We start from the raw sequence: 144179 nt of genomic DNA on the forward strand, positions 1-144179 counted from the left end.
TTTCCTTGGATAGCCTGTTCCAACACTTGACCATTTTTACACTGAAATTTTTCCAGATATCCACCCTGAACCTCCTGTGGTGCAACTTGAAGCCATTACCTCTCATCCTGTTGCTAGTTACATGATAGAAGAAGCTGACCTCCACCTTGCCACAACATCCTTTCAGGTATTTGTAGACAGCAATTATGTCTCCTGAGCCTTCTCCAGACTGAATAATCCCTGTTCCCTCAACCACTCCTAATAAGACTGCACCCCAGACTCCTCACCAGCTTTGCTGCACCTCTCTTTATGTGCTCCAGGACCTCAATGTCTTTCTTGTTGTGAGGGACCTGAAACTTAATACAGTACTTGAGATGTGGCGTCACCAGTGTCAATACAAAGAAACAATCACCCGTCTGGTCCTGCTGACTGTACTATTGCTGATACAAGCCAGCATGCTGTTGGCCTCCTTCCCCTGCTTTTCTCAAGTAGGAAGTAGAAGGTGGATGTAAGCAAGGTGATTTTAGTGTGCTTTTAGTTCTCACTGCTCTAGTCTGTTATTAATTGGCAATAAATTGCATTAATCTCTCTTATGTTGAGTTTCTAGCTGTTGAGTGATCTTCCTGTCCTTATCTCAATTTATGGCCTTTATTCTTATTTTTCTTTCTGTCCTTTTTGGAGGAGGAGTGAGTGATAATGTTGTGATGCTAGGCTACATTCTGATGTGAAAGTAAAACAAAAGTTTTTAAAGACGATGAAGAAATTTGCATTTTCTATTACACTCTTCAGGGATTTTAGACATTAAAGCAGATTAGAAAAAATTTATTAGAAAATTTCCCATGGTGAGAAGGAGTACTCAAGGAGACATTCAGATTTAATTTATTTATTTATTTATTTATTTTTAATGAAGAAATGATTTTTCTTTCATGTCATACAAACTAGTGTCTTGAATGTATGTGCCCTGAGGATTCGTAGAATCATGGTATCATAAAATCACCAAGGTTGGAAAAGACCTCCCAGATCATGCAGTCCACCATCATAGCTGAATTTCAGGAAAAAAGACATAAAGAAAGTGAAAGTGACCAGTTGCCAAGTGTCAACAGTTTACAGGCTGGTTCGGCCTGGTTCCGTGACTAGTGGGGCAGAGGGATCTGCAGATTCGCGCCTCTGGAAACAGGAAAACAGGGGACCCAAAATAATTGAAAACAGCGACAACAATCTGAGGTGAAACCAGCTAATTTACTAAATACAGTGTCAGCAAAATATAACAAGAGAGAGGGAGTGTGTGTGAAAGGTGGATAGGCCTCACCACAACACTGAGGTGAGAAGTGCAGTCCAGTTGAGCCGATGAAGAAAAGCAGACGGAGAAGAGCAGACGGAGAAGCACAGGTGAAGAAGAGCAGGCGGAGAAGAGAACATCAAGTGACCTTGCTGGGAGTTACATCTCCTTGCTGACCGCAAAGCCCCCTGGGGAATGTAGTTGTTGTTCTCCTCCAGACAGGCACCTGGAACTTGAGCATCCACAGTCAAACCCCCAGTGCATTACATGATGTTATGATGTGGAATACTGATAAACAAAAATCATAAAATCATGACACCAAGTAAGGAAAAAAATTGTCCAATCTTTTCTGTCTTCATACCATTAATACAACACAGGGATCAACTGGGTGCAGAGATTTTCACTGACGTGTGTTAAGATTTGCAACTTTTAATCCACAACATTACAAATACTGTGCTAAAGAACTGTAATTCTACTGAGATGTAGCCTTTGCAAGAATGCACCTTTAATATGCAGCTTCAGAAAGTCTTATCCCTCAGTCAGTTGTTACTCTGCCTGGCAGTGCTTTGTACACAGTTGGACTTCAGTCTCCTAAGGATTATGTACTGCTTTTAACTCATGGAACCACATAGATCAAATGAATTCAAAAGTATTGTAAATGTAATACTAAGAATCACACTTTCAACATATAAATATTGATAAAGCATTGTAAATGTAATACTAAAGATCATATTTCAATACATAAATATTGATGTAGCTGTATTTTTGGAGTTACTCTACACTTCATTAGGGATTTAGGCAGAGGTTCCCTTCACTTATTCCCTACATCCTCTGCAGGATTTATCTTTGAATTGCTCATTGTTCTTAAGTGGCCACACTGTCATATGTGACATTTATAAATGAAGTAATTTTATATATTTATATAGTACATAGTCATAACACCCATGTTATATAGCAGTTTTTTTTCCACATAAGAAATAAATGTCTCCCTCATGTTACTTCTACGTTTCCCAACAAAACAGGAGTAATATAGTTCAAGATTGACTGTCAATATAATTAATTTTTACTATGCAGATGAGGATGCTAGCGTTATGTCAATGTGATCATTTGTAATTGTAATAAGTAAATAAGTAAACACTGGGACTTATCTTAAATTTATAAACACATACCATCATGATTTTTTTTAGACAAGTATAATTCTCGTTAGCATAGCTATAAGAAATTAAGCAATTCTATTTCATGAAGACAAAGCAAAGATTTCTGCCAACGTAAAGGACTTGTATTAGTGTATAATAGTGTAATTGTGTATTAGATTTATTATTATTATTATTATTATTATTATTATTATTATTATTATTATTATTATTATTATTATTATTTGGAAAATCAAATGAGTAGCAACAATTTTAGGTAATCTAATTTTAATATTTTGAAATTTTTCTAAATGAGTTCCCTTGTCTTGTTATCTGAAGTCTTGATACAGCAAGGTAATTTATGATGTATTCCAGAGAATTTTTCATCTCCAAAAGAATCTGCAAAGTTGGTCTAGAATGAGCAATGCAGTCCCTCACCACATGATATTTTATTACAGAGTCTCTAAAGGAAAAAGTGAAGCAGAATTAAGCTTCCAGATAAACTGAGGAAAATTGCTTTGAAAGTTTCACCAAAACTGACACAGTCTGTAAAATATTTTGCTTTCAGTACATTTGTGCTTGTTTGTTGTTATTTTTATTTTATTTATTTTTTTATTCCCCCTGGTACCTTAAAGCTCATAATGAAACCTTTAAACAATCCTGAGATGATTAAATGCTGAAGTAACTTCTTAAGACTGACTGAGGCCAATGATAAAATTATACTTGACTGTAATATAGCTGATTTACTAACTCTGCTAACATTCCACATTATGCATGTAAGAAACATCTCTACCCATTTATGCTGTCTCCTTCATACCAGTGTTTTATAAACAGACAGAGGACACAAGTAAAGACTGGATGCAACTGGGATTCATTATCAGAGGAAAAGGTAGCAAAAAATTACTTGTTAAATGTCTGAGCTTGACACTTTTGGGGAAAAGAAAAAAAAAAAAATGTGGCATAAATAGCAAAGTAAACTTGGTTTAAATAATAGAATGAAAACTTAGGTAAGTATGAAAGATAACTCATCTTGTTCAGATAACTCTATGGCAGAATATATTTTTGATCCATGGTTTATAAAATCTCATCTGGACATTATTTTAATTGTTTTTAACACAATACTGAAAAATAAAAACAAAAGTGCTATTGCCAAAATCATTACATATGATCTTCATTGAATCTGTATTTTCTTTCTTTCTTTTTTTTTTTTTTTACCAGCTGTTAAGCACCATTTTTTTTTTCATGTAACTGTATACTAGAAGATGTATTTTCTTAATGATTGTTGCTGTTATTTCAGTTTTTTATTTCATTCTAAGTATCTCCAAATTAAAAACACTTGTACACTAACATTTTTAGCAAGCAGTATATCCAAGTTCTACTCTATTGTGATTGATTTTTATTTTTCTTATGATCTTGTACTTTCACTAAAATCCCAACCTTGAATCCTGAAATCAAAGAGATCTATGAAAAGGTTATGTAGAAATGAAGTAGCTCCAATTACAGAGAAAGCAAAATTTGTATTAACATTTGTTATAAAATGTTATATACACGTATATATATACACATATATAAATATATGTCTTGGCATGTGCTTTTACTTTAAAGAAACACAATTTACAGAATCACAGAATCACAGAATGACCTGGGTTGGAGGGGACCTCAAGGATCATGTAGTTCCAACCCCCCTGCCTAGCAGGGCCACCAAACATACACCTTTACTAGATCAGGTTGCCCAGAGCCTCGTCCAACCTGGTCTTGAACACCTCCAAGGACGGGGCATCCACAACATCCCTGGGCAGCCTGTTCCAGGACCTAACCACCCTCCTAGTAAAAAACTTCCCCCTAACATCCAACCTAAATCTTCCCTCTTTTAACTTAAAACCATTTCCCCGTGTCCTGCTATTATCAGCCCTTATGAAGAGTTTACTCCCCTCCTGGGAGTAAGTTCCCTTCAGATATTGAAAGGCTGCAATGAGGTCGCCCCGCAACCTTCTCTTCTCCAGGCTATTATCATGATAGAAATTTTTACAGTAATTCCTGCGGTTACCTCACTTACCTTAAATGTGTTTTCATTAATATTTTTGTATTTCAAAAATATAGATTCTTCAAAGTAGATTTTACAAAACCTGTCTTTCTATACACTGCATGTTTAAGTCAGATAATATTTAAAGTTATTTTTTTAATTTTCTTTTTATTCATTTTTCCCTGTAGGTAGACTTTTAACTTCTCTCTAGAGATTAAGAGTAGTTGTATAAGATACTAATATAGCAGACTGATTTTAAAGGCCTTTGGATTTATTTATTTATTTATTCATTCATTACTTATGGAATTTGTATTTCACCCACTTGGGTTGTGACGCTGTTGAAAAAGCATCAAGGTCTGCAGATGTTCTGAGGTATGACAAAATGTCTTGTTGGCTCTTAGTACAGTGCTGTAACCACCAGTGCAACAAAATGCTTGTAGTTCTCTAACATAACCTATCCTGTACTTTGTGTTCTTTGGTTTCTTTGTGTTGCAGCTATACTGGAACGCTGCATATTATACCTAATATTGCGTACCCTTTTTTTCCTTTCTACTTTTCTTCCCTTAGATCCTGACCTAATTCAATTTTTTAATTTCTCCAAGGAGTGCAATTAAATATTTTCATATATACTATCATGAAAAGTTGTCTATAATGTCTTTTTAAAAATATATATTTAATTAACATTATATGTGAGATCTTAGTGTACTTTTCCTCCATCCTGGATTTGGAAGTTTGTGATTAAGGTTTTAACTCTGACAGTAGTTATACGAGTGATATTGAGTGATATGCTGCTCTTCAATCACTTTCTTTGTGCCGTGTTTACTTTTTGCAGTACAGAATAATGACACATATTTCATCTTTAAATTGCTTATTTTCTTTCAGTAGTGACACAGTCACACTTAAGTACTGTAAAAAGATGTCAAGCTGACAAAATTGTTTCCTTTACAGTACTACATAATAATTTTAATTGCCTTTATCCTATCCTACCTTAGGAACTGTTACTACTCAGTAATGCTAAATGTCAAGTGCATTTCCATCTTTCTTCACTGTAACAAGTAGAAAAGGTGTTCTATTATTCTATCTCATATTTGAGCTTTCAGTCATGCTATTTTTACAAATTTGTACCAGTAAAAATATAGAGAGACAGTCACAGACAATTCAATATCCTATTCAATTCTGAATTTATTATGAATTTATTATAGGTACCACTGTCTTGTACAGAGACTGATTTTTCCTTCATAGTGTCTGGTATAAGCTTTATATTTAGGAGAAACAAACAAACAAACAACAACAAGAAAAACAACAAACAAAACAAAACAAAAAAAAACACAATGTCACAATGCCATTACCACACCAAGCTTTTAGTTGTTGCTTCATGGTACTGTGCAGAGCTAAAGACATCTAAGTTTTTAGCTTCATGGGCTGCCCTGACAGTGAGGAAAACTGAGGGGTACAAGGAGCTGGGAGGGGACAGAACCTGGACAGCTAACCTACCTTGGCAAAAGGGATACTCCATACCATATGAAAGTGTGCAAGAATAATTTGAAAATGGTGAGTAGTTGGCTGGGTGGACAGCTGCTACTTAGGAACTTGTAAGGAGGGGGATGAAAGGGGAAGCAAAAATCATGTTATCAGAAGTAACTGAAAAAAAAAGAAAAAAAGGAACTTGACCATGGGGCATTTGCTTGTTTTCATGATGTGCACTGAAGAAACAAGAGGCCTCAAAGAGAGAGAAGCATAAGCAAGATATATGACAAAGTTCATTAGAGTAAAGTACCTGATAAGAAAAGATACAAAACTAAACAGAACAGAGCTGTTTTCATAACAATAAACTCACATCTTTTTATGACAGATAAAATAGATTCTTGGAGAAAATCAACATGTTATAAAAGAAATCTCAAATATTCAAGTGTGGTGAATCAAATCATATGTATGTTAATTGTTCCATAAGTAGCAGAGTAAACAGACTAAAGTTATATGAATAATTTATACATATTGTCTTCGAAAAGCATTTTACTTTTAAATGAATAAAAACTGATAAACCTATGAAGGAAAATTTCTTAGAGAACAACTTATGTCTGGTTCAGAACAAGGGAAAAAGACACTCGGGATTGCAGTCTATCTTTTGACTGCTATCTGTCGGTCCTTTTCTACTTGTGGTCAGGTGAGCTCCTGAACTTCTGTCCTCATGTCAATGGTGAAAGAGTGCAGTAAGACTGTATTTGTACTTATGATGTGTTTTTTTCCTGGTGAAGACTACTACTGTACATGGAAATGATATGTACAATGTCAGAAGAGAATTCACCTGAGACAGGAAATCCTCTGCCAGTGATTTTCAGCCAGGTTATGGTTCATTTATAGCATCTGAGTGAGTGGCACAGTGGGATCATAAATATACTTGAGAATCAGGAACGATATTTCCCTGAAATTTTTCCATTACTAAAGTAACTGAACTACTATGCATTTTGTGATATATTACACTACTAAATAACAGAACAAAAATACATGTGGAATGACATCTTGTCTATTTATAGGCATTATTTATATTTACTGTACATATAAATTTATTTTTTTCAAAAATCTTGATATTTTTTGACTTCATCCTCATACAGACTATGCCTTCTAAAAATAGCCCCTTGATTTCACAGTATCTGACTATATAATTTTTCTTTTCTCCTTTTCTTTTCTTTTCTTTTCTTTTCTTTTCTTTTCTTTTCTTTTCTTTTCTTTTCTTTTCTTTTCTTTTCTTTTCTTTTCTTTCCTTTCCTTTCCTTTCCTTTCCTTTCCTTTCCTTTCCTTTCCTTTCCTTTCCTTTCCTTTCCTTTCCTTTCCTTTCCTTTCCTTTCCTTTCCTTTCCTTTCCTTTCCTTTCCTTTCCTTTCCTTTCCTTTCCTTTCCTTTCCTTTCCTTTCCTTTCCTTTCCTTTCCTTTCCTTTCCTTTCCTTTCTTTTTTCTTTTCTTTCCTTTTTTTTTTTTTTTTTTTTTTGGGGGGGGGGGGGGGTTGGAGGGGGTTATAGCTTTAAACTACAGAAAAGAGGTGTGGAAGGATTAAATTCATATTCTCACTCAAATTCCTCCAGTGGAATGTTACATATTTCAGCTAGTTTCTACTAAGACTAAAACTCTGTTCTTTGATTTTATGAATATAAATTAGTGGTGCTAGTTTAGTATTTCAAGTCATTAACGTGTGTTAAGAACTATCTGCAGTTAATTTTCTTTATTATTGTTAATGCTGACTCTAACATTGAAAAAGAACCAGAATTTTTTCTTCCTTCTTGATGCTGTTTTCTACAATACTATATTATATATGTCTCTGAAAAACTTTCAGATTAACAGATTTCCAGGCTTGATCGAAAGCTTTATTAGATGCAACTGAAATATATATATGTATATTCATTAGTTATGATATATGAGATGACATGATAATGATTAATAGTCTGTGAAACTATATGGATGGATACTTATGAGATGTTCATGAAGTAGATATAAATATGTCAAAAATATTTTACTGCAATCACTTTTTTTTTTTTTTTTTTTTTCCCTATTTAGAGCTTTGTGTTAGCATTTTTAACATCTGTCTTCCCCAAAGTAGAGATTTGGGTTTAGTTGGGATTTACAGCAGCATAATGAGAAAAGTTTCCAGAAGTCTTTTTAATCCACTAAAAGAAGCTCTATAAAATGATAGAATCACACATTGCAGAAGCTTTTTAACAGTAAAGTTAAAGTTGAACTTGTGTTTTTTTACCTTGCAGAACAGTTTTGTTTGTTACTATTTAGAGCTGCAAACAGATATCAAATCAAGGTAATAAATATCTAATGAATAACTCACCCTTCTAAATAAAAAAAATATATATATATATAAAAAAAAAATAGATAAAAGAGGAAATGGAAACAGGAACGTTCTACAAACATTGTTCTAATCTCCTGTAATTTGTCAAGTTCTGCCTCAGAAGTTCTAAGCAACTTCAGCTGCTGCTGAGGTCAATGGGATTTGTGAGTACCTGTGACCTTTTCAGGGAGCACAGAGAACCTGGTGCTCTTAAAAATCTTGCTCATCTAGGACTCCAAAGAAGTCAACTCAAAGCATCTGTCTACATTGTATGCTGTGCCACAGTGCAGCAAAATATGACCTACCTGTAAAAGACTAATCAGAGCACTGGAAGCTGTTTAGTGGAAAAGAATTGAGATCTTAATTCCCTGAAATACTCCTGCTTGTCACTAGCTGAATCTACAGTGCTTCTACTGAAGCCAAGGAAAACTGGCACTACTGCTACTGGCAAATGACTGCAGTGGTAGGATAGTTCTCATGAGGCAGATAAGTCATTACAGTGAATTTCAGAGATTGGAAGGAGGTCACACCTTGCTGCTTTGGGCTAGCCAAACAAGTCCACTGAGAACTACTCTTTCTCATCCTCTTTTACTGGTGTTCCCTGAGAGATTATTGTTAGAGACTTATAGAGGAGTGACTGCCACTAGGAGTCTAGGAAGACGTTCTCTTGTTAGAAGGTAAATATGTAGCTAGTGAAATAATGGGAGAGAGCAGTAAAATTAGAAAAGCCTAGAGGCCAACTGCTATCAGTACAATAATTCATATGGTCCTCTGCTTACTTACAGTTTTGTGAAGAGAAAGACAGTAAGCAGTGTACAGCATACTGCATTATTTTCTCAACAGAAGATGCTTTCAACTAACTGCTCTACAGAAACAATGTATTTTTTTGAGATCTATGTGCAGCTTCATCCAAGGGTCAACCCTATTGCTTCCTGGAAGACCCTAGATCAAACTATATTATTTAAGTAGTAAATTATACCATGTAAAAGTACTAAAACTGTGATGCATAGCTTTAACTTACATTGCTGGAACTCACTGTCTCACTTAGCTACGGATGCTAAGGTTCAAGTGTACTAAACAAAGTGATATAGGTAATTAACAAAGCAAGATTATAAAAGGATGTCTGTTGACTAAGAGAAATTGCAATAAAGACTGGATTTAGTATGAAGAATTACAGTTATGCTTTCTCTTTTTCTCTCTTTAAAAATATACCAATTCTTAATAATGCTTATGACAATTTTTTGTTTATAAAAGTAAGAATTTTCCAGTGTTAAATTCTTTTACATATCTACAAAATTCCAAGATTTTAGCACTAGATCTCGTAATATCACTTTCAGAAAACCCAAAGGAGATAAGAAGCTGAAGTTATAATTTGACTTTGAATAATCGCATCAATTCTTGAGATTGTGTGGCAGCAATGTTATGGCTTTCCATAGAGTTGGAAAGGACCTCAGGGATCATGAATCTCCAACCTCCCTGCCACATGCAGGCCACCAACCTCCACATTTAATACTAGACCAGGTTGCCCAGCACCCCATCCAACCTGGCCTTGAACACCTCCAGGGATGGGGCATCCACAACCTCTCTGGGCAGCCTGTTACAGCACCTCAACACTCTCTCTGTAAAGAACTTCCCCTTGACATCCAACCTAAATCTTCCCTCCTTCAACTTAAAACAATTTCCCCTTGTCCTCCTGTTATCAACCCTCTCAAAGAGTTGATTCCCCTCCTGTTTGTAGGCTCCCTTTAGGTATTGAAAGGCTGCAATGAGGTCACCCCGCAGCCTTCTTTTCTCCAGGCTGAACATGCCCAGCTCCCTCGGCCTGTCTTCATAAGGGAGGTGCTTCATCCCCCGGATCATCTTTGTGGCTCTCCTCTGGATCCTCTCCAACAGCTCCCTGTCTTTCTTGTACTGGGGGCTCCAGACCTGGACACAGTATTCCAGATGGGGCCTCACAAGAGTAGAGTAGAGGGGACACTCACCTCTCTGTCCCCACTGGCCACCCCTATTTTGATAAAGCCCAAGATACCATTTGCTTTCCGAGCCGCAAGGACACATTGCAGGCTCAAGTTTTTCATCTATCAAGACCCCCAGGTCCTTCTCCACAGGGCTGCTCTCAAGGACTGCTCCTTCCAGTCTGCAGGGATGCCTGGGATTCCTCTGGCCCAAGTGCAAAACTCTGCATTTTGCCGTGTTGAACCTCATCAGGTTCACCTGGGCCCACCTTTCTAGCCTGTTGAGGTCCCTCTGAATGGCATCCCTTCCTTCCACCGTGTCAACAACACCACTCAGTTTGGTGTCGTCAGCAAACTTGCTGGGGGTGCACTCAATTCCGTCATCGATGTCATTGATAAAGATGTTAAAGAGCACCGGTCCCAAGACAGACCCCTGGGGGACGCCACTCGTTACCGTCTTCCACCTGGACATAGAGCCATTGATGACCACCCTCTGTCTGTGGCCTTTCAACCAGTTTCTTATCCATCGAGTGGTCCACCCATCAAATCCACATCCCTCCAGTTTGGAGAGAAGGATGTGGTGGGGGACCATGTCAAAGGCCTTGCTCAAGTCCAGGTAAATGACATCAGTCGCCTTCCCCTTGTCCATCGATGCCGTCACTCCATCATAGAAGGCCACCAGATTGGTCAAGTATGACCTTCCTCTGGTGAAGCCATGCTGGCTGTCTCGGATCACATGCTCATTCCTCATGTGATCAAGCATGTCATCCAGGATGATTTATTCCATGATCTTCACAGGCACAGAGGTGAGACTCACTGGCCTATAGTTCCCGGGGTCCTCTTACTCCCTTTCTTGTAAATGGGAGTGACGTGACCCTTCCTCCACTCATCCAAACCTCACCTGACAGCCATGACTTTTCAAATATGATGGAGAGTGGCTCGGCAACCACCTCAGCCAGCTCCTTCAGAACCCTGGGATGCACGCCATTGGCCCCATAGACTTGTACACATTCAGTTTCATGAGGCGGTCTCAGACTTGCTCCACCCTTACAGTGGGGGGGATTTACTGCCCCAGTCCCCACCTCGAGGTTTAGGAATGCAGGGCTCAGGGATGTGAGAAGTACTGGAATCCTGGCCTCCACTGAAGACCGAGGCAAAGAACTCATTCAGTACCTCGGTCTTCTCTTTGTCCATTGAAGCCAGTTCTCCTTTTACATTTACCAAAGGAGGTACACTCACTTTGGCCTGTCTCTTCTGGCTAATGTACCTGTAGAAAGTCTTCCTATTGTTTTTCATGTCCCCTCGCCAAGTTCAGTTCTGCCTGCACCTTGGCTTTCCTGATCCCACGTCTGCAAGTCTGGACAGTATCCCTGTATTTTTCCCAGGTGACACGCCCTTATTTCCAGAGCTTGTACGCACCTTTCTTTGCCTTCAGCACACCCAGCAGGTCCTTACTGAACCACGCCAGCTTCATACCTTCTCTGCCCACTTTGTTATTCAGAATGATGGAGAGCTCTTGCGCTCTCAGGAAGGCATCCTTGAAGAGTAGCCAACTCTCCTCAACATCTTTGTTTTTAAAGACAGCATCCCAGAGGATCTCGGCCAACAATTCCTTGAACAGCTTAAAGTTCACTCTTCCAAAATTCAGGATCCTGATGCCACTCTTCACCAGGCCCACATCCCTCAAGATCATGAACTTGACCAGAGCGTGGTCACTGCAACCCAGGCTGCCTCCAACCTTAACACCTTTAATGATTTCCTCCGCATTGGTGAGCAGCAGGTCCAGCAACGCTTCACCTCTGGTCTGTCAGTTCAATACCTGGACCAGAACATTATCATCAATGCATTCTAGGAGCCTCCTGGACCTCTTGCAGCTCACCATGTTGTCTTTCCAAGAGATATCGGGATGGTTGAAGTCCTCCATCAGGACAAGAGCCTGTGAGCATGATGCCTCCCACATCTGAAGCAAGAAAGCCTCGTCAACAGCCTCCCCTTGATCAGGTGGCCTGTAGTATACTCCTATCACCAACTGGCCTTTGTTAGACCCATCCCTAATTCTAACCCACAGGCTCTCAACCTGATCCTGTTTCTCAGAGGGAGCTCTTCATAGTCTATCCACTCTTTGACATAGAGGGCAATTCCCCCACCCTTCCTACCTTGCCCATCCCTTCTAAAGAGCTGATATGCCACAGTGGTGGTATTCATAGCAATGGGGAACATAGGGGAATCATAGCAACAAGCTCATAACTATCCAAGCGCATCACAGTTTTAAACTCATCCTGCTTATTTCCCAGGCTGTGTGCATTGGTATAAAGGCACTTCAGCTGGGCTTTCCATGTCACTGCCTTTACAGAGGATCTAGGATCCCCTAGAACAGCAGCATCCCCAGCATCCCCCTGCCCTAGTCCATCCCTTTGTACTCCACCATCTTTGCCCATCAAGTTTGGTACAAGCCCTCAAACTTCCCGCTCAACCCCAGTGGCCTTGATTTTGTCCCCTTCCCTCTTCATACCTAGTTTAAAGACCTTTCAATGAGTCCCACCAGTTCCTCGGCTAAGATTCTCTTACCCCACAGAGACAGGCTACTTCCATTTGCAGCCATCATGACAGGCACCAAGTAAGTTGCTCTGTGGTCAAAAAAACAAAATTCCTGTGTTTGCACCAACTTTAAAGCCATTTATTTATGATGTGGGTTTTTTCGATCCCCTCAGTATCCTGCCCTGCCACTGAAGGTATAGAAGAAAACACCACCTGCACACCTCGACTACCTGCCCCAGTCCCCTGAAGTCTTTCTTGATAGCTCTGAGACTTCTTTCAGCAACTTCGTCATTGCCAGCCTGGACTATCAATTATGGGTAATAATCAGAAGGGCGAATCAGACCAGGAAGTCTCCTAGAAATGTCCCTGACCTGTGCCCCAGGGAGGCAGCACACCTCCCTACGGGTAGGGTCAGGCTGACATATAGGGCCTTCCGTTCCTCTCAGCAGGGAGTTGCCTATGACAATCACCCTTCTGTCCTTCTGGGTGGAGGCAGTCTTGAGGCGCGGGGTCGACCGCTTCACCCGAGGCAACCTCACAGGTGGACCTCCCTCCACACCCCCACTCACCTCTCCCTCGAGTTCCAGGGCCTCAAACCTATTGTGCAGATGCACCTGGGGAGCCGAGGATGGTCAGGACGGGGGATGTCCACTTAGTTGAGCCAGTACCCGTTTCCACTCCTCCTCCTTTCTCAAATTGTTGCTATGGGGAAAGAGAGGACAGGGGGGTCACTGCAGCACTGTCATCCTGCCGTTTCCCCTCTCCCACCTGTTTACGAGGCAGCAGGGAGTGACATGCTCCATATGGAGCCTCAGCTGTGCACCAAGATCTCAGGGCTGATAGGGACTGGCATCACCAATCAATCTCCTTCTCACACTCCTTTATGGTCCTCAGTCTCTCTGCCTCCTCATTCAGGTCATCCACAAGGTTGAGTAAGTCATGTAGTTGGTCACATCTTATACAACTACCACCTCCATCACCTGGCTCTGCAAAAGCCAGGCCCTGGCACTCATGACAGCCAGTGACCTGAATACTAACATCTTGTGTTGGGGCCTCAGTCTGTGTCTCCACCCTTGTGGAGTGATAAGAACCATCCTTGCTGGGGAGGCCTGTGTAGGAGTGGCTTATTGTTTCTCCGTGTTAAATCAGCCCATGTGATTCTCACACCCCAACTCCTCCTCTCCCTCCCTGAGGCTTTTTCTAGGTGAGGGGGTGGGTGCAGAGCCGTTGTCCTGGCAACACCCCCGCTGCATCAGCTGCTCTCGCGAGAACTGCCTGGCCGAGAGTTGTCCGGCTGCTCTGCTGTCTTGGGGATCCCCGAATGAGGGAACTGACCAAGACCCCTCTGTACCTCGCAGTCAGTCTCTGTGCTTCTGGCTGGAGCAGCTCCGAAGTAGCGAAACTCAGCCATCAAGGGCTTCTTCTGAGGTTTGCGCTCGTTTATATCTCTCTTTATTCAAACACTATTACCTTTGCCTTTTTGATTTTACTCTCTCACTGGAAAATGATACTTAACTAATCAGTGACATCACTGTTTTACAGTCATGTTAATTTGGGAATTTTACTAATCATTCTTGCTTTGTCTTTATGTTACACCTGTGGAAGCAATAAAACTTGTGACTCATGTCTTTTACTCCTAATCACTGATTAACTATACACTGTAGTGTCCTGTCTCATAAACTAATATTATTACGTATTGGCATGTCAGAACTGTGAGACAAAGGTAAATAAAATCAGTTAGGTTGTTGCAGAGTAAAAAAAAAAAAAAAAAAAAAAAAAAGTCTTTAGCTGACTCGTATTTATAGACCTGTATCACTCTATTGATTAGTAAGGTAGACTTTCAAAAATATATGAGTGTTTTCTCAAATAATAGCCACAGGCTTAGACAACATGACAGGGACTAAGTTGCAGATGATTTTCATGGAAAAACAGATTAAAATATTTTATCAATGAATAAACTCATTGAACTTGTTTTTCTTGCCATCTAGAATCTATTCATCCAGATTCTGATGGTTAAAAAGACATTTATCAAACACGATCTGCCTTCTTCCACTGTGCTTGCACAGAGTTGACTACTTAGGATTCCACTGGTTTTACTGTTCCACAGAAAAATGAATTCAAGTAAATATGGGGAAGAAAAGATTAGAATCTAAAATAACTTTTTATGAGAAATATAGAGAGTAAAAACAAGTGTTCTTGCTTTTCAGATTGAGCTTTAAACTATCTGTATAAGAGTAAGGCTGGACTTCTGTAGGAATGTTTTTGATCAAAGGGGGTTATGAGTTGACAGAGAATATAACAGAACTTATTCCCCCTGATTTGTTTCCCTACTTATATTAAGGTCACAGCTTACAAGCTTCAGGTAAGTATGAAGCAGTTTATTTAATGTGGTTGATGGAGACAGTGGAGCTTGCTTGTGTCTGTCCTCAGAAAATAACCCCTCAAATGTCTGAGGTACAGGATGTATTTTTAGAGCCTAAACGCTTTTTTTTTTTTTTTTTTTTTTTAAACAGACAACCTAAGAGCATATTGGAAGCGAGTGGAAGGTGTCCATGTGTCACAAAATTCCAAAATTTAAAATGAAGCTACTAATTTTATTAAATGTAAACTACTAAATTAAAATTTAAAACTGTCATTTTCTAGACTTACAGATCTTCACTGAATTACAATATTGTAGTAAATTCATTTATTTCATCAGCAGCCTAAAATTGTTACCAAGCATAGTCAGACAAAATGGAAAACTATTGCTCAAAGACTTTCTCTTTTTTTTTTTTTTTTTTTTTTTTTTTGGAAGAAAATAATCTATCTTTTAATTGGAAGTATACATTTATTGGGAATGAGAAAACCAGGAAAAGGAAAAATTTATGTGACAGCTAGGGAATTTCATTTGACATCAGGTCTGTGCTGTATATACCACTGATTACAATCACTAATACATAAATTGAACAATTCATGAGTAAGTGACTATTCCTCAGTGCTAATTGATTCAGTTTGCTGGCTGGTTGTCTGTCTCTATCAAATGTTCTTCTAACACTATCTGTTAGTTATTACAATCAGGCAATTTCATTGCTAGTATCCTGGATTTAATATAACTTAAGTCAGTATGAATCAAACTATACCTCCATAGTCTTTTTCAGAAACTGTTATAATATCCTCACTCTAATGTTTCTGTTGTTTTGTTTGTTTGTTTTTGTTGTTTGTCATTGTTGTTTTTAACGTTTTGGATTATAATAATGGTAATAATGGTGATAGAATTCAGGAACACCTCTGTTTAGACCTCTAAAAGTAGACACTTCAGAGTGTATTAAATTTGTTTTGTTTTAAACACTTATTTAACTGCAAAGAAAAAGATGATTAATCAAATACTACACTTCTAATGTCTAAACTGAAATTAAGTCATGATTTTTTTGAAGACCAGTTTCTCCAAACAGGATCTTGCTATTGGATACAACTATTGAACCAGAGATGTATCAGCCCTTCGCAAAATGATTTAAAGTGTATCACCTTCTACGTATATATAATATTTTTTACCAGGACTATCTCAGAAAATTGAATGTTATCAGCTTGAATCAGTTCTTTTGTCTGTACAATAATATAGGTACATGAGATGGTGAATTTTGATGCCTATGTTCATATTTATTATTTAAAATCTTTGTTTTAATTAATTATTTTCAATATTTAAAAGTATTTTTTTCTTTGTTTTAGGTGTAATTTGCTTTAATAACTCTGCAATAAACATTTTAGATATTTCTGAAAGTGGATACATTTTGGTGATATTGTTTGCATAATTTAATTTCATTCAGAAGTCCTAGGGTCCATAATTTATATTTTCTCTGTGATCTTTTTTTTTTAAATTATTATTATTTATTTATTTATTTATTTATTTTAAATTTCCCCTCTGGTCAGTGTGATGTAGTGTGCAAAATGTTCCCATAAAATTTTGTCAAATATTCTGGAGTATGCATGTCAGTAACTAATAATAACAATGTGAAGCTTAACATGAGCCAGAGGTGTGCCCAGGTGTCCCAGAAGGCCAATGGCATGCTGGCTTGGATCAGAAGCAGTGCAATCAGGAGGAGCAAGGAGGAGAGTGTTCCTGTGTACTTTGCACTGGTGAGACAACATCTCAAGTACTGTGTTAAGTCTTGGGCCCCTCACTACAAGAAAGACATTGAGGCCCTGAAGCCTGACCAGAGAAGGGCAACAAAGCTGTTTAGGGGTCTCGAGTACAAGTCTTATGAGAATCGGCTGAGAGAACTGGGGTTATTTTGTCTGGAGAAGAGGAGGCTCAGGGGAGACCTTATCACTCTCTACAACTACCTGGAGGGAGGTTGTGGTGAGGTGGGAGTCAGCCTCTTCTCCCAGGCCTAGAGGAAATGGCCTCAAGTTGAGCCTGGGCAAATTAAGTTTGGATGTGAGGAAAATATTCCCTGAGAGAGTGGTCAGGTGCTGGAACATGCTGTCCAGAGGGGTGGTGGAGTCACCATCCCTGGAGGTGTTCAAGAAACTTTTAAATGGTTTACTGACTGTCACGGAATCAACTAGATCAGTTTATGCCCGTGACAGGGGGCAGTAGGCCCCTGCCCTCCCCACCCCCCACCTGGGCCCACAAAATGGGAAGGAAGGGGGGAAAGGAAAAAAACAGCGGCAACAATCTATGGAGGTAAACTTATTTTACTAACTATGATATCGGAATACAAAATAATACAATATAATACAATCTAATTGAAATTGAGACTAATAAATCAAATAAGATATGAGAGAGAGTTCCCGAGACCGAGTCAAACCTGAAAAAGCTTGGAACGGCTAGGAAAGCACCCTCCAGCACCCACTGCCAGGCAGTAAGAGACCGCCCCACCCGGAAGGGTCAGATCCCATGACTTCCGTAATGTATAGGGATAGGTACGTAGAATTAGAGCATTAACACTTTAATTCCAGTACATGATGTTTTGATGTGGAATATTGAAAATCAAATAAGCAAAAACCAAAACCATGACACTGACGGACATGGTTTTGTGGGAAATATTGGTGATAGGTGAACGGTTGCACAGGGTGATCTTAGAGGTCTTTTCTAACTTTGGTGACTCTGTGATTCTATTATTCTATATTAGAAACATGAATCTAACCTAAAGATAAAATTGACATGTGACAGTGTGCTCACGACATGATAATGTCTTCATTAATTATCTTAAGGTTCTACCTAGCTTTAAAGTTGAAGCTAACAGGCTGGATAAAGCACTCCCAGGCCTTGTCTTCACTGTTCCAAATTGAAAAGAACTTAATGGAGGCTAGATTTATGCCAGACAGTGTCTTAATGTCATGCTGTTAATTAACTACACAATTAGTTTATTCTATTAAGATTAGAGTCTTCTGAAGCACTGAAACACTCAAGTGGGTTAGCAAGTCACTTACATTCACTCAGGTCAATTAGGTCTTAAATGGCATCAGAGAAACCAGATCTAGTCAGGTTTCAGCCACTGACATGTTAGGATATCTGATTCAGGATGACTACCAGGACCTCCAGATATATCTCTGCAGAGCTACTTTCCAGAAGATCAGCCCCCAGTTATACTTGTACATGAGGATTTTCCTTCCCAGTTGCAGGACACTTACTTGTCTGTGTTGAATTTCAAGATGTTGCTCTCTGCTCAACTCTTCAGACTGTTGAGATCCTTCTGAAAAGCAGCACAGCACTCTGGGGTATCAGCCACTCCTCCCTGTTTTGTATCATTAGCAAACATGAGAAGAAACTCTCTCTCTTCATCCAAATAATTGATGGATACTGGGCTCAGTACTGAACTCCAGGGGACACAGCTATCTGTAGGTCTCCAATTAGATTCTGTGCCACTGATCATAACCCTCTGAAATCTTCCATTCAGACAGTTCTCAAACCAGATCATGGTACACTCAGCCAGCCCACACTTCATAATGTTGCCTGTTTAAGTATCCAAAATTTAGCATACTCTTTAAGGAAGTGCAAAAAATAAATATTTCTCTTAAAAATAAACATATAAGTTCCCTGATATGATCAAATTGATGTGATGGGTTGGAGAAAGCATCTAACTAGACACAAGAAACAAGATTTCCACATTCCCTGGGTGCACAGTTTGATCTGCTGCTTAGATACTCAGAAAAAAGTCAGTTCCTCATTCACTGAAAAGACTTGATCATATGGAAGCTCTCATAATCACTTGAATGGGTATGAAACTTAGCATTGATTTTGTTAGAAAAAGGTTATTGGCAGTTTTGACTCATTAAATATTGATGCTTAATAAATAAACAAAAAGAATGAGTAAATTAATAAAACCAATTGCAACAACAACAACAAACAACCACAAGTAATTCATTAACAATCATATTCTATACACCTCTGGGTAGACTAAGGATGACTTTATAGATATGATAAGATTTTGATTTTTGTTGTTGTATAAAGTAAGCATTACATTCCGCTATTATAAATCTATACCTTGATGTGTGTTGCTGGACATTTTTTTTTTTTTTTCCTGATAATTTTGAATTAATTTCTGTTTTCACTCTCCCTCTTTACCTTCTTTAATGTGTCTGTGAACATGTACATGCTTTTGCACATGTCTGTTATTCATCTTTTATATGAGAATATGTTATTGAATATAAGCACTGAAACTGGTCTCACTTTTTTGCTCAGTTGTGTTTTTACTCACAGGACAATGGAATTAAATTTTTGGAAAGACATCCTTGCATATTGGTTTGCATATGCAGTGTGCTGAGCAATCCTAGGCACAAAGAGGTCTAACCTGTGGGAGTCTGAATCATTTATAACTGGATGATTCTTAACTGAACTGAAATAGTCATTTTCCTCAAAAAATGTTTTATATTTGCTGGGCTATATTACCAGACATTGAAGCATTCTTCCTGATTCAGTGTCAGACTTAAAAGATACAATCTGAGCATTGTTACAGGTATTAAAGGACTTAGATATGTAAAGCACTTTCTCACATTTCTTAATCATTATTCTATATTTTGATACTCTATACTGATGAAAGTGCAGACAAAGTAAGTTGTAATTTTATTTCAGTACATCTGTTGAGCCTGACCAGATTTCCAGGAACACTCATATGAAGATGGCTTTTGTCAGTCTTTTCTCAGTTTTGAGTTAGTTGTCCTTATTTTGACTGGGATATGGTTAATCTTTTTCACAGTAGCTAGTATAGTGCCATGTTTTGGATTTAGGAGGAATATAATGTTGATGATAAAACAGTGTTTTAGTTGATGCTGACTGGTGCTTACACATGGTCAAGAATTTTCTGCTTATTTTACTACCCTGCTACTGGGAGGGTTGGAGATGCACAAAGAATCTGGGAGAGAACAGAGTCAGAAAAGCTGACCCAAGCTGACCTAATAAATATTCCATGCCATATGATATTGTGTTCAATAACACAACTGGGAGAGCTGGCGTAGCGGGGCTACCATTCCTAAGGGCTGATGAACATAAGTCAGCTGAATTGTGCATCACTTCCTTTGTGTTCTTTTTGTTTTGTTTCGTTTTAGTTTGTTTCTTTCCCTCCCTTGTCTTTCCTATTAAACTGTTGTGAGAATCTTTCTTTGTTTTTTTTTGGCTCAAAGCTTGCTTCCTGAGGTATTTCTTGTGATTAGACTATGATTGATTTATTGAGGAAGCAAGTGATGGGTGCTACCATGTGACAATCAACATCACTTTGGGGACACTTGAAAGCACCTTCCTTCAGAGCTGCTTGCCTCCAGAAGAGAGTGCTCAGGAGTGTTTACTGGCAGAAGATTTGGCCTGTGACTAAATAGCTCCAGATTGGTGTGGGAAAATTGAGGAATGATACCATCGTGTCCTATGAAAAACAGGATGCAGGTGGGCATCCCCGCTCCCTCTTATCTGTTGGCAAGGCCCGGAAGATGGAAACAAAGGAGTTTCTGCTGAGATCCCAGAGCCAGAAGCTGCCACTCATTGTTGTGGTCATCGTCATCCTCAACAGAAAACAATGCCCGACAACCCACCACTACTGAAGATCAGTGATGGAACTATGAATAGTGCTGGATCCATGGTGGTGACTATCTCCCTCTGGCTTCCTACAAAGACTCCTTGCTTCTTCTTTCTTATCTTTTCTATTGCCCTCCTTCCCTTCCCCATTACCCTAATTCATAATAGTGTCCATCCTTCCCTTCCCCATCTCCCTGATTAAAGTTTGTAATAAATTGGTTGGACCAACATTTGAACTGTTGTTTCTTAATCTCATGCCAGGTATACAGATATCAAAGTACCTTCTCTCCTTCCTATAAATTGGAGTGAGACAACTGTCTTTATCTCAATCCATGAGTTCTAGTTTCTCCTAGTTTTCTGGCCCATCCTACTGTAAGGGTGAGTGAGTGAATGGCTGTGTGGTGTGTGTAGCTGCCTGCTACAGCAGATACGTGAACATCAGCAGGTACAACCTTTTCCTCATGGAGGATTTCAATTATACCTCTTTGCTTTATATGCACTTCCATGCCAGATTCCATTTTAGAAGACTGACCTCTGCTGCCTTTGTTCACATGGCACCAAAATGCTCTAGTGCCATACTAACAATATCCCCCTCTTAGGATGTGGGCCAGTATAGGAGCATTCCTGTCATAAAGCCCTCATGTGTGTGAATATATATAAAAATATATATGGTGCATGATTTGTGATCTGAGTTTTTAATGAAATCAAAAGAATGACTCCCAATGTCTGCAGCATCCAGCTCCCTTTGACACCGTTGGAAAAAACAAACAAACAAACAAACAAACAAAAAAACAATCACTTCAATATCATTATTTTATGATTGTGAAAACACTTGGAATATACGGACTACTTCTCCATCTACAGAGATCCCATGTATCTGATGTACACAAAAATGTTATAGCACAAGGATTCTGATGAAATAGATTTATTACATTCATAGCAGTTATCTAGAAGAAAACTTTCAAATCATTATCTTTGGGATGGATGTGCATAATTAGAAGACAAAAAAAAAAAAAGCATTTAGAATCAGTATATTAAAAATCAAACAGCAAGTGCATAGATCAGGGACACAGTTTTATTCAGAAAATAATTAATAAAACAAGCCAATAAGGAAGTTAATATTAATGGTGATGTATTTAAAGTCTCAGCAACTACACTTTGGGAAAAACAAACAAACAAACAAACAAAAGCGCACACACACACAAAAACCCAAACAACTAATGAAATATTACAATCTGTTGTTCTGTGACTAGATCACGAAAAAGTTAATATTTTACTCTACGAAGATGAATCGGCAACGCTTTTTTTTTTTTTTTTTTTTGATTGAGAGCAACTATCTATGCTATAAATTTATTGTAAAGATGAAACTAGGTGAAAAAAACAAGAATACTCTTCCCAAATAAATCATAAATAAAAACATATTCTGGTAAGCAGACTTTTAGATCGCTATATTGACTGTCAGAAATGAGATGCATCTTGATTAGATATATGTGATAACTGACTAATTGCTAATTGCCCTCATCTCACCACAATAAAATAAATAATTGGTACTGAAGTCATTCCTACAGTGTTTGATCACATTATCCAGTTTTCAAACTCAACATTATATCCCAAGTTTCTGGTCCCCTTATTTTTTCAAGTAAAAGATCTTAGCTGAAATGCATTTAGAAACAAAGATATAGTGTAAGGAGAAAGTATTTAGGAAAGACAATGAAGAGGGACAGAGAAGGAAGTATTTTGAGAGATTCATAGTGGAACTGGAGTTTGAAGGTATTAACTCACATGTCTAGATTTGAAATCCTCAGAAATATCACAGAATCCTACTTTGCACATAAAGTTGCTGATTTTTAATTAATGGGACTTACATTTATGTTTTGAGTATACTGTGTATGTAATGTCATGGTAAATCAGTGAGATATAGGTAGCATACTGAACATCTAGAGCCTCTGCATTATTTACATTAAGTAAGTAATATTTTTCTCACAATTTATTCGTATTTATTGTTGTAGTGTTTGTTCATGGTTGAAAAGATAACTCCATGACCCCAAAAAGAGGAAATAAGAGATTAGTGTTATTCAGATGAGCTCTGGTAATAAGCAAACAAACAAACAAACAAACAAAAAGGAGATTCTTTAACAGTTCAATGACAGATGAATGACTGTATATCAATTTTTAATGACTACCTGATTCAGGAAGCATATGAAAACTGTAATTCTGTAGAATTTAGAACAAAGAATTGTCTCCATAGGATATTAGTAATAAAATATCTGCTGCTCAGGAATGAGGCAGAGATGATGTCTCATACTCATCAGAATACAATGCTGTCAACACGGACATGGAATCTTCTGTTTTTCAATTCCATTACTATAAAACTTAACATTCCAGTTATTCCAGTAATAAAACCATACTAGCCTGGAAAATCTGTCCTATACCTTATCACAAACCTGCTGTTTGTGTATGTCTCAGTGTAACAGAATATGTAATAAAAGTTTTAAGTACTTTTGAAATTGTGATAACCACAGTGAGAAAAAAACATTGATGACAGATTAAAAGCCTATTCTCTGAGCAATAGAGATTGATCTCTTCCATTGCCTTAAGAGAGAACAAGGCTTTCATTAACTTGAGGCAGAATTTTACACATAAAATAATCAGAACAATTTGACTACTTACCTAATTAAGCAATACAACAGTAGTGCAAAAATGAGGGAAGAGCCATCTCTTGATGGAATTCTGAATATCTGGAAACTTTTTTTTTTTTTTTTTTTTTTTAATACATGCTAATATTTTCACTTTAATATTGTTTTTTTATTTATAATGAAGATGTTGTTACTCACATGTAAAATTCAATTATGTAAATATTAAGCAGAGGGGAACACCAGTGTGGATGAACAGGGAGCTTTTCCTGAGGCTCCATGGAAGAAGGGACGGGCAACGTGGAGAGAGTACAGAGAAGTTGTCAGAATGTGCAGGGAGAAAATTAGAAAGGCAAAAGCCCAGCTGAACTCAGCTGTTGGGGTAAAAGAGAACAAAAAGCCTCTTTACAAATATATTAACAGTAAGAGAAGGCTAAGGAGATTCTCCATCTTTTACTGGATGAAATGGGGAATGTGACCACTAAGGATAAGGAAAAAGCTGAGGTTCTCAATGCCTTCTTTATGTCTCTCTTTAAAAGTCAAACCAGTTATCCTCACAGTACTCTCTCCCCTGACCTGGAAGTCTTGGATGGGAAGCAGAATAAATCTCCCAGTGTTCAGGTGGAAAATGTTAGAGACCTACTGCTCCACTTGAACTGCCACAAATCCATGGTGTCAGATCGGATCCACCCAAGGGTGCTGAGGGGGCTGGTGAAAGTGATAGCCAAGTGGCTTTCCATCATCTATCAGCATTACGTTCAACCAGAGAGGTCCCAGAGTGATCAATGACATCGATGACGGAATTGAGTGCACCCCCAGCAAGTTTGCTGACGACACCAAACTGAGTGGTGTTGTTGACACGGTGGAAGGAAGGGATGCCATTCAGAGGGACCTCAACAGGCTAGAAAGGTGGGCCCAGGTGAACCTAATGAGGTTCAACACAGCAAAATGCAGTTTTGCACTTGGGCCGGAGGAATCCCAGGCATTCATACAGACTGGAAGGAGCAGTCCTTGAGAGTAGCCTTGCAGAGAAGGACCTGGGGGTTCTGATGGATGCTTAACATCAGCAGTGTGTTCTTGCAGCTTGGAAAGCAAATGGTATCCTGGGCTCTATCAGAAGAGGGGTGGCCAGCAGGGACAAGGTGATTGTCCCTCTCTACTCAGCTCTCGTGAGGCCCCATCTGGAGTACTGTGTCCACATCTGGAGCCCCAAAAACAGGAAAGACAGAGAGCTGCTAGAGATGGTCCGGAGAAGGGCAACAAAGACTATCAGAGAGCTGGAGCACCTTCCCTACAAAGACAGGCTGACAGTTCCCCAAGTGTCAGTGTTGGGGCGTGTCCTCTTCAATATCCTTATGGATGACCTGGATTAAGGTACTGAGTGTACATTCAGTAAATTTGCAGATGACACCAAGTTGGCAAGACTCAACCTGCCTGGTGGTAGGAGGGTCCTACAGAGGGATCTGGACAGGCTAGATCGCTGGGTCAATGCCAATGGGATGAAGTTCAATGAGATCATGTGCCAGGTACAGCACAGTGGAAGACTGTGTGGAAGAAACGGACCTGGGGCAGTGGCATTGGTCAAGAAGGCCAATGGCTTCCTGGCTTGTATCAGAAATAGTGTTGCCAGTAGAAGCAGAGAAGTGATCATCCCTCTGTATTCAGCACTGGTGAGGCCACAGCTCTAATACTGCATTCAGTTTTGGGCTCCTCACTACAAGAAAGATATTGAGGCCCCGGAGAGTGTCCAGAGAAGAGCAACAAAGCAGAGGGGTCTGGAGCACAGGTCTTATGAAGAGCGGCTGAGGGAGCTGAGTCTGGAGAAGAGAAGGCTCAGGGGAGAACTTATCTCTCTTGACAACTACCTGAAGGGAGGTAGTGGGAGTGGGGGGAGTCAGCCTCTTCTCCCATGTAGCTAGCAATAGGTCTAGTGGGAATGGTCTCAGGTTGTGCCAAGGGAGATTCAGGATTGAAATTAGGAAAAAATTATTTGAAAGAGTGGTCAGGTGGTGGAACAGGCTGCTCAGGGAGGTGGTGGAGTTACTATTCCTGGAGGTATTCAAGAAAATTTTAGATGTTGTACTGAGGGACATGGTTTAGTAGGAAATATTGGTCATGTGTGGACAATTGGATTGGATGATCTTAGGTCTTTCCCAACCTTGGTGATTCTAAGCTATTAAGTATGTAACAATACAAAAATAACAGCTTAAGGGCAAGAAGTTAGGTCTAATATTTCAGTAAAGTACAGTTTATTTTTGAAACTGAAGTGAAATAACTATGTATCAAAGATACAAAGGTTAGAAGTGTACTTTAAGAGTGTTATAGAGTTTGACATTGAATGTACAGGAACACAGTTTTATATCTGATTCATCTTTCTCTACTGTGTCAAGAAAGGATTAAAAACACTAGACAGTTTGACACTGCTAAACTCAATTTACAAAGGAGACCAAGAAAAGAATAGGCTAGCACATAAAAACTTGCGTTCGTACACATGCATATAGACACACTGTTACAGTTAAAAGAGAGATTCCTAAATCACCATATCAGTGAGTCAGCACAGCCCAGACTGTATCAAAAGGATATTTGCTCAGAAGTTTCTTTGTAAGTCTTTGAATAGGGCTTGCCAACAACAACTTTGGTGTTGACATCTATTTATCCATGGGCAATACTATGGTTTGTCACACACTATTCTTGTTTTCAAAGCCAGGTCAGCCACAGCTCAATGCACTGTTATTCAAATGATGATCAAGATAAGTTTGTGATGCTTTTCTGACCCATCACTGTATTGATTTGTAATGCAAAGGAAGTAGCTCCACATACCAAATCTTCTGTGCTACATACATGCCTCCAGATGCTGTATCTCAATTCTCCAGTAAGAAATAGCAGTGCAGAGATCAGATGCATTTTGTTCAGATTGTTGTTTATGCATGCTTTCTGTAAAATCTGTGAGAAGTGTACACAGTACACAGAATAAGTACTATGGAATAACCTATATCCAAGGTTTTTCATACATTCTCTTTCCAATGCCAGTTAGTGAGGATATTTGCAAATTGTACAGTGGAAATGTACTATGGCTTATAACAAATCTTGGAACAAGTTTGAAAAAGTGTTACGTGGCATAGCAATTATATAAATGATCAGTTCCAGTAATGGTTTCAATGTAAACAATCTCTACCACTTTAAACTGATAAGCACAGAGATAGATTCTGCTTACATACATACATGAAAAATAAGAAATGTATGGAAGTGACAGAGATCAGCGAGATTGAGATGTGACAGTCAACACTAGGACATTTTTACTAAAGACACTCCATATGGTAGATCCATTCAAACCATTCCTCAAAGACTTGATCTAGAATGAAGAACAGAGAGCTGCTCAAGTCGGGATGCTCCATAGAATGTTCAGTCATCATAAATTTATGGACGTAGATATAAATTTAAATCAGTTTTAAGCTATGTAATCTCATAGTACATGAAAGTAATATTAAACAGTTGCCTAACATTTTCGAAGGGACTTTTTTTGTTGTTGTTGTTGTAAGCTGAGCTTATCTATTTCCAGCAGACTGAGTCAGGCTTGTAAGAGAAGATAGAAAATTCTTTGCTCTTATAAAGACCATTCTCTGTGAATTGATTCCAATGCTATTGCTGTAGACAGCAGCTTTCCTTTCCACCAGATACTGAAGAAATTACTCAGATACCATACAATGCCTGGATTATTTTTTTCTAGTTGAGAAAGTACTCTAAATGTCAATTTACAACTATATTCTACAGAGATTAGAAGCAAACTGAGAATGCTCATCTACACTGAAGATGTATTGTTCATCAGTTAAAAGCCTATGTTATACAAGTTACATGCTACGATTATACTGTGAATACAGAGACATCACTCTTGAATGAAAGGTGGAAAAGAATCTGTGTGCTAAAGGCTAAACAGGTTTGTTTGTTTGTTTGTTTGCTTGAGGGAAAAAAAAGAAGCTCATAGCAACAACAGAGAAGAAGCTTGTATTAGAAATTGCAAAGCTTTTACTGTCTAAGTTTCTTTCAAAATTTGTTATGATATATGAGATGCTATTTATGTTCTCTGTGTTGCATTTAATTTAACAGGAAACAGTATAATAGACTTTGCTGCAAAGTTATCTTGAAGATACATAAAAAAAAAAAAAAACTAAAAACAGAAATCTGGTTTATCCTCCAACAAGGAATTAAAACTAAAATAAGGGTGAAAAGGAAAACAACAACACTATAGTTTTGTATAATATTGTCTCAGCATTTTTCTTTCCTCCTCAGTCCCTCGCACCTGTTTCTCCTGCATATTCATAAATCTGCTGCTCTAGCAAGGTGTTGTTTATCCTTTGAAAATCTGTTGAGATCACTTATTTAGCAAGTTAATGAAGTTAGAAAGAAGTATTTTAAAAGTATTTTGATTCATTTGATACTATATCTCAGGTTGGTTTTCATATAGATACAAAGAGTAGGCTAAACATGCACTTTTTTTTTTTTTTTTCTTCCCCTCCCCCCTAGTAATATTCAACTGGGAACTGGCTGTAGTTGAAGCTTTTTTTTGAGAAATGTTCAGTCTACAAGGAATCAATAGGGTCATGGAGAAACCCTTGAGACATTAAGCTTCCTAGGGAATTGAAGGGAGAGCAGAGTGATTCTATAATCCAAGCACTACAGTGGCTAAAAGACAACAGAGTGCTTGATCAGCCTTTCATGCTGGGACAAGCTGCAGGAGCAGGTGTTTCAGGGTCTCAGAGCTGCAAAAGCCAGATTTCTTAAAACCTCACTTGCTGAATCTGCTTTTTCTATCATAAGATTAATTACTTCAAATAAACCAAGAAAAGCACAATGTATGCTACACCATAAAACACATTGCAGCTTATTTGAAAGTTAATAATACAGATTAAAAAAAAACAAAAACAAAAACAAAAAAAAACCACAGAATTTTCATTATTATAATTTAATGATATATTTCCATTGTCAGTAAAATTAGGAAGCAGAAGCTATCTTTGCTACCTTGCAAATCAGAGTGAAAGCACTGCTGTCTGACTCTCGCCCCATGAGATACAATACAAAGTACAGATGCAGAGCGAGGTCCAAAGTGCGTATATCCCAGTTCTCTCAAGAGCTTTTACAAGATCCTTTACCTTCATCTGTCCTTTTTACTGTAAAAAACTTGGTATATGCAATTCAGCTATTTGTGTTTTGTTATCAAAATTTCTGGATTTGTCCTCTTCTTTGTAGAGAAAAGAATTTCTCACACAAGTATCAATATGTGAGAACCCTACCTTCCAGTTTCTGGATCTAAAGCTTGTACAGTTATGTGATAAAACTGCATCTTCATAACTGCAAAATAGTTCAGAAGGAGAATTGCAGAAGGAAAACTCAAATAGTTCCTGATTGCTGACTGCTCCTATGCCCACCATAAGGAGAACAATCAACCTTTACAAGCTCCACAGGGTCACAGGAACTAAGGAGCACAGTGGTATATGAACCCAAATTAAAAGCAAGTGAAAGAGACATTACCAAAGGAGAAACCAGGGAAATGAATGGATTTAGGTGATTTGGGGAGGAACAATACATTATAAGAAAGAGGTAAGGGGATAAAAAATACTGGCTGTGGGTAAATAATTTTCTAGTTGTTTGTTTTCTAGTTGTCTGGCCATGCTCTGTGCCTAATCAGCCCAGTCTGTTCAATCTTCTCATTCAGTTCCTAACTCTTTTCCTGGATGAGGCACTCCCTATTTAGTGCACGTGTCCTTGTATGTGTGAGCACAAGCCAATGAAATGTGCATTGGAGGGTCTGTATGTCTGTGCTGCCAGCAGCTGAAATGAGTATGGGTCTGAGTGCCAGCCACTGTGCTGGAACTGTGAGCTGGAGGGCCCATATGCCAGTTCCGGGAACTGGAGAGACCAAAGTGAGTGAAGATGAGTGCTAGCTGCTGGTATGGGATCAGAGGCCTATGTGTCTGTTGTGCCAACATCAGAATGATGTGTGGGATTGTGTGGGAATGTTAGTGAGTGTATGAATGAGGAGAGGTCAATGCAAATTAGCTTGTAAGTGTGTCTGAAAGCTCAGGACTATGGGTGGTTGTGAACAGGAGAGTCCCAGAGAGTCAGAGTTCTTTCTGGCTGTATGAATGTGAGCAGTTAACAGTCTTTACCAGCAACTTCAGTGGAGATATAGCCTCAAGGGGCTTATATGTTCAATTGCCAGCACCTGAGAAGACGTGGATCCAAGCTGCTGTTACACAACAATTTTTCAGTTTTCCCTTTCATAAATCTGCTCTCCCAGAGGCACACTCAAGTATTGCCCGTGGCTGAGCTCCAGCCAGTGGTGGATCCCTTTTGCAGCTTTTGGGTTATTCTTACCTAGGCCAGCCCTGCAACTCTGCTCTGCTACCAAAACCTTTCCACACAATCCTAATACAATATATATAAATATAAATAATCCTAGTGATGGACTTTCATCTAGCTCAGCCACAGAGATAAACAGGATGGGTATGTTAGTACTGTCTATTAGTCTATGTTGAATGCTCCATATAGCTGCCTGCAATCTTTATGGCTGGTTATATGTATATGTATATATATGTGGCATACATGTGTTGTCTACTTGCCTATACTTATTGCATCTGTATCTTCAGTTTTACTTCTTTTGGACCTCAAAATCTGGAGATGCAGTAACTTCTCTTAGACTGTCAAATCCCATGGGATAATATTTCTTCCTCTAATATTCAGCATTTATCAAAGCTGATTCCTACCCTTACCATATTTCACAGAATTTCTGGTGCCTAATTTATAGTTATGTTACCACAACCACTGCCAGCATTATGAAAATACTATTTTTTTTTTTTTTTAAGTAGATGCTTTGCAAAAGATAAGCAGGTCTTTTAAAATCATTTTAATTGCTGTTTCTCAACACAAAATTGAATTGAAACTTTTTCCAATATCATTTGTGTTTGATTCACATTATTTTATTGATTATTTTTTCACTACTAAATTTTCGTTTTCTCAGTAGTTTCCTTTGGACAAGTGTAAGAAGTAAATTGAACTGGACAGTCTTTACTTTCTTCTGCATATTAAAAGGTGCCTGTAAATCTTCTTTCATGGAAACTAAAGGCAGGAAACTGTACAAAAATACCACCTTCAGCTGAATCAAAAAAAAAAAAAAAAAATGCAACAACTTTCTAAAGGAAGTAACAGGCACTCAGTTTCAGTGACCTGAGTCAGACAATTCAATGACCTGAGAGCATCTTAACAGATGCTAGGTTGGCATCAAGACCTCTGTATAGAACAGATGGAGTTTTCTTTCCATCAGGTGCTCTAAGTAGATTGCATCCAACTAGCAACCTCACTATGAAAGATGTAACAAATAGAGCACCACATTTTGAATGAGTGTATGTGTTCTCATGGGCAACTTGTTCCTGCATATGTGCAGGTTGTGGGGAATTGAATGGGTGTAGAGCAAGAGCACTCCTGTCTCCCAGAAAAGTTTTATGAAAATAGAGGAATGCACACTCATAAGAAAAGGGCATATACTTGTAACCAACATGCCATGTGGGAATTTTGTGTATGCATGTAACTAAATGTGAGGAGTGGCTTGAAATGTTTTGGGACTTGTTATAAGAAGGTATTTAGGAGTGTGTGGTAGTTTACAGAAGTTTTGTAGGCTATACGGTACAGTTGATACTAACTCTGAATGCAAAGTGCACTGATTAGCAGCTGAACGTCATTAAAAAATCAATGAACTACTTCAGTGCCTGATTTGACTTAAACCATGTGCAACAGTTTGTCCCTGTGATGCATTCTGGCAAGCTTGCCGTGGATCTTGGCCTAGTCAGAACAATGTGTCTCAATTTGACAGCAGCTATTAAGAAGAGTTCACAGTGGCAAATTTTTAATGAAGGAAGAATTGCAGATGATCCCAAAGCAATGTTAGTAGACTGCAAACATTAAATCATTGCAATTTCAACTTAGCAATCTCTTTTGTATCTGTCTGAAAGGCAGCCTTCCATAAAGCAACCCTACTACAAACACAGTTGGTGCTCCAGTTCATGTCTACAATGTTGATTTCTGTCTGTTGCTGTCTTTTAAATCAGTAGGAAGTTACAAGGTCCTCTCATTGTGCAGTTCAGAAAAATAAATAGAGCACCAGTCTTAGTGAGAAAGAAATATTGCACCACACACACACATCTTTACACTTTTTAAATATTTCCTGCTAGTCTTCCCATTCCTACCTTTCCTTCAACAATATTACTACCAGATTTTGTATCGTATGTGTCATTTTGATTTCATACATGTATTTTGCTTTGTGTCCTCAACAGCTAACCTGTAGTTAACTTCCAGGCAAGCAAAAAGGCTTCCTGTAACATAGGCTTATAGAATTTTAGTGTTTATTGGCAAACCTATTTTATATGTGTTGCTATTACCTGCTGAAGAAATCCATATTTAAAGTAAATCTTATCAGAGTTATTTATTAACAGTTGTTTCATAATCAGCCTCTTTTTCTTGCAGATTTTGCTCTTGCTAAAGTACAGCTCTTATTGTGCTAGAAAATGTGAGTGTACAGTATATTCTTGTAGATTGTGTCTCAGCAGAGATTTCCTATAGGCAGTAGCATGGAATGCTCTGTGTATTCAGGAAGAGTAGGAGACAAGTGTTTTATGATTGTTGCCAACTTCTCCATTACAAAAATATTTGAATTTTTTCTTGCCAGATTCAGAGATGCGGCAGAGAAGACTATGACTGTAGCAACATATAAGCCACTAGGTGAAATTCACATATTTTTAGCAAAATAACCTATGTTCGGTGAAGATTCCTAAGGGAGTTGCATAGACACCTTCAAATTCTGAAAACAAATTGCTAGTCTTATTGTAAGTATTTAATTTATATGTAGGTGTACAGATATAGGTCAAATTTTACCTCTGAGACAAACAAGAAAATTCAAAATGCAATGCTATATAAAGCTAGAACAAAACAATTAGAAATCTCCAATTCCAGTTATCTGTTAATTGAGTTACCTCTAGGCAGAAAAGAAAGTTCAGACAAGTTCAGGGAGACATGTTCAGTATTCAGATCTCTTCCTCCTTTTGGATAAATCAGGTTTATAACAAGCTAAATAATAACTGCTGTTTTGATAAATACTATAATGATCCAAAGTTCAAAACTAACTGAAAATTCTACAACTTGATATAGTTATTAAGAAATTTCTATTTTATTCATTTCATCTGTTACTTCCCTATTCTAGAAATCCCTTTGCCTCAAATAATAACTTACCACTTAACAGTATAAATAAGATTGACTAAAACTCAATGAATTAAGAAAGATGTATAACGCTTTATTCTGTTCAAAATGTGACTTCCCTGCATCCCCAAACTGAATGCATGGTTATGTTCATGAAAGGCAATATAGCAATGTGACTGCTTGATCAGTGTATCAGAGAGAACTTTTTGTGTGCTATGATTGTAAATCAAGTTGGCGACAGAGGTACAGATGCAATGACTTTTCATTATTTTTCAGTTGCATCATCCCAACAGTATGATTAGTATAAATTCTTGCAGAAACCTTTATCTCCCTGCTCCCCAAAATACCGTGAACTAGTTTGATTACCTAACTTTGATTCAGATACAAAAAAATTGTTTACTCTCTACAAAGTCCAAGAGCCGCAAGGTATGCATTATTTAATTTCTGAGTGACAGTGCTAAACAGAATACTATGAAACAAGAAGCAAAAATCTAACTGCTATACTGATGGGAACAATTATTTAGTGTTTTAAAGTCAAAGGTCAATAGGTTTTCTATGCATTCAAGAATTTTCCTTTTGGGTAATTTCTTATGAATTCTGTTTGAAAACAAGAAGATGAAACAAATAATTTATTATTATTATTATTATTATTATTATTATTTTAAGATTAAATTGCAGTAGAATTTTACATTAGGGAAGAAAATTCATAAACTATATTCATTAAAAACAAACAAACAACAACAACAAAAACTCTCCACATCACTCGCAAGAATACTTGAACACTATGTATCCTTTTAGAAATGTTTATCTATAATACTACGGGTGTCATTTATCATAATGTGATGTGTCCTCCAAATAACAATGAATCTCTGCAGAAAAAAAAAAAAAAAAAAAAAAAAAAGAGGATGCATTATGTATTGATGACACATTAGGAGGCCCTGTCTCCGAGCTGTCAGGAAAAATAATAAAACAGCTAATACAGTACACTTTCAGAAATGCTGGCTCTGAGTACAAATGTTAAGGACACTTCAGCTTAATAACTAAAAGAACTATATTTTCACTAACATAGAAAATTGAAGAAAATAATCATCTGCTCAATTTTGTTTATAGCAGAAAAAAATATATATTTATGTTGAAGTAAACTACAGTGGACTTCCTTTTATGCAAAGTTAAAATCAGTAAATGTACTAGTTAATAATTCCATAATTTTAATAGACATTCAAAACTGATTCAACAATTTAAAATACATTACAGAAAGAGTCATCTGATGTCTGTCAATTCTTACTATGTCCTTTGGCTTCCATTAGCAGACTTGAGAACATCAGGTCTGAAATGTTTGATTATTTCCTCCAACTTACAAATTGGAGGAAATTTCCCCCAATATACAAAGTCTATTTATATTTCACAACGTATGTTCCCTTCTGAGCTGGAAACATTTCTTTATTTAAATCTTGGTTTCTTATTAACACAGTTCATGTAAGCTCCTGACTCTCAGCTGACAGATGGAAAATTCTTATAACTAATTGAAGATTCCCTTATTTTGTAATGTTATAAGCAATTGGTGATTGGTGCTTCATTTTATGCATTTTTTTCCCCATTTTCCAGATGTTAAGCTGGATTTTGAATCAGCTTTCGCTGATCTGTATGTTGAATGAAAAGTTGTAATTACTGTGATTATTGAAAATTTTTCTGGTGTGTCAGATTCATAAACATAAAACACAGAAGTGCTATCAATTTCCTTGTTTCTCACTTTCTTGTTTTCTCTTTCCAAAAGGAAATGGTTTAAAATAACAAAAACTAGACATTTCAAAGTAGCTTCAGATGGTGGTATTGTAGATAACAACGTCAGCATGCATGGAAGAGATATGTTGGCAAGTCAGATATTCTATTCTTAGAAAAATGATAAAATCTGCTAAAAATGTTCTGGTAATATTCATAATATTCTGAGGAAGTGGAAATTTCCATCAACTAGATGAACTTTTGTGGACATACAGAAATCACACAACTAGATCAAACCATTGAACAAATAACCCAATACCAAAGAAATGCGTATTTTCAAAATAGCATTCTTCTTGAATCCTGAATAGTTTATTGTTGTGTTTTGTTTTTTGTTTTTTGTTTTTTATCATTTGTTCTCTAAAAACAAATTTATCACTTATCTATATTAGTATGGCGAGGCTACTTTTATTTTATTTCTGTGGTTAAGAAGAGATGCTTGATACACAAATGCTTTATCTCAGAGTAGCAAATGACTCTGTGGTCAGTTCTTTGAATGTTGCTTTCCTCTTGAAGGACTATTAATTGATAATGAAAATGGGTAAACAGAATATTTTTTGAGACTAAGCAGTGGCAAGTCTTTTTCTTCAAAAGGACATTTGATGTAGAAATTTCCTGGTATACCTATAAGCCTAGTCTATATGTCTGTTTCACTTTATCTGTCAGAAATATGCAACAAGTAATGGAACTTTGTAGTGGTACAATATTTCACAGGATTGTAACTACTTTTAATGTATCTTGATATTATTCATTGTTATTCAGGACCAACTGGATGCACAAACAGTCTGACAAATTAAAAATAAAAATAATAATAAATAAAAATAAAAATAAAAATAAAAATAAAAATAAAAATAAAAATAAAAATAAAAATAAAAATAAAAATAAAAATAAAAATAAAAATCCTTCAGCTCTCCATAAGAAGAGTAACAACAAGGATACCTATGTTTGCACTATGCACTATACACTTGTGCAAGATTATTAATAAATAAATATGATGTTACTGTATCGTGAGAGTAAGAATGACCATCAAAACTTAAATGTTAGTGAGGGCTGGCAGAGAGGTTCAGGATGCAAGAGGAAAATGTCTGTAATGGGGTGCACTGATAAGAGTCTATGATTGATTTAGGATTCAGTCCCATGGGAGAGCCCTGAAGTTAGTGGTAAGTTCATGGGAGCTATGGGGCCATTATTAATGTAGAAATAATTTCTAAGTCATAAATGTTGCCTAGGAACAATGTCTGAATATCCAGCCTGAAAAGCTCTTCTAAAGCACTATTGAAAGAGCAGATATATTAGCCTGATGGCATAACTTTTATGTGGCATCATTTCAGTTGTCATAACTGATCTAAAACATTTGAAACTGGATGCAAAATTTAAAGTTCTTAAGTGGCCAAAGACATACCAATTCTGGCAGATGTTTGCTATTTATCATAGCAAGTAGAGAATGTCACAGTGAATTAACAGCAACTATAATTTATTTTATTTGCAAAAGCAATATTTATCCAATGTAGCCTGTAATTTCCAGTTGCAGTGGATAATGTTGCCTTCAGCTTTTTCTTCAGTAGTCTATTTTCTTCAATACTGTATTAGTCTTTAGACAGCTTTAAAAAATCCAAGTAAGCAAACAAGTAAACAAAGCTCAAACAAGAGAAAATACTTTCTCCATGTTGTTTGTTTCCTTTTTGACTATGTTTTCACTGAATTTCTGATCTTTCAAGCTGAACCACCACTACAGATTCTTTAGCAAAGTATAATTTCACAATTGTATCAGTAGGAAAACAGATTTACATTGATAAGAATTTACCTCATTTTTACTCATGTTTTTGACACTGCAAGCTTAGAAAGTTTAATAACTTATTGGAAATTGCTATATCCTTCAGAAACATTAAAACTCACTTTATCACGGGCTGCTATATTCAACATTTTTTGAGTCTGCAGTGTTCTACAGCTCAATGAACCTAGTGTGTGTCATATTGTATTGAATTGTGCTGTACTATATTTTATTGTATTTTATTTTTAAATGCAGACTGTGCATACATTTATCTCAGTTACCACAGAGTAACTAGAAATGACAGCCATTATCTTGATGGTATACTGTTGGACCATTTACCTAACTCAAACTTATGCACCTGTGTTCAGATGGGAAAGGTGCAAGGAAAATAATAAGGTGCAAGGAAAATAAGGAGAAAACGTAATAGGAATCATTTTGTAGAAAGATTATGAGGAATTCCTGTATTTACAACAACAATTTAAGAACTTCATTTATATATCATAATTTTCAATTTAGTAAACTTCAGGAAAAAAATAAATAAATATATCTTCATCCCTTCTCCCCCAAGAAGAAGCAACATTCATAGGAAAAGAAGAATATATGTTAAAAACGTATGTATCAACAAATGTTATTACAAATGTCCTTGAAGATAATAGTTACTCTTGTTATTTGTTGCCCCATTATGTCCTCCTTAGCTATAAAAGTCTTCACCAGTGGTTGCAGGCCCACCGTTTTCAGAGTTAAATGGAGGTAGAGAGGAAGATAATATTTGAGAGTATATAACATGGAAAGTCAAACCATAATTCTGCCCTATCATGAATCTCAATAATGCTATACTATCATGAATTATACATATCCCATCTGATTCCAGGCAAGATGCAGAGTTTTTGCCTGTCAGGAAAAAATACCATGGTTCTGAGCCAAGATGTATTCTACAAAGACAGAAACTCTTTACCAGCATGGGAAAATTCTGGGTTTAGCATACTCAAAATAAAGATATGTTTTATGATTAAGGAAAGTAGTTGTTTATTATAATGCAGTTCTAGGAAAGGTACAAAGGAACTTGAAAACAGTGATTTGTGTCAAAAGTGTCTTATCATAAATGATTATTTTGATATCTTCTTTCACTTCAATGTGTGTTACTTTTTGAAACTGAATGGAGCATTTTGATTGCTGAGTTTGAAATTATTTTCGTATGTGAAATATAGTTAGTGCTATCCAGAAGATCAATATTAAACAAAATCAGTCATCTTTTACCTAAATACATTTTTCTGATGATCAATGATACATCTGGGAAATTCTAAGAAACTTCACTTTCATTACAACACTCAAAGGAAAAAGAATTAAAAACCACAAGTTGGTTTTCATGAAAATAGAAAAGCTGATTTTTGCTTGTTTTAAATTTATTTAAAAATACAAAAAAAAAAAAAAAAAAAAAAGATCAAGTATTTATTGATCTTTTGTATCATTTGCACTTTCCAATGTTCAGGGAAAATCATTGAGATTAGCTAGTTTTCTCTTTGGTCTGAAAATAAATAATGTTAGTTTCCAAGAACTACCCAGCAAAAATAGATAGATAAATAAATAAATAAATAAATAAATAAATAAATGAAACCTTAGGGAATGACAGTGCTGGCATAAAATCTTTCCTGGGGTAATCAACTGCATAAATGTAGCTAAACACGTGCCACCTGTGAAAGAGTTTGTTGAACAAAATCAGCACATTTTTTATACAACATATCCAATTGCTCTGGAATGAGGTTCTGTGCAGGTAAATGCATAATATCTGAAGCTCTTGCCAACATGTTATACCAAAATGACTGAAACAGACTGCATTTTGTGTAGTGAGGATTGTTACAAAAACCATTAAAAAGAGAAAGTTCTAGGACCCTATTCCATTGTCCAAGTGACTTGTTTACTCATGAGCAGATGGTATTACAACCACAGGGTACCTCAACTGATACATTTACTGCCCTAATAAGTAGCAGAAGAAAACACCAACAGGTTTCTATCTTGTTAACACAGCAGTATGTACAGACTAGTGATGAATGCTGCCAAGTGCCAAAGGTAACAAACTAGATGGATGCACTGGAAGCACAGCAAATTTATCTGCCTGATTATTTTCAGAGCTCTGATCTTCCTTGTATTGCCACTTAACACATAAAGTCTATGCTTTTATTCTAAGAGATTTACTGATCTGTGGTATTTCTTACTTGCACCTCTCTTACTTGTACCTCTCTTACTTGAAAGCAGCCTTGATTTTTAACCCATTAGTGACTTTATTTCTCTACTGTAGTACCTGTTTGCTCATTAATTTTTAGTTTGTTTGCTTGCTTCTTTTGCATTCTCAGGGATAAATAGTATATGTGGCTCAGATGTTGGCCACAAGTTATGGGAACCAGAGTACCCATGTCTTGAAATCTTTGAAATACTACAACGAAAAGAGTGGTAATATTTGTGGCACAAATACGTATAGGTGCAAGAGTGCTATTCTGTCATGCGCCTTGATAGCCTTTATGGACAGATCTGTTCCTCTGCATTGCTGCTCTACTGCTTTGGGATCTGCCTTCCTTTAGTCCCAGTATCTGAGAAGAAGATGGAACAGGTTACATACAGATGAAAATAATCTTGATGTCACATGCTATTCCCATAACACTCCCTCTCCTCTCCTACAGGAGGTTTGAGTGACCTGCACTTTTTTGAGCCAGTTTGAAGTAATTGGAGCTGGTTGGAAGTGGTTGGAGACAGCTGGAGCCATGTGTCCCCATCTCTCATGCTCTGGTGACAGTAACATCCTAGAGTGAGCTGCTGCTTGCTAGTGGCATTGGCAATGATGGCAGACCCTGAAAAGAAGGATTGATGGCCCTATCCTTGAGGAGGTGGGGACTCACCTGTTGCCTCCTCTAGAAGGACCCGAGAAAGCAGATAGTGGTGGTGAAGTTTGAGGAGAGAGACACCCCCAGAGACCCAAGCATGACCTTGGGCTGAGGGGGACAACACCCATCTCAGGCAGCATGTTTCTTCCATTGGGGGCTGCAGGGCACAGGCTGTTATTGTAAGCAATGAGATGGGATGGAGGGGCACAGTACTGTAGAGAAGGAACAAATTTCTTTTTTGTGCCTTTTAGACTCTGAAATGAATGAGGTTTTCTGTACTGATTGGATAATTCAGGTTCTTAGGCAGATAAAACATTAACTGGGCTAACAATAGATTCATAACTGACCTATACGGAGTGTTCCTTGTGCCCAGAACGAGGTTTAGAATGTAGCAGTTGCTTTTAGAACTGTATTGAGTGCTACATTCTTTAGAACCAGCTTAGAGTTGGTCCAAAGAAATAAAAATGCTGGAACATCTGTGATGTGAATATCCTCAGCATTACCAGTTTTGTTAAACATAGCAACTTGTGTTTGTTTGTATTACCTGTTCCTGTAAAGATTTGTGAAGCAGCAGTTTCTGAAGCATAGCAGCCTTCCTCCTTGTCCTGTTCCCTTAGTGTACAATAGTAAAGCATTTAACAAGAACAAAATGCAAACAAATTTATCCAGCTAGTGTCTTCAAATAACTGAGTTTACATACTTACTGTTTACATCATAGTTACCTTTTGTCCAAAAGCAACTAACAGTCTGTGTGACTATTTTGACATGTGTGTTTTCTAGCATCCATGTCTATAGGAAGATCTAACAAATGTAAAGCAATACGTAAATTGTGTCAACACAGATGTCTAAAAGCATCAACATAATCATTTGTATGATTATTTATTGCAATTGCTTAGTGACTGCTCAAATATAATTGAGCCAGACTATTCCAGTATTCTACAGCTTTCTGCTCTCCAAAGAAACAGGTACAGCACAGCCTGTGGCAGTGTTTGCTTTCTTCTGTCAACTTGTCAGTATTTCTGCTTTGAAGGTACATCATTGAAGTCTTGTTTTCTCCAACAATTCTGTAAAAGGCAGTTTCATTATTATTATTATTTTTTTAATTAAAACAGCAGTAATCAAAATATAAGGAAAACAAATTCTGTAAACTGTGAAAATAAGAATACGCAAAAATCTTTCCCAGAGAAATTCAAAGTGCTGAAACTGTGTTCAAATTAATGTATGCATCAAGGGGGAATATTTAGTTGTTTTAACAATAAAACTGTATTTCAGAAATAGAGATGTGTAGGCATGTCCAATTTTACATGTTATATTACTCAGGAACAGTGGTCACCTGCAGTGATAGTACAGTGGATGAAAAGTTCTACAAATATTAATATTCGTTAGGTCTACAAAGTTTTGACTATAATCAAAAATGTTATCTGTAACACTGCCATGTATGCATCTGATAAGGTAGATTGCTATCTCCCTACCCCTAGATGGCACTGTTTGAATTAAGTTGCCCTAAGAGGCCGCCTCCACACTTCTTGAGAAACTTAAAAAAAAAAAAAAAAAAAAAAGTGTTCTAGAAAAAATTAATAGTAGAGATGATATTTTCTGTCTAATTAGTATTACCGAAGAAATCAGAAACAGCACTGACATTTCAGTTCCAATATTTTATACTGCAACTTGTGATTGCTTCTTATAAAAGTAAAATTTGAGTCTAGACTTAACTTTCATTCATTCACTTGGTTTTGCCAAAGAACATTCAACATTCGCAAATTCCATCCACCTCTGCTTTTATTTCTGCTTGTGCTTGAATAGTCACACTTTAGGGTCTTAATGCCATCAGTGCTTGATTTTCCAAAACAATACACAGGGTCTTTATTTTTGCAGTATTACTCAATTAATAGTATTTTCTACAAGACTTGCTAGCTTTTACTGATATTTTTCTCCATATAGTTCTATATAGAGGGGGAAAAAAAGAGAGAGAGAAAATAATGTTTAGCATTACTGTTTAGTATTTTTTTTTTTTTTAATGAAGGCAATTTATTAAAACAAAGTATATAGATTTTTCACAATCAAAGAAGTTCCACAGAAAAAGAGTATTTTGGCAATTTTCCCCACCAGAGAAACTTGCGTAGTGTTGTGAAATACTCTTTCTCCAGTATCAATGATAACTGCACATAGCTGACAGATAAGATACAGTTTTTACTGGGAGCTTCTGTCCTTCTGTGGAGGGAAGTGGAAAGGAATGCCATAGGAAACCCAGATAAGCTGGGATGCTATGTTTAGATAAGTGAATCAGACCTCTGAATGGCTGGTAAATGACATTGCTGTCTAGGACTCACTGAATATATTAATTGGATTTCCAGGGCATAATTCACTTCATAAACATCAGTAAGTCAGTAACAATTTGTCCACAATAAGAGCATTCTCAAGTACCAACCATCCAAGTATTCAAGCATCCAAAAACCTTCAGAAAGTTGGAAGATATAGCATGAATTTTATGGAATGTCTGAGGAAGAGAGTAGACAAGAATAATAAAGACCAGCCTCTGTTCTCTGCCAGCTACCAAACTGACAAATGCCTCTTTTGGAGATAGGGTTAGAAGTCACTTAAAGCATGTGAAGTTGGAGAAAGGGAATAAATCACATAAATAAAAATGAAATTCTGCATCTGACAAAAAATGTCTGGAACTCAACACTTCCCAGTCACAACTGATTCTGTTAGTGAAGTAGTAGGTCATACCTAGAGACTTTTAGCCTTTCAGTAGACCATTAAAAAAAAGAAAAAAGTTTCCTTCATGATAGGGAAAACACTGGCATCTGCAATATGAATTTTCTCCCAAAGAAAACACAATTTCTAATGGAAAAGAAAGATGCAGAGCAGCTGTAGGATTGTTTAACATTCCAAACTTGACTTGCCCACTTCTGAATACCTGTTCTAACTGATTTTAGTGCAGCTGGAATTTTTACTGATTGGAGAAATCTACTTTGCATTGAGCATCTTCCTTTCCTAGAAAAATATCTCACAGCTTCCTTATCAATTTATCAATTATCAGATCTCAAATTTCTCAGTTTTTTTTTTTTATTTTATTAATATATATATTTATTTTCTTTCCTGCTCTGTCTTTCATTTCCATCTCTGCTTCTCTTGTGTATGGAAAACATACTTAAGTAAATAATAACCATGCGTCTATAGAAAATATAAAGGACGGATCATGTTTTAGAGAGACAATTATAGAATCTTTTGAGTTGGGAGGGACTCTTAAAGGTCATCTAGTCCAACTCCAATGCAGTGAACAGAGACATCTGCAACTAGATCAGGTTGTTCAGAGCCTGGCCTAGCCTGACCTTGAATGTATCCAGGGACAGGGCTTCCACCACATCACTGGGCAACCTGTTCCACTGCCTCACCACACTTATTTGTTTTTAAAAACAAACAAACAAAACAAAACACCTTCCTTATATCCAATCTAAAATGTGGCCAGCAGAGCAGGGGCAGTGATTGTCTCTCTACTCTGCCCTCATGAGGTCCAATCTGGAATACTGTGTACAGGGCTAAGACCCACAACACAGGAAAGATGCACTACTAAAGAGCCATTGCTAGATGCTCCATCCTTACATCCCCCAGCTGGTACTGATAGCAGGTGTTGCCATGACCCAGCTGCAACAAACTGTACTTGAGTTTATTGAACCTAAAGATGTTCATCGGGCTCATTGCTTGAGCCTGTCTATGTCTCTCTGAATAGCATCCCACTCCTTAGTCATGTCAACCATACCACAAAGGTTGATGTCATCAGCAAACAAGCTGAGGGTGCACTCAATTCCACTGCAGTGTTGCTGATAAAGCTGTTAAGGAGCACAAGAACACATATGTTTATTATACATATGTGCAAATAGAATCTCATGGTTAGAAAAATAATGCAAAATAGTTGCTGTAGACACAGTACCAGAAATTACTGATTTTAGACATGTGAAAATAAAGCTTTTTCCTTAGCAGAGAAGTAAGAATGGTGATGGATGCAGATCAGATATAAAAATCTAGAGAAAGCAGTAAGGTCTGAAATTTCATATGTATGAATAACTTTTACCAAAAGAACATTTTTAGAGGGGCACAGAGGAAAAATAAGAGTCAAATCTGTATCAAAATATTTTTACAAACAGTCTTAATTAGTAGTATATCACAGTTACTTACTTCATTGTGTTTATATTCCTAATGGTTCCTGAATGCTAACATCTTGTATATGTTTCCAGCAATAAGCACTTGTCACCAGAAATATAATTGCATTTATAATGAGTTATGAAAATCAACAGTCAAATAAAACTGTCAAATAATTCCTGAAAGGACATTTTCATTATAGGTGAACATTGAACACAGGTATAGTATTTGTATACAGCTCTTAAACACTTTAATTTCTATTTCAGTTTAATCCAGTTTATACAGGTGAGACTGGTGGTTCATCTTTAGTTCTTGAAATAAGACTCATTGCAAATGTCACATATGAAACTTAGAGAGGCAGAGACTCAAATAGCAATAATAGTGGAAATAAATGGTACTATCTAAAGAAAGAAAAAATATTAAAAAATGGTTGATCTCCTTTTACTGTTATTTTTATTTTCAAGAGAGTAGACTTATAAAGCTGTGCTCTAACCATCCTTCCTTTATTTTGGGAAGCTTGTGTTAAAAAATAACAGAAGTACCACATGCTTCACATTACTAAGCTCTTATTATTGTTGAAGATGATTCATATTCAACTTTTGAGACTATATGTTAATAAATGTTTGGCAACTCAACAAAAATACATAATTTGCCTATATTATATTGCTGTGTTATGGTGTGCTCGACTTCAATATTATTAATATTTCATATATTGATATTTCAACTGATATTCATATATCAGTTGATGTTTCATGTATCATAAACATACTGAATATGTGTATATTCAAATTAAAATTGAAATTTTAATATTGAATACAATTAAAAAATTAAAATTATTGAATTCAAATATTAAACAGGCATAGTTTTTCAACAATATATGAGTTATAAAAAACTTAAAAAAAACTTATAAAAGTTAAAGTTATAAAAAACATACAAAGTAACAAAAATATCTTTATGCCATAATATACACTTCAAATCTATTAAAAAAAAAAAAAAAAAAAAGCTCTTTGTAGGGACTTCAGGTATCTATTCCAGAATTTGTTGTGCCCAGCTTCTGCAGGGTATTTTGTTCTGTGTAGTATTACAACAACAGGCATAATAGGCCTTTAATTTTAGAAGTTTTCCTAGGAGGTATCTTTTAAATACTTTTAATAATTTTCACAAAATTCTCTGCTTAAACTCTTACCTTAATGTAGAAAAGATACATGTAGCTTCACAGATAATCATCTTTTGTGAAGTGGAATCATGGTATATAGAAAGCAAGATCAATTTCTATTTGCTATGAATTATATTAAGAGGGCCTTGCCTTTCCAAATCCCTGCTGACTACTCTCCATTTGTGCAGGGAAAAAAAAAAAAAAAAAGTCATTTTAATAATAGGCTCATATCTAATGTAAATTGAGAATTTGATAAATTATTATAACCTACCAATTAATTTTTGGAATTTTTGTACTTTTGGAAATACAAAAATATCAACTTGTGCAATCTTGCTTCATGGATTAATCTTATTTTTATTTAGTTTGTTGATTGCTTAATTTGTTTGTGGGGCAGAGTGGGGGGTATTGGAAAGGTCTTTTCCATGTGTACTTTATGAATCATCTTCATGGGAAAATTAGTTTTAGTACTTTGAAGCTGGAAAATAGGAATATCTGTCATGACTTGTCTCTAAACTACATATCTATGTGCTGTGAGTATGGAATTCTAATCTAAAATCTGTTCATTTTTCTATAATCTATGCTTTAATGTTTTATTGGTATAATTGACCAAATGCTGCACTTTGTCAGAGCCAAAAGACTCCAGTAACAAAAGTGTATTTTGCTGCAGCATGAGACTAGAATGCAAGCAATTGAAAATACTTATTTTCTCATATCGCTGATTTGTTGCTCTGTGGGTTGGTTTGCTTGCTTTTTGTTGTTGTTTGTTTTTAAAACATTTTCTACTACAACTGTCTACTTGTAGACTATGAGTCTTCATGTCTGAAACCTCTTCAATGAGAATACTGTAATGTCTTTAAAATACATTTTTATCTGTGTTTTGTTTTGTTTTTAGTAAAGTATTTCAAATTCTGGATTTTTGTTCATAGAAAGATAATAAATGTAGGCAGGGTAGAAGTGTATCAGTACATAGAGGGATACAAAGTTTCACTTGGTTGCAAAGCCTTTTTCTTTCAGAATTATATGGAAGTTGCATTCCCCTCCTATTCAGTCTCAGTGATTAAGCAGTTCAAACAAGAATATTAGGCGTGTGTAAAAGTGCTCTTTTACATAAATACATTTAAGACAGCTTTATACTGTACTAAAGATGTTTTGTAGTTCTTATACTTTTCTTACTTGAAGAACAATACCTTGTCCTCTAATCTTAATACTAATTGATAATTTTGTAGTCTGAATTTGCATTTTAATTATTGACTGAATTCATAGCTTGACAACACTTAATGAAGACCCACATGCATCCAACTGATTTGTTAGATTTTAAATTATGGAGGATGATAGCCTCAAAATTTAAAGCTAATTGTTTCCAGATGATGATTAATCATACCGTAACATTATAACATCTATTTTAATGGACACAAAGAACTTTATCTCTTTTGACCATGAAGTAAGATATGAGTAGCTCAGACTTCAAGCAATAAAACTGAGGGGAGTTAGCTGCAAGGAGAGGCTGCTGCTGCTTGGGGACTTATTAGCTATCAGTCAGCTGGTGGTGAGCAACTACATTGTGCATCACTTGTTCAATGAATTCTTTTCATTTCCTTTTGTTTGCTTTCATTTGTTTCCCTCCCTTTTATTTCTTATTAAATTGCTTTTATCTCAACCCATGAGTTTTATGTTATTTCCCCCAGTTTTCTCTCCCATTCCACTGTTGGGAAAAGTGAGAAAATGTCTGTTTGGTCCTTAGCTGCCTGGCAGGTTGAACCACAGCAGCCTATTTCTTTAACAGGCCATTGTCAGAGATAGTCAGTTAAGATAGGTGTATTGTGTAACACAAATAGGCACCTCCAGGAGGCAAATACATTCTCTTAAAACTGACCAGTAAATTTGATTAGATGACTCATGTTTAAAGGTATTACTAATGACCATAGATGTGAGCGTGGATGAATAGCCTTTATTTAGCAACTGAAATACTTACCTACAGAGCATATGAAAACTAATAAATGAATGACATACATAATCTAATGTCATTTGTAAACTTTAAGCTCTTAGAACATGATAAATAAGAATAATCTTTATGCAGACTAGCACTATGAGCAGGAGGTAGAGTGTATTCCCTGAAGAAAATTCTTAACTAGAAGGCAGATACAATAATTCTTGCCTTTTTCTTCACATAATCCTCTTAAACCTTAGGCAGACTGATACAAAGCATCAAATAAACTTTATTTGGAAAATCTGTATTTCTTATTGGGGTGAACAAGCAGAACATTAGTAATAAGTTTCATAGAATCACCAAAACTGGAATAATCTTCCAGATTATCCAGTCCAGCTGTCCACCTACCACCAATATCTCTCCACCAAACCATGTCTTTAGTACTGCATCTAAATGTTTCTTGAACACCTCCAGGAATAGTGACTCCTCCATCTCCCTGGGCAGTACATTCCAGTACCTGACCACTATTTCATGGGTGGAATTTTCCTAATATTCAACCTGAACCTCCCAAAAGAAGTTTTCTTAAAATATTTAAGTTAGATCAAGAATCTCCTACCCCTGTGCCCCTTATCTGTTCCCTAGAATTGAAACCATATCATCCATTTTGAAAGCTACATATCACCTATCTTTGTCTCCTAGCCGTTATGTCCACATAATTGCAAGCTAAATAAAATTAATCAGAAAATTAGCAAATAAAATTTCACAGGTTCAATATTACTATTACATATTTCATTCTTTTTATGGAAATACTGGCAGCTTCTTTATAGTACACCTGTGACATCCACAAAGCAGTGCATATCACTAAACAAGAGTTAACAAAATATACTGTCTCTGCCACCAAAACATTTGTATGAAAAACTTAGTATCATCAAAATTATTTTAATTTTATTTAAATAAGCTGTATTACAGGTCAAAATTACCCATTCTCTTTAAAGGTTTATCTTAACAACAATTTTGGACTTACATGGCACGTATTTTGTAGTGGGGTAGGAGGCTACAGGGCTAGCCTCTCAGTAATAGCTCAGATGCTACATGGATGATAAGAGTCATCTTCAGTTAAATCCAAAAGAGACCTGCTCCTGGCCAAAGCAAAGCCAGTGAGAAATGTCAGTTTCTCTTCTGGAAGGGCAGATTTAAGAAAGAGGGGAAAAAAAAATTGTGTCACAGGGCCTGGGAGAGAGGAGTGAGAAAACATGAAGCACACCTGCAGACATCAAGGTGATTGCAGAAGGAGGACAGGAGGTACCCAAGTGTGGAGCAGAAGCTTCCTGTAGCCCAGGAGAGGCCCATGGAGGAGCAGGCTGTCCTCCTGCAGCCCAGAGGCACCACATGGAGCAAGTTTTTATGTGTAGCCCATGAAGAATCCATTGAAAGAGCAGACCTTGTCCTAGAGCTGCAGTCTGTGGGGACCCATGCTAGAGCAGTTAAGTCCTGAAGGATGGACACCATGGAATGGATCCATATTGGAGTTTTCAAAGAGCTGTAACCTGTGAGAATCCAATGTGCCAATTTGCGAAGGATGTAATCCCTTGCTGGGATAGTGAAGTGAGTGAGGATGGAGAGAAGAAACAGAAGGTGTTATGGGCCGACCAGAGTCTCCATTTTTATTTCTTTGCACTGAGGAGGTAGAAGAAGGTGGATGGGGAGTAGGTGTTTTTTGATTGCTTTTAGTTCTCACTGCTTAAGTCTGTTATCAATAGGTGATAAATTAAAATTGTCTCCTTCATACAAGAATCTCCTTACACCTGTGGTGAGTGATCTTCCTGTCCTTATCTCAGCCCAGCAACTCTTATCATTCTATTTTCTCCCCTTGTTCTTGCAAGGAGCAAAAATGAATGTGGCATGGTGGAGCTTAGAGTTAAATCACTGCGTCTTATACTGTTTCCTTCGTATTTTGCTGACTTCAGTGGTTGTTGCTGTTTTGTTTGTTTGTTTTTGTGGTTATGTTTTATTTTTATTATTTGATTTTATTTTTCTCCTTGTTATTTTTGTTTTTCTTTCAGATGTATAACAAAGTATGTCATGAAAAATATTTTTCAGTATTGACTCTCCATGTTGGAACATTTTGCTGAAGTAATTGTTATGATAATTCTGATTACATTGTATTTTGACAGATTTATTCCCTTTTAATTTATTCTTTTAATTGCATAAGTATTTCTTTTTGCTTATTTTTCAGCTTCTTATAAAAGAATTACAATAAAGGAAAAAGCAGCCTTTCTACTGTCAGTATTAAGTTCAGAACATACAGATACGTCCTGTCATAGAGGACTAACTAACTATGTAGGACTGTGTCTGAGATGGTTGTGAGTGTGGAATGAGAGATGGAGGTAAGTTGAGTTCAAATCTTCCAGATGTGCTACCTGGCATTTCATGTATTCGGTCTAGAGTGTGGTGTATTTGCATCTGAGTCTTTGTACACTTTGTAAAATAGCTGCAAACAAGTTTAACAAGGTTGTGGGAATGAACTCTCAAAATATAATGAAATAACAAAATAAAAGTATGAGATTTTGGATAGGCATGCCTTGTTTCAGAGGTTGTCTCTTTTCACTAAAACAGTGCTTTCAGCAGTACTGCTGTTCTATGACAAAATATCCCTTGTTTCTGGATCTTCCTGTAACATTATGGCACAAACATCTTTTACTTCACCATTCCAGATACAGATGCAGAAGCAAAAGAGAAAAAAAAAAACAAGCAAATAAACTGTTAAGTATGAGATCAGTAGTGTTAGTTAGAATCATAGTGCCTGCAGCTCATCTCATCAGATCTCTACACAGGGCAGGAGTTAAATAACTGTTATACTGTAGTTCTGTCTTATTTCTAGCGTAGGAGACCACTTTGACCTTTTTTTGCTTAGACCTTGAAAACATCTCCTCAGCTGTAGTTGTAAGGTGCTTTTGATATTAATGCCACCAGGGGATTTTGGGGATTCCAAGCACTCAGATACCACTTTTGATATATCCACTATTCCTTCCTGGTTTCCCATACAGTGGGATTATATTCTGTCCTACTCTGATCTCATTCATGTCGATGTGTCCATACTGATACATAGATGCAGAGTAGGAGATGACTACCAGTAGAGAACTCATTACTTCAGTGAGAAACATATGCACAACTTAACATATTTGATGTCACAGGTTATGTATATCCCTTAGGAGAGTATTTTAAATGTTTAATTCAGATGTTGACAGACAAAATTTTGGCTTTGCTTCATATTAGTAAATGTCTCTGGGAATTGTCCCTCATCCTGGAAAATAAATCAGAAGCTGATATATTATATATTTAATCTACTGCAGCTTATCTACATAACATTTTGGTGGCAGTAGATTCATAAACTAAGAAAGTACCTATCCTGAAATTGTATGTGGGAAATCAGGGACTCAAAATACTGTGTTTCTATATTAGGTTTATACCAGAAAGAATCTTTTCACAATCAAAAGCAACAGAATGTATAAATATTTTAATTAGAAAACTATGTTTAGTATAACTGTCCTGACAGTACAGATGTGTGACTGAGTCATTTTAAACTCTAAGTGCTCATTGCTGTTAAATCTACAAACTCTTTCCTACTTTCATAACTAATCAAGCTGACATTTTATGTTTGAGCTCTATGCAAATATGTCTAGCTGCTGACTCTTTTGAAAGTGTAATAACTGTTTGTGTGGTAAAGTATTGCACTGCGCTGAAAGATATTCATGCTGTTTATCATGTTTTCAAAACTGAAATTAATGGTCACAAAAACATAAGAGGGATGAAGTGTCAGAATAGAGAGCTTGTCTCTAAAAAAACATCTGTGCACAATACTAGTTGAAATAAAGCTGCTTAGCTTTAGTATATTAGTAATAATATTATTATATCATTAATTCAGATATAATAGAACCACAGTTTCATTCACACTACAAAACTTTAATTCCTACTGAACTAGAATAAATGTAATCATGAAATAGAATAATACCTAGTGAAAGTATTTGATAGATCTTCTATGTCTAATTGCCTTCTGAATTTTAAAGATTTTACATAATTTGTGTAGCCAGGTCATGGCTATTATTACTCCTTTATCTCTTAATCAAAAGAGCAGAGAAAATCCTTAGCTGTACTATAGTTCTATCTCAAAATTGCAATACTAGATATATTTCAGGAATAAAGTAAGTTTGTTAAGATACCCATGTTTTGGATGCAAACATATCTTATAATGAATTACTTACCAAACTTTATCCGTGAGACTTTTTCTTGATTCATATATAACGTGCACTACACTGATCTGTCATTCTATTCTGAAGATGAACTACCTAACATGGTAACGTTTACTTAAATGACATGTATTTAGTAAATCTAAATACAACTGCAGCTCTTTTAGTGACTATTCTTCTCCACTGAATCTTTTTTTCTTTTCCCCTATTGTTACTTAAAAATAAAGTAAAATAAAATAATAAAATTGATCGAGTAATTATACTTTGTAGAACAGAGAATATATGACTATGAGAATGACTTAATGTAGAGGACTATAAGCAAAGAATAACAGTAGAGATCTTTCAAATGGAAGACCCAGCGTGCAGTTGGAAGTATATACAGGATATTCAGGCATAGGATGTTAACAGAGGGGTATGGTCTGGCATAAGGATCATCAAGTCCATGCGCAGACTAACCATAGTACCCTAACTCTAGCAGAGGGTTGGTAGAGTTAGGGTACTATGGTTAGGCTGCGGTTGGACTTGATGATCCTTGAGGTTCATTCCAACCTGAGTAATTCTATGATTCTAAGGGTTCTGAACAACTCACCAGTAGTCAGACAGAGGAATGCCAGCCTGAGATTTGGACAAAACAAGTTCTAAAGGCAGCAAGAGGAATGAAAAGCAAGGGTCAAAAAAATGCAGGCACTGTATAGACAGTAAATTTGGATTTAGTGTGAAATTGCAGACCAATGAAATTAAAAAAAAAAAAAAAAAGTATGAAAGCATCAGAAAACATAAGAATAACCAAAATTGAACCCTAAAATTAGAAAACCACCAACATCATATTTCTCCTTGCTAATAAATTCTATCATTAAAGTCACTCTTCTCTTGACTGAGAACAGATGACAGTGACAACTGGATGTAACTCCTTCCAGAATTGAAGCCCTCAACATTAGTCAAACAGTGGAAGGATAAATGGAGCAGCCAAGGAAGGGGGATTCACTAGGAAGAGTGTGTATAGCAGTTCTAACTGCTTTATTACCATTTTTCTGCAATGCTGTTATCTTCTTCTTTCTTATTTATTTATTTATTTATTTATTTATTTATTTATTTATTTACTATTCTCAGATAATTAAATTTGAATTAATGGAAATGATCATTGAAAAGCTCAGAGGGAAGAACAAAATTTATGGAACATGGAAAAAGACTCTGATCCCTTTAGAGAAATATAGAAATGTCAGGTTATGCAGGGATGTAATGAGGAAGGATAAGAATGACTTAGAATTAAATATGGTGAAGGAGGTCAAGTATAATAATAAGGGCTTCTTTATGTATGTCAGTAGCAAAAAAAAGACTACAGAAAATGTGTGCTGTTACTGAATGAGGTGGGTGCCCTGGTGATGAAAGACACTGAGGAGATGGATATACTGAATGCCACCTTTACTTCAGTCTTTAATGCTGAGACTAGTCTACAGGAATTCCAGACCCTGAAGGTAAGAGGAATAGTCTGGGGAAAGGAAGACTTTCCCTTGGTTTAGGAGGATTTGGTCAGAGATCACCTGGGCAAACTTGATGTGCACAAATCCATGAGTCTCAGTGGGTTGCATCCATGAGTGCTGAGGGGGCTGACACAAGTGATTGCTGAACTACTCTGTCATCCTTGAAAAGTCACAGAGAATGGGAGAAGTGTCTGAGGACTGGAGGAGTGTCACTCCAGTCTTCATAAAGGGCAAGAAGGAGGAACTAGGAAACTACAGAGCAGTCAGCTTCACCTCCATCCCTGGGAAGGCAGTGGAACAACTTATTCTGGATGTCATCTCCAAACAAGTAGAAGAGAAGGTTATCAAGAGAAGTCAAGGTGGATTCACCAAGGGAAAATCTTACTTGACCAGTCCAGTAGCCTTTTATGATATTATGACTTATTACATAGAAGAGGGGAGAACTGTGGATGTTGTATACCTTGATTTCATCTAGGCTGTTGACACTGTCTCCCATAACATCCTTGTAGGTAAGGTTAAGAAGCATGGAATAGATGAGTGAACAGTGAGGAAGATTGAGAACTGGCTGACTAGCAGAGCTCAGAAGGTTGTGATCAGGGTTCAGAGTCTAGTTGGAGGACTGTAGCTAGTGGTGCTCCCCAGGAGTCAGCTCTGGTCTTGTTCAACATCTGCATCAATGACCTTGATGAAGGGATAGAATGTACTCTCAGGAAGTTAGCTGATGATACAAAGCCGGGAACAGTAGCTGATACAACAAAATTCTGTACTGCCATTCAGTGAGACCTGAACAGGCTGGAGAATTTGGCAGAGAGAAATCTTTTGAGGTTCAGCAAGAGTAAGTGTAGAGTCCTACAGCTGCAGAGGAATAGCTGCATGCATCAGTACAGCTTAAGGTCTAATCTACTGGAGAAGGACTTGCATGTAACCTAGTGGACAATAGATTGACCATGAGCCAGTAGTGTGCCCCTGTGGATAAGAAGGCTAATAGTATCCTGGCCAGCAGGTCAAAGGAGATTCTTCTCTTCTACTCTACCCTAATGAGGCCAATCAGAAGTACTGTGTACAGTTCCGGTCTCCCTAGTTCAAGAAAGGCAGCGGTCTTCTAGAGAGAGTCCAGAAGAGGGCAACAAAGATGACTGGGGGCCTGGAGCACCTCCCTTATGAGGAAAGGTTGGGTGAACTGGAACTGTTTAGCCTCGAGAAGACTGAGAGCAGATCTTATCAGTGGTTAGAAATATCTAATAGGGATGTGTCAAGTGGATGGGGACCACTGTTTTTGGTGGTGCTCAAAAACAGGGCCAGGGGTAACAGGCAAAAGCAGAAAAACAGGAAATTCCATATGGACTTCAGAAAAAGCTTTGTTTTCGGGGTGACAGAACACTAGAACAACCTGCCAGAAAAGTTATGGAGTCTCCTTTTCTGGAGATATTATAAATCCATCTGCACGCTTTCTTGTGCAAAGTAATCTAGAGAAACAGTGTTAGCAGGGGGATTGGGGCTAGACAGTCTCCATAGGTCTCTTCTAACCCATATAGTTCTGTGATTCTGTGAAAATTCCTTGATTTGATTGCTATGATTTCCAATAGATTAGCAGTAAATTGTTGGCTTTTCTTTTTGTTATTATTTTGTATACTTGAATTTTTCATTGTAGCAAATATATATATTTATAAATATATTACATGGTTTGGGATAAACTCTCCCTCCCTAAATCATCCTATCCTTTGTTATGAAGGCTGATGATGTGAACTGAGATATATAATCAACTGTCTCATACAAAATATGAGTGTCAAAAATACATGTGCTACATGGTACTATACGGATTCTGCAATTAAAAAAAAAAAAAAAAAATCCCACGGTACAGTATCTCCAAATCACAGGAAGCCATTTTGCAGACACGGTCTTTCCAAATGCCTTATACATATAATGTCAATATTCATCCATACTCTTCTTCATTTAATGAGTCTTCTCATGCACATCAAGAATAGTACCTCTTTGTGAAATTAGTCATCCTGTGGTAACCATAGTCTGTATCTTTGTCTTATTTCCCCTTTTTGCTGATATCATCTAAGAACACTAATGCCACCTACTTCCATGAAGAGATTTTGTTGATTGTGGAATATTCTGAGAGAAAATATGCCAGATGGCAACATAGCAGGTAGTAGAGCTGCCAAACAATGTACAAAAAGAAATAATTTTGTACTCTTCTTTTTCAGAGGGTTCTATTAAATATGGAAAAGAGTAGGAAAAGGATAACAAAAAATGATGATATCATTCTGGGTAAGAGTTGACTTTAGGAAAATATATCTGAAGATTATATGTGCTAAACTGCACACCTCCATATCTACACACATACACCCACATTCCCACACACTGACACTTTGAAAGTTATCGAGATGTATTCATATCACATCTAAGATGTACTCACTTTTTTCTTTTATTTTTGTACATGCAAATGTGCATAATATATAAAGGTACATTAAAAAAAAAAAAAAGAAAGAAAAAAAAAAGCCTTTTAAGCATGTTTTAATCAGCTCGGAATATATATATATATATTTAATCAGCTACGAATATTTGTTCTGCCATATTGGACATTACTCCTATGACTATTTTATTAATGATTTGGTTTTGTTTCTTTTTAATGACATTTGAAAGAAGCACAGTATTTCAATCTCAGAAGTGTCTGGTGATTGTAGATTATAGAGAATAGAAGCTGGACTTCCTCAAAAGGGAAAATCAGTTCTGATTTTGTCATTCTATATAGCAACAAAAATTGAGAAAAGTTTTCTTTTAAAGACCTATTCTTGCTGATGTTGGTGCTAATTCATAAAATAAATTCCTTTGAAAGTTAGAAAATCACGGACTATAGTCACAATTTTTCTATCTGATTTACTATCTGATTCAGATCATGCAGCAATGTGATATGATTTTCATTACTAATATATATTTCTAACTCTTATGGAAATTATCAAGTGTAAAACACATTCTTCATAATTTGAAGATGGGAAATAATATTATTTAAGTTCATACAGAATTGATTTGGACTGATTGTCTTTTAAAACTAGTGAAACATGGGATGATGAAGGAAAACTTTAATGCTTCTATCAGCAGTTTATTTTTTCATGCCATTTCAGAAGAAACATGCCAACATAAACAGAAAATGCAGACAAGCTTTCTATGGATGTTTTGTTATACAGCAAGTAAGTTGAAGTAAAATAGTTATTTTATCCAGTACCACATCAGAAAACAATACTATTGTCAAACATAATCCATTATGATTGCCTAGTAGGTGAAAAGATCCTTGAAAAGTGAAAAGTTGCCTGAAACAAGTGGTCAGTAAAATGTAGTCAGGAAGAGCAGGCATCACACATGGTTTTAACAATCCCACAGTGATTCTATAACAGCTATTCAAGCAGTGACAATCCAGAATTCCAGATCTTAATTTTTTACTAGTTACTTTTGTTTCTAGCTGTGTTTTGGCCCAAATCTTAAGAACTGCATATCAGACACTTATCCTCCAACCTATATGTATATCCAAGATTACATTGTCCAAGGTGCAGAATCTGAATTATTTTTTCTAAAACTTCATATAATTAGTGGCTGCCTAGCATTTTAATCTATCGAGATCTCTCTATAAGGCCTCTCTACCCTCAAGGGAATCAGTATCTCTTCCTTATTTAGTACCATCTGCAAGCTCAGTGTGCACTCAAAACTTGTCCTCATCGTTGAAAAATAGCTGGAGAAAACAGTCCCTGAATTGGAGCCCTAGGTATACCACTAGCAACTGTCCATCAGCCTGGTGCTATCCCATTTACAACTCTTCAGCCAATTGTTTGCATATTGTGTGCATGACTAGCTTTATGTTGGACATTTTGTCTGGAAGGATAAAATCATAGAATCATAGACTGGCCCTCTATCATAGATAGGACCTCAAAGATCAAGTTCCAACTCTCCTGCAGCAGGCAGGACTGCCAACCTCCATATCTAATACTAGACCAGGTCGTCCTGTGTCCCATCCAACGTGGCCTTGAACACCTCTAGGGTCAGGGCATCCTGTTCCAGCACCTCACCACTCTCATAGTAAAAAACTTCCCCTTCATATTCAACCTAAATCTTCCCTCCTTCAACTTAAAACCATTTCCCCTTTCTCTCATGTTATCTACCCTTGTAAAGAGTTGACTCCCCTCCTTCTTATAGGCTCCCCTCAGGCAGCAATATTTATTGTTTGTTTGTTGTAACTGTTTTTATTTTCTTTGTAACTGTGTAGCTTACTTTTTTGCATCTCCTGAATGACTCGTAAAAGGGAACCATCTTCAGAAAAAAAAGTCTTACTTCAGACTGTTTTCAGTGAGAGAATTTAAAGGAAAATCAAACTGATATTTCAGCTTATACCGAGCTGAAAAACACAAAATAGAAAGAAGTTATGGAAGAGAAAGGAAATACTGGCCCTGTATTGCTCTGAAAAGATTCTTCCAAATAAAGGCAGGAAAATTCTGAGGAAGTTCTTCCTCTGGACAATTTGAAGGTATTTCATGACTTGTGTAAGAAGAAACAGAGAAGAAAATAAAACCTATATTAGAGTTAGAGGTCACTATGGCATTTGCTTAGTTGCTCCAACCACCACTATATGTTTTCTCTAACAGTCAATTTCAAAATTTCCTCAAATTACCCAATTTGAGGAAATCACTCAGTATACTGTAAGTTATTGTCTAAAACTCATATACAAAAAATACTGTCATCTTCTAGTTATCTATAAGATTGAGGTAGAAACTTTCCATTATAAATAGCAATCAATAATCAACAAATAACCTGAACATCAACTCTGATTTTGAGTGATCCTTGTAAGTCTCTTCCAGCTTGGATTGTTCTATGATTCTATGATTACTGATGCTCTTCAGTTACACTTAACTGCCACTGAAGGGTGTACCAAGTGGCTTCCAAGGGAGACAGTTACCCACTGTCATGGTTTCCTGACTTTTGGTTATCGGTATTCCACATCATAACATCATGTAGTGCACTACTAAATTAATGTGTTAATGCTCAAATTCTGGGTACCTGTCCAGAAGAGAAGAAGAACTACATACCCCAGGGGGCTTTGCGGTCAGAGAGGATGTATAACCCCTGGCAAGGTCACCTGATGTGCTTTTCTTTGTCAGACTCTCCTCCCTGTTGCTCAACCGGACTGTGCATATCACCTCAGTGTTATGGTGAGGCCTTTCTACTTTTTGGACACTCTCTCATTATATTTGATTTATTAGCTTCAATTCTAATTATATTGTATTATCCTGTGTTATCTTGCATTCCGATACCATATTTAATAAATTAGTTTGTTTCTCCTCAGATTGTTGCCACTGTTTTTAAATTAAAGTAAATCAGAATATTACTGATTTTTATTTTTATTTTTATTTTTATTTGTCAGTGTTAAGTAAGTAGTTTAAGTGACACTGTATCATTCTGTTTTGCTGAACCTTAAATAAAGAACACAGGATCTGAAGGGAATACATTCATCACAGCAAGTTTATAATCATACATATGTACATATAGTTTTAGTTAGGGAACCAGGGAACAAATATAGTTGAAGTTGTATGGGTAACTCCTTTGATTCTCTTCTGAATAGCAGCTTTTCTGTTTTCTTTCTAATGTAAATTTAAACAACTTCTCTTTCTTTAAGGAGCGTGAAGACTTTGCTCTGACAAGCTTTGACTATCGTCTCTGATCTTCTCGAAGAACAAAACTGATATTCTAGTAAATAGATACTGACTGAATTTCCAATGCATTTTTTTTATTATACATGTGTTTTCACATTGTGTATTTATTTATATTGTGTGTAGTACAATAAAAAGGCAAAAGGTTATTAAGCATAGGAAAGTTGTTATTTCCCTGCATACTTTTTATCCAAACCAACTGAGCTTCATACTACTGAAAGATTGGCTTCCCGTAAAATTAATATTTCTTCAGAATTGATTGCTGATTTTGTTAGCGTACACTGGACACTTCTGAAACCTAGTTTGTATCTCAGGCATCTCTCTATGTTCAGGCAGCTTGACAGTATGAGTTATGTGGGTGAATATTTATATACATTCTACAAAATGTGTAGAATGTGTTACCAATGTGGCAAATCCAGAAGCGGTGCTTTCTCTGCTGGAGTTGATGGACAACATAATAGATGGAATAGATGGAAGTAGCTGCACTGATCAGGCACAATGCACTTAATATTGAAAGAGTTTCTCTGTCCATCTTGTGTTTCATTTCTTATAGAAACTATGACTATCTTTTATAACTTCATGTCTCCTTTGCATTTTAAACACTTACTGTTTTATTACTGTTTTATGTACGCTGAGATAAACCGTTTTTGTTTGTTTGTTTGTTTGTTTAGCTTTAATCAGTACTCAATGATGAATTCCCTTAAGGATTCTAAGTTTTATACCTGGGGCTTCCAATTTTTTTTTACATTTGTGCTCTCAGTGCTACAGTATATTCCTTTTGTCTTGGAATATGATGAATGTTCTTCCCGATTGCAAAATGTTTATTGCATTTCAAACTAAACAAAATCCCCTTCCATGTAGGACTCATGTCCTACAGGAAAAAAAAAAAAAAAAAAAAAAGTAGTTGGAACCAAGGTCCCCATTAATATATCTGAGTTAATAGCATTTCTTACCAGCTTTAATATTTGATTTTAATAATCAAAAATCTTTTGTTTTTACATTAACAAATAATTGTTTTCATTTATAAATTAACACTATGAATTGTAATTCAGACATAATAAAAGCCTGGACACTTTAATTTGGCTTTATACTCAGATTCATGAACATAAGGAATTCATTTCATATGCATGTCTTTCAGATTTTATTACAGCAAAATTAAAAATATGTTAGATTTTCTGTTGCTTGCAATTTTATTTACTGTTGGATAGCATCTGATTGATGGAAGTAACAATGAAAATTTAATATAGTTGGAGATCTGCAAAGAAGATGATTTACAATTACATAACATTAAGAAATGTAAATTATTTTGAACAGGACGGCATATATACCCGTATCTGCTCTCATGCAGTTCCTTGAGAAATCATTTGCTGGGCTTAGTTCTGCCTGTTTAGTTTTGGAAAATCTATACAAATAAACTACAGATAAAATTTAAAAGTGATTCAAAGGTTGTAGAATTGTTAAAAATAGACAATCTATCTGATTAAATCAAGATCTGTCAAATAAATAGTTCAGAACAAACAAAATTATTTTAATTAGTTGTAACAAACCATTCATTTTAGATTAGAGAAAATACAATGTGACTTGCCAAGGGATCAGGAATTATTACTAAAAGAGTGTGGAAGGACACACATATATTTACACAAGAAAGTCATGTCTACTCTTGAAGCTGATTTAGAGAACTGGGAAATTCATCATAATTGGCAGATTCTCAGAGGGCTACTTTAACACATTCAAATGACTTCTAATGGAAATCCATACTATGTAAAGAAGTTCAGTAAAAGGAGTCTAGTCTGTTTATGCAAACAGAAGTAAAGATAACCTCGTGGGACTGGACTTGGTATCAAGTATAGTATATTATATTCAAAAAGTCAAATAAAATGTGGTGTTAATCTTTGTTAATCTGTATTTCTGTGACCATGCAACTAAAACAAATTCAATTAAGGCTGATTAGCTTACCTCTGTGTTGGACGATGTTAATCCTTTCTATAACAAATTTGCTCTGGACACAGCAATTGGGATAGTCCAAAATGGAGCCAAACCCAGATATTACTGTTTAAGACAGTGGAAAATTGAAATTAATTGTTCTGACTCATTTCCTGACCTTGTTCTTTTCAGGAATTTAGGAGTACCTTTTGGATATAAGTAAAAATCTGGGAATAGATAGTATCTTGCTAGCTAGAAAACAAAACCTGATTGGGCGAAAATGGGGTTACTTAGACGAAGAAAATAATTAACCTTAACAAGAATCCCTTGCCAAGAGATGATAGTTCTAGAGAGAAAATTTAGTTTGTTAAGGTTTGATTCAAAAAGCTGTGCAGGAACAGAGTTAAATATTGTAACCCATTAATGTAGTTGTCCAGATGTCTGTACTGCAAATTGAGAAACTCAAATTCAATATTAGACGTAGATGCCAGTACATGAAAGCTCAAAAGAGAGTATTAGTCCTGGGGCAAGAGCTTTCAGTTTTCATATACTATATATATACCAACTTGGCATATGTAGTATGATTTCTGGTTAACCTTTCAGGCAGGTAAGTGAAAATCTAAGAGAGTTGGGCAGTAATTTTGCATAATAATCTTGAGGTAAATTCTCATTAACAGAAAATCAGAAAAAAATCAGAGGGTTGTGACAAAAAGTAATTATGATATTCTTAAATTGAGCTGTAGATCCACTTTCCCCAATAGAGTATTCAATCATTAAAGACAACTGAATTCAATGATATAAAAATGCTTTGTGTATAGTTATATCTTCTATGTAAAATTGACCAAATACTGAAATGAAAGCAGTTCTGAGTAATTCTGCTTTATTGGAAAAAAAAACAAAAAAAAACAAAAACAAAAACAAAAACAAAAACAAACAAAAAAAAACAAAAAAAAACCAAAAAAACAAAAACAAAACAGCTAATTCCTACCAGATATATTAGTGTTAATTGGTATTGTACAGATGTGTATAATCACTGTTTTTCCCTTTATGAACAGCAGCCATCTGTTTGTCTTTGGATGATTTCAGCATTTAATACGCTTCTGTCTGTATCTGAGAAGCAGTCAGTCTTTCTCTGCTAATGTAAATGGGACAGCGTAACACCTAATGACATTCATCATTTAATGTAACTAACGTATGTAAGTATTGTAACTGATCGCCATGATACACTGTTTTGGGCCTTTGTCTCAAGGTTTGTTGCAAGACCCCTTATTTTAAAGTTTGTATGAGTGATTTAGCACTCTTTGTCTCAAGGTTCACACAAAGGTCCGCAGCTACTTTTTGTCTTGCCAGTCTTACCAATGCCTCCAGGGGCAGCAAAAGTAAGATCAGAAAGAAAAACTGATTCTGTTAGGGTCCAAGGAATGGCCAAGCAACCTCCTGGGGAGTGGGCATTGGAGAAGACCAACCACCTGAGAGGGAATGCACATACTAACATGTGCTGATATCTAGAATCTCAAGACTGAGAGGACATTATATAGGATTGTTTTAATGAGAGATGGAAAGAGAAAAGAAAAAAGGAAAAAAAGAGACAGAGAATTCTTCTTATTGACCTGAAAATATCCTTGGACCAATGGAATGCCACTGGAACCCTGTTGGAATCCATGGTGGTGAAAACTTCTTGCTTTCTATAAAGAAACAGTGCTTTTATTTCCTATATCTTCTCACTAATGCCTGCCTTCCCTTCCCCAACACCCTAACTATGAATCTGTAGTAAAATTCAACAATTGGATCAAGACAACTGCTGATCAGTGCAATCTTTTTGAAACAGTTGCTATGATTCAGGTAGGTCAACTGTGTTGAACAGAAACATCAATTGTTTTGGAATTTGTAATGGTCAGTGTTGAGATTATTTTCCATCAATAACAGATAGTTTGCCTTGGAATTGCTAAGCAAACTTCCACCTTATGACTGTGTTATTATGTTTATCTAAAGAAAAATAAGAAACAAACAAAAAAAATTCTACATCAGTTCACTAATGAATGAACAGGTTCTTTGGAAGCAAAATATGTTATGTTGATCAGACCTTAGAGTGTCAGTGTTCTTTTGATGGTGCTGAAACATGTTATTTTAGCATAGAAAACTTCAGAAATATGAGTGAAATATAACCACTGAGAATACAGGTTTGTAAATAAATGAAATAACGATTCTTTAATCTTTAGCTATCTTTTACTGTGAAAACTGAGTATATAAGAAAGAACTCTATGCGTTGCCTCTAATATTCCAAGTACAACTATTGAGAAGCATACATGATATGAGATAACATAAACTACTTTTAAAATGTTGATGGTAAACAAAAGAGCAATGGAAGATTTCATTTAGATTAACTTTGAAATTTGGAGTAGGTTACAATAAACATCTCTAATTTGCTTTTCACTCTATGAAAAGTTACAGTCAAGCAGAGGAACACCAGTTAGCATTTTTAAAATAATTTGCCGAAAAGGAATGAATGTGTACATGATAAAATGATAGACAGTGAACCGCCTTATAGTTGAAATTTTCATATAGTCTTTCTTAATATCAGAATTACTCAGTATTATTAAGAACTACTTAATCAGACTCTTCTAAGAATCCTGTTGTGTTTAGTGATGTGCAAATAATGAAAAAGGCAATTTTCCCTGGCAGAAAGGAGTTTCATTCTTTGAGGCTAGTTCTTTTCAAAACTAATTTACCTGTCAAACAAACCATCTCAAAAAAAGTGCAACAATTAATTTCAAATAACACAGCACTGCATATATATGCATCTGTAACGTTTATTGTGAAAAGATCCTGAGTGCATTCTATCCCTTCTGTGGGAGCTCAAGAACAAGCTAGATTCCGTGTAGTTGAGGTCACACAAGAGTCTCCCAGCTTGTTCTGCAGGACTGTTGCAACAAGGGCCCACTTACAACTCTTGAGTACTGTCTTCATCTAGAGGTTCCTGAGCTACTGGTCATGCTGTAGTGCAGCTCTGCCCTGCCCTGCCCAACTATGCAAAGCAAGGCCCCAGCTGTGGGCTGACACCCCAACCTGACCTTGGCTGTGTCTGACCATGACCTGGACTGATCCTAGCCCTCACGTGCAGGCTGACCCATGGTTTTCTCCAGCTCATCAGCTGCCAGGGAGTTCCCAGTTTTGACAGTTTGGAAATTGGGAATAGCATGCCTCTGGCCTGCGATGTATGTGTAAATCATCATTAGCAAATGTCCACACTTTTTCTGGGGCTGAGGACTGTATGTTCAGAGATATTTAAAATTTTTGACCAGATAACTGGTCTTGTCTTTATTTTTTCTCTCCCTTTGATCATGATATTCTTAACATTTTAGCCAACAGCTCTACAAAAGTGATAGTTTAACCTTGTCCTATGAAACTTACTACTACTACATACATTTTACCTAATTTGAAATTAGGTAAATTCACTAATGGCCACTTTCTAATTTAGTAGAGGAGAATAAGTTCTTTCAGAGAACGATGCAAGCATTCTGAAGATGTAAATTCCTGCCCTGAGGTGTCTATTTTGTGACATGAAATGTCTGATCTTACTAAAGCGATGTCTTGAGTAAAATCTTAGTGCCTACAATATGAAATGAGCTTTCCGAGAATTTGCAAATGAAGTGTTTATGAGTTAAAAATAATTCAAAACATAAAACTCTCAAGAATTATAGCTGTTTTATTAATCTTTCTGTTTTTAAATAAGAAAATTATCTTCTGAATACTGTCCTGTATTTAAGGAAAGAGTTCTTGTCTTGTTTTGTTTTCTTTTATTTTCTTTTGAGCATAGATCCATCACCAAAGATTGGTCATAACCTTCACTTATCTCGGTCTTTTTAATTTAGATTTATAAAATGGAATAACATGGTGTATTGAGGGACAGAAAAATTCCTCTGTAGAAAGGACTGGAAACTGGTAAAGAATGTGAGAGTTAACTTTATTAGGAGGAGTGGACTATTTTTAATAATTACTATACATTGATTTATACCCATAAAAATGCAAAGTTTTCCCTATGTATCTAATATTCCATGAGCCTGAAAATAATGAACACGTACAACAATAGCTGATAAGATAGAAATAATAGTATAAATATTGTGTGTGAGCAACACTTTCTAGTCTGACGCAATTGTTGGCAATGAACTCACCATACTCCAAAGAAATGAGCAAGCATAAACTTATCTTATGACATATTAAAAAGTAGCCACAAGATTATTGAGTCACTTTCTCAGAAGTCAAGGAGTAAACATGAAAAGGGAGTTAGTAGTTTGCAGTCCTTGAAGTGGGGAAGTAGTAAAAGAGGTGCAGTCATACCTGATTGAGAACTGCCACAAGTCTATCAGCATCATGCCTCTGTCTAAACTGGATGGTGCATCCTCCACTGCAAACATCTTGAGTTTCTATCTAGGATGCCACAGGTAGGTTTCCACATCTTGTGGAAATGTGAGTATATGGTTTTATGGAAGGTACTTTCTTACCAGCTTGCTTATTATTGAATTTTTGGTAGCAAAAAGAACAAATAATAAAGGTTGTTTCTAAACACAGTCATTGAGTGTAAAAAGGAACTTAAAGTCCCAGATAATTACTTTTTTTGCACATAACATATTTATGTGTGTGTGGGTTGAAGGCAAGATCAGAAGTTGAGATTAGTCACAAAAGTGTGTGAAATCTGTATGTGCATATTTATATTTTGTAATTAACACTAGTTTATTTGCTGTACAGCTAATATTGATCCTGAACTTAAAATTCACTGATTGTTCATTAACCGGATTTTTTTTTTTTTTTAAATGATAAATCAATAATCACTTTGATTGTGATTTCTTTTGAACTGTGGGAATTGAAAAGGTTTGCCTTGTGTCAATGTATAATTGTTTAAATTTTTGAGAATACAAAGTGCAAAGTAATCTGAACAGTCTGATGCTCCATGCCTGGTATCTGAAATTACTGTTGTTCTGTGATGATGGTGAGAAAACATTAAATGGGTTTTCTATGTCAGCAACTGTATATGGATTTTTCAGACTGTACGTCAAATTACTTGCTTTTAATTAATTCTAAAAAGTATAAGAATATATCACTTCTAACAAGGGAATAAACATTTTACATGCACAATTTTTTTTTCCAATATTTGAGAAAAAAATAAATATGACATAATTAAATGTTTTTGTAACATGAAATATTATTGAATCCATACATGTATACATACATGAATATAAATAAATATTTAAAACAACTGAAGTGGTAGAGAGCAGAAAAGGTAGTACATTTTTTTTTATTCAGTGTGAACAAAATCACTTGAAATAATGTTTTACCTTGAGAATTTTGTCTTGCTCATCACACTGATTCTTCTTGTTTTGTCTTCTGTGTAGCCTGCTCTTACAAATCTGATAAAAACTTTTATCAGTCAATAAGATATTTTGCCATTACTTCTAAAAGTACTTGGGCACTTTACTGAAATGATAGCACAGCATCTCAGGGCTTATTTGGGTTTGCCTTTGCCTCATTTGGTTTATCCACAAATTTATATGGGCCAAGTGACTAAATTTTATGGGGAAGAGGATGAACTGCTGGGCAACAAAGAAGAACCAGGGAATGTTGTTACTTTAGGAAGCATTAGGGGAAAACGTCGGATTTGTCCCAGTGGGATCTGAGAGAGCTCCTCCAAGAAGATAATGTTGCTGATAACCTGGATGAAGGGCCTCTACTCTAATGCATGCATCATGGGAAACAAGCAGGAGGAGATGGAAACTGTGGTACAATTAGAAACCTATGAGTTTATTACTGTCACAGAAACATGAATCATAAAACTGGAGTACCATAATTGAGGACTGTAAGATTTTTAGAAGGGATAGGCAGGGCTAGAGGGACAGGGAAATTGACACTTATGTTAAGACATGGGTAGATTGCGAAGAGCTGCCTCTGAGAAACAGCCATGACCAGGACGGGAGCTTGGGGGTTAAAATTAAGGACCAGACCAACAAAGAACACTTTGTGATTGGGATCTAATACAGGCAATGCAATCAAGGGGAGACTACTGACAAGGTCTTCAGCTACCAGAAGTATCAGGCTCCCAGACTTTCATACTGATGGATGATTTCAACCACATGGATATTGTCAGGGAAAACAACAGGTCAAGCTGCTTCAATAATTCAGAAGATTAGAACTTCATGAAGTTGCTGCAACTTCTTATTTACAGTGCATAGTGGCTTAGCAAATGCATCAACCAGTTCACTCGGGATCTTTGGATGCATTTCATCAGATCCCACTGACGTGTGTACATTCAGGTTCATTAGATGATCTTGAAGATGATCCTCTCCTACAGTGGGTGATTCTTCCTTCTTCCAGTTCCTACCTTTGTCTTCTGTAACTGGATAGTATGGCTAGAACACTTGCCAGTGAAGGCAAGTGTTTTGTTCAGGCAAAAAAAGGCATGGGGTACCTCAGCCTTTTCCATGTTCTGGATAATTTAGTCTCCTGTTTCCCTCCAGAGAGAGACAGCATTTCTCCTAGTTTTTCTTTTTCTTTTTTTTTTTTTTTCACTGAAATACTTGTAAATTATCCCTTGTAGAAAACACTTCAGCCATTCATTTAATGCTATGCCTGACAAGAGTGAAGCACATTTCCTCTAAACCTTTAAAATTCTCAGTAGAATCTTTCTGAATCTTTTTTTCTTTTGCTCTAACTGGAGAATTCACCCATTCCAGTAACAAGTCCAGCCTCCCTACCCATGTAAGCATGAAACATGCAATGGACAGTTGTATGCTGTGCCAGTGTTGTAGTCCTCAAGATGTCAAGGGTTCACGTCAGCTAAGGGACATGTCAAAATTTCTGCATCCCTCCTTGTCCTCTGCTTATGCAGATATATTCACATGCTTCTGAAAACCTGAAACTCTCTCTCTTTTTTTTTTTTTTTTTCTGAAGAGATTAAATATTTTATACATCTAAGATAGAAAATTTAATGCAAAAAATACTCACCTGTTTGTTCTTTATTTATTTTTCCTATCTATTTTTTTATTATTATTATCATTATTGAAAAAAAAATATGAAAAGAGTACTTTCCATTATCAGTGATATAATCACAAAATCACAGACTGATAAGGTAAGAAGGGACCTCTGGAGGTCATCTGATCTAGTACATCTGATCAGGTCTAGTACATTTGATGAGACCACCTACAGCTGCCTACACAGAAAACTTGTGGTTGTCCCAACCCTGGAAGTATTCGAGGCCAGGCTGGGTGGGTCTTTTTAGTCCCTGATCTAATGGAAGGTGTCCCTGTCCAAGACAGTGGAGTTAAAACTAAATGATCTTTAAGGTTTCTTCCAACACAAACCATTTTATGATTCTACAATTCTATGATGATCGTGTCCAGAGTAAACTGGACAGAGACTCTGAAATCTTTCTTGCCAGTGCTCAGTCACCTGCACAGTGACAAGCTCTTCCTGATGTTCAGATGAAATCTGTGTTTCAGTTTTTGTGCTCTGCCTCTTGATCTGATGAAAGAGCTGTCTTCATCCTCTTTATACCCTCCTTTCAGATATTTGTAGACATTGATAAGATCCCCACTGAGACCTCCTCTCTGGGCTAAGTAATCCCAGGTGTCTCAATGTTCTGCATAGGAGAGGTACTCCAGATCCTTAATCATCATTTTGTCTGTCTGTTGCATCCAGTATGTCCATATCTGTCTTGTACTGGGGAGCTCAGAAATGGACCCAGCACTCCAAGTCTGACGTCATCAGTGCTGAACTGGGGGAAAGAATCACCACCTTTGGCCTGCTTGCAATACTTTGCTTAATGCAGTTCAGGATATCATTAGCTTTCTTTGCCAGCAGGGCACACTGCTGACTCATGTTGAAGTTGATGTCCATCTGTCACAGACAGAAACAACTCCACAACACACTTCACTGATAAGGGAGAAACAAGAATATACTTATAGATATAATACAAATATAATGTAGTGATTTAACAGTGACTTAACAAGATTTGAGATGGCTGTATACACTCGATTATCTACTGAATAGAGGCTAAGGTTAAACACACATACAAGTGCTCCTGTTGAGTCAAGAGGTTCAGAGTGTGACTTGCTTTCAAAATTGGAATCACAGAGGCTAGATGTGGCTGAATCCACTTTTTATTCCAGAGTTAGTCAATGATTTATGTCTAATGGATTATACGTACACAATCAATGTAAAATATAATCTTAGTGAAGCTAACAAAGCTTGCAATCAAATATGAGATATTAGCAAAGCTAACAAAGCCTAAAACAATCAGTCACTTACTAGGGATTTGTAGCAGAAAGGCATTTTGTTATCAAGGTGCATGGGATCTTTGTATAGTCATAACCTTGAGAGATGTCCCTATCAGAGGGAAGATCTTGTGTAGCTGGCTGTCCTCCAGAAATGCTCCAGGAGTTTTTGTGCTGCTCACTGTTTATGGGGTGAGGTGACTGATTTCAGAACAATGTTCAACTTGACCCTCAGTTTTTGAACTACATATCTGCTGTCTGTTCTTTCAGCCCTCGAGTCTGAGACAGATTTGTGGTCATTATCAGTACTGTAGCTCATTATTTTCCTGTGTAAGGCCTTGTCTGCAAGGCCAGACCAAAGGAGGAAGTTGGGGAAAAAAGGGAATGGGGGGAGTAGTCACACCTCCATGGACCCCTATGTCCTTTTCTAGCAAACTAATTTTCTCCCCAGCATTATTGGTACATGGGGTGAGATATCATCTTATTTATACAAATTATATAAAATATAAAATATAGACAAAAATAAAAAATTATGACGTAATGTGAATATGATGTTAAAAAGAGAAGATATTTGTTTAAATAAAAAATATGTTTTATATTTTTGTGACAAAATTCAGCTGACATTTACAAATTAGTGAATATCCAGTTAAGTTATTGTTAATACATTAGAATTTTAGGAATTATGTTTTGAGAGTTTAATAAAATTTACAGATTTATGGGATAATATTGTATTCATTACCTGTAACACAAAGAGTCCTATCTGCTCAAGGGGAGAGAAATAATTTTTTTTCAGGAAATATATGACTACTTAACTCATTTTCTGCTCTTAAGTGCTTTTTCTGTCTGTATGTGGACCAACCTGTTTAGTAATGATTTTATATATGAGTCATCATTGCTAAATTAAATATCCGGACTTGCGGTATTGTGATGTTTCTACTGCATATCTTAAAAATGTTGTTGTCTTCAATTTAAAGACAGTTAAAAATAATTACTGTTAAACTTCCTTAACATTTAAATTAGCAAGTATTCTGATTCCAGAAACTGTTTTAAGAGCTAAGAGAAACATAAAATTAAAATAAAATTAAATTAAATACGTATGTGTACATATATAAATGGAAAAAAAAAAAAAAGAAAAGAAATAAAGCAGTAACTTTAACAAAAATTCTGAATATATTAGAGCACAGAGTTGCACTCTCTGAAGGAGAAGGTTTCTATGAAGAACAAGTAATATTCTCCTGAAAATTAACATCTGATTTCTTTAAGATGCTTTTAGTAAGATGACATTTATTGCATACATCTGTTTTTAATATGCTTTTGGAGAAAAATACTTGAAGTTGTCCAAATGTAGCCAACGAATGACCTGACAAAGCTGGAGTCCAGTTCAAACTGCTTACTGTTGCAGCTTAACCAGACAGACAGCTAAGCACCACACAGCCTTTTCCTCACTTCACCACACCTTTTTGCAGTGGGATGGGAGGACAGTCAGGAAAAAAAAAAAAAAAAAAAAAAGGGGGGGGGGGGAAGGGGGGAAAAACAACTAACTAATAAGACAGAAAAGGAAAGGAGAGAAATATCAGTAATGATTATATGTGATGCACAAGCAATGGTTCACTACATACTGGCCACTGTCCAACCAGTATCGAACAGTGGCCTCTCCTCTGGCCAAATCCCCTTTGTTTTTTCATGTAATATCATAGGACATGGAATATTCCTTCAGCCAGTTTAGATCAACTGTCCTGTCACCTCCCAGCTCCTTGTGCCTCTCCAGGCTCCCTTACTGACAAGGCAATAGGAGAAGCTGAGAAAACTGAAACAGCCTGGAGGGTCTGGTGCTTCTCCATCTTACTTCTGTCTGATGAGAAGAATAAAACGAGAGAGACTGACTCACAGATAAGTGTTTGAAGGATAAGTTGTATTTAAGATTATTTTTCCCTTAGCTTCCTCAGTCTGTCTCCATAGATTTTTTTTCTTCTGTCATCTAGTGTTCTTGAACATGAACATGAGCATTTTTCAAAACTGCTTTCTTAAAAAGGCACTATGTGTAAAAGCACCTACTTAAATGCTCAGCTTTAAAATGTATCATGAATAGAACTCAAACTATAAAAAAGAAGTTTTGGACTTGCAGTAAAATGTCGTATACCTAGTTTTATTTCCTGTAGTAGCATCAACAATTTTAGTTTGTTTTGTTTGAATTTTATTCTTCCTATTATTTTACTTGTACTTCAATTATAGGAATATTTAGCACAGAGCTAGGTGGAAAATGAGTGCAGGTTTCTAATGAAGCTACAGAGTTAGACATGACATTAATTGTTTAGGCTTGAAAACAGTTCTTTTAATGGCTTCTTTTAATGGAGACATGTTTTAAATATAGTTATTAAACTCATTTATTTTCACTACGTGATTTTTATGGATGCATTGTGTACTAAGCAAGGTATAGGAGGGAGGGGAACAGCCACAGGAGAAGTGTTAGTGGTTCTCATAGCTGCTGGGAACAAAATAGACTACAAAGTTTCCAACCTAGCAGAAATGGTATAGGAGTTGGGGAGGCTCATGTCCAGTTTCTATTTAGCCAGCCAGAAAACATCAGAAACCAAAAGCACAATTACCAGAATGTGCATACATGTATAAGGCACCGTCATGTTTTATGATTTTTGGTTATCAGTATTCTACATCATAACACCATGCAGTGCACTGGGAGCTAAAGTATTAATGCTCCAGTTCCAGGTACCTGTCCCCGAAGAGAAGAACTACATTCCTTAGAAGACTGTTCATTGTGCTGTTATTATTTCCACTCAGGGGGAACAGATATAAGGCCTTGATAGGTCATCTGATGGCCCTTCTTCATCAGGCTCTCCTCCCTGCTGCTCAACCAGACTGCGCATCTGACCTCAGCGTTATGATGAGGCCTATCCACCTTTCAGAGACTCTCTCTCATTATATTTGATTTACTAGCTTCAATTCTAATTGTATTATAGTGTGTTATCTTGCATTCCAATACCCTATTTAGTAAATTAATTTGTTTCTCCTCGGATCATTGCCACTATTTTTAATTATTTTGGGGTCCCCTGTCTCCCTTTTATGGAAGTGCAGATTTTGCAAAATCCCTCTGCCCTGCTAGTCACAGAACCGGGCCGAATGAGCCCATAAACTGTTGACAGACACTTACCACTTCAATTGGCTTAAAGAGAATTTGCAGGTGCTTCATGCCTAAAAATGTGATCCTGAAGTATTATACAAATTTTTGTACATCTTACACCTCTTCCCAATACACATTTATAATATTTATATATATGAATTATAATAAATATTACATACAATATTTATACTAACATATATATTACTATATAACTATTTGCTATTTATGAAGCCTATTTAACTCTTGTGTAAGCCTTATTAAATTAATTAATTCTTGGAACTGTAATATAGAGTAGGGTATAAAACATCAGCATCTTCGTGATGACCAGGTCTGACCAAGTATTTTATTAATCAGGATATTTCATTAGGAGCTATAAAAGATATTTTAGAAATATGTATATTTTATGTTAAAGATCAGCAAGTTGAGCACTTAAATTTTTGCCCATCTTACCTTGGAGAAGTTAGATTTAAGGTAAAGTTTAATTTATAAGTTTATATTGTATAAATATATTTTAGTACAAACTAAAAATGAAATTGAGAAAAATGCCAATGCAGATCACATTCTGCCTCTTGTATAGTATCACTTGGGTCCCAGAATGAACACTTGGATCCAGGAAGTCTGAAGCAGTCCTAAGTCTGCAGGTACAGATGTAGTTGCATTTACCTATTTTTTAGGATTTAATTTCTTTTTTTCTAGCTATAAGTTTGCATTACTGAATATAGAAAAAGTCTGTGTAGTATGGACATCATTCTAATTTTCAGATAAAACTGAATTTTATTGTTAATTTGGAAGAAACCATTGATCACACAACTATGCCTGACTACATTTACTTAGATTAGAGGTCAGTTATTTCCAGGAATCTCTTGGGATAATACCAGAGGACATCTATTCAAAGATCTATTCTTAACTGTGCAGGGTTTGCCATTGTTCCAAGGGCTGCTCAAGCATACTAATAACCAAGCCTCAATAAGCTGCAGCATCATACTCCTTTGCATGGTAAATTGTGTTTTATCAGTATGTGCCAAACCGAAAACTGAGTATGTAATGATTTTGCATGCATGGAAATTGGAAAGCATGGTGCACAATCATAACTACCTGAAGTTTCACAGCATTTATTTTATTCAGCCCATTATGTACTGTGAGAAAATGAAGAGCTTGGGGAGGTTAAGCTGAACTATAGGACCACCTGCTGCTGCAGCATATGTAGTTGCAATCAGAAGGATACAGTAAGATAAATGAGATCGACTGTAACCATAAATATGGTGGTACACATCTACCATCATATTCTTTGCTATGAGCTTTGATGAAAAATAAAGATACAACATGTTTTGCATTTAGACATAGAATGATTAGTATTTTAATAATATATTTTAATTTCGGATTAAAAACAAGTGACATTTGGAAAGTACTTAATTTCTTCCTTTTAAAAGTAATAAAAATACTACTTCCATTACTCCCAGTAAAGTAAGAGATAGTAAGAGATAGTTGCCAATAATGAGATTTATTTTGACAAAACTGTGTATTTGATTGGGATCTTCAAGTTCCATGTAGCTGACTATTTTTAGATATAATTTGTTGCAGATGGTCTTACGTGTTGCACTTCCTATTGTAGGACATACCTATTGTAGGAGATTGTGTCCAGTTCTGGGCTTCCCAGTACAAAAAGGACAGGGATCTCTTGGAAAGAGTCCAGTGGAGGGCCACAAAGATGTTGAAGGTCCTGAAGCATCTCCCCTATGAAGAAAGGCTAAGTGAACTGGGTCTGTTTAGCCTTGAGAAAAGAAGACTGAGAGGAGACTTGATCCAGGTCAAGAAATATCTAAGATGTGGGGGGCAGAGTGGCGAGGCCAGACTCAGCAGTATGCGGAGACAGGACAAGGGGAAATGGACATAAACTGGAGCACAGAAAGTTCTGCACAAATGTGCACAAGAACTTCTTTATGGTGAGGGTGACAGGGCACTGGAACAGGCTTCCCAGGGGTGTTGTGGAGTCTCCTTTTCTGGAGATATTCAAGACCCGCCTGGACACCTACTTGTGCGACCTGGTGTGGGGAACCTGCTTTGGCAGGGGGGTTGGACTCGATGATCTCTGGAGGTCCCTTCCAACCCCTACAATTCTGTGATTCTTTGATACCTTTTGAGAGAAAAGAGCAAAAAAGGCGATGATGGGCTATGAAGTTACATGACAAATTTTCTATTTCTTCAACTTCCTGACCCCTTAGGTTGATCAGTCTCCTATATAGTACATAAGAAATTGCATTATTTAGCAAAATTATTATTCAAAATAGCTAGTATTCTTACTTAGAAGATTAGTCAGGTTATATACTGGAGAAGTAACAAGAATTGATTTCTCTTAAATTTGCTTCCTTTACAGAATTGCAAAGTGTCTTCTTCTTCTTATGATGGATGAATTGATGTGAATCTTGACTAACAAAAATTCCATGCTATATGTAGAAACAATTTTAAGATTTGAGATCATTTACAAGTTGTCCATGCAGACTGAAGTATGCCCAGTAATGTTGTGGATGCCCTCCCCCTGGAAACATGCAGGGCCAGGCTGGACGGTCAGGACTGATATGGAAAAAGGCATCCGTTATTTGAGAGAATGTGCTGTGGTGGAAATGCTACATAGCCCCAACTTCATTCCTAATGAGCCAGACCAAGAGCATGATCCTGAGAGAGTCAGGTGTACACTAAACATGTGGTGTATATTCACAAAGACTGCATCAGAAAGATATGTCAGTACAGCAGCAATGTATGGCAGAGGGGAAAGAAGACCCTTTATAAATGAACTGATTAATAATTTTCAAGACTTTGAGTTACATTTAACCCCTCTATGAGCTTGTGTTTCAGCCATTGCAAAGGTAGCTGAAAAGCTGGACAGAATGGAGAGCAAACAAGAAGATTTAATAGACAAACTGTCTACCTTGCTTAATGCTGATGGATCCATGGTGATACATCCAATGGGGATCAGAATACCCAAAACAGCCTACTGGAGGGGCTGATTAATTTGCTTTCCTCCTAGCCTGCATCATCCAACGTCTCAGCTTTCCAAAGAAGACATCCTTCTGCTTGAGCAAATGACAACAGTAAGACTACATTGCATTTTACCTTGTGGCATTACCTATGTGACCATGGGGAAGATATGAAGAAGTGGCATAAAAAACCCACTCCTGCACTTCAAGCACGTGTAAAAAACATACAAGGCAAATCAACCAATAAGGTGAACTTCTCCAAAAAGCTGTTTGCTCCAGTTGCTGTAGATAACTGAGGTAACAAATAGAGGGGCCCTGCTCCCAGCCACTGGGATGGGAGGGGAGGTAAGGGATAATAGATAATAGAGTGTATGGGGAAGGGATAATAGAGTGTATGGACTTTGGATTAGATTGCCTGGCACTTCAGAACCACAGAAATGTAAGTCCCTGGTGGACACTGGTGCTCAGTGCACATTAGTGCCCTTGAGTCACCAAGGGATAGAATCAATTTATATTCATGGGGTGACTGGGGGTTCCCAAGAGCTGATTATGTTGGATGCTGAAATAAGCTTCACTGATAAAGACTGGCAAAAGCACACTATTGCAACTGGCCCAGGGGCTCCATGTATACTTTATATTGATTACCTCATAAGGGGATATTTCAAGGATCTCAAAGGGTATTGATGGGCCTTCGGAATAGCTGCTGTAGACATAGATATCATTAAGCAGTTGTCTGTTTGCCTGGCCTATCAGAAAATCCGTCTATTGTGGCATTGCTACGAGTGAAAGAGCAACTTTCACAAACAAGGTAACAATTGATATAAAAACAGTGCACATACAGCAATACCACACCAACAGGGATTCCTTGCTCCCCATTCATAAGTTGATTCATCAACAAGAGAGTCAGGAAGTGATTAGCAAGACTAACTCACCTTTTAACAATCCCATATGGCCAGTGCATAAAGCCAGTGGAGAATAGAAGCTGATGGTGGACTACTGTGGACTGAATGAAATCACACCCGCACTGAGTGGTGCTATGCCAGACATGTTAGAACTCCAATATGAATTGGAGTCAAGAACAGCCAAATGGTATGCCACTACTGATATTACTAATGCCTTTTTCTCCATTCCTTTGGCCAAAGAATGTAGGCCACAATTTGCTTTCAACTGGAGGGACATTCAGTATTCCTGGAATTATTTGCCCCAGGGGTGAAAATATAGCCCAACCATTTGCCATGGGTTGATCCAAGCTGTACTGGAACAGGGCAGTGCTCCTGAGCACTTACTGTACATTGATGACATTACCTTGTGGGGCAGCAGAACAAGGGAAATTTTTTAGAAAGGAAATAGTCCAGATCCTTCTGCATGCTGGTTTTACTGTTAAGCGAAGCAAAGTGAAAGGACATGCCCAGGAAATTCTTTTCCTGGGTACAAAGTGGCAAGATGGACGTCGTCACATCCCGACAGATGTGATCGACAAAATCACTGCCATGTCTCTGCCCACTAATAAGAAAGAGACACAATCTTTTTCTGGGTGTAGTGGGTTTTTGGAGAATGCATGTTTCAAACTACAGCTTCATTGTAAGCCCCCTTTATCAGGTGACACAGAACAAGAATGATTTTGTGTGTGGTCCTGAGCAGCAGCAGACTTTTGATCAGATTAAACAAGAGATAGCCCGTGCCGTGGCCGTGGGGCCGATACGGACAGGACAGGATGTAAAGAACATCCTCTACACTGCTGCTGGAGAGAAAGGTCCCACTTGGACTTTATGGCAAAGAGCCTCCCGAGGACGACTTCTGGAGTTGTGTACAGAGGATCGGAAGAGTGCTACACTCCAACTGAAAAGGAGACCTTAGCTGCATATGAGGGGATTTGGACTGCTTCTGAAGTAGTCAGTACTGAAACACAGCTCCTTCTGGCACCTCAACTGCCAGTGCTGAACTGGATGTTCAAGGGAAAGGTTCCCTCCACCCATCATGCAACTGATGCCACTTGGAGTAAGTCGATTGCATTGATTACACAACAAGCTTGGATGGGGAACCTCAGTCATCCAGGAATCCTAGAGGTGATCATGGACTGGCCTGAAGGTAAAAGGTTTGGAATGTCACCAGCAGAAGAGGTATCACATGCTAAAGAGGCCCCACCATATCATGAACTACTAGAAAATGAAAAGGCACATGCCCTGTTCACTGATGGATTGTGTCATATTGTGGGGAAGCATTGAAGATGGAAATCTGCTGTGTGGAGCCCATACAACAAGTTGCAGAGGCCACTGAAGGGAAGGGAGTATCAAGCCATTTGCAGAGGTAAAGGCTGTCCAATTGGCCTTAGATGTTGCTGAACGGGAGAGGTGGCCAATGCTTTATCTTTACACTGACTCATGGATGGTGGCAAATGCCTTATGGGGATGATTACAGCAGTGGGAACAAAATAATTGGCAAAGAAGGGTTAAACCTATTTGAGCTGCTGAACTGTGGAAAGACATTGCTGCCAGAATAAAGGATATGGTTGTAAAAGTGTGTCATGTAGATGCTCATGTGCCCAAGAGTCGGGCTACTGAAGAATAGCAAAGTAATCATCAGGTAGTCCGAGCTGCCAAAGTTGATATGGCTCAAATAGACTTGAATTGGCAACACAAGAGTGAATTATTTCTAGCTCAGTGGACCCATGAGAATTTGAGCCATCAAGGAAGGATGCAACATAGAAATGGGCTAGAAACCGAGGGGTGGACTTAACTATGGATGCTATTGCACAGGTTATCCATGACATGTGACACATGCGCCACAATTAAACAAGTCAAGAGGATGAAACCTCTCTGGGGGAAAGGGCAATGACAGAAGTATAAATATGGGGAGGCGTGGTAGGTTGATTATATCACCTTGCCACGATCTCACAGTGGTAAGTGTTATGTGCTTACTATGATAGAGGCAACCACTGGGTGGATTGAAACATATGCAGTACCCCATGCTACTTCCTGAAACACCATATTGGGTCTCAAGAAACAAGTCTTGTGGCAACATGGCACCCTAGAAAGAATTGAGTCAGATAATGGGACTCATTTCAAAAGCTGTGATGTTCAGTGTGTACCACAAGGGAATTTGATGTTGGGGAAGTGCAGTCAGTAATTCCATTTGTATATATATATCGGTTTCTGTGTTTAATGTTTGGTAATTATATTTTGTTTGTATATATTAAGCATTATGTAGTGATGTAGAATAAGGGGTGGAATGTCATCGTTTTGGGATTTTTGTTTTTCGGTATTCCACATCATCACATCATAACATCATGTAGGGCACTGGGAGTTTAACTATTAATGCTCCAGTTCCGGGCACCCGTCTGGAAGAGAAGAACTACATACCCCACAGGGCTTTGCAGTCAGAGAGGAGATATCACCTCTGGCAAGGTCACCTGATCTGCTCTTCTTCATCAGACTCTCCTTCCTGCTGCTCAACTGAACTGCGCATCTGACCTCAGCATTATGATGAGGCCATCCACCTTTTGGACACTCTCTCTCATTGTATTTGATTTATTAGCTTAAATTCTAATTATATTGTATTATCCCGTGTTATCTTGCATTCTGATACCATATTTAGTAAATTAGCTTGTTTCTCCTCAGATCGTTGCCAGTGTTTTTAATTATTTTGGGGTCCCCTGATTCCCTTTTCCGGAGGTGTGGATTCAAGAAATCCCTCCTCTCTGCTAATCACGGAATTGGGCCGAAACAGTCTGTAAACCACTGATATATTCTTCTACTAATACTAAGTTTAACTATTGTAAATAATATACAGTAATGTAACAGAAATATATTAGAAATGGTAAGAAATCGAAGACTGATTAAACAAAATGGGACATCCACATTCCCTGCTGTTATAATTCTGGTACTATCTAGGCAGTCTGGAATAATGAAGGACACACAGAAGCAGGTTTAAACTGGTATGAGGGCTACATGAGTCTCATGCAGGCATGGTGTGGAGGGGTTGCACCCTGTATACTATACAGTTAAATCAATAGCTGATTATCACCTGACAGTACAGGATTATCACCCTCTAAGAATAGAGACTCTAGATGTGATAGAATTAGAAGTGTTCGGGTGGCAAGGCTACATGATGTAATATATAGGTTAAAAATTTTAAAGGGGGCCGGAAATGGGAAGGGGCAGAGAAATCATGCCCTTGCAGAAATGGATGCAGAGAGGCAGCCTGTACCCTCTCACCGACAGGCTGAAAGCAAGTACTCAAAGAATACTCAAAGGATAACAGGGACAATTAAGCTATTATTTCCATAACTGAAAAATAAATAAGTAAATATATAAAAGAAAAAGAAGGTTTGTAAAAGTAATATTCAGTAATTAAGAAAAATCTCCCCCAAATTTATTTTTTCCATTTGTCTACTTCAGAGTTTTTCTTTAAACAATAAATACTATACCACCATATTGCAGATTAGAAAGGAAAAAGGAAGGTCCTAAAATCTTTTGCAGTGACACTAGAGTCTTCTCAATTAATTTTTGTAATATATTAGAAAGATATAGTAGCTGAGAAAATAAAGGTGTTTATGTACTATTAACTTGCTCAAGAAAAAAATTAGATTACTAAATTTTATCTAAGAAGACACTCCTTTATATTTAAGAGAAAATAAATACCTCCAGATGATTCATCTTATCTGGATCTGATCTGATGAATAATTATCTGAGGAGACTCTCTTTAATGATTAGAAAGTAATATCCAACAATTTAACTACAATATTGACTTTAGATTAGACAGATCTCAACCTAAAAAGGCTTCAACATGAGCTGAGTAATATTTCAGATGAAACAAATACTACATTACAGAGTCATTCTAATTGCTATAACTCTCTTGAATTCACACTCACTTAAGGCCATCCAGAATAGATCAGAATGCTGTAGATGTTTTTGTTTGTTTGTTTGTTTGTTTTTTTCCAGTATTGTTTCATGTTCTAAGAGGATGAAAAAAATTACATATATGATGATCATAGTCCAAGTATAGCTCTTATACTGTGGCTATTTTGTGCAAGTGTGTGTAGAACTGCATTACAGTGAGAGTGGATGTTGGGTGTTCTGCAGTCTATGACAAGAAGGTATTTCAAGGGTAATTTCCTCCAGGTTTGGGATAAGTTTTTCTCCCAGTGGTTCCTCATTTGCAGGAGACAAATTTCATTTAGATTTCATGTACTCAGAAAAGTACAAAGGAGATAAATTTAGATCTGTATACAGGCCATGTAACAACAGCAATATACAGTACAAATATTACTTACAGAGTTATTTAAATGCTTGCAAGTAAGAAGAGGTACAAAAATTAGACTAGCTTGTTCACAAAAAAAGATAAATTATGAAAAATTTACATGAATACAGTCAGAAAGCCGCATGTGAGAAGTTCCTCTTCTTGTGTGGCTGTGTAATAGCAGCTTTGCCTTGAGAAGAAGTGATAAATCTCTCCAGCAAGGAGAGTCCCTATGCATCAGCCTAGGAACAACAAAACAATGGCCAGTGTTTGTCAGACTGTTGCAAGAGAGCTTTATGTGCAATACAGATTTAAATACAGTGACTGGATGTGTTTTCTTTGTACACAATGTGTTTTTGTGAACCTCACATACAAAGGTCCAATTGCTCCTTGTCTAGACTTTGCCTGCTCTTCAGAAGTAATTCATAAGGATCTCACTGTGGAGGCTCTTGCTCATCCACTTATTGCAGCAAGTTTACTATATTACTTTCTTTCCACACAGTAAATCCGGGACTCTTATACTCTAACCTTAAAACAATTTTCACCAATGACTGCTGAAAGTAGTAAAAAAGATCTATCTGCAGATAATTTAAAGAAACTATTGTAGGAAATTTGTTCTAGCTGCTAAATGTGATACAATACCTGATAAAACCCAGTTTAGATATAAATTGTTGAATCGTGTAACATGCATGAATTCAAAAAATAAAGATGCAAACAGAAGTGTCAATGAATACTTCTAGCTCTTGAAAGGACAGTTTGAATTAAAATGAGAGGCTCTGTAAGGTACGAAGAATGCCCAAGGAAGGAAATGTCAGATTGTATGTCACATGAGAGTGCAGCTTGCTGGTAGTTGCAAAAGCAATTCTTATCTCACGACAGAAAAAAACTAGTGAACAGAGTGACTCTGGTGGAGGTCAAAACAAGAACAATTTTCAGGGAAAGTGAGCCCCACTCTTTAGATTGTTATAAACATTAATATTAGGCAAAATAAATAATTGTTAACATGTTGACTGTTAAACATGCTTCCACGTGTTAACATCTGATATGAGTATGGAAAATGTCTATTATCTTGAACATTGTCATTCTCATTGCTGCAAGGTACCAATAAGTTAATGTAGCAAACAGATCAACAAATTGTCATACTCAATGTCCTGTTCAATTACACATTTACTGCACACAGTAACTTCTTTCTCTACCAAGAAAATCACTAAAAATTATTTTCCATTAATTATATGAGAAAACAAAAGCTCAGTCATCATTAACTATGATTTTAAGTGAAAATTTGCCTCTCTCTTCTTGCAATCAGTTAGCGCAAACTATTGAGCTAGATCCTCAGCTGCTATAATTGACTCAGCTGTACTGAATTTGTTTATCTACAGTTATTTGCACAGACCAAATGTCTAGTTAATTATATAGGCAGATATATTATGGGCTAAAAAGTATATAATAAGATCCTTTCCTGCTGATTTAACATTTGTTTTTTTCTTGATTCATAAGACAAGTTCATACAACATTTGGGAAAATATGTTCAAGACTTATTTTTATTAGCTTTTGTGAACAAAATAAAATATTACTGCTGTAATGTTCATAAAAATGATCTGAGCTATCTAATTTCCCCATGATCTCGATGGGTTTTGGATCATAATTCTGCATGAGGTGAAAGGATTTCAGGTCTAGATTTTATGCACCTAAAAATACAGTAGCTTACTAGTTTATTAAGTTGATGAGAGTGTAAAATCTCTTCAATTTACTGTGTTTTATTGTTCGTTTGTAAGTAGGTTTTGTTTGTTGTTGTTGGATTATCTTAGGGAAAAGATGTTGTAAAGCCTGTTATGGACTCTAATAGGATAATAAAACAGAACAATTATTTCAAACACAATGCATTGCATTTTTGAATGTGTACTATCAGTACCTGAATACATGTTAGAAGTAGTAAGAAATATAACTTTTTTTTTTTTTTTTTTAAGAATATTCTTTATCATTCTGCATCCAGAGCATTCTGTTGCAAACAACAATTAAAATATTTTTTTTTGCTTTTTTGCTCATTTGTCTGTTGAGACTACTATTCCAGTTTCAGCTCTTAAATACTAATATAGTTACATAGTAAATTCTAGTGCATTTACTTATGGCAATTGCCTCCAATCTTTCAAACTTATACATATTATCTAGTTTCATAGTTGTTTACAGTTAATTTGGATACCATTTGTGTTTCACAGTTTACAGTGATGGCTTATAAATACAGAAAGCTCAGTGAAACTTTATTCCTTTTAGTAAGATAAGTAGAAGCAAAAGTTAAGCATGCAGATATTATATTCAGTGGTTTGAGTGCCATCTAAGCCATTCTCTTACTGTATCTTCCCACTTGGATGAGGAGAGCTTATCTATGGCTGAAAGCTCTAACATTCTCTGGCCGCTTGCACTCCACCCTTCTCTGTGATCTTACCTGTATTTTGCACCAGAATTGAGTTTCAAAAAAAATCTTGTGAAGTAGTTCTTAACCAGAAATGCCTAAAAGTGGAGTGATTCTTTCTCCCCCCTCATACATAGATGAACTATGTAGGAATCAAAATGGAAGGTTTTTGCCTTTCAGATCTTAAAACTCCTCAAATCCTAACTTCCAATTTGTCAGCAGGAGCTATAACTGGCAGTCAACTGTAGGAAAAGGGAAATGATATGATCCATTCCTATAATATGTGAAGACCAGTTCATTAATTCCGCTCTGATTAAGGCAACTGGATTTTGAAAGTTGTGCTTTTGGTCTGTTGTATTATCAGTGCATTGAACAAAATGTAAATAGCCTGTGCTATATTTGGCACAGGACTAGAGAAATATTTTAGCTATGGCAATCAAATTTGCACTGAACAGTTGTGAAGATAATCAGTTGTACAAAAGAATTAGGCATATGCTTGTTCATTTATAAGGTTTGTATTAGAAGTGTGAATACATCCTCAGTCTTTGTTTCAAGTCCTTAAATAATCTTTTGAGATTAGACTTCTGTAAGCACTAGATGTTTTGGCATTTAATTCCTTAAGTAATTATTTGATTTTGGAAAATAAATAAATAAATAAAATTGGCTTTATCTCTTGTAAATGAAGAAAATGCATAATTTATACATATTTTTTTCCTATATGTTTATATGTATTTCCTGTATTTATATATGCTACATGTAGTCTGCTCCAAAAGCAATGCCTCCTATTTTATCATATTGATCTGCAATGTTAGAGGTAAATGTTGATGGTATGGCAGTAGAGTTTGAACCTTTTCACTGATATTCCATTACATTTTGTTGCCATGTAACAGATGGCAACAGAGAAGCAGTCTGACAAAATGTATTTCGTGTGCAAGTGTGTATGAAATAAAGATATGTTGTTGAATTCCTTCATGCGGAAAATATTGCAGCCACTGACATTCATTGTCACTTGTTGAAGAGATCAAACTGTGGATGCAAGCACAGTAAGGTGGAAAGTGGTTCACTTCAGCAGTGGCAACAGCAACATGAAAGACAAGGCACATTCTAGGTGGCCATACAGATTTTTACATATGCAGTATGCAGGCTCTTGTTCATCACTGGTGAAAAAGTGCAGCTAATGGTGGCCACTATGTAGAAAGGTCTTGTTTTGTAACCAAGAGTTTTGTCTATCAAATAGTGTTATAGTACTCACTGTATCAGTTGCAGTTACCATTGAAACAATTAGGAGGCATTACCTTCAAAAAACCTACATATATTTACACTAATACAAAGGAATTTAAGATCTATGTTTACCTTGACATAGAAGTTACTTTACATATATATATTTATTTATTTACTTCTTTTTATATAAAATATATATATATATATATATAATAATAATTTTTTTTTTTTTTTCACCTAAGATGCCCATTTTCTGAGACCTCTGATCTCTCTCAAAATATAGCCAATAGTTCAAAACCAAGGAAGTTCTTTTGCCTGTAGTATCCTCAAATACAATGTATCTCTGGAAATCTTAGATGCAATAGTCTAGCTAGAAAACAAGGAAAACAAGACAATAAACTGACAACAGTTGACAGGCTGAGGGAGCTGGGCTTGTTCAGCCTGGAGAAAAGTAGGCTGCAAGGAGAACTCATTGCAGAAAGGGGAATCAACTGTTTACTTGGGTAGATAGTGATAGAACAAAGGGGAATTATTTTAAGCTAAAGGAGGGAAAGTTTATATTGGATGTCAGGGGAAGGTTCTTTACAGAAAGACTGGCTGCCCAGAGAGGTTGTGGATACTCCTTCCCTGGAGGTGTTCAATACCAGGTTGAATGGGGCCCTGATCTAGTACCAGATATGAAGGTTGGTGGTACTACCTGTGGCAGAGGCGTGGAGCTTGGTGATCCTTTGGGTCCCTTCCAACCCAAGCCATTTATGATTCTGTGATGATTCTATGAAATTACTGAAATTGCTGACAGAGAGTTTAGTAATAAATAACACAGATAATTGTATTGTATTATTGAAGTCCTCAACCAAACCAAATGTGTCCAGTACGCTGGTAGTTTTGAGATGCTGAAGTCAACAGAAAATTTGCAAATCCTAACTGAAACAGTCTCACACTAAATAGTATTTGATCTTCGAACAAGGGTTTTGAAACTCGGAGACTACAAGTTATCCTCCAACTGCCACTTGGCATTCACCAGACTGATAGCTTTTCTCATTCACAAGCTATGATTTTAGGGTAGGTGAGGAATCACTGGAAGCTTAGCTCTTTCAAGCCCAAACAGCCAAACAAGGAAATGCTTTCCTCTATCCAAACAATTTAACATTTTGCACTGTATTTCATTTTGAGAAATATAGTACTTAGTCTCATTAGTGAACTATGCTGTTAGTTTCTGTTTTTTAGTGTGTCCCTTTATTTATCTAAACTTTGCTTTTTATGAAACTGTCTTCTGTAACAGAGAGAGAAGTTAAGGGAGATGCCTTAGACTGCAGAAGGACAAAATATGTTTTGTTGAGTCTATAGAACACTAGCGGAAGAGCAGTGCCTGCAGTCATTACTCCTTTCCATCTGTCCTACTCTCTTGATATGTTTGTGAGTCATTTTTAAGTCTCAAAAGTGGTTAGTGTCTTTATCAGTTAAAGAAAACTCTGTTTGGAGACCAGATGTTTCATTTATTTTTTACTGAAGGAAAGCTAGTTAGCTTATCCTGTTAGTATGATGTTAGTATGATTCCTGTATCTTTCTGTAGAGACAGGAATTAAAGAGGCAATCACTTGAAAAAAAGAAAAATAAATAAATCCCCTAAAATCCACTGGCCTTTGTATGGTGCAATAAAACTAAACTAATTGTTGCCAGGATTGTTTATCTCACTTATTAGCAGAGAAATATCTGTGTGTCTTTTCGATACGAGTCCATCTCTAACTTTGTTGAATTTACTTTTTCCTTTCTCATATGTCACTATCTGAACATACAGTTTCTCTATATTCTTAAACAAATCTGCTTCTTGTTGCTATTGGTTCAGGTATCAAACAGTTTGGTCTGTTTCACTTAAAAACTGTATTTCTGTTTATATTATACATTTCTTCAATTAAAGATTAATTTCACCAATAGAAAAATCTCAATATAAATACTTATCAATTGCTTACAGGTAGAACATCAATTTATTAATGTGATTTAAGTAGATGCACAGTTCTTTCACTGAGATAAGGCTGGAAATATACATTAGAAGATATAAATAATATATATCATTCATTGTCAATGTTACATATATGCAACTAACAAAAGACCTTTTTTTTCTGCCTTTCATTCAATAAGTCAAAATTATTAAGTTTATTAGAGAGATACAACTCCATTCTTCACCAAATTTCTACTATAATAGCTTTATATAAACCATGAATTCTAGTTTTTGTAGATGGCATTTGTCATTTTTCTTCACAGGTGTGATATTGGACTTAAATACTGAGAAATTTGGGTCTTGAAGGGATTTTTGAGAGATTAAGGAACTTTTTATTAACATTTTTATACACTTGTAAGTTTTTTATAGTTTCAGTGTAACAGATTCTTAATGCTAAGAACACTTGTTCTTAGCTTTTTGAGCATTGGACATGTTTTCCTGTCAACTTCTGAGGTTTTTTTTTTCCTCACTGGAAATCTAATAACTAAATATTTGTAATAAGTAAATACTTGAGTATGGTCTTGAGTAGTGAAGATCAACTTAAACAATGTGTATAAATTTCTCTTTAGTGTTTTCTTTCTTCATTCTTGCATTAAATCTTTGTCAGTAACATGACTTACTCACATAAACATTCAACTTTCATACATAAAATACTAGCCAAAACTGTTTCTAAAGTATCTTACTTTTCTTTCACATCTCTGTTCAGTTTTCTAAACCTTTTTAACTAGTCTCTCAAGAACAGATTTATTCACTTATGAGTTATTTATTTATAAAGAAGTTTACTAACTTCCAGTTTAGAAAAGACAATGTTTATTCACTTCATATATGGAGTTCATTTCTTATGAGCTGAAACAATAACTATAAAACCTTATTTTAAATATCTGTTATGTAGGACACTACATCTTATTCAGAAATAGAGGCTATCATTATTGCAGACAGAAATGTAACCAGCAAAGTTTCAAAGTTTATATCCTTTATCTGTCAGCTACCTAAATGTGCAAGTCTAGGTTTCTAATGCCAACAAGATGTCCTGAAATGTTCTGTTTGTACTTAAGTTGTCACTTCAGGGTAATATGAGACTCAAGTAATCTTTTTGTGCTTATCATTCACTTTTATACATATTTCTTAGGTACTCTATGGTACACAAAGTGATCATAGATATCTACAATTAATCACCTGAAAAACATAGAATTGGACAAAAAAAAAAAAAAAAAAAAAAAGAAAAAAGAAAGAAGCAATCACTTCCAGACTACAAGACTTTTAAATCTAATATTGGAAAGAGTTCAGAAAAATTTCTTATTTTTCCTTCTGTCTGGAAAGCCTGTACTTCTGGCTCACAGCTAGACACTATGCTGTGGCCATAGGAGTTGGACCCAATGTGTCCCATCCAAATCAGAATATTTGATTCTATGACTTCTCTTTTCCACAGTCATATCGGAGGATTATACAATGCATATCATAGTAAACATATTGGTTATCTTTCCACAATTTACAATAGGCAAAAGAAAAATATTCTTTGAAATGTCTTCCACAGAGGCACAGGTTTTCATAAAGTGTAATAAATTCAAGCTATCAATCCAAATACTTTTCAGTTAGAAAGAAAAATAAGGAAGAAATGAGTTTCATTTATCCAGTACTGCATCCTTGATTGATTGATTGATTCATTCATTCATTCATCCATTCATTCACTCTTTCATTCATCCATTCATTCATTTTTGCTTAAAGTCATAGGTAAGCAAGCTTAATTTTTCCTACTGGGAAGAACGCCTTAATACGTATTTACCAATAAAATAAGCACAGCATTAAGACCTCAGGTTCCTTTCTGTTGTGATACATTACAGTCTTAAAAAGACCGCAACAGGAATTGCGGTATAGAATTATTGTTATTTTTGATGTGTCTTAGTGCAAACAGTTGACACGAACAAGTATGAATCAGTAAAGACTTTATTTAGAACACGGACCTAAAGCCATGCTTTACTGTTGTGTCACTTTTCTCTTGTATAGATTTATACAGCATCATTGCCATAAAACTTCAGATAGCGATGCAGAAGTAGAACACATTTCTGCATTATCCTGAAGTACTCTCTGTTTTCTTCTGAATGTTTTGGAAGTGAGATAAATTTATAACACCACTCTACAAATATCCACATTATTACCAAGTGAGCATGTCATAAAGCCAAAGCAAAGAGAATAGCTTTGTCTCAGGAATCTGTTGCAACAGGTTTAATTAGCTCAGGTGGATTTATTTTCTGGCTTATCTGTTTTGTTTGTTTGTTTTTGTTTTTTAATTAAAATTATCTGTTTGTCCCTCGTATTCTGTTGGGTGGACTACAATATTTTAGTATTAGTATTTTCTAATATAACTTTTTTTATGTGAAATCTTACATACATCTTGTCCATTTCATTCAAGAAAATTTATTGTTCTCGTGTACTGTGTAAGCTGTACAGAATGTATAAATGTGTAAGAAATAGAAAATCATGGGGAAAAAAACCTTCAGTTTTAATAGCTGTTGGAAGACTTCTGTCTTGTAGTTGCTTTGTTCCCTCTTGCAAGCAGATGGATAACCTAAATAGTAAGTGCCTCAGTAAATGTAGTGGCTCTGGCAAGTTGGTGTCTCTATGACAAGTTATAATGACATACATTGTTAAGCTGCCAACTTAACTAGTTGCCAACTCTTACTAGTGTAAGATACAGAACAGTGGCACTGTCATTTTCATAAGCTGCCCTGTTTTTGCTATGGCATTACTTTATATCCTTGTTTTAAATCAAACATCTAGTCTTTATGCTTACAACCAAGCTGAAGAATGCTGATTGTATACCACAGTAAGAAAACATCAATATTTATTATTATTTATCCAGATAAATAGGTAGAGAATTAAAAAAATAATAATTAAAAAATCTTCTTTTCAACTTCAAATCCTATACTAAATATTTTTCCTTATATTTGAAAACTACTGTATTTTATATAATAGTATTAAGCTTAATAAATAACTAATTGATTAAAACGTGAGGAAATATCTTCATTACCTTGTAATTTAGTTTTTATTTGATTTCAATTATCTTAGTCTTTTAAATTCATTCATAATATTTCTACTATGATTTCAGCTACAGTATTTTCTGATTAATGCTAAATTGAGTATCTCATTATTTCACCAACTAGAAATAAGAGAAATACAAATATTTTTTTCTAGTAACATAACATTAAAATAAAGTTTAATTACATTGTTCATTTTTAGAAAATAGCATGCATCTATCTAAAATCTACAGTGACTTTATAATCAAATTGCCAGTTAAGCCCCTTATTTCTATTTCAACACTTTTGTCATCTTCATGAAGCTATCAGGAATGTTTCCTTCTCATGTATAGGTTAGAACAGTAACTGAAGAACATCACCAGAAACTGTTGATGCGGAAAATATTGATTGAGATTTTATATAAATTCCCCTAAGTGTATTCTTTATCCCAAGACCATTAAAATTAAAAAAAAAGAACACACAAAATGTAAAACAATTTAACAACTTTTTTTTTTTTTTTTTTAATTGACAGTTAAAAGATGAGGGGCTCCATTTTTAAAATGATGTTCAGAATTCAAAAGTACCTGAAATTTTCAGTACCTGAAAACAGTAGAAAAATTACAATCTCCATTCTATATGCTTTTACAAGGAAAAGATACTCTACAATTTAATTAATAACTATGCAACCAGAAAAATGTGTTTCTGGAGGGAAAAGGTGGAATGAAATTGAACTTTTAGGATGCCTAAAGAGTCATCAGTAAAAGATCTGTGTAATGGAATTCATTTGAGTTGATTGGGAAATGATAACTAAAACAGAATTGATGAAATGTGAACTTATGTACACATTAAAAAAAAAAAAAAAAGCTTCACAAGACCTTTAGCAGGATTGCTTTTTGATAGACAGTACTCTGAAGATACAAGGTTTTAATTAAAGCCCTAAATTTAAGCCTTTATTTTTGAATATCAAACATGACATATAGCTCCATAGTATAAAGATTAGTTGAAAAGTATCAGGGAAAAATCAAGAATTTGGGAGAAAGATTTTTGCCATCTTTCTAGGGAAGAAGAAAACAAACTTCTTTGTAAAACAACATGCTCTACTTTTTTGTTTATTTATTATTTATTTTGTTAATCTTGATCTAAGATTAAGAGAGTAAGAGAGATTAGTGGAAAAAAAAAATGACATTTTGATCCAAATAAAATTCAAAAAGGGCTTACTTCAGACCCCAGTTAAGGCTTGACCAATTTGTTGACACTCATTTAGGAAAGTAGACCAACTGCTTGTGTACGTCTAGAAATAAAGTTATTTAATCATTCCAGTATTTTCACTTTTACTGAAATGCAAAGTTATCCTAAAACACAATATTCTTTATTTTGTCAACAATGGGTATAATTATAGAGTTAATTTCTTCAAAAAATGCAATTATGTTTTTTTCCTAATCTGCTATTTGTTGAAGATAATATGTAAATTTAAGTTGAATTTAGGATGAATATGTTATTAATGAAGAACATGTTTATAACTCAATGTTGGATAACTGAAGGTGAAAAATGCATTTCTCAGTCACAGATTTTGGCTGAGTTACTGTAAAATAAAAAGAACAAGCGTGACATACCCAAGCCAAGAAGGCTTTCAAGGAGCTCTTTCATTTCATATTACTATATGAAACACACATATAAACATAAATATATATACATATATATATATTTTAAATAAAATATATAAATGGATCCAAGACTGAAGAGGAAGAAATTGCCACTGACCCAATTTTTCTTCAGGAAGACCAAAGCTGTGGATCTTTGGATTCAGAGAATCCTTGAAAGTTTAAATATAACATGAGAGAAAAGGATTTAGTACCAAAAACTTTAATACATTTGAATTGTATTACTCACTGCAACTGCTATCTTCAGTTTAACAATAACTTTTCACTCCATCTTAATTAGACTGCTAAGATATCAATTAGAATAAGAAAAAAAATCTGTCCCATATATATGAAAGATTCTTTTTTACTCTTACCAAGATTTTAGGTGTAACAAAGAAGGAATGAGAATATTTCTAATTGTAGATGCTATCAATTCTTTTATCCTATTTATCACTAAATTGTCCTATCTACGTGAAAAGAATCATACCTCATTTCATTCTTCAAAATGATCCTTTCTATGGTATAGTAAGTTTAAGATTTTTTGAATCAGTTTACAAAAAGAGGAAGTTGAGGAAAGAGATTGTCCTGATCTGCACTGGAATGGTGTGTCTTCACTGTGTGCAGTTTTGGACACCACAGTACAAAAAGGACTTAAAAAACATATGAGAAGCAGTTTACACCTGTTAGTTTGTTCAGCCCAGAGAAGAGGAGACTGAGGAGAGACCACATTGCAGCCTACAGCTTCCTCACAAGGAGGAGCGAAAGAATAGGTGCTGATCTCTGCTCTCAGGTGATCGGAGACAGAGCTTGAAGGAACACCATGAAGCCATGAAGTTGTGACAGGGGAGGATCAGGTTGGATATCAGGAAACCGTTCTTCACCAAGAGGACGTATGGACACTGGAATTGCCCAGGGAAGAAGCCACAACACTTATCTTGCTGGAGTTCAAGTATCTGGATAGCAGTCTCAGACATATAGTCTGATTTTTGGCTGATCTTATGTGGAGCCAGGAACTGAACTTGATGATCCTCATGGGTCCTTTCCAACTTTGGATATTCTGTGATTCTATGATTCTATAATTGTTTAGCCTGTAGAAGAGAAGGCTTCAACCTCATTCTGGCCTTCCAATATCTAAAGGAGGCCAATATGAAAAACGAAGAGAAATTTTGTATCAGATAGTGTAGAGATAAGGCAAGATTTCGGACTTAAAGAAGTTAGATTGAGATTAAATATTAGGAAGAATTATTTACTATGGTGGTTGTGAGGCACTAGAACTATTTGCCAGATAAGTTGTGGATGCCCCATCCCTGGAAATGTTGAAGGCCATGTTGGATGGGGCTTTGGGCAACCTGGTCTGGAGGAATCTGTCCCTGCACATACCAAAGGGGTTGGAACAAGATGACATTTAGTGTTCCTTCCAAACAACACCAATTTATGATTCTATGATTTACCCACAGAGGTGGTGTATGCCCCGTCCCTAGAGGCATTCAAGGTCAGTCTGGGCCAAGCTCTGAGCACACTCATCTAATTGTAGCTGTCCGTGTTCATTGCAAAAGAGTTGGAGTAGATTACCTTTAAAAATCCCTTCCAACTGAAAGAATTCAATGATTATATGAAAAAGCAACTTATCATCCTTATCGGATCAGTAGAGAAGATTGTACTGGTCATCCTGCAGTCCGATCTATGATTTCTATGGTACTGAAATGAATGTTTTCTTTTGAAACTCTTTGCACATACACATGTATGTGTATTTGAATTAAAATGAGAAAAAAGAAAAAAAAAAAGAGAATGCAAAATTAGCTTATATCAATAATGGAATTTCTTTTAAAACATGTCTCTTTAAATTCACTACGGAAATTTGGGTTCATAGATCATAAGGGTAGAAATTAGGAAATCTCCTGTACCTCACTGATCACTCCTCAATTGAGTTATTCTGATATCTGTTGTTATGCAATTTATAGTCTGAGAAATTACTGTTGCTTTGTGCAGCAGCTGCAGAAGCAGGTGTTGGATTTGCTGTGGTGGCACGCATCCAAAAAAAAGTTAAATACAAAACAAAATATATTTCTGGGCTGTTGCCAGGTTTTTGTCCAATGTTTTCCATCTGCTGGAGACATTTCAATTTGTAATCACTTTTTTTTTTCTTTCTTTCTGTCTTTTTAATGCTTTGGGCCTTTGCAGTCATGTGTATGTCTGACAGCCAAACTTCTTTTTGAGAGCTTTCTGAGGTCCCATCATCTATTGTTGGAACTTTCTACAAGTATGATTAAGATGTACTTTGGGTGGGTACCTATTGAAACTGACTAACATATATGGTAACTATCGTAAAATGTTCAGGTCCTCTGTTGGAATAAAAAGTAGCAGGATCTTAATCCTTTGAAATTTCATGATTTTCAAGTTAAAAAATACTATACAGTCTTTGCAGGCAGCTTGATCTGAGTGAAAACATTATGAGTGGAAAAATACTAGAGAAATAAAGAATAATTTTTAAAAAATTCTTTTTCAATTGGATTTTCAGTCCTAGAAAAATACTTCAAAAGCTAAATATTCTGTCCTACTGATTACATGGAATCATAAACAAGCAATTTTCTAGCATTCTTGAATACCACACTGATAAATACAAATTTAAAAGCTCACCATTAAATTAAGATAATTGATTTATCATAAATTTGTCCAAAACAAATGATTAATGAGATTTAGTTTGATACTTTTTATTTCTTTGCTGCAAATTGTATGAATCCATACCTTCCTCCCGATATTCTATTTTATGCTGACCATACATGTGTGCCTTTTTAGTGTAAAAATAGCAAAATCAAGTAATGATTTTGATAGGATGTTTAGGATGCTGTAAAGTTTTTTGTTTGTTTGTTTGTTTGTTTGTTTGTTTGTTTTCCCTGTAATAAAAAAGCTTCAGGGGGAAGAATATATAAATATAATATAGAAATATAATATAGAAAAAAGAATAACATCAGAAGTTCAGGAATACTTGTGATAAATATGCCATGAATTAGAAGCCTTTCAAATCAATGCAGCTTTCTATTTTTTATTTATTTTATTATTATTATTTTCTGAGAACTACAGGTTTATCTCCTTCTTTCCTATATTTCTCAATTTTGGAAGTATTTCTGAAACTTATTTTGGGATCAAAATGTCTATAGCATACAACTATAACAAATATCAAGACTGCAATATCTAGCAGTCTTGTCAAAATCTCCTAGGAAAAATTATGATTGTATTCTCTTTTTCCGTATTAGATTGTCTTTCTGGGGAAAAATAAAAATAAATAAATAAATAAATAATAGGACAGTAAAAAGTGCTATGACCAACAAAAAAAGAGAAAAGAAAAATAAAGACACTGAGATGACAGCTGATGATGACATTCTCTGTCCTAAGAACAAGGTGAGATTCTGAGATGTTGAGTTATAAAATTGTTGCAGATGCATATGAATGTATGGACAACAAAACTGCATATTCTGATACAGAGCAGGTTCACTTTCTCTAAGGAAGCATAGCTTGCAGTCCACTTATCACAGTGTAGGTTTGGGTAAGGCAGTATAGTGACACAATTAGAATTGGTGGTGCTCACCTGCAAGCTAGAAAGATCATGAAAATTTTGTGGTGACAGAATGCCTATCTATCTATCTGCGTAAGAAAGTATTCACTGTAGGGTCTTAGTGCACTTATGCAAGATAGAATAGACAGTTTTTTAAGTACTTCACTGACAGAAGGTAATACAATATGATAATAGCTTGCTTTCATAGTAGAAGTTCTTTAAAATATCAGCTAGAGCTTCTGATTTCTGTAACAACGTAGTTAGAACTTAAATTAACCACTGTGTAACTGCAAGAATTACAGAATTGTACAGGAAAAAAAAAAAAAATGCACTATATGCTGGTTGGTATGTAAGAGAAGTTTCAGATTCAGCTTGTGTTCCTCCACTGGTCATGTATGCATCCCTGTGACATACTTTAATGTCCTTCTTCAGTACTAATGTCTTCTAAATGTTTCAAACTGCTGTTGCCATGTGGAAACTTTACTTCTCTTACAAGTGAAAATGCATCTACACAGGAAGATTTTCTGTGTTTCTGTCACAATGATAAAGAAATAATTGTACAAAAAAAATTCTTTGTACTCTGCCTCAAGAGACCATTTGTCCTTCAAAATATCTCAGAAGAATAGTCATGACTGGAAAAGCAAGTGCCTAATATTTCTTAAGTAGTACTATATATTGCTAAATACTTTCCCCTGCCAATTTTATTAATTAGAGAAGCTCTTAATATTATTGAAATAGGGAGAGCTCTTCACAGTTGTGATTTTTCTGTCCACTCATTTTGTCTCCTCTGGGATTGGTACTCTTATAATTTATGGCCTAGAAACATCATGCTTTACTGTCTGTCATTTCTACTGCCTTTTTAAATTAAAAGATTTCCTGTCTATCACCTCCATTTACTCTAAGAACAGGAATGTTCAGACTTCAAGAGTATGTACTGTCTTCTTTCTCTCCCTTTACTACCTGAATGACAGTGACAAAGTCAGCAGTTTCATCTCCAATTTATAACATTCATTTACTTCTGTTTCATGAGATATAAGAGTAGGCCTTGCAGGAGATGACAGATTCACAGAATCACATTGTTTTGATCAATCTCTATAGACATCTGAAGGGAGGGTGCAAAGAGAATGAAGCCATGATCTTTTGGGTGGTACTCAGCAATGGGAAAAGAGGCAAGGTGTATAAGCTGAAAAACAGGATGTCTAAACATCAGGAAGCATTTCTTCACTGCTTCGATGATGAAGCCTGTTACAAGTTGCCTAGAGAGGTAGTGGAATCTCCCTCCTTGGAGATACTGAGGACATCTGGACATGGTCCTTCCTGGGCAAGCTTCTCCAGCTGCCGCTGCTGGAGTTTGAGGGCTGGACTGGATGACTTCCAGAAGTCCACTCTGACCCCAAACATTCTGTGATTTTGTGATTCATTTAGTCTCTTATTCTCTTCCCCATCCTACTGCAAGGGAGTGAGTGGGCAGTTATATGGAAATTAATACCCTAATGGAGTGTTTTGGTTTAATACAGATAGGCAGTTAAGTACCTTATTGCCACTTTCTTACTCTCACTTCTCAGGGGACAAGGAGTGGGAAATGAGATGGAGAAAAGAACTGAGATAGGAGCTATTTAATGGAGGGGAAAAAAAAAAAAAAAAAAAAAAAAAAGAAGTCTGAACAGAATAAAAAGGAAAAATATATATATATTCACTACATCCCATCAGGAAGCAACATTCAGTTATGTCTTGCAAAGTAGGGTATGCATAGTGGTTGCTCAGGAACATATATGCTTTCATAAATAAGAATCTTCCCTTCTCTTTCTTCCCCTCCAGCTTATATTACTTAGCATGAATTATGAAAGCATAAAATATCCATTTGGTCATTTTGGGTCAGCTGTCCTAGGTATACTCCACCTCTTGACCACCCAAAGCTTACTGGCTTTTGCAAGAAGAGACAGAGAGCCTAGAGAGACAGCCTTGATGCTGTGAAAGCAGTGCTCAGCAATAACCAAAACACTGGCATGCTATCTATGTTTTTCTATCTATGAATAAAATGCATAACATTATATGGGCTGTTGTGGGTAAAGTTAAGTTCATTCCATCCAGATCCAATAAAAGGAATTAGCTCACAATGCATGTTGACTGAGAAAGTAGATCAAGAATATTCATGCAGAAACAATGACCCTGCAGAGAATAAAGACTGAGCTCCATGCTGCAAGGAATATATCAGAGTCAGAGACCTTGATGAAAGGAGCAATAGAAGAATGACAAGAAAGACAAGAAGTATGTGCCTTCTGGCAGCAGTTGGAGAATTCCATTTCAACTGCATATCTGCAGTTTCAGAAGAGATAGAGAATCATATTATAGAATCATTTTGCCCCTTTTTACCTGGTTTAAACACCTTTCAATGAGTCCCGCCAGATCCTGGGCTAGGACCCTTTTACTCCTTGCAGACAAGTGAGTTCCATCTTCAGCCGTCATGCCAGGTGCCGATTAAATTGCCCCATGATCAAAAAACAAACAAACAAACAAACAAACAACAACAACAACAAACAAAAACAAACAAACAAACAAAAAACAAAATTCTTGTGTCTGCACCAACCTCTGAGCCATTTATTTATGAGGAGGTTTTTTTTGATCCTCTCAGTATCCTCCCCCGCCACTGAAGGGATAGAAGAGAGAACCACCTGCAAGCCCACTCCATCAAGTACCCTCCCGAGTCCCTTGAAGTCATTTTTGATAGCCCTCAGGCTTCTCTCAGCAGCATCATCACTGCTGACCTGAACTACCAATAAGGGATACTAGTCAGATGGGCGAATAAGACCAGGAAGCTTTCTAGAGATATCCCTGACCTGTGCCTGAGGGAGGCAGCACACTTTCCTATGGTTGGAGTCAGGCTGATATATTGGGCCCTCAGTTCCTTTTAGAAGGGAGTCACCTATGACTATCACCCTCATTTCTTTACTGGAGGAGGCAGTCTTCAAGCGTGGAGCCAAGCGCCTCTCCTTAGAAAAGCTTGGAGGCTGTCCCTTCACCTCATTCTCAGCCACCTCACCCTCCAGTTTCAGGGCTTCAAACCTATTACATAGAGGCACCTGAGAAAGCGAGATAGGTCGGGATGGGTGTCACCTGTGTCACTGAGCTGGGCCTGCTGCCATTCCTCCTCTCTTCTCAAGCTGGCTCTTTCGGTTTGACCACAGCAAGGGAGAGGGCCCACTACAGTTTGGGGGTTGCAGTCTCTGCTCCTTTCTCGCAGAGAATCACACCACCTCTCTAATGGTTTTTAATCTCTCTACCTCTTCCCTAAGCTCCACCACCAGGCTGACAAACGACTCTTGGTGATTAAAATAAAGACAAGCATCACATCCACATTCACTGACTCATAAGCCATATTTCAATCTCAAAGACATACAATAGGAGAAAGTATGTACTCAACAACTTTGTGGATTATGCCAAACTACAGGAACCATTTGAAAAGCTAAAGGTTAGGGCTGCTACTCAGGAGGATCTTTGTAGGACAGAGAAACAAATTTACAGAAAACTGCTGATGTTCATCCAGGATAAGAGCCACATCTCATACCCAGAGAGGAATAACATATTGCATTTTGATCAAATGTAAAACGGATCTCTAGAAAATTGCCTGAAGGTACTAGCGGTCGACACATTCACCATAAACAAGCAATGTTTCCATACTGTAAAGAACACCAGCAGCATCCTGGGCTTTATTAGCAAGAATATAGCCAACAGGACAAGGAAATGGCTCTTTCCTTCAGTTTAGCTCTGAGTCTGTATCTTGTGTTCAGTACTGGGTTTCATAGTACACTAAATACATGAACACATTGGAGTGATTAAACAGAAGCTATCTGAATGGTCTAGTGCTGTATGAGAAGAAACTAAGATAAAAAGGTTGGAGAAAAGGCTGCAGAAAAGAAAGATAATGGGAAGTCTCATTGCTATTACAGCTAAGTAATAGGATACAGTAAAGAAGACAAAACAGAACTCCTCTCAAAGATTCAGAGTGATAAGACATAGGCCGGAACACTCAAAAATTATGTCAGCATAAAAGAAAAACTTTCTTTGCTATGCAGGCAATCAAATCCAGAAAAGGACTGCCCAGAGAAGCTGTGGAAATTCCATAATCAGAGATATTAAATCTCCAATTTGGACAAGTGTCTGATTATCCTGATCTAATTGGATGGGGTTTGAGGAAGAGGTGCCCCTTCCAACTTGAGTTATTCTGCGATTCTGTGGTTTCATCTTCTGCTTTTCAAATTATATACAATTTACCGCTACCCTCAGAAAAAACATAACGTATTGAAAGATGTCTCTGTGAATCTGGATAGCAGTTGCAAAAACTGTGCATAATAATGTATTGCAATTAAGTAAATGAATTGTTCAGTTCTAAGCCTGAAAATAAAGTTTCCATGTGTCTTGTAGCAGATATTCTGTGTCTTCAATTTGGAATTCAGAACATATTCCTTAGTTGCTTTATAGAATAGAATGAGTGTGTGCTTAAAGTAAAATAGTCTGATATTGTATATTCTGCTTAAAATTTTTAGTCTGCACATTTTGTTACATCCTTCTTGAAAAGAATGGTGACTGCCTGCTAATTCACTTAAATGAGTAAGCTGCTTAAATCATGTACAGAAAACTTACTTTTAACCATGTTGATAGTGTTGTACTGTGAGTTTTGAGTTCACTGGGTAAGAAACAATGCAAATTAGAATTTTCATATAAGTAAAAAAACAAACAAATAAAAAAATACCACGGATTTTCTCCTCATTGAATTAGACAAATAAAAAAAAAATAAAACTTAAAAATTAAAAAAGCACATAATTGAATATCTAATTCAGATTTTTTCTTTCACGAGCATATTTAAATGCTAATACTATTAATTTAACTTTTCTGACCACTTCCTGTTACATATGAAAATCTGAAAGTTCCAAAAGGCATTTTGCAATTTCCCCCTTTTCAAATATAATCCTTATTGCATTATGTAAGATGCAGATATAAATATATTATATACATTGAATGAAACTTTCCCTCTTTAAAAACAAATAAACAAACAAACAAACAAACAAAATCCAGCAACCATTGGTGACTTGAAGACCAAAGAATAAAAAATATTAAATCAGTTGTTTTGGTAAAAACATCTGAAAAAAAATAGAGTAGGAAGCACTTATGGAAAGGTACTCCTAAGGATGAAATGAGCCTAGCAGTTATTTCTAGAAAATTGTCTCACTCTACCATTGTTAAAAGGGCTGCTCTGAAAGTAATGCCTCCTATTTTATTATGTTGGCCCATGACATCAGAGGCAGATGTTGGTGATATGAAAGTAGACATTGAACTTTCTCACCAATATTCTATTACATGTTGTTGCTGTGTGACAGATGGCAGCAGAGAGGCAGTCTGACAGAATGGCACCTGATATGGAACTGTGTATGGAGCAAAGTCATTTAATTCCTCTATACAGGAAAGAAAAAAAAAGAAAAAAAAAAGAAAAAAAAAAAGAAAAAAAAAAGTCACTCATTGACATTTATCCATTCTTGCTTAATGTTCATGAAGACCAAATAGTTGTTGTGAGTACCGTGAGGCAGTGGGTGGGTATTTCATCTGTAGCAACAGAAATGTGAGATGAGCCATGTTCCAGTCAGCTACATGCAGATGTCATACCATGAAATGAAGTGCATCTCAATATAGTTTAGTGCTTGTGGTAGCAGTAGTAATGAAAAGACAGTTGGACTAGGTGATCTTACAGATCGTTTCCAACCTTGTGATTCTATGATTCTTTGATATATAGAAATCAGTGGATTACAACCAGGGAACTGTGTGCATAGTTGAAGACTGGCTTCACTGAGTTGGAAATGATGGTCACAACATTGGAATATTGAAAAGTTTGCACCAGGTGAGTCCCACATGCTCATAAAAGGCATAGACTGAACTCTGTATGCAGGTTTGTCAGGACCTACTGAACCAATAAGAGGATGAATTGTTTTCTGAATAGAATCTTTATGATTTGGTATCATTATATCATCACTACAAGCTAGTCAAAACAACAGTCCATTTCCTGAGTCAGGTCAGAGAAGAGGATAATCTTTCTCTTGCAGCATGGTAGTGCCAGACCCCATATCAATTTACAGATCATAAAGCACATCATCAATCTTTGATAGACTGCCCTACCATACTAAGTATATAGTTCAGATTTGGCACCTTCTGAATTCCATCTGTTTGGGCTGATGAAAGATGAACTGTGTTGGTGACATTTTCCTAGGAAGGACACTGACATGGCAGGTATGAAGCAATGGGTCACTTCTGCTGATACAGATCTGTTGAAATGCAGCTTGAGGACTCTTGTTCTTTACTGGTGAAAATGCATAGCTAATGGTGGTGGCTATGTTGAAAAATAGGGTTTTGTAACTGAGAATTTGCTCTATCAAATAGTGTTACTGTGCTTTTTGTGTTCATAGTTTCCATGGAAATGAATTACTTTTGTAGGAGACGTTACTTTTGAAGCAATCTATATAATACAGGCTAGATCTCATTCATGTTCAATCCCAACCTACTTTATTCTTAATAAATATGCCCCAGGATACAACTAATGCATAAACATAAAGTGAACTTCACCATTATGATAGCACTTTATTTCAGCTAAGTGATCGTGCTTGTAATGGTTGGAATCTGTTTCCCAAAATGAGATTTTTATATTTTTAATAAAAACTGTTCCCAGGTCTCTTTAAGCCAGAAAAAATTTTGGACTGTTTCATCTGTTTCATCTGGTTGTTTTGCATATCATTTGGCATGATTCTGTCCTAGCAAAATTCAGATTTGCAGGTAGAAGAACTGTTATAATTTTGATCTGATGTCAACAATTAGAACCATGCAAATGACAGAGTACAGTGTTTTCTTCTAGCTAGAATAATAATTGGAATACAACTTCTTAATACAACTCACTGCTTTTACACTTCTTCTGAAACCTGATTTTTTAAAAAACAAAACAAAACAAAACAAACAAAAAAAACAGAAACAAAAACAAAACAAAAACCCACATTTTAATAAACTGATGAAACTTGAAACATTTCCAAGGCTTCACTTCCAAGCAGAGGGAGACATGACATTATTTATCAGTCTCCATGGGATTGTGTTAAATAGTTCACCAAGCAGAGATTGTATCAGCTTTCTTTTCAAGTATTGCTAAGTGAATCTGGCAGGGAAATATTAGGTTTTGAGTTGTGATGCCTTTATTCATGTGTCTAAATACTGATATCTAGAAGTGGGCAGGCACTCAGTTTCCCAGTTTAATTTCTGGCACTCTTGTCTGTTCAGCTGGTAATGACTAATGAGAGATCCACCTCTAGAAAATAAAGAGGACATGGTCACTTGAATCTCATTTGGATCCATACAGACCATATGAACAATAACCATGTTAGATGTCAGTCGCCTATGTAGGTTTAATTTAATAGCCAACACATAGATCTCTGGAGTATTTGAAGATGTGCTGGGACAAAAAGTTTGCCCTATAGATATTGTTAGAGAACAAGTTCTACTTTGACGTTATGTCCTATTTGCTGCCAAAGGCATAGAACTATCCATGTGATTCCAAGCTGGTAAATGACCTCTGCTTTTTGGGTTGGCAGTTGAAGATGTTATAGATGGCCCTGGGACACTGTAAATGGAAGAAGGCTTGCCATTTATGCTAATCAATTTGTAACAACTTACTTTTTGGTGAATTTGAAGTGTTTAAATCTCAAATCTATTCCCACTTATGTCCCTCCTGTTCTATGTTCCACTTATTTTTCTTGTTCAGTTTACTTTCAAGATTCCACTTTTGGGCATTTGTTGCTACTACTTTCTGATTCTCTATTACTTTATAAGTTAGAGAAAAATGTTTCATATTTTTCTATTTCAAAGTGAAATGTGGTGGACATTTCCTTAATACAGCTATTAGCATGCACCTGCATATGTGAAAAATCACATTGGTCACTTTCTTGTTCAGTCCTATTCTGCATTTATCATTCTTACTATGAAATACTTATAACTGTATTAGGTAATGAAGTCATAAATGAAATTAATGTGTCCTCCAGGCCACATACGTTTGTTTTACAATATTAAGAAGCAGAGTTAACCTTGAGCTCATACCCTCTAGTGGCACTTCTGTCTTAAGAATACTTGTAATTTTAAGTTGCCATGGTGAAGTGTGAACAACAAAAAAACACAGAATGCTCAGTGGTTTTGTAACAATGAACTGAAATGTCATCAATGGCTCAAGTTCTACAGTTTCAGAAAACTCTCAGATATACGTTACACTAAAATAAGGTGATTTTTTTGTTGTTGTAGTTATTTTTATTTTTTTGTTATTTGTTTTTTATGTCTAGTGCCTGTTTTTATAACTGAAGGTCTGTAAGCAAAAATATTAAAATATAAAGTTAGTCATTCATTTAGGGTTCCATAATGTTGTTTAACTTGTTAATGCTAAAACGGAACTGAAAGTTTTTCTATTAGCTAATAAGGAAAGCTTGTTAGAGAAGAGCAATTTTATTTATTATTATTATTATTATTATTATTATTATTATTATTTTTTTTTTTTTTTTTAATAGACTAAGTATAGCTTGGGGAAAAAAAAAAAAAAAAGAAAAAAAAAAAGAAAAAAAGAAAAACAAGCTCTTAGGCATGCTAGCCCCTCTTCAGGTTTAAAATAGAAATAGCAGCCTTCAAGCTAAATACTGGTTAAGAACAATTGCTCTGGGTTTAATTTCATTATGTTAATCATTTAGACAATTTGAAGAAAAGACATCTAGCACTGGTGAAGCTGAGAGGGAAGTGGGTGAGATTCCTAGTTACTACAGGAAAAAGAAAGGCGGATAATTATTACTTTCAGTAGTGAAGAGGAGGATGAAATCTGAGCAAAACCAGTGTTCTATCAAACTGCTGTCTTTACTGGGTCTGCACATTTTTATTCCATGTCAAGGTACAATTTTTAGTTTACAGGCTTCTCTTCCCATAATATTGCAATATGTCATCTTTGAATTAGGATTTTGAGAGGGAAAAAACAAAACAAAACAAAACAAAAAAAACCCTATTATTTGTAGTAGTTTGAAATTCCCCTCTACTGATTGATGTTCCTTATTTCAACATCAAAGACTCCATGAAGCCATTTGGCACACTGAATTAACTGTGAGGTAAGGACATGTATGTGTGGGATTAGTGGATTTTCTTCTGCTTCTATTGCAGATGAATTAAAGGGGTAGACAATGACAAAGTGTGGGGAAAAAGTCCTCTTGAGAAAACATAAGTAATTAAAGACTCTAAGAGAAGGAAAAAGATTCCTTAACTGATGCTGATACTTACAGATCAGTTAGGTTACTCGAGGAAGCTGTCTTTATTGGGTCTGTTTCTAATGTTTCCAAGTTTGAGTTAAATGAATATAACAACCAGAGGGTTGTTTGTTTTTCCATTTTGTTTTTGTTTTTACAGTCTAAATATAGAGCAAATTTTGAGACAAGTACAAAGTTCAGCTTCAGCTGGCAATTTGAGGTCTATGGTAACCACAACTGGTATTTTATGAATATCAAAATATGCATTGTTACTGTGCATTCCACTGCATTTGATCAGTAGCTCCTGTCCCATCAAATCAGATATAAGCTGCTTTAAATGCTGCTATGACCTCACCTTAAAAATGTAATGAATACTTCATTTTGTTGCATTGCAGGTGATAGTTTCCAATACTTACATCCTCTGAAGAAATTTAGTTTTCTTTGTGCTGCCCTCTTTTGAATTCCAGACTCAGTGAAGGCTCAAAATTAGCTTTGCTGCCATTAAAAAGCTACCAGAAGACTTCTGTTGATTGTTCAGATCACTTCATCTTTGCCATGATGACTAAGCCAGTGGTTAGGCTATCTTTATATGACATGTTGTGTATTGAGAGTTTAAATAAATCTGAAAACTTTTTGGACTTCTCTAAGTTCTTACAATTCATTTCTGTTTATATATACTAAAATAGAACTTGATTCTCATGGTTGAACATCGTGGAAAGTAATTGTAATGATACTATTTCTGGAAGTTGGTGATGTAAATTCTAGGAGTTTCTCCTGATCTACTGAAGAATTTTGCTTCTGAAACTATCCTGAAGCATGAGAAACTTGGAAAGGTGTCATGGGCAACCTGCCAATATTAAAAATGTTGCATCATCTCATTTGCATGTTTAGGTTTTCTAAAGTCTGTAGGTTATGCCTAATGAGCAAATGCATCACACACTCTTGAAAGATCATCTAGTGTATATGTAACAGGTAGTTTTAATATAGATAGACTCTCACTTTGAATCTGGCAGAGACAAGATAAAAAAAAAAACAAAAACACCCTAAGTCTTGAAGAAAATGGTGGTTGTTCCATCCAAAAGATAGAATAACAAAACAAACTCTTATGCATAGTAAATTATTGAGTGCTTGATGGCATTCAAGACTTTGATGTGCCTAAATAAAAATAAAAATTGCACAAGTCAGGCAGCAGTATGTTGTCTGAAAGCATTATTAACCTTGCTAGAAAATGATCTCACTGGACTGTTGTCAGTTGAGGTTCTTATTATTTCTGGTTTCATACATAACGGAGTGAACCTGATTTGACATAATGAAAGAGTGGATTTTGAAAGAGATATTGGCATAGAAATGTTAACCTTCTAAAATGGTGAATATAATTTGTCGCCCACTCAAGGTTACTTTGAGGCACATAAAAACTAGTGAATCACAAAATAAGCAAATAAATATTACTTAATTATTTAATATCAAATGTAAATTTCCCTGAGATTGGTAATATCCTTATTAAATTGTACTGAACAGAGGTAAGAAAAAATAACTTTCTTTGTTAGTATCTTAGTTATATACTGTTCACTGGTAGCACAGGGAAAAAAAGAAAAAAAAAAGAAAAAAAAAAAGAAAAAAAAAAAGAAAAGAAAAAAAAAAAAGAACAAAACACTGCCAGCTTTCTTTAATTCCCATCTACTCTACAAAGTAGAGTACCATGCATTTTTGCCTTAATGAAATAGCGACAATTAGTCTTGTCATACAAAACTATCTAACACAGTTTATTTTTCATTGCATTGCTGAAAATTACACAAAAAATAATATCATTCACCTGCTTCAAGAGCATTATACCACAGCATCAACATCTGATATAGCCTTTTGTTCTCTGTTCTGCTTTTGAAAAGGGGAAAATTTATCTTGGAGATATGCTGAATAGTTCTAAATAGTTTGGTATCTGCAAATTAGAAAGCATTCCAGACAACAAGCAAAGCTTACAACATTTTTTTCCAATTAGTCCAATAGGCAAATTCTATTAGGAAGTGGTGGGTAGCCACTGACGCTGTCAAACCTGGAAGATACAACTATCATCACAGTACCAATACCATTTATTTATTCACCCACCTATATTCACATAAAATACCCCATTAACTTCCCTTCTGACACTGGAAACCAGTATAATGCCTGGGGCATAGAAGGAATCAGAGCTCCGGTGCTTCATTTTTTAGGCTGCATGTTGCAGTGATCAAGCACAGAGCTGCCCAGCAGGGATTCACAGACAACTCTAGTCACCCAGTTTTTTTATCCTATTATCTGTTTAGGGTGTTGCTTGGCCATCTTTGTACAACCTTTAACCTCTCAAACTTTTTCCAAATCAACTATCTGCCCCTGGTTATGTTGTTCCCATTAGTCTTACATTAGCTGTATCTGTACCAAGACTTCATAGTCCCTGTGCTATTACTTGGATCATCGCTGCCTCTCATAATACCATGGATAGGGTTACAGAGGCTCTGCCGGACTTGCAGTACTTTGATCCCACAGAAGTCCCAGTGTGTCTCGCTCCAATTTATAGGAAGGAGAGAAGGTTCTTTGATATCTGTATACGCAGCGTGAGATTAAGAAATAACAGTTCAAATGTTGGTCCGACCAGTTTATTACAAATCTTAATCAGGAAGATGGGGAAGGGGAGGACGGACACTATTATGAATTAGGGTAATGCGGAAGGGAAGGAGGACAATAGAAAAGATAGGAAAGAATAAGCAAGGAGTCTTTGTAGGAAGCCAGAGGGAGATAGTCACCACCTTGGATCCAGCACTGTTCATAGTTCAGTCACTGATCTTCAGTAGTGGTGGGTCATAGAGCGTTGTTCTGTGGACAATGACGGTGACCACAGTGATGATGGCAACTTTTCAATGGTAGTACTAACTTATTTATAAGTCCAAAGTGGTCGAGTCAGCTCTCCTTGGAGTGGCAGCTTCTGGCTCTGGGATCTCAGCAGAAACTCCTTTGTTTCCATCTTCTGGGCCTTGCCAGCAGATAAGAGGGAGCAGGGATGCACACCTGCACCCTGTTTTTCACAGGACGTGATGGTATCATTCCCCAATTTTCCCATACCAAACTGTAGCTATTTCATCACAGGCCAGATCTTCCACCAGTGAAAACTCCTGAGCACTCACTTCTGGAGGCAATCAGCTCTGGAGGAAGGTGCTTTCAAATGTCCCCAAAGTGATGTTGATTGTCACATGGTAGCAATCAGAGTCTTATCACAATAAATACCTCAGGAAGCAAGCTTTGAGCCAAAAAAACAAAGAAGGATTCTCACACAGTGTTCCCCTTTCAGCTGTCAGTGACATTTGTCTGTTTCTGGTTATCCCTTAGCTTTCCATGCAAGCTCTCACAGATCCTTACTCTGTTATTTATTTCTCATGCCACATCTAGTAGTTTTCTTTCTGCAGGAGACCAAGTGTTTAGAATCATAGAATCATAGAATTACTCAGGTTGGAAGGGACCTCAAGGATCATCAAGTCCAACCGCAGCCTAACCATAGTACCCTAACTCTAACAACCCTCTGGTGAATCATATCTGCGAGCACCGCATCCAAACGGCTCTTAAACGCATCCAAGGACGATGACTCAACCACCTCCCTGGGGAGCCTATTCCAATGTTTAACCACCCTTTCTGTAAAGAAGTGTTTCCTAATGTCCAACCTAAACTTACCTTGGCGCAACTTGAAGCCATTTCTCCTTGTCTTGTCACCTGTCACCAGTGAGAAGAGACCTACCCTGCTCTCACTGTAAGCACCTTTCAGGTACTAGAAGAGAGTAATAAGGTCTCCCCTCAGCTGCCTCCTCCCCAGACTAAACAGCCCCAGCTCCCTCAGCCTCTCCTCATAGGGCTGATTTTCCAAGCCCTTCACTCACCTCGTTGCCCTCCTCTGGACCTGCTCCAGTACCTCCACGTCCTTCCTGTACTGAGGTGCCCAAAACTGAACACAGTACTCAAGGTGGGGCCTCACCAATGCTGAGTACAGGGGCAGGATGACTTTCCTAATCCTCCTCACCACACCATTCCTGATACAAGCCAGGATGCCATTGGTCTTCTTGGCCACCAGGGCACACTGTGGCTCATGTTCAGCCAACTGTCCATCAGAACACCAACGTCCCTTTCCATCAGGCAGCTTTTCAGATACTCCTTCACAAGCCTGTAGGGTTGCCTGGGGTTGTTGTGACCAAAATGCAGGACCCAACACTTGGCCCTATTGAAACTCATGTTGTTAACCTTGGCCCATCGATCCAGTCTGTCCAGTGCCCTTCTCCCCTCTGCAGTGCCCTTCTCCCCTCTGGCAGATCAACACTCCCTCCCAGCTTGGTGTCGTCTGCAAACTTACTGAGGGTGCACTCAATCCCCTTATCAAGATCATCAGTGAAGATGTTAAACAGAAGTGGTCCCAGTACTGAGCCTTGGGGGACACCGCTCGTGACCGGCCACCAACTAGATTCAACTCCATTGACCATGACTCTTTGGGCCCGGCCATCCAGCCAGTGCTTCGCCCAGCGGAGCGTACACCCGTCCAGACCATGGGCAGCCAGCTTCTCCACAAGAATGTTATGGGGGACAGTGTCAAAGGCCTTACTGAAGTCCAGGTAGACCACACTGACAGCCTGACCCTCATCCACTAAGCTAGTCACCTTGTCATAGAACGAAATCAGGTGTGTCAGACAGGATCTACCATTCGTAAACCCATGCTGACTGGGCCTGATCCCCTGGTTGACCTTTAATTGGTCCATGATGGTTCCCGAGATTATTCATTCCATAACCTTCCCGGGCACCGAGGTGAGACTGGTAGGCCTGTAGCTACAAGGATTATCTTTCCGGCCCTTTTTGAAGATGGGCGTCACATTTGCCAGTTTCCAATCCACTAGGACATCCCCGGTTAGCCAGGACTGCCGAAAAATGATGGACAGTGGCTTGGCAATCACATCTGCTAACTCCCTCAGCACTCTAGGGTGCAATCCATCTGGTCCCATGGACTTGTAAGTTCCAGCTTTTGCAGCAGCTCCAAAACTATCTTGTCATGGATCATGAAGGGCTTATTCTGTTCCCCATCCCTATCTACCAGCTCAGGGGGCTGTGTTCCCAGGGAGTAACAAGTCTTACTATTAAAGGCTGAGACAAAGAAGGCATTAAGTACCTCAGCCTTATCCCTATCCTTGGTGACCAGGTTGCCCTCAGCATCCAACGAGGGATGGAAATTCTCCCTAGACTTCCTTTTGCTATTAATGTGTTTATAAAAGCATTTACTGTTTTCCTTTACCATAGTGACCATAGTGGCCAAGCTCAGTTCTAACTGCGCTTTGGCTTTTCTAATTTTCTCCCTGCACAGCTTCACTACATACCTGTAATCCTCATAAGTAGCTTGCCCACTCTTCCAGAGACCATAAACTTTCCTTTTGTTCTTGAGTTCCAGCCAAAGGTCTCTGTTCAGCCAGCCCGGCCTCCTTGCCCGTTGGCTCGTCTTCCGTGACATGGGGATGGTCAGGTCCTGCTCCTTTAAAACAATTTCCTTAAAATATTTCCCAGCCTTCCTGGGCCCCCACGCTCTCCAAAACTACCTCCCAAGGGACCTTCTCAACCATGGTCCTAAAGAGGTTGAAGTCTGCCCTCCGGAAATCCAAGGTGGCAGTTCTGCTGACTCCCCTCCGTGGTTCAACAAGGATAGAGAAATCTAGCGTCTCGTGATCACTTTGCCCTAGACGGCCTCCAATCTTTACATCCCCCACCAGACCTTTTCTGTTAACGAACAGCAGGTCCAGGATATTGCTTCCCCTTGTTGTCTCCCTCACCAGCTGTGTCAGGAAGTTATTTCCCATACAGTTTAAGAACCTGCGGGACTGTTCCCTGTCAGCTGTATTATAGTTCCAGCAGATGTCAGGGAAGTTGAAGTCCCCCACCAGAAGAAGGGGGAGTGATCTAGAGGCCTCATCCAACTGTTTATTAAGCATCTCGCCTACCTCTTCATCCTGGGTGGGTGGCCTGTAGCAGACTCCCACAGTAACATCAGTCTTGTTGGCCTTTGCTTTTATTCTGATATACTCTCAACCCTATCATCAACATTAATAATTTCCACACATTCATAGTCATTTTTTAACATAGAGGGCTACACCACCGCCTTTCCTACCCAGCCTGTCTCTTTTGAAAGGCCAGTAGCCCTCCATTACTGCACTCCAGCTGTGGGAGTCGTTCCACTATGTTTCTTCCTCACATCCTTAACCCGGGCTCCTGGGAGGCAACAGACCTCCCTGTGTAGAGGGTTTGGTCTACATTTTGGCCGTTCTGCTCCCTTCAGCAGAGAGTCACCAATAATAATGACCCGTTGTTTCTTCCTAGTTGATGAAGTTTTAATGCTAGGTGAAGACTGCTCAGACTTGGGGAGCACCACCAACTGGGGAGAACCATCATCACCACCACTGTCCAGTTGTCCCTGCAGAGCACTGTACCTGTTTCGCAGGGGCAGCTGGGGGGCTGGGGACTCACCGGGATGGCGCGCCTATGTCGCTGAGCAGGGACCTTATGCCACTGTCCTACATCCCCAGTTCTTTGCCATTGTTCCTGGGGGGTGGAGGGGAGTGTGGGTTCACTGCAGCAGGAACACTGTCTGCATGTAGGTTTCCCTCTGCCACCTGTTTGCAAGGCGGCAGGGGGTGACTTACTCCGTGCAGAATGTGAATGAACAAAACTCATTCAACTTGTAAACTATGGAAACTGTGTGAACTTTCAAAGAACTCATGCATTTTTAGATGGTTGACATAAAAAATAAAACTAAATCGGTAACACTGCTGTGTGATTCTGATTTACACTGTTGAACTCACATTGCTCTCTGTCATTCTTGCAGCTCACATCATTTCACCAAAGTTTTGAGCTTTTGTCCAAAGTGTAAATGACACACTCATCAGTCTGTTGTTGCAGATTTGTTCTTTACTAACCTTTGTAAACATAAAGAGACAGTTAGTTATCACCATGGATTAATGACAGAATATTTTTTTTCCTTCTATTATTATTTCCTATTTTAATTTGATGTGGCTTTCTTTCTATGTTCCTGTGGATGAATGAGTTTCTAAATTTTTATTGTCATGTAACATTCCTGAACATCATGTGAGTTCATAGACTGATCATGAGAAAAAACACAATTGTCATCTATCATAAAGTAAGATATATGACTGCTATAAAATGGAAATACTGAGAAAAATTATTATTAGAAATAAAATGCTATGTGTATAAAATTCTTATAATACACTACAGAGAGTCAGAAAGACATCTTCCAAGTTTCTCTTTTCTGTGTTCAGTTTGCCCAGGCAATGAGATACTCAGCATTATGTCTGCCAATAATTTAAAAGAATAAATAACCATTTAGTTTTAATGTCCAGAGGTTAGATGTACTGATTTCTCTTAAAGTCTCAAAATTTTTGATTCTTTATCCCTGATAAAGACAAGTCTTATGAATTGCTCTAAACTCTCACACCTTTACAAATAAAAAAAAATATATATATTTTTTCCCATTTGTTTGGGAATATTTTCAGAATTTCCTTCAAAGTTGAAAGAAATTCCAACATAAAATTCATAATTGTTGGAAATATTTCTTTAAAAAAAATAGAGAAACTGGCAATGTCCAACTCTTAATAGAAAGCTATTATAATTCTACATTGGATGTTATATAAAATGTAAAAACACATGTATGTTACATTATATGCACGTAAAAATCTGATTAGAACTATCAACATCTATTTACTAGAAATACAAATAAAATCCTGAAAACGCAAGCTTATGAAATCATCCCTATGACTTTAACAGTGCCCATAGCTGTCTCATTAGAATCTGTGAAATACAATTCTCTTGAGACCTGAATTGTCTCAATTTTTCTTCAGTTACTTGTAGATTAAAGGAGATTCTACAGTATTATCAGCCTCCTCTCCATCTTCCCAATGCCGCCAATGTTCTTGCTTCCTTTATACTTCAAACTTTTACCTGAATTTCTCAGACTTTTCTCATTAATCCTCTGATTGCTGTTTAATTTGTCTGATTGCTTTCGTAAGTGAACATTCACATTGCTATTTCATTTTTCTTTGTTATGTTATCAGGTTGGTCCATGAACCACCTCAGACTAACCAGTTTCAGATTGCCTATTTAAAAAAAGAAAAAAGAAAGAAAAAAAAAAAGTTGTGCTATTAAAGGCCTTTGCAGAAAGATTTTAGCAAGGTAAATTTAAGCATTCTGACAAAGTAGACAGGATAGTCTTCTGAACCTTTTTAAAGTCACTTAACTTGCTCCCCATTGAATAAATCGTACTCAATGTTCTTAATGAAATAAGTTTCAATCAAATAAATTATTTTGATAGATTACTGGGACAATTAGGATTATATTCCTATCACATTATTCCCAGGGAGTAGAGAAAGACTGGCTAACTAGAATTCAGCTGAAAAATAATTTATTCTTTAATTAATTCTTTAATGCTTCATGATCAGTTTCTATGCCTGATTGAAGCAGATTATCACAGCAGTTCCTTTTAGTCTGTATATCTATCAATTACCATTTCTCTAGAGAAATTCAGAATAGCTATAATGGTAAGGGCAAAACCAGCTGTTTTTTACTAGTGATGTCCCCCTTTCTTTTGTGAAAATAGAACCTATTATTGCAGGAATACATTTTAGTAGGTAATGGACATGTCTGAAAGTGTTTCTTTTGTATCTCACATGTATATTTCATCCTCTTTAACCAAATTCCTGAAATACCAAGTTAAAAAAAAAAAATATATATATATATATTTTTAGACTGCCAATTTATTATACACTTTGTGTTTAGTATGTAACTCCATATCAATTAAAGAATATATTCAAAGATAGGTAGTCAGAATCCAACCTACTTTATATAAAATAACATTAGTTCCAAAGAGTCGTTTTTATTGCATGTATTAAACATTCAGTAACAAAATCTTCCTTATTGTACAATAACTTCATTCTACCTAAAATTCTTCTCTGTATTATATAAGGATTTTCTATTTCCACATGTTGATAAATACTGAATAAATTCATTTAAGATATTAAATTGTTTACTTAATTACTTAGAAATTAAATACATAACCAACAGAACAAGCCAAATATTTATTATAAAATACAGCAATATTTACTTGACAAATGATAAGTTTTTTGTTTGTTTGTACATTTGATTTTTTATTTCACCCCCCTCACTTACTTCTATTGCTGATGTGCTAATGAGCATGTCAGCATGCTTCTCCTCTTCAGTGGCAACTGGGAATCTAAAAACATACCATATCTTCACACGATGTCATGAACTGCAAGATTCTGTTTTTTAAACATGGTGCTACTTGAAAATGCTCTTTTGGGGTACCTAGTTTAGCCTTTAGCTTTCTCTTTAAAAGAGTGAATCAGCTTTGTCACAAACACTAAGTATGTAACTCATATGCTCCTGGCTGCCTCAATTGAACTGGATAACTATACATTACTGCATTAAGATGCCTTGGATTTCAGCCACAATGTGTGCCAGTGTCCTTGATCATCTACAGCAACAATAAATGCCTATAGTTTTATGTTCCTAAATGCTTCTTTGGCTTATACTAAAATCTGTGGGAGAAAAACAAAATAACATTTCTGTAAGTGATTTATCTTATTCCAAAATAGAATTCTAAATGAGATCCACTGAAGTTACCCTAGAATAGTCTAGTTTTCTCCTTAAAATTTTCTCTCTCAAGAAGAGTATGAAGTCTAGAGTATGTGCAGTTACACATGTTGCTAAAATCTAAAATTATTTAAGAAAATTTCTACTGTATATACAGAAGCACAAAGGTGCTCATAGATATTTTCAGAACATTCATATTACAGCTGATTCTGAGGTTTAGTTCAAAGTGCAGCTTTGCCATTATTAAAGTGATTTGAAAACACACATAGGAAGATGACAAAATAAAGTGAAAACAAAGGACTAAAAAACAACATAAAGGACATTAATTATGTTAATTAATTCTTACATTTGGATTTAAAAAGCTGCTAGCCAGGAAATGCCTAGATTTAAAGTTTCTCATAATCAGAGTATTGAACATTTTATACTATATAGTCCGTACTTAATAATGCCTTTTTAAAAATAAAAGATTGGGCTATAGAAACAACTTGGTCATATAAATGTAGGAACTCTGTAGCTTTCTGACTACCCTAAAATGCTTGTTTCAGGCTGTGCTGAGGTACCTGTCTTCATTACAGTCAGAATTTCATATGTATGCTCCATTTAATTTCAGTGCTTTTTCATTTGCATATTTACAGTATTGTAGACTTAGATATGTAAATAATTACTGTGAATTCTACTCTTATTAAGTATAGGTAAAGTTTATTTATGTGTCAAATAAACACACATTTTGTGTTCCTCACTTTCCTTTGCCCATGGGTGTCAAAAATGATTTTTTCTTCCAAGGTTTATTGGATGGAAATCAGTTCATATGCTAAGAAATTTAAATGGAAATTTCTAAATACATGTACCTGAACCAAATTATGTAGATCTCTCTGAAACTAATGCCTCCTATTTATTTCCATGGAAACAACAACAGATACAGAGAGATACAATACAACAGATATAATAACACTACTGGATAAAGAAAATTCTCAGCTACGTAATGGTATCTTCAACAGTCAGCATCATTAACTGATTTGTACAGAGAAGCTGATCAAGATGTTCTTTATTTCATGGTGTAAGTGGGGTGAGAGATGGCATGGCTGTCTGGGATGTGGCTTGTCTTTCACACTGCTGCCACTAGTGCTGAAACATGTCACCCATCACCTCACTGCTCACATCTGCTGTTTTGTTTCCATAAGTTTTCAGCAGGTGTCAATGATTGTTAATGGGTGTAATTTTCTTTGCATGGAAGAATTCAATTACAATCCTTCTTATTGTACACACTTCCACATAACATGCCATTTTGTAAAGACTGCTCCTCTGCTGCCATGCATCACACAGGAAAAAAAAAAAAAAAATCCTGAAGTGAAGATTCAGCCTCTAATGTCATACCAACAATATCCACCACTGATACAGTGGGCCAACATAAGAAAATAGGAAGTATTACTTTTGGAGCAGCTCTTATAGACATTTCCTAGACAGTTGTTCAGTGCAGTTTGAAATATCTTAAACACCCAAGAAATCTACAAAAGACTGGCAGATATTATGGTGATAGAACAGTAGGCGTTTGCACTTCTACAACACAAGTGAAAGCTTGATGGATATCCAGAAAGTTCAAATGAAGCTAGCTGGGCAACTATGTCAGATAACTGAATCATGTTTGAACTTTTACCTTGGAATGAACTGAATAGCATTCTCTGCACCATCACCTGTATTCAGTGATAATATTAGTAATAATAATAATAATAATAATAATAATAATAATGTTTTGTTTTAACAGATAATAATAATGTTTAGTTAGAACTGAACCCTAGGTGTATTGGCTTTACTGTAGGAACTTAAAATGAGTATTGTGTGAAAACCTACATTTAAACAGTGCAATTCACAACTTTTTGTGTTCATCCTCAAACAGAAAGGTGTTTGAAATACAGTGTTAGTTATGACTATTATTCAGAATTCCTTCTAAATATTTTATTTCTCTTCTATTTCTTCTTTGAATATATGTACATATACGTTAAAAATATAAAATTTTATTTGTTATAATATTCCAATTCCAAATTATTATTGTTTAATATAGAAATGCTACTTATTTTTCCCACATTGCTTTTAAGTAATGCAATACAATTAGACAATGTCATCTCAGTTTCAAATAGTAACAGCAAGGTAATCTACTAGATTATTCAGAGCCTGCAGTATCTCAAGTATAATCTACTGTTTGATTACCTAAAAAAGAATATTCCAAAGTTTTATGAGACAATGCTGTGCAATGTTAATAAATGCAACCGAACTGACTTCCAGGTTCTATTTCTTTATAATATTTTATGGAATAAAAGCAAGGGCAAAGCACTACAATGAAAACATTTTTTAATAAATTCTATTATTCTTACATTATTTTATCAATAACAGTTATGGATATGAAAACTGATATTGGAAATCTACTTTAGAAAACAAACAAACAAACAACAAACAAACAAACAAAAAAACCCTCTTGCAATCTAGCATTCAATTTATGAAAAGTTGAGCTTATCTCTTTGTCACATGTACAATTTACTGAATCTATATAAAATAAGCTTCCTCCCATTGGAAATAATGTTAAACTTCTGTACCAGGCAATGCACTTTAAAAAGTTCTCAAAAATCCATTTTAAAAGGGTAGCATATTCATAACATGAGCCAGAGATGTTCTCTTCTATCTGAAGATTATCTGTCCAGGAAATTGAAAGTTCTCTGTTCAGAGACATCTTGTTTATTTTCCCGTACATTCATTTTAATGCTTTTTTTTTTTTTTTTTTCCTCCTTCTTTCCTTAGCATTGGTAAAGGACAAGACGTAGGCTGTTGCTAGTCAGCAACATAAATAAAAGTAAAGAGAGGCCAAAGATAGCCTCCATAAGGCTAACTTGATTTATTCCATTCAGGCATTTTTTCCATATGGTTTATTCTATGGTTTGCTCTTTTCTTGCACTGGCTTTCCATATGGCAGTGCCTCTTTCCAAAACTTGTTCCCATCTCTCATTAGCATCCTAGATTTTTGAAAAATGAATGAAAACATGGGTCTACCATTAAAATATTTGTAATTTTGAAGTTGAGGATACTGGAACTGATGAAACTATTTATATCACACCCTGAATTATAATTTAAAATTAATTTAAATTTGTTCTCATTCTCTGTCATCAGATTACAAAATTGTTAATTCAAATGTTCAAACTCAGATGTGGACAAGATTAAAATGACATCTGAAGAAGGTTCATTTGTAGGAATAAATAAGTCACAAGGATAGATACAGTAAAGAAAACCATCCAGTTGTACATGTTCATCACAGAATATGGCTCTGTGTATTTCTACAGTCCTTTATTTACTTCCTTTTCTTTCTGAAATTTCTGTTAGATTTGCTACTGCAAAGTCTTTGTTTTGTATTTTTGGAACTTGGATTAACCTGCCATTCTGCCTGAAAGAATACAAAATCTCAGCATGACAACTTGTTATTTATTTCATATTAAATTTCTCAGACATTTTATGTCATCACACACGTGCCTACCATGTTCTTGTTAAACTTTGTGATCACAGTGTTTATCACACTTGTCATTGTTCTACCTTTTTTTCCCATTTCTTTTTACACTTAAACATGATTTTAAGTTGTTGTTGTCAGTGAGGACGACTCTGATAGTAATGCCTCCTATTTTCTTATGTTGGCCCACTGTGTCAGAAATGAATATTGGTGGTAGTATGGTATGGCAGTATCTGCCCTCCAGGATTCTTTGCAGCTTGCTGCAGTGCAATAGATGGCAGCGGAAGGGCAGTTTGACAAAATGGCATCTGACATAGAAGTATGTGTGAAGCAAGTGCAAGAGCATATAACTCAATTCCTCCATGTAAAAAAAATTAAACCCATTGATATTCATTGAATCTTAATGAATGTTTATGGAGACCAAATAGTGAATGAGAGCACAGTGAGGTAGTGAGTGGTGTGTTTCAGCCGTGGTGGCAGGGACATGAATGACAAACCAATCAGTGCAGATTTTTACAAGCAGGTTCTTGTACATCACTGGAGAAGATACATAACTAATGGTGGTGACTATGTTGAAAAACAGTGTTTTTCTCTATTAGATAATGTTATTGTGCTCTTTATATCTGTTGTAGTTTCCATGTAAATAAATATTTTTTTCTGATTTGAATACACAACATATTTCTTCAAAACTCTATTGGTTTGTATTTATTTCAGTAATATATTAATTTTTTACTTAGTATGAGGAACATCTCTTACCTATCTATTTATTTTGTTGTCCATGTCAGAGCACAAATTAAATATTAAATTTGATTCTTTAATAGATGAAATAAAAAAATATTCACTAAGACCTGCAAAGAGAATATCCAACGTAAGATGAAAACAATGTAAAAAAAATATATATATATATATATAACTGACTGTAATAATGAAACAAACAAAAAATTCTCTGTCTTTTTTTTATTATTATTTTTATTAATTAATTAATTTATTTTTTATTGTGAGCCTCCTGTGAACTTTGTAGATGCAATCAGATTGCTAGGATTCAACTTTAAAAGAAAACAAATGCACTGCAACTTGAAAATTCTCTCTGAAACATAATCAGTATAGCAGCTGTGACTGTGAAGAAAAAAGAATTAAAATAAATAAATAAAGAGAATTCCAAGTATTTTGAGGTTTTAATATTATTAAATTGGCCACAGTAATCGCTTTGTCTCTCCTAGCTGTAAATAAATTAAATTAATGAAGCTGCTGCACATACTAAGCTGTTCTTTTTGGAATCAGGACAGATGAGATGAACTTTGTAAAACATGTCCTTGTGATAAAATCAAAGATCACTCCCATGCCAGTTGGATTTATTCTTCTGAATACAAAAATACATGATATATAGAAAGAAGCATTATTATCCTAATGACTTGCTAATTGATTAAACTATTTGCTCAGGTATAAAACACTTACTTTAACACAGGATCAATCACATTGCTTGTGTTCAGTAATTGCAGCTAATTTTTCTTTTGTAAAATTTATAATACTACTCAATTTCAGATTATCTATAATTATTTAAACCTTAAGGATAAATTATACTATTCATTATTTTTTATATAATATGGACAAATAACTGACTGATACTGATATATGTATAATAGAATGTCAATAATACTTTATTTTCAAATTGTATTATCCTTCAAGTTAAATTCATCATTTGAAACATTGTAGAGTCATTTTTAAATTCATTTAAATTCAAATGGATCATGCTAAATTTCATGTATAAGAGACACCTTTTCTAGTGAGTAACGCAGACAGGATGGTAACTGTGAACAAGAAGGCGGCTGAAGTACACAATAACACTTTGTCTTTGTGTTCCCTTGTAACTACTCTTTCACACAATTCTTGAGCAGATGAATCACAAGGTGAGAACTTGGGTTACAAAGCCCCTCCCTCTGCAAGTGAAGATCATGTTCATGACCAGCTGAGGAACATAAATATCCATAAATCTATGGATTTCAATGAAAAGTATCCTAGATTTCTGATGGAATTGGCTAATGCAGTCACCAAGATACTCCCAATGACATTTGAAAAGTCATGGCAATGTCACACTCAATTCCTGAATCAAAATCAGTGATTTGTGATGTCTCTCAGGGTCTGTACTGGGAATGATGTTCATTATTATCTTGATCAATTACACTGACAGTGTAATTGATAAAGTGCATTCTCAACACGTTTGCAGATGACACCAAGCTGTGTGGTACAGTCAGCACATCTGAGGGATGAGATGCAATTCAAAAAGACCTAGACAAGCTGAAAGCAGTGGGACCAGGACATCTTTGTGAGAGCCAACAAAGCCAAGAGCAAAGTATTGTACCTAGGTCACAGCAACACTATCAGTACAAGATGGGGGAACAAAAAGATAGAGCAGAGCCCTGCTGAAAAAGACCTGGGTGTACTGGTGGATGGGAGGCTAAACACGAGCCAGTGATGGGCCCTGGCAGCCCAGAAAGCCAACTGTATCTTGAGCTGCATAAAACGAAGTGTGGCCAGCAGGTCAAGGGAGGTTATCCTGCCCCTCTATTATGTGCTGGTGAGATATCACCTAGAGTACTGCATTCAAATGTGGATCATCAGTGCAGAAGAGATAGGACCTGTTGCAGAGCATCCAAAGAAGGGCCCATAAAAATGCTCCAAGGAATGAAGAATGGATCAAAGCTTAGAGCTCTGGGTCTGCTCAGCCTGGAGAACAGAAGGCTTCTGGAGAGACCCACGTACCTCAGTACCCTATCTAGAAAACTTCCAGGGATATTGTGTCAACCACTTCCTTGAGCAGTCTGTTTCAATACCTCCCCTCTCATTTGAGAAAATTTTTTTCCTAATATTTAACCTGATCGTTACCTGGTACAAATTAAAGCCATTTCCTCTGTTTTTATTGCAAGTTATGTGTACCTCTTTTCACGTAGTTGTAGAGAACTAAAAGGTCTCTCCAGAGACCTCTCTTTCCAGACTAAGCAGTTCCCACTCTCTCATCTGCTCTTCATAAGACTTATGCTCCAGATCCCTCACCAGCTTCGTTGCTCTTCTGTGGAAATGGTCCAGAATTTTTGTCTTTCTTGTAGTTAGGGGCCCAAAACTGAACACAGTAGCTAAGATGCAGCCTCATCTCCAAAAAAAAAAAAAAAAAAAAAAAAAAAAAGTTTTTTCATGATGTTTTGGGTTTAGTATTTTTCATCACTGTTCTTCATATTAACTGATAGCTTCTAGTGAAGTGAGAACAATGGTACATGACTGCTTATAAGAATTTTTCTGATGCATTTTAGAAGGAAAAGTGAAAATAATTAAGAAATAAAGATTTTAGCCTTATAAGATGAGGAGCTGACTACAGCTGCAGCTACAGCTTTGAAATTTAAAAACTGTTATCAGTGAAAGCAAGATTTTTTTTTTTTTTTTAATTACTAAAAATCAATCATTTTGTTGTCTAAATATCTGTGATGAGGGAGATGCCATACATACTTAATGTATAATTATTACTTTTCTATTAACTGCAGTGTTAGAAGATCTAAGTTCAGAATCCATCAGCTAATTTCCTTAAAATTTCTTTTTTGTGTTACACAGAAAATCTTCTGATTCTTTTACTCTTTGGCAGTAAGCAAGTTCATCCTTCTAGTGATTTAGATACTAATATGTTTTGCATTTTTCTTCCATGACCCTTTTTCTCAACTCAGCTATTTCTTCTTCTTTCAGTCTGAAGTTGTGTTATTAGCTGAATTCATGAAATACTAGTCATCTTTTTTATAAACTTTTATGTCTTATAATTTGTATTAAAACATATTAGTGCTACTAAACTAAAATTTTCAGATATATTGGAGATGGAAAACATAAACAAAGTTGTGGTTACAAATCAAATAGAGGGAAATAGACTGTGGGAAAATATTGTCATGTAATAGTAGGAATGAATGTCTTCTTTAAGGTCAGGGTCTCCACTGATTTTTTCAGATATGGGCTTGGTTTTACCATCATCTTCCCTACTGTCATCTGACTGCTAAATATGGCCCCTACATCAGCCAGCAGTTCTGTTTCTGTACCCACAACAGAACTGGATTGGAGAACTAAAACAGACAAAGGCAGGAAAAAAAAAAAAAAAAAAAAAAAAAAAAAAGATTTCCACAGCTTTGACAGCTTCCTGTTTACACAAAGTTTCAGGATGGAAGATGCATTAAAAGGCCAAAAACAAGCTATCAGCAGAAAAACATCTTTTGTTCCAGAAATCAGTTTTTCCACTGAATACTTATAAGTGGATCTGTACCATCACTGAAAGCATTATTCTATCGTCTTTTATCTGCATTTGTTGAACATGTTGCTATTCTACCTCTCATTTTCATCACAAACCCAGAGAATCATAACTTAATTCTATTCTGTATGCTAAGATCATTTTCATTCAGAACTGAATGCAGTTGTTTAAATGCCTAAACTTATGATATAATTTGAACTTCAAACACTTGCTTCCCAACTGTATTCAGCTTGATTTTCTGCTTTTCTTTTAGATCTGGAGAGGAACTTTTGTGCTGACAGCTGGTCCATTTTTTCCACCTATATCTGTCTAATAAATGTGAACTTCTTTCTCTCTATGAGAGAAAAATCTCTTTTCAGCATTTTTATGCTCAGAGGCAGCTGAGGAGCAGCAACATTTATTGTTTAGAAGCTCGATGAAATTTAGTGATTTAATTTACTCAACAGAAAAAAAAAAAAAAAAAAAGAACGCAACAACAAACAAACAAACAAATAAAAACCACAAAATACGTCACAAATGCACCACATCTTCACTTTTGCCAGCAGTAAATATTTAAGGAATAGTTGAAGAATAAGCAGACTATCATATCCTATATAGAAATAATTGATACGGTCAAAGTTATGAGTCGGACTGGTTCTAGTATATTCATATAAACACTGTGATCTATGGGATATTTCATCAACATACTGCTTGATGAAAGTTACTTTCTCAACTTGATCTCAAGTCTTGAGCCATCCATATTAGAGATTTTTGTTTGGGATGGGGTGGAGAGAATTTGTGCATTTACCTGTACGAAAACAGAGATTTTACTTATCCTAAAGCTCTAAAACTTGGAGAACTGCTCCAAATTTTATCATGATAATTTAAATACTCTACATTGCTGACTCTTACAATATAACTGTCTAAGATTTACCTCCAAATTCCAGATGTGTATCACAATGAGAAGTGATAAGAGATGTAGCAAAATTCTGAAAATACCGCTACAGTGACAATGCTGCATTAGCACTATGCTGTGCTTTGTGTCATTGCATTTCACAATATTAGTCTTTTGTGGTACTACAACATTTTCATGGGGAAAAAAAATGTGTCTTTAAGATACTTGCTAGAAAAATGTTGCAAAGAAAAACAGAAAAAAGCCCACATAAAACCATCTCATGTAATTTGTCTATTAAAAAACAATCTGTAGACCAGTATTTAATACAATTTTCACACTCATTCAAGATGTAAGTCTATTTCAGTAGGGCAGAAATCACAAAATATTCATGAATGATTAATGCATATATTCTGTTACATTAAAAGAACAGTTGTTACATGTGAAAATCCTGCATTCGATTTCTGCATTTTATGTCAACCACAACATCCTCCCAAATTAGTTCTAATTTCAAGCAAAGAACAAAATTTATCAGAGTAATTCATGGCAGCGCAGCATTTTGTAACAAAAGATTTCAAGCAACAAGAACTCCTAACATTAACATATTTCTGTCATATTTGGAAATCAAATATCACCTTTAACATTTAACTGAATACTGACAAGAAGTTTTGTTAAATGTAATTTATCTGAAACTAATTATTTCCATGCATGGTTGCATTAATTTTGTGAATGTTGTCCAGTTTATAATTTATGAGTTAGAGCAGTTTACTATATGTTTTTAGGAATACAACACAATTTATATAACATCAGAAAACATTTCTTCAACGATACATCACCTAGAGATAAATGTATGTTGTGTCAAACAGCATTGCTTTGTTGTTGTTGTTCTCAAAGATTCTTTTATAAATACTCTAGCATATTATTCTGTCTTTAAATCATGTATCTAATATAAATAGCAGTATTGAATATAATAAACTATAATCTAAATATTTTGATGAAAGTTAGGTAGAGATTCTGTCATGCTTGATTAAGTATCAGGATGGATGAAACAAAGACATTTGTTCACAATCAATTGTAAATTTATTTACTAAAATGTCATTTTTTACCTGAGAAGTGATTTAAAAATGTTTTCTGCAAATATATACTCACAAAAATCTAAAATATTTTTATTTTCATTAGGTACACACTACTATTATCATATGACTTTGAAATGTTCAGTCTCCACTGCTCACATAAACAAACAAAGAAAAAAAGAGAAACAATCCTTTCAAATAACATTGACAATTTTCAATAAGGAAATTCTGATTTTTTTAGTGCTGCTCTCTCATTCGTTGTTGATAGAGCAATGCAGGTGATGACATGCACAGCAAACAGGAAGGCAGGGAGAATACAGTTTGGAAGAGAAATAACACTCTTCTGGAAATCTGAGTGGTGCAAAAAGTACCTCAAAAATGACTATGGTAGACTGCCTAAACATACAAGACTGCCTTCTTGTATGGACTACAGGCGAAGAGATTTGTTCAGAGACTTTCTACAATGGTTAGAAAGAAGTGCAGCAACATTACTACAAACTGGCAGGCAGGGAAATGATCAGGGTGAAAATGTAGCAGTTGTGTTTTCTTTGAAAGGAGGAGGATCTCAGATGTAAATATAAAACTATTACTTGCTACATTTCTTTAAACTCTAAAGTGAATTATACAGGTGCCCTAGAGCCTTATAACCATCTGGATATTATGCTAGCTTGACAGGCTATGGACAGAAAAAAAGTCCTACCAAGAAAAACAACTGAAAGCAATCTGTGTTTCACCAGCCTCAAAAAAAAAAAAAAAATATAGCATAGCTGATTTTTCAAGTGCAATCTCTAGTTTGTTGCAATATTCTGCTGCTTAAAAAATATTCTCTCACTATGTGTAAAGCAACCAATTAAAGAAACTAGTGAACAGCCCTATGTACATCTGCTTCAGGCGGTAAGTTGTCCTAGAAATAAGGTAGAAACTGATGGAAACTGATATATGCACAACTGCATTTCTTCCAATGATTATTCTTTCTACTTGCCTCGTTCTCTTGTAAACATCAGGTGCTGCGTGGTCACCATCTTTTTTTTTTTTTTTTTTCTCCTTCAACTCAAATGCAACTCTTCTTAACTGCTTTCAGTTTCAAGAATGGAATATATGCCTTATAGCTATATATAGTTTAAGTCTTGCCTGACATAAACTGCCATAGTTACAGCAGTTTAGAGGTTGCTCCTCTGTCATTCTCTTGCCTCTGTATGTGAGTCCTTGCTACAATGTCCCTACTGTCAGTTCATTTCCACCATTATGAAATCTAAATGCCTTTTTCTGAAGGGCATGCCCTTCTCTGTGAGCAACAGAAGCTCAAGTTTTTCAGCCCTGCAATAAAGAACATCAATATTAATTATACTTTACTCAATCTTGTCTATGTCATAATCCTTTTGAACTATCAGGAAAATTGGATCCCTGCTCAAAAAACTTATTTAGCATAAATTTTACAGCTATTTCAGAAAAGCCTATCTGTTTTACAGGGGAGACAGATGCAAACCACAGAAAAGACAATAAACAGATATATTTTAGAATTATAGTTAATTCCACCGCGTGCAAATTAATATCATTTCTCTTGGGGACTATTAAAGCAAGAAATCTTAATCTTAGAAATGTAATAGCAAATTCACATTATTGAGGTTCCCTTTGACTATTTTTGGTATTTTCCATTGTAAGAACTTCCCATGCTTCAGAAGGACTTTTTGTGGTCTTAGAGATTTCAGAATATCTCTGTATTATGTAATGAAGTCCCCGCAGTCCTTCTGAATCAAGTCAATATGAATTATTCCAGTTCATTCCAGAAATCAAGCCGAAGGCTCTGTTTACTCATGTTTCTGTAAATTAGATGCCATTTATAACACTGCCATTCTTCTTCACTTGTCAAAGTTCCTTTTTAATATCCACTGTATTATTCTTTGTAGCTGGCTTTCCAATATTAGCACACCATTTATTTTCCTTTTGGCACACATTTCATTCGAAGTGAAAAGTAAGGCACGTGGAAAGTAAGAAGCAAAAGTGATCTGTGAACTGGAGCAGCACACATGCGCAGGATAAATAAAAATGGAAATTTTAGAGTCCATGTAATGGCAGCTAATACGTGAGGAATACCATGACCACCAACTCTAGATCAGCTCTAAAGTGGCCTTTACAGAGGTGGATGGTGGCATTATCTTTTCATATCTGAAGTAGCAAAGGGGAAACTATACTGATTTCACTGCTGGATGGACAGAGCAAATCTACCAAATTTATCTTTTGCTGTTCATGTTCTAGCCATGGTTAGATGCATTCTATTTATCACTCCAGTAGGTTTTCATTGTTGTTTTGTCTGCCACTGTACTTCTTGTCTGACATATTCTTGTATGAAATTTTTGTTGTGTTCTCTTCTTTATCCCACTTTTTATAATTTGAATGGATCTTTTTCCTTTCCCTTTTCCCTTTTCCTTTTCCCTTTTCCTTTTCCTTTCCCCTTTTCCTCTTCCTTTTCCTTTTCCCTTTTCCTCTTCCTTTTCCTTTTCCCTTTTCCTCTTCCTTTCCCTTTTCCTTTTCCTTTTCCCTTTCTCTTTTTCCTTTTCCCTTTCTCTTTTTCCTTTTCCTTTTGCCTTTCTTTTTACTTTGGCCATGTTTTATGAAGACTGTATTTATTTTTGTTACTACATTTATTATTCCCTGATTGACAAGAGCATGTAGTCAACAAGATTCTAATCACATTTATTGGATTTCTAAACACATTTCAAGCTGCCACTAGATGATACATGTTATAAAAGGAAACAATATTTTTTTTTAACTTTCCACTCATTCTTTTCTATTCTTTCTTCAATGTTTTTTACTCTTTTAGAAATTTTTAATATAAATCCCATTTTGTTAAGGACATATAATTTCTGTATGATAATTTTTAAATGTGTTTTGCACATTTTAGTTACTCACAAGTAATCTGAATGTCCCTTTTTATCAGAAATTAGGTAATATAAGTGCATTCAGCATATTCACTGCAAGTATTGCAACATCTGAAACATTAAAGCTTATCAACTGTTTTGATTTGAGGATGAAACTTATTTTCTAAAAACAAAATTATGTTTCAGTAAGCAGCTGAGCTGTCATAAATGGAGACTGGAAGTAACAATCATATATTTACAATTTCATAACTGAAATACTGAATATATTAACACATAAAAATTAGAACATTTCTAAATGGAAACAATACCTCTAACAGCACGACAAGTAGCAAAAGAATTATGTTGTCACCCTTTGTACTAACTGGGTACTGTTAGTACAAACTGTACTGACTGTCTGCTGGCCTCTTTGCCTTGGTTTTAAAAAACTCTAGTCAGCTACTTTAAACCAGTGGTTGAAAGCAATAAGCACCTTTCTAGAAGGTTTATTTATTAGTTATCTCCGTCAATAATAATATCTCAACTGGTACTGCAATACTATCCATAGATTCCATTCAAAATCTCATACACACTGGACATTCTATAGATAAATAGAGTGGCAAAATCTTTCTTTTAAAGATTTTGAAGAAATTCTGTTTGAAAAGCAATTATCTTCCTCAAGTTTAGTTGTCTGAGATATGTGATTACTTACTTCATATTGATTCAGAGAAAATATTATATGTATTACATATATTACATATTCTGTATCATACATGGAAAAAGCTAGATTGCCATGTGAAAGTTTGAACTTAGATAATATTTACCATATCTCATTTGATGAGATGCTTCTTGGGAGAGCAGGTTTGAAATATGCTAAAGAATCTTGTAGGACTATGATTTTTTTATATCATAGATCACAGAATCACAGAATCACAGAAACACCAACGTTGGAAAAGACCTACAAGATCATCCAGTTCAACCATCCACATATCACCAGTAGTTCTCACTAAACCATATCCCTCAACACAAAATCCAGAGGACTGGAGGTTTGCCAATGTGACTTCCATCTACAAGAAGGGTTGTAAGCAGGATCCTTACAATGGGGAACTACAGACCTTTTAGTCTGACCTCAGTGCAAAGGAAGGCTATGGAGCAGATTGTCTTGAGGGAGATCACGGCATGTGCGGGACAACTTATGGATCAGACATAGCCAGCATGGGTTCACAAAAGGCAGGTCCTGCTTGACCAACCTGATCTCCTTCTATGACCTAGTGACCTGTCTGGTAAATGAGGGAAAGGCTGTTGATGTTGTCTACCTAGACTTCAGCAAAGCCTTTGACACTGTCTCCCACTGTGTTCTCCTGCAAAAGCTGGCAGTCCGTGGCTTGGACAGGTACACTCTTGGCTGGATAAGGAACTGGCTGGAAGGCCAGGCCCAGAGAGTGATGGTGAATGGAGCTAAATGCAGCTGGCGACCTGTCACGAGTGGTGTTCCCGAGGCATCAGTGCTGGGGCCTGTCCTCTTCAATATCTTTATTGATGACCTGGATGAGGGCATTGAGTGCACCCTCGGTAAGTTTGCGAATGACACCAAGTGGGCTGGAAGTGTCGATCTGCCTGGGGGTAGTGAGGCCCTACAGAGGGATCTGGACAGGCTGGATAGCTGAGCTGAAGCCAATGGGATGAGGTTCAACAAGACTAAATACCGGGTCCTGCACTTTAGTCACAACAACCCCAGGCAATACTACAGGCTTGGGGCGGAGTGGCTGGAAAACTGTGTAGAGGAAATGGACCTGGGGGTATTGATTGATGCTCAGCTGAACATGAGCCAGCAGTGTGCCTGGGTGGCCAAGAAGGCCAGTGGCATCCTGGCTTGTATCAGAGACAGTGTTGTCAGCAGTAACAGGGAAGTGATTGTCTCCCTGTACTCAGCTCTGGTGAGGCTGCACTTCGAGTACTATGTCCAGTTTTGGGCCCCTCACTACAAGAAAGACATTGAGGCCCTGGAGTGGGCTAGATCATATGAATGAATGGGAAAGTGATTTGCACATTAACCTATGGGAAAATTCACACAAACTTCCAAAGCTGTACCAAATGATACTTTCAGCCACTCCTTTGTTCATCCTCCATAGTCTCATACAGCTTCTAAATATGGTTTGCTAGTTTATATTTAGACACAGTCAGATTCTAAATGAGATTAAGTTTGTCATGAGAAAACAATATGTAGTATTAGACCAATTTACTTGAAATGACACATTCTCAGATGTGCAAAATCTTCTCCAAGTTTTACATTATGGTCTTAAGACAATTGGGTTTAAGACAAAGGTCTTAATCAAATCAATTCCCAGAGATGACAAGATCTCAAAAACATTGGGATTTGTAAAGAATTACCTTCATTTAATTCACTCTGTCATTCTTTCAAGTGTCTAGATTATTTAGTTTCTGTGGGAAAAAAAAGCAACACGAGAGAACAAAACCAACAACAACAACAACAAACAAAATAATGAAACATGAAAAAAAAAAAAAAAGACTAGAAAACACTCATTTGTCAAATTAACAGTTATTTAGAAAGAACTGTCAAAGAGTCAGGGAAAATACCTGCTCAGGAAGGTAAATCTATATAAATGTTATACTGGTTGTCTAAATAAATACAGAAAGCCATTCAAGGCTTTAATGCCTTATTTATTTATTTATTTATTTATTTTCCTGAAGTCAGACAGTAGATATTTTTAAATGCAAACTACAGAAATAATGCATTTTATATGAAACATTTTATTTGACTTGGAATCTACAATGTCTTCTGACCTTCCAATCCCTTTCTTTATTTTGCCAGCCCAATATTTTTAATAAATTTGTTTCTGAAAGGGATGTCTCTGCATGTACCTGTAAAAATATGATGGCTTAGTTTGGTGTTTATCTCTGGAGCAAAATAAACCTGGACATCAAGAAGGAACAACTCCATAAATGTTTTTATTTCTTATACCTACACCAGTCTTTGTCTTTTTTTTTTTTCCTTTTTTTAGTCTCTGACACAGATTATATAGTCATGTCACAGTGTCCTCCTTCCTTGTCTATTATCTTTATTTTACTGAAATTGAGATTCTTTTATACTGCAGAAATAGATCTTCACGTTCTCTATAGACACCAATTCCCTGTGGTCTGTAGATTTTGGAGGGGAATACCCTGAAAAGGGAGTGAAAATTACATTTCTATAGCATTATTTCTTAGCTCCTGCATCACAAATGTGATAGCAGTATAGCACAAATGATTATTAGGTTTTGAAAATACTTAGCAATCTAAAGCAAAAAAGTAAGCAAAGAAAACTCCTTGAAGAAAACCTTGAATTTTTTTCTTCAACCTCAGCTAGTCCTTTCCAGCTTTTAAAAACATATGATGGAACATATTAACAAAATATTTTTGCTTTCATAGTGAATGTAATTGAGTATTTGATTTCTTCAACTAATAGATCACTACCTCAGAATGGTTCGGAGTCACTCATCTAGAAAACCATCAGCAGAACTCCACAGTTGCTTTGTGGCATATTTTTATGCACATTTGTACACACAACTCTGTAATTTTGTGACCAATTGTCCCATTTTAGCAACAGAAGTCTCTTGAATGCTTTTTAATAAATAAGCCTATTGAAGTTAGGCTGCAGAGGTTAAAAAATAAAATCTTAAACAATATTATTAACTTTTTTTTTTTTTTTTTTTTTTAATTTTCTTAATATGTTTAAAGAAGTTTGTTGCCTGTGAAGTAAGGTCAAGTTTCAATGTGAAAAATGTATTTTAGACTTGTTTGAATGATCTCAGTATATGTAGACAGAACTTCTTTTGCAACTTTGAGCACTAGGGCTGAATGGAAGAAAACTTCTATGAAATAGTGAGATCATTATCCCATTACCCAACAGTTAAGAGTATGCTTATTTTTTTCATTTCAGAAATTGGGCACTTAAAGCTGACCTGATTAGCTTTAAAGCGTATGAAGTATGAACAAAACTTGTTTCTGGCTTTGCCTTCCTCGTATTATTTTCTTTTCTCCTCAGATGCTATATTATAGTCCAAAGAGATTAAGAAGGTCCTGAAACACCTTTTGACTACAACATGGGCTACCTAGACTTGAACTGTTGATTTACACATTGTTAATTTACGCATCTCTGAAATGCTAAGGTTTAGAATAGATCATACTGTTCTTTTATAGGTTTATGCTTTTTCAAAAGTTATCTCTGAAATATGAATAAGACTAGGAAAAGCAAAACTAAAAGAAAGAAGAGTTTCTTTTATTAATGAATCTCAGTTACAGACAGTGGAGGAAAAACAAAACCAAAAAAAAAAAAAAGAAAGAAAAAAAATGAAAACATACACACACAGAAACACACACACACACACACAAAACAAATAAACAAACAACAACAACAACAACAAAAACAAAACAAAACAAAACAAAAAAAACTACTTTATGGAAAGGAAAAGAAAAGAGAACAGTTGTTGTGATTTACTTTGGCAGTATCTATACCTTACAGGCTGTCATGGTTTTCTGATTTTTGGTTTTCGGTATTCCACATCATAACATCATGTGGGGCACTAAGAGTCCAACTGTTAATGCTCAAGCTCTGGGTACCTGCCTGGAAGAGAAGAAGAACTACATTCCCCAGGGGACTTTGCTGTCACAGAGAGTCTCGAGATATAGCTCCTGGCAAGGTCACCTGAAGCGCTCTTTTTCGCCTGCTTTTCGTCTCTTCCCTTTTCTCCCTGCTGCTCAACTGGACTGTGTATCTCACCTCAGCGTTGTGGTGAGGCCTATCCACCTTTCGGACATTCTCTCTCATTATATTTGATTTATTAGCTTCAATTTTAATTATATTGTATTATAGTGTGTTATCTTGCATTCCGATAATATATTTAGTAAACTAGTTTGTTTCTCCTCAGATCGTTGCCGCTGTTTTTAATAATTTTGGGGTCCCCTGTTCCCTTTTTCTGGAGGTGCAGATCTGCAGATCCCTCCACCCTGCTAGTCATGGAACTGGGCCGAACCAGCCCGTAAACTGTTGACATAGGCTCAGAAGTACAACAGAAAAATGAAGTAATAAACAGAAAAGCTGAGCTTCTGGTCTCACTGTTATAACCTCATGGTCATATATTAGCACAACTCTCCTAAGGTTACATGAAATTATGTCTTAATTTTTTTATTACTCATAAAAGTTGTTTTTCTTTTTCTTTTTTTAATTGCAGAGATAATTGTCTTCAATTGATATTAATTTCTGACAGGTTTTAATCAATTCATTTTTGCAGGAATGTACTGGTCTGCCTGTTTTAAAATCCTTTTGTGGAAAGATTATAGGTAGAAAGCCATTTCCTTAAGTATATGATATCTGTAAGAAATGTAGACCCAATAAAAATAATACCTTTTTCTTAATAATTTTCTTCCCTGAGTGAGATAACATTTTAAATAATGTTGGTCTGAATGTAGTTCTTGATGTATTAAATGACATCGTAACAACAAGAAAATAGAATAAGATTTTACACAGGATTAGATGTTCAAGTGACTGACTGAACATCAGAAATATAATTTTAATTTCAAGCATTTCCTTCAGTTTTTCTTGTTGACTACGTCTGCAGTAATACCTTCAAAAAGGCCCTATAGGGAAATCTTATCCATCTTGGAAAACCATTCTTACTCCAGGAAGCTTCACTGTACATAAGAAAATGACATAGTGCACAGAGTTATGCCAGAAGAGACCATTTTGAGGTTCAGTTCTATTCTCCTGGATATGTTTAAATTTCTCAAAGCAAGGAAACAGAAATAGAACTGACCACTTAATGTTTCTTCTGCCTTTATAGAGAGAAGTGTTATTTTCCTTCCAGAGCAGACATTATATCATCACAAGGATTTTGAAGAAGTGAATTTCAGTGCGTACATTCATCTATAGAACGCAAGGATGAAGATGAACTTTCATATACACAGTCACCTTTTTTGGTGAATTGCATTTTATTAAAAGAAGATATATAAAGTCTTAACATAAGTGCCATTGCGCATGAAGGAGAATTTAAATACTAGAAATAGCACAACATACACTCCTTCTTTCCTGAAAATTCCCTATTTCTTAAAGAGGGAAAAAAAAAAAAAAAAAGAAAAGTTCTTACTAAAGGTATTTATATATATCAGATTAAACCACATTATCCAGATTAAATCAGATTAAAACCAGCTAGAACTGAACTTGGCCAATAACGTTAAGGATAACAATAAATATTTCTATAAATACATCAACAGCAAGAGAAGGGCTAGGGAGAATCTCCATCCCTTGTTGGATGAACGGATAATCTTGAGAGCCATCATGGACCAGTCAAAGATTAACCAGGGGATCACGCCCTGTCAGCATGGGTTTACGAATGGTAGATCCTGTTTGTCAAACCTGATTTCATTCTGTGACAAGGTGACTAGCTTAGTGGATGAGGGTCAGGCTGTCAGTGTGGTCTACCTGGACTTCAGTAAAGCCTTTAACACACTGTCCCCCACAGCATAATTGTGGAGAAGCTGGCTGCCTGTGTTTTGGATAGGTATACACTTCACTGGGTGAAGCACTGGCTGGATGGCCGGGCCCAAAGAGTCATGGTCAATGGAGTTGAATCTAGTTGGTGGCCAGTCACGAGCGGTGTCCCCCAAGGCTCAGTACTGGGACCACTTCTGTTTAACATCTTCACTGATGATCTTGATGAGGGGATTGAGTGCACCCTCAGTAAGTTTGCAGATGACACCAAGTTGGGAGGGAGTATTGATCTGCCAGAGGGGAGAAGGGTACTACAGAGGGACCCGGATAGACTGGGCCAAGGTAAACTGTATGAGTTTCAGTAGGACCTAGTGCTGGGTCCTGCATTTTGGTCACAACAACCCCAGGCAACCCTACAGGCTTGTGAAGGAGTATCTGAAAAGCTGCCTGATGGAAAGGGATCTTGGTGTTCTGATGGACAGTCAACTGAATACGAGCCATCTGCCAGCAGTGCAGATGGGTGGCCAAGAAGACCAATGGCATCCTGGCTTGTATCAGGAATGTTGTGGTGAGCAGGACTAGGGAAGTAATCCTGCCCCTGTACTCAGCATTGGTGAGGCCCCACCTTGAGTACTGTGTTCAGTTTTGGGCATCTCAATTCAGAAAAGGACATTGAGGTGCTGGAGCAGGTCCAAAGAAGGGCAGCAAGGCTTGTGAAGGGCTTGGACAACATGCCCTTTGAGGACTGACTGAAGGAACTGGGGGTGTTCAGTCTGGGGAAAAGGAAGCTGAGAGGAGACCTTACTGCTTTCCAAAATCTGAAAGGTGCTTACACTGAGAGTGGGATTAGTCTCTTCTCCGTGGTGACAGGTGACAGGAAGAGCGGAAATGGCCTTAAATTATGCCAGTGGAAGTTTAGGTTGGATATCAGGAAACATTTACAGAAAGAGTGGTTAAACATTGGAATAGGCTCCCCAAGGAGGTGTTTGAGTCATCATGTTTTTAAAAAACATTTGGATGTGGTGCTCAGGGACATGATTTAGCGAAGGGTTGGTTGGGTAGTTTGGTTAGGTCATAGTTGGACTCGATGATTCTGTTTACTACTTTCTTCAGACTGTTGGTAGTCTATGTCTTCAGAAGTTTTCCCACTGTGTATAATCCTGAATTCTATTGCTTCTATAGATACAAATTATTTTGGATTTTGTGGAATTATATTAATTAATTAATTAATTAATTAATACGCTTTTATCTCAAGTCTCTCAAATGGTCCAAAATATTTAAGTTCATAATATCTACTGGGTTTTGAGTGGATGAAGCTGCATAAATGTACTAAGCTTCATATCTTCATTTAGCAATAATTGTAAAGATATATTCAGCAAATCCAAATGGAATTCACAGCTAATCTTTGAATCAAGGAACATCAAGGAAAAGATGACTGGTATTTGTCCAGTTTTCTTCATAACGTCAGACTAAAAAGGGATTTGAAAATGAAAGTTAATTTCTGATTAATGTACATATCAGCAAGATACAGATTTTGGTATATATTAAATATTGCCTTGAAACCTCAGTGAAAGTCAAGGTTCCATTGCACTTGGCTGTCCACCAACATGAAGAAAGTGACAGTTATTCCCAAAGGCTTAACAATTTAGTCCTGGAAATGACTACTTAATTGCAAAACTATTTGTAAGTACTGCATAATTGATGAGGCTGATTTCATACATAACTGTTAACAATTTGTTGTCCTTATAAATAGTAAATAAATAAAAAAATAGAAAAGAAAATTAGATATAATAGCTCTCTTTTGCAGGCATAGTACTGTTGCTAAACAAAGTTCTTTTTTACTGTAAAAATCACAGTGCCCATTCCTGAGCTGGAAAGTGAATCAAGACACTTGTATCCTGAGTTTGACCTTAACTTTCATGTAATTCAGGATTTATTTCTTTTAATCAAATGATTTATCTGTAAGCAATAGTTGTAAAGAAGGTATTTCTGTTTTATTCAAATCTATTTTAGTATATAGATCATTTAAATGTTTCTTTTAACACTTAGGACCAGGACTGGAAAACTAAATGGTCTTATTTATAAAATGCCATGAGTCGACTATAGCGCTTATTCTCAGAAAGTAATGATTCTCACAGAGATTCTGGTACAGATACTGGAAGAATTTATAAATCCCTTGAAATTATAAACAGTCTGTCTGAATCAGGCAATTTTAGCATGCCATTTATGTTAGGTAATAACTGAAATGTTTATGAGTTTTTTATCATTTCTCTGGTCAGATTGCCTGAGACTCAAACTCTATCAGTCTTTTGTCTCATGTGATTATCTCAAGTTATCTCATATCTACTTTGTACTTTTCCATGACTTAAAAACCTAGGTTTATTGTAATTTTCACCCTCTTGGGTTAATGTTAGATTATACATGGTTATTAATGTAAAGAATATTTATATCAAGAAAAAATTTCGAAAGAATAAAAGTTGATTCAGCCAGTGGAAAATAAGAAAAAAAAAAGAATCACAGAATCACAGAATCACAGAATCGTAGGGGTTGGAAGGGACCTCCAGAGATCATCGAGTCCAACCCCCCTGCCAAAGCAGGATCCCTACACCAGGTCGCACAGGTAGGCGTCCAGGCGGGTCTTGAATATCTCCAGAGAAGGAGACTCCACAACCTCCCTGGGCAGCCTGTTCCAGTGCTCCGTCACCCTCACCGTAAAGAAGTTCTTGCGCACATTGGTGCGGAACTTCCTATGCTCCAGCTTCTGGCCATAAGAAAACAAAAAACAGTTTTTATTTTCATATCTGTAAAATATATACTGCACTCCATAAATCTAAAAGCTTCCTGACTTCCTGTTTCAGCAAATATCACATTCAAAAAAACAAATACTAGTAGTGCACAATAGGGATAATTATAGAGGGATAATTTAAAATAGGGAATTCTGTATTGTGTGACTTAGATATACAACAATTATTGCAGAGGCTTAGGTTTGTAAGCATAATTAACTATTAAAAATTAAATTAATGACATCTGAATTCCCAATCCACTGTGAGAGAACTGAGCAACTAAATGTAAAATAAATAACAGTTAAAATAGTGAAAAAATACATGCATAATTCATTTAATAGAAAACAGCAATTGTGCAAAAGGTCTGAATTCTAGCTTATTTTCCACAGTTAAGTTTAGAAGCCTTACTTGAAGCATTCATTCAAACACCGTAACTGTAAAATATTCTATAGAATATTCTAGGAAGGAAGGAAGGAAGGAAGGAAGGAAGGAAGGAAGGAAGGAAGGAAGGAAGGAAGGAAGAGAGGGAGGGAAGGAGGGAGGGAAGGAGGGAGGGAAGGAGGCAGGAAAAAATTGAAAATCTGGGACTGGTTAACTCAGACAGAACCATTTGAATAGGATTTAGCTGCTCTGAAACTCGTTTGATCAACAGTAGTTCAGAAATCTCAGAATCATTTCAATTTATAATTTATAATTTTATAAATATAATTTATATAATTTATAATTTTATAATCATCTCAATTTATAAGTATATGAAAGGAAGATGGAAGATCAGTGTGACCAAATGCAGATTATTCCATATACCTTACTTGTCTAGACCGTTCTGTATAGAAGTCTGTGAACAGAATGTTAATTTAATCTTAAAGTATTTAATGGAAAAAAAAAGGAAATTTGTGTCACATGCTGAGTAAGAAACTGCTGCTTAGGAGTACTTATCATCTGCCTGTTTAGACAATCAATTCAACAGAGGTATTTCCGTTCACCTGCTCAAGAATGGTGGGGATTTTTCTGTGCTGCATCATCTGGATCAATCTCAATACCTTAAAGAGCCTAAAATTGATAATTGCAATGAATTAATATGCATTCATGCAAAAATCTTCATAAAATCATTGAAAATAATAATAATAATAATAATAATAATAATAATAATAAAACTATTTAGGCACCTGCAATGAAACAAGATTAATTTACAGCAGGTTCTTATGTTTACTACATTTAACTGAAATTCTGTTAAAACTTTTGTATCAGGAATAAGAAAATATGCCATGCATACTGAAAATAAGTGCTGAAAAATGTGTTCCAATGTCTAATTTGTGAACGGATCAGAATTAGTTTTAGGTAGTATACTTTGTTTGAGCTCTTAATATTTTTCAGAAGTGTATACAATTTGCACTTTATCTTGCTGCTTAATATTCTATAAAGCAATGGATAGATCTTATAGGAATATTCATATCATTATTATTGACTAATACAAACATGAAATTAATGAAGTTTTTTTGTTTGTTTGTTTGTTTTTCTTTTTTTTCATTTTCTTTTTATGTTGTCTGTTTGTTCCCTCAAGATGTTGTGCTTCAGTACTGATTCCTGGGTAGGAAGCTGGGACTATCATAGCCCACCAGATCAGAAGATATCAACAATAGGCACTTGAAAATGATTTGCAATCAAACTGCCAAAGCAGAGATTCTGATGTGGTACAATTTCAGCTTGATTACTCAGATCTCCTTTTGAGTCATCATATAATCAATTAATATGTTGTTGAAAACCATGTAGTATTCTTTCTGTTTCCTTATCTAGTAGTGTTTATTAGAAACCAGTAGCAAGAGGGATTTGTCACAGAGGAATATGGAGAACAGTTCTAGTTACAAAGGAGTGTGGAATAGTACCCCTTTTAGAATGCCATCAGGCTTCATGGGTGCCAAATTCTCTTTTAATCTACAGTGGTGTCACTCATTACTAGGAAAAATGTAGCTTACATGCTGATAATAATGTGTTTTTCTGGATAATAGTCCTGAATGGAGTTGGTGTATAGGGTGAGGAAAGGCTTTGACCAGAGCACACCTCTGTATTGACTGTATAGCGAGTATAAGCAAATATCTTGATTTCCAAGATGACTTTCTAAACATAAAAAAAATAATTCAGAAAGCAGTAGATTTAAGCACTGGGAAACAGATGTTAATGCTTCCTCTTGTTAAATTTTAAATAAATATTTCTTGAGGGTGGTGATACACTGGAACAGGTTGCCCAAAGAGGTTGTGGATGTCCCATCCCTGGAGGCATTCAAGGCCAGGCTCGATGTAGCTCTGGGCAGCCTGGTCTAGTGGTTGGCGACCTTGCATATAGCAGGGGGATGGAAACTATATGATCCTTGAGATTCTTTTCAACCCACGCTGTTCTATGATTCTGTCTTTCTATGATTCTTTATTAAAATGGCATAGCAGAAGCAGAATAGTCTGGCTTTAAAAATACACTACACAGGGAAGCATAAGCTTCTAAAAACATATTTTCAACATTTTTCTATCCTTTATTTTACCAACTTTGCAAGAACATTGCATAAAGTAGCTAATATAGTAAAATATATCTTTTTAAAAATTATATTTCTCAGAAATTAAACTAGCATCAATATTTATTAAATTATTATGTTTATACTATAAATGTAATTAGCATACTATATTTACTAATAGCAAGATTCTTTTTAGTCAAGAATCATGTATGGTTATGGTAAGCAACCTAACAGTCATCTTAATCTAAAAATAATTTCTATTTTATTTTTCTTAATCAGTAAACAAATATAAGATTTTAGAATAACTGCTATCAATATATCTACAATGCTATTTATTTGTGTCTAGTAGATAATTAATACAACTATTACTACACTGCATGGACAGATTTCAAAAAAAAAAATAAAATAAAATAAAATAAAAATCCTAACTAAGCTAAGATGTATATAGTGAAAATACCAGTGTCAATGCTGGTCATCTTAAAGGTGTTCTGTAATCAGTAGAACACAGTAGTATACAACAAAATCAGTAGAAAAATATAACAAAACAAAACAATCAAAAAAACCATTTTTGGTATTGGCTTAAACAACTTGTTTGAGATACTTTTTACAATACGATCAATCATAGTCTACTGCAGCATGCTTTTCTGTTCCTACTCATAGTAGAAGCCTGTATTGTAGAAGTTTACATTTGTTCAGATGAATCGCACACACAGTCATTGTAGCACGTTTTTCCTCACAGCTTTGACAGCATTTCCAGTATGCTAAAAGGATTTAGGAAATAAATACAATCTTATTTCCATTATTTTTATGGTGGATGGTAAGCTGGACATAAGCCAACAATGTATGCTCACAGCCCAGAAAGCCAACCATATCCTGGGCTGCATCAAAAGAGAAAACAAAGCTGTGAGGTGACCTGATAGCAGCCTTTCAGTATCTAAAGGGGAGCTACAGGAAAGAAGCAGTCAGACTCTTTAGCAGGGTCTGTGGTGATAGAACAAGGGAAAATGGCTTCAAGCTCAAAGTGGGTATACTTAGATTGGATATAAGGAAAAAGTCTCTTAAGCGAGGGTGGTGAGGCACTGGAACAGGTTGCCCAGAGATGGTGGTGATGCCCCATCCCTGGAGACTTTCAGGGTGAGGCTGCATCAGACCCTGGCAACCTGATCTAGCTGTGCATATGCCTGTTCATTGCAGAGGAGTTGGATTAGATGACCTTTAAAGGTTCTTTCCAACTTCAAGTATTCTGTGATTCAATGATTCCATATAACATCTCTTTTAAGACAATCTTCTTTTCAGGTGGGATTCTCCTTTACCTTCCAGAGGGAATTTGTGATTACAATTTGCTATTGTATTTTCATGGCACTGGTCTTAAACTTGCCCTTGCTACAAGGTTGCTCTGATTTTGCTTGGAGAGCCTGCAAAGGTACATCTTCAACTTCACCTTCCTTATCTGCCATACCCAGAGCCTAACCTCTACTGAATAATAGAAGCTGAGTGGGCAGACAGGGGCTTCACTTACGGCTACGTGCAGTAACTTTGTGCCACTCCTTGTTGACTGTCAAGTTGCTCTACTTATTTTGATGTAGATTAGATTCTGCATCTGCCTTAGTATCGGCTGTGCTAGGTTGGTATGAGCATGCCAGAGAGGACAGAGCACAATTCTATTGAACTATCACTTTCTCAAACTCCCAGATTCCTCAGTCTCCTCACTTCTTCCTGGAGTTTGGATACTAGGCAGAGCAGCTCATTTACCTGAGCACACTTTCTGTGAGTATACTATTCTTGCTACATCTCAGGAAATAGCCCCAGGCACATAGCACGGTCTGAAAGCTGATAGCCAGTTGTTCACATGAACACCCCAGAATTCCAGCTGACTAGCTTCATTAGTCCTACTGGCTGCCAGGGGAACAGAAGCAGAGGGCACAGCTTTCTGCCAAGTGGTCAGCATGTCTGTACCTCCTCTCTGTTGTACACCTGAAAGAATATATATTAATGCATTGCCATTGGTTGACGAGGTCTACAGGGCTGTAGCCCAAGCCTGCTGGTGAGCAGAGCAGGTCACCCAGAGGCTCGGTGCAGTTCCTTTCTGACCAGGGCCCTGTTTACCTGGTCGAAATACTGCCAGTCATAGATGAGTGTCTTGTAGCTTTCCATGGTTTAAACTGGCCACAGGGTCTGCTGGTATTGCCCAACACCTGTCTAGCCCTCTCTGAAAACACTCATCCACTAGTGAGAATGGACAGGGTGTGAGAGCCCAAAACACACTGAGGCACCCTTTGGGACCTCCCAGGTCTTGTGCTCTTTTCAGCACTTAGTAGTTTACTAAGTGAGGCCATTATGCACTGTAGAGATTATAAAATAAAGGTTTCTGTGAGGAACATAGCAGATATTATTATCCTCTAAGATGAGACTCCTCATTGTTATGACATTAGAAATATAAGGCCCAGGTGTATGAAGTGGGCTGTGCTAAACGAGCCAGTGGTCTAATCAAAAGGAACTCTGGCAAGAGAAGATCTGTTAAGACTAGTCCCTAGTATAAATGCTATTTCTTCACCAATAGTACGCTTTTTTCTAAAGTAGAAATCAATTCTAAGAATAATTAAAAGCAATCTTCCTCCTTTCATTTGCAAGTACTGCTATAGACTGAGGTTATATTTTCTTTTGAGGTGAACAATTGCAGCAATTGTGCATGAAATAAAGGGCTAAAGACACATTTGTAACATTTCATTTTAAGTCTGATGATTTTTATACACAGCTTATTGTTAAGAGTGTACATCTCAAAAAAATCAGGGCTTCACTGTGGAGCTGTTCAGGTCAAACGGTTTGCATCAGGCCCTCGTTTGCTTTTTGTATTCACAACCTTACCACATGGATATTCTTACGAGTCCTCATTCACTGAGTCAGCTCTTATAGAAGCATATTGTTCTTGGAGACTGACACAGGTTACAGGCCGCTTAAGAAATGTGAATTAGATGCAGCAATACAAAGCAATGATCAGAAGAATTTGAAAACTCATATTTTGTTGGTGTGGAGTTTTTTTTTTGTCTGATCATCTCTATCTATCTCTATAGTACCTATATCCAGATTACCCCCAGCTTCAAAGAGTTTTAACAAAGCTTCAAAGCAGGCAATTTATGCATCATTACTATCTGACATTGAAAGCACACTGATTTCTTTAGGATACAAAATTTTTTAAGGAATGATTTTCTGAGAAATCTGAAACAGATTTCCAAGAAATTGAACTGAACTGGAGAAAACCTGCTACCTCTCTCTTAAGCCTATTTTTTTTTTTTTTTTCCCTCGTTCTTTTTGTGTTTTTTTTTTTTCGTAGCACAGAAACAAACTACCTTGCATTCCTTTTCAGGATCATTTTGTTGTATCACATAAGATACAGTGAACTGCACATTCTATACAGGCCTACAGATCCGTTCATGAGATCACTACACATTTTCAAGTTCTCATTTCCATGTAGCGAGAGTGAGAGCAATTAAGATGAAAGAAGCTGACGTGGTACTTTTTGTGCCTCTGCAGGATAAATATTCTGCTGCATAGATAAGTCGACTACCACATGATATTTCTGTGAGATTGAAAATTACTGCAGAGAGAACAGATTTATGGGTTGTCCACTGCTCCCCTCCTTATGGTTATGTATCAGTGAAAATCAGCATTCATGCTGCGTCCTTGGGTCTCTTTCTTAAAAGTCCATGTTTTACAATTTTCTAACAAAGGAAGGCATACAAATATCCATGCTGTGTCTGACTTTAAAAAGACCCAGACATGATTAATGGGTGATGCTAGACACTTTTAACCTTATGATGATATGCTCTCAAAGGTGGCAAAGTGCATTTTTCTGTAATGATTAAAGTCTGTGTGGTTCCAAATCCACCAGTATTTCCAAATCATAATGTTTCTGTTGCAGATGGATAGTTAGTCAAATAAACTGGCAGCTGTACCAGTACAACATAAATGCCTGAATGAGAATGTACCAATTGAGATGTCTTCATCAAGTGACCAGACAAGTACAGTACAGATGGAACCCTTCATTATCCACTGATGATGAATAGTAGAGGTATCTTAATGTTCTAACTGGAGAGAGTTGCAATTTTCTAAACATGGATTTGTTTATTTAAATGTGATTAACCAACATTCTGAGCACATATTCAATATTGAAGTATAAACATTAAAACATGAAGCATGCTTATGCTTTTGAGAAAATACTGGCTTTTCAATTAAATGAAGGAAAAGTGAATTATGCATTACAGTAAATCAACTTAAAACTCCTGGAATAGTTAATGAGAGCATCCACCAAGGAAGGTGATGTAATAAAACTAGTTCACTTTAAATCTAATTCTTCAGTGAAGTCAGATTAGTTTTGCTGGTGGTCCTTCATGAATCAAATACAATTTATTTGTTTAAAGATAAAATGAAAGAATAATAGAAAGTTCTGGGCTGGAAAGGATCTCTAGATATACTCTGATTGAGCCTTCTATGGAAAGCAGGGCTTTAGACTGGGTGAATCACCGTGTTGAGCTGTCTTGAATATTTCTAGATTCCATCACGGAATTCCATCTGAGCAGCATATCCTATTTAATTCTTTTCAAGTCTCTCTCTCTCTCTCTCTCTCTCTCTCTCTCTTTTTTTTTTTTTTTTTTTTTTTAACTCAAATATAAATGGAATTTCTCCCGAAAAAAAAACAAAAAAACAAAAAAACAAAAAAAACCCACACCTCACATCTGCTGTCTCTTACTTGTTCACACTGCAATCTTGTGAAAAGAATGACTCTTCTACAACTACCATACAGATAGTGGGAAGCCCCGATTAAGTTCCTCTTGAGCCTTCTCTTCCCTCAGCTGGAAAAAACAAACAAGCAATCAATCAACAATTCCTTCAGCTTTTTTTCATAAGTCAAGTTCTGCATCACTCTAAACATGATGATCTTTCTCTAATCTCTCTGCAATTGTTCAGCCGTTCTTGTGCTGCAGCGTCAAAACAGGGCTTAATATGAAAGTTTTGACTTTACAAGAACTAAATAGGAATAATCTCATCCCTTGCTCTAGTGGTGATAGAGTTGCTGCTGAAGCCATGGACATGGTTTGATTGTGATGGTGCAAGGGCACAATGCTGATTCACATTGAGTTCACTATCCACCAGTACAGCTTCTTTCCAGCCTGTAACTTCACAGCTTGTATTACTAGTTGGAATTATTCTATTATAGCTGTAGGATTTGCTTTTATCTTTGTTAAATGACTTTTTTTCTCCTGCCCTCTGTGTCTACCTCTTCTCCCAGTACTGTATAACTTGTAAATCTAATTATAGTATATTCCATTCCATCAGCCAGATTGTTTTTAAAGACTCAAGGAATTGCAGTCATGACTAGTTGCTAGTTTGATATATTAATCAACACCTTTTGAGCTCATCAATTTAGGTAGTTTTCCATTTATCTTGAGGCTGATTTGTCCGGTGTATGCCTTACAAGTTTCAAGAATGATGTGAAAGAATGTCAAGCAACTTGTAAAAGTCTAGACAAATGGATGTCCACTACTCTCCTCCATTAACTGAACAAACCATTTCATCATAGCAGGCAAGCAGATTGGTTAAGCACAATTTACCTTTGATAAATCCATGATGGCTTTCTCCAGTCTCCTACTTGTCCTGTATTTGTGGAGAAAAATCTTACAAGAGGATGTGTTCCATAGCCTTCCCGGGGCTGAAGTAAAACTTCCAGGTCTTTATTCTAGTTTCCTTCAAATATACATGTATATACACATATATGTACCCTTGATGGACACACAAACCCTTTCTTGACTATCTGTGATTTCCCATTATCTCAATGGCTTTTTAAATTTGACAGAGTGGTATATTGCATTAATGTCTTTGAACTGTGTTATATGCATCCCATCACATCCCATAGACCTACATGTTTTATTAGTACAGATGCTCATCAGCTCAACTCTCCTCTACTATCAGTGATTCACCATTTGCTTCATCATCACTTCTTGAAATAGAGAGCTGGCAGCTGACCTTACCTTTAAAAGTCAAGGAAAAGAAGCACTTAACTGCTCAACAAGATTGATTTATTTTGATGCCTGCTCCTTCCCACTGCTCCCTGTTCCCCCTACTTATGGAAGCAAACATCTCTTGTGCTTTGAGCAACGTACCTCTGAAAATCTCACAACACTTCTGGGCCCCTATGCTTTTCAAAATAGGCTCTCATGGAAGTCTTGACAGTTCCCTGAACAAATCATTTCTAGGAGTTGAAATCTGCACTTCTGATGTTGCTTATGTTGCTACTTGTCTTCTTCATGCTCCTTAGAAAATTAAAATCTATGTTTTTTTTTTTTTTTTTGGTCATGTTAACCAAGGCTGCTAATAATGGTCATGTTGCTAAATGAGTAATTCTTATTTTTGTGCAGTAAATATAGGGAGACAGTTTCCATCAAGGTAATTTTTTTCATGGGGAACAGATATTAGTATTCTGATGTTTGCTAGTGTCATGTTGAGAAGTTTGCTAATCATGCAGAAATCAGACTAACACCTATGGCATAAATGCCTATTTTTTTTTTTTATTTTTATTTTTTTTTCCAAATTTATATTTTGAGTGGTCTTCTTGAATGGAATCTATGAAGACATCAGTAGAAAGAATGTGTTAACATATCTATGTGTTTGTTGTGTGTATCTGTGAAATTTAGTGGGTTTTTATTTGTTCCGTTTTTGTGTTTGTTTTTTTTTGTTGTTGTTGTTGTTGTTGCTATGTTCATTTCATACAAACAGCATATATAGATCACAAGGATTTACTGATCCTTCTGAATGCAGCTGTCTCAGGAACTTCGGATAAAGGAATGTTGCAATAATTAATGCATTTATATGCTTCTGCTTCCCAATCAACTTAGATTTTGCTGCTTTTATGTTTAGAACAAAGAATATTCAAGGGTCAAAATATTTTCAAAAATGTGTGAATAAAGAAATAACACACTTTTGTTTTCACAACAAAAGCAATAAAGTGTTTTTCAAAACAGTACTTTCCTGTAGCTGTGAATATAGATAAAACAGTAAAACTGGAGTAATACAGTGCAGGCTGGAAATCTAGCTCACTATGGGGCAAGAGATTATAAGTGATATTGATTTAATCTCACCAGCCATTTTAAGGTGAAGCAGGCAGTTCAGGTTAGATGTCTATACTTCATAGAAAGAGAAGAGTGAGACCTCCAGAGACTTATTTCATTTTTAAATATTTATCTATTAGAAACATAATAAAGGCATCTCTGGAGATCCTCCTCTCTCTCATGTCTGTGGAGGAAGTGTAGATGAATTGTGAAGATATCTAAATTCTTGATACTGAAGTGAAATGAATTTTACTCTCGGTACCAGAACCTTGTGAAGATATTAAATAGATGAAGGCATCACAGAAACTATTTACTAGTAGATGTGACTAACGTAGATTGTCACACTAATGCAGCCCCTAGAGACAGCAATATGACAATGCTCAGTGAGCATAACAAGTTTTGTTGGCGGATTGTTATTGTTATTGTTCCTGAAAAATACTTTGTCTGTTTCCTTTAATCAATGTTCAATATCCAATATTTTTAACCTTAGACTATAAGACTGGTAATGAGTGCACACTCCTCAACTTCTCTCCAAGTGCATCCCAGATTAGAAATCCTTTTCTACGTTATGATGTCATTCAAATGACTATATCACATTTCCCATTCTGATTGCTGTAAAAACTCACTTGACCTTGGAATTTTCAGTTTCTGTGAACTACAGGGAAAAAAAGAAAAGAAAAGAAAAGAAAAGAAAAGAAAAGAAAAGAAAAGAAAAGAAAAGAAAAGAAA

Source organism: Phasianus colchicus, chromosome 1, assembly GCF_987193195.1.
Source record: "Phasianus colchicus chromosome 1, bPhaCol1.hap1.1, whole genome shotgun sequence".
Classification (NCBI taxonomy): Eukaryota; Metazoa; Chordata; class Aves; order Galliformes; family Phasianidae; genus Phasianus; species Phasianus colchicus.